Source organism: Mercenaria mercenaria, chromosome 3, assembly GCF_021730395.1.
Source record: "Mercenaria mercenaria strain notata chromosome 3, MADL_Memer_1, whole genome shotgun sequence".
Taxonomy (NCBI): Eukaryota; Metazoa; Mollusca; class Bivalvia; order Venerida; family Veneridae; genus Mercenaria; species Mercenaria mercenaria.
In genome coordinates this window covers 91781793-91925971 of record NC_069363.1, presented here as the reverse complement: position 1 = coordinate 91925971, position 144179 = coordinate 91781793, and the positions used below count along the sequence as shown (strand labels likewise).

The 144179-nt window shown below is 34.8% G+C and overlaps 3 protein-coding genes and 1 non-coding gene across 6 annotated transcripts; 2 read left to right on the top strand and 2 right to left on the bottom strand.

Annotated features, from left to right (window-relative positions):
- Nucleotides 1–20932: 20932 nt before the first annotated feature.
- Trnac-gca (transfer RNA cysteine (anticodon GCA)) lies at nucleotides 20933–21004 on the bottom strand. Its single transcript has one exon. It is a non-coding gene; the product is annotated as a tRNA-Cys (tRNA).
- Nucleotides 21005–35462: 14458 nt separating this feature from the next.
- On the top strand, nucleotides 35463–70713 carry LOC123524048 (exosome RNA helicase MTR4-like). The gene is made up of 25 exons (XM_045301923.2): nucleotides 35463–35630; nucleotides 41758–41862; nucleotides 42364–42433; nucleotides 42845–43020; nucleotides 44358–44532; nucleotides 44945–45035; nucleotides 47011–47135; nucleotides 48160–48258; nucleotides 51392–51494; nucleotides 51845–51979; nucleotides 53986–54065; nucleotides 54426–54536; nucleotides 54841–54942; nucleotides 55618–55743; nucleotides 56151–56301; nucleotides 56784–57028; nucleotides 57518–57640; nucleotides 60030–60140; nucleotides 60931–61023; nucleotides 61203–61298; nucleotides 61772–61935; nucleotides 66396–66558; nucleotides 68317–68479; nucleotides 68977–69081; nucleotides 69767–70713. The coding sequence occupies exons 1-25, from the start codon at nucleotides 35494–35496 to the stop codon at nucleotides 69817–69819; spliced, it is 3102 nt and encodes a 1033-aa protein (XP_045157858.2). The 5' UTR covers nucleotides 35463–35493; the 3' UTR covers nucleotides 69820–70713.
- An 8313-nt stretch (nucleotides 70714–79026) lies between these two features.
- Nucleotides 79027–89840, bottom strand: LOC123524051 (V-set and immunoglobulin domain-containing protein 1-like). Its single transcript, XM_045301929.2, has 5 exons — nucleotides 88704–89840; nucleotides 80770–80891; nucleotides 80241–80424; nucleotides 79457–79640; nucleotides 79027–79066 (listed from the first exon to the last, which is right to left on the bottom strand). The coding sequence occupies exons 1-5, from the start codon at nucleotides 88795–88797 to the stop codon at nucleotides 79027–79029; spliced, it is 624 nt and encodes a 207-aa protein (XP_045157864.2). The 5' UTR covers nucleotides 88798–89840.
- Nucleotides 89841–94366: 4526 nt separating this feature from the next.
- On the top strand, nucleotides 94367–106433 carry LOC123524050 (multiple epidermal growth factor-like domains protein 6). 3 transcript variants are annotated; one of them, XM_045301927.2, is made up of 10 exons: nucleotides 94385–94629; nucleotides 95690–95909; nucleotides 97810–97884; nucleotides 98455–100896; nucleotides 101105–101219; nucleotides 102198–102379; nucleotides 102567–102674; nucleotides 103504–103671; nucleotides 104368–104466; nucleotides 104657–106433. In XM_045301927.2, exons 3-10 carry the CDS (start codon nucleotides 97842–97844, stop codon nucleotides 104818–104820), a joined length of 3321 nt encoding a protein of 1106 aa, XP_045157862.2. In that variant the 5' UTR covers nucleotides 94385–94629; nucleotides 95690–95909; nucleotides 97810–97841; the 3' UTR covers nucleotides 104821–106433. The 3 variants fall into 3 exon arrangements, with proteins under 3 accessions (XP_045157863.2, XP_045157862.2, XP_045157861.2); XM_045301926.2 differs by lacking the exon at nucleotides 95690–95909 and having other exon boundaries at nucleotides 94386–94629; XM_045301928.2 differs by lacking the exons at nucleotides 95690–95909; nucleotides 102567–102674 and having other exon boundaries at nucleotides 94367–94629.
- Nucleotides 106434–144179: the final 37746 nt, after the last annotated feature.

Sequence of the window (144179 nt, the reverse complement as noted above, 5' to 3'; positions counted from 1 at the left end):
ACTGATACTCATATTGTTATGTCCGTTGCAAAACGTTCAAAGAAGTTAACACAGATTGTTTCAATCTTTTCTTCGTTTATTTAACTACATTAAATTGTAGATGGCCAATCCAATTAAATAAATTCTCATCTATCAAAAGCTCGTCATCGGTCCTTATCGGCAAAATGTGGCAGACGTTCAACCAGCGGACTAGGGTAGGTATTCGATATGTGAGAATGCATTTAAGTACTTGATTAATTGAACTTAAAACTGTAATTACCTCCCTTGAATGTAGGGGATTTAAAAAACATATTATTGTTCTGTTGAATTCAGCAGAAGTTTCTATTCCATGTTACTTAGGATGTGTCAACTATCTGAATCAATACACCGATTTTTATACTAATTAAGCTTTAGAATTCAATGAAGTCAGGATAGGTAAAAGGGAGGTAATCTGGACTTTTCTTACATCTAGATTGATGCTCTAGATAGGTAACATTTTCAATGCAAATATTTTAATGTTTTAATGCATTCTGTATGTAAAGTATGTTATTTAAGGCTGCAAACAACGATTTATGAAATTTTGTTCGCTAAAACCTTTGAATGTTTGTATTTTTAATAACAAGTAAAATGTACACAACCCTACATCAGTCTGTTTGTAGGCAAAAGCTCTGCAATCAGTTTTATGATGTCTATCCTGAGATTAAAGAAACCTTTCAAACAATCTATTCGTGTATATAGTTTCTAAATATAATAAAAAGATATAAACAATTGAAGACTTCAACGAATAAAATTTCTTAAATCTTTTAATGTTACAAGGTATAGAGATCTATCTCAAGTGCCCGAAGTATAATTGAGTGCTCAGGTGAACATTGGGTAGTAGTCGACAGTAAGTAAAAGTGTTGAAGAAACCCATTACATGATCTAAATCCAATTGGCCACCCTTCACACGCAACGTAACGGTTGATACGAGAAAACCCAATGAAATTGTTAAAAATATTCATCTGCTTGTTTACTTATCATTCTTATAACAGAAACATGTTCTTTGTTAAACTAATAACTTGTCACTCTTAATCAATAAACATGAACAAAAAATGAGGTAACACTGAGGTAAAATAATACTTAAGGTATTTAAAATATCGATTTTCACTAATTACGCAAAATCGAGATAATGCTTAATTAAATTTTACAGATTATTTGCATGCCGTCTAATGCAATGAAATTTAATATTATGACGCTTTTTATGTCAAAGTCAATCATTCTTCACTAAACGGTGGTTTTATGATATCTGAAACACCAAAAATAATGATCCCTTCAGCGGATTTTATACATTTTAAATTAAATCTTTCTTCTTATGTGTGAATAGGTTAAACGCATTTTCCATAAATTGATAGATGTGGGGATTTGCCATAACAAAATTTCATAGAGGGAAGATTGATTTTGTTATTGTGAAAGATCTTGGCAAGTATCGATTAGCAAACTCATTTCAATCATATATCAAAATAAAGCCCCGTTTACGCGAGAATTCAACTAAATTTAATTGTAACGTATCTAATCTTTTTTTAAAAAAAATTTCAGTGAGGAACTAGAGTAACCCTTTTTGTAAACGTGGTCTTAAAGTCATAACCACCAGCCTCGGTCAAGGTAGCTGGATTTTAACCTTTACCCTGCTTAATTTCTTAAATGGACGGGTCTGTCATTCAATTTGGGCAGTACCATTCATTATTCGAATGAGTATTCATTAAAAATTTACTGACAGAAAAGCGAACAGTACAGGCATGGATGTGGTCGCAAAGGCAGAATCACTTGCCGCAACCAGGCTAAAGGTTAACACGCAAACACAATCCGAGGGAGTTTGAAGCAACGATGACGAGGGACTAGTGAATCGAAGACAGTAACCGTAACCATCCATTAAATGTTTTGTATTGTGGGCATACTTTGCGATGCATGGCTCTATGGCTGTGCTTCCGGGAAATCTACCCTTACCTTTTATCTTTTGTAAAACGTATCGAATAAAGAATGAAGGGCAACGTTATAGTCGTCGTGCCATCAATGTCGAATCAGGTTTATGCGATGCCACGACAGTACGATAATGATGACTTAACAATGGTGGCGGAGTGGAGGAACGATGGAGAAGACACTATACTACGATGAAATGGTGGTTATGCAATAATACTATAACATCACGATGTTATTACAAGATATTTCTTTCTTCGCGTCTTCGCCATCATCTTGCATTCGCTCCATTACCATCGTGCTGTACCAGCAACAGCAATATCATAATGACGCAAAGTAACTTTATCAGTTGCGTCTTTGTCATACTGACGTCATAGCATCGCTCCATCACTATCATGCCTTCGTATTGTCGTAACATCGCGTTTATCTGATGCGACAGCGATAGTATAATGATCATAACGTTTTTGTAAGTAGTATGAACATCACAACAAAGTCATATGCGCGTATGTAGGACACAAAATAATCCATACTTGAATCCTTCATGTCTTTCATTATCAACGTATGTATGTACGTGTGTCAGGTAGGATGGCGATAGTTAACGTCCGTATTGAGGCCACCGCTGTCGTGATCACACATCACAGTGGTGATGGTATGGTATCACGATGGTGATAGAGAGGAGGAATAATGACGAAGGCACGAGGTTATATCGCGTCTCCGTCATCATGATATCTTAGTACAGCTCCTTCACCATCGAGTTATCCTTGCCTTTGTCACGGAGCCTTTGATCCGTCACCGCCACTGTCGCACTATCATTACAACCGTGCCGTCGTAGTATCGTGGCACCTGATGCGGCAGCGATTGCACTGTATGTCCCTTACCTGGGGCCGTAGTTTTTAGACATTTTACGCCATATATAAAGATACTAAATGGACATGAATTAATAACAATATCGTGATTACATAAAAAACAACTCATGTCCTTTTACTATAAAATTAATATAAAAAGAGTTTAGCTATCAACTTCTCGTTTATTGCAGTTATTGGTAGCAATCTGGTTATCATTGAAAAGTTTATAGATTATGAAATGATCGCGTGAACGTGGCCATTGACTAAATTATTGGGTTGCATTTGACTGAAAAACGACAGTTTTGTTCACGGTTATAAGAGTGGAACATCACATTAAAAATAAAGAAATCATGGTTTAACGTTAGACCTTGGTGACTGAAATCTTAGCAACAGTGTTTCCATGATCTGAAGTTGTGGATACATTACTTTAGAAAACAAAGGTAAAAGTTTTGAATTTATATAAAAGTGAAAAATGATATACAAGTATAAACATAGAAATTTAAAGTTTTGTCCAAACATTGAATTTGAGATTACTTATTTTTATTCAGGTGAAAATGGAAATGTTGATTAGGAAATTGTAATGCATAGACAGGAATGAATTGAAACAAAGTAAAAATGATTGAAAGACAGAATTAATGAATATTTTTTTTTAATTAGGGTCAAATGACTAAAGGACAAACGAATATTGGAATGATTATTTAAAGTTTATATATTAATTAAGCTCGTGACTTGACAAACGAAAGAAGAAAATTTGATGAATAGGACTGATGACTGTAAGGTATGGGTACTACTAATGATGCCCATTTGATAATAGGCTATGGAACGCCGCAACTGTCTTAGTAGGGGCATTTCATTTTACCATGTCTAAGTGTGGTGTTGACTTGTCGAATCGGTGTCTCATTAAGTTAAAAACCTGTGTTACCATGTCAACATTTGGTGTTAACTTGTCAAAATAGTGTCTTATAAATTATGCTAAAAAGCTATAATTATGGTGTCATGTCAAAATGTGATGTTAACTTGTCAAGATAGTGTCTTATTTATTATGTTAACAGTTAACTAGCCATGATATCATGTCGAAGTGTGATGTTAACTTTTCTAAATAGTGTCTTATGATGTTAACTATATATAGCCATTTTATCGTGTCAAAATGTGATCTTTTTTGCAGAGCGTGTTATTATGTTAAAAAGCTATGCTATTTTTGTTAAAGTTATGAGTGATCTTGTCTACTGAGCGTAATATTACGTTAAATGCCAAAGGGTGATGTTAACTTGTAAAAACAGTGTCTTATTATGTTTACTAGCCATGATATGCTGTCAATGTGTGGTTTGACTATTTAGCACCACACTTTAAGACAGCTGTGGCGTTCCATACTCGGCTATTTGCTTGTTTGCTTATTGTCACCCTTTTCCAATTCTTCCGTGTTTCTCGAACCTGTGAACATGCATTTTATTACTTACTGTTGAGTAGATGTATTCATGATATAAAAGTGGCAAGATATAAATCCTCTGATAAATGCCTAGTAATTTACGAGTGATCAAACGGTTAATCAAGTTCGATTAATATAACAGACAAATATAGGCTTTCTACAGACGTGATATACAAAATGTCAAATTAACCACGCTAAGAGTATACGTTGAAAAATATTTATTCTATTACGATATATTATAACACCTACTTTTATGCAAATAACAAAACTGGATTAAACTGCCAATAAGTTCAGCAAACATTTGCCTTTAATATCAATTTATTATTAAAGTTTACCGATGTACTTTCAGGCTATTGGCGATTAAGGTGTCTATAATCCACACGTGACCTTTTGATCAGATTATTGAAACAAAAGAGTTGAGTAATAATCTCACATGCATTGACCGTTCAAGAAAATGGCGGTCTAAGTTTCGGTGCCAAAAAACGTAACAAACAAACAAATTCTCAGTTCCCTCGATGAGAAAGTAGCACATTTTGATTTAGATTGGTTTAATACTGTTTAAGATGAATAAAAGGTATATATTTTCATTTTTATTGTACATTTATTCTTTAATGATTTTTAAAATGATGCAAAACATCTTCTTTTTTATTTTTTTTTTACTTTCTACCGTCATAGTATATACTGGTACTGTGTACATCATTTTTAGCATTACTCTGGGTACATGTATAAAGTATCGAGAGGATTTGCCTTTTTAATTTCCGAAATATTTTTGTGTCATTAAAAGTGAATAGTTCTTGTTTTGAGAAGGCAGTAATAAACAAACAAAATGCGTTTATGGATGTTTAAAACGTTTTTTCTACCAATCTAAATTTTAACATGAATTATTTAAAACAATCTTTGAATGCTGTTGTCAAACCTCTCAAAATCTTTTCGAACAAATATGTTTTCGAATTTATTCCAGAAGCAGTATATCAAGTAGGTATATCAATCAAATCTAACCATCTTGTTTCATAAAAATCCCAAAAATACTTTACGATGTACCAGAGGTGAACTTAATTCTTTTTTAGACAACATCTAGAACTCACTTATTAGGGTGTAACGCATATATAGAGCCTTAAAACCTCTCTTTTTTCCAGGAACCGTTCGGGATCAATAAAAATGGCGAAGGTGCACACCCTGACGTCCGAAAACTTGGATCATCACTCCGACCATAGCTCAAAACGTCATTCTGTATACGCAAGAGAGGGAAGTGACGTCCCAACGGCACTGACCACGAACCCCAACATGCGCCGGATGTCCAAATTTGAGCCTCGTCAAAGTGTACAGTACAGTCGACGTATGTCGACGGTCTCTCGGACTAGCGTAACCGGAAGTTCCATAGGTCATAAACACATAGGACTGTTTCCGGTCAAGTTGCAAAATACGTATAAACTACAGCCGGACTCTAATGAAATATTTAAGCCAGGACCAGTCCGGGAAGTAATACAAGAGGTTCTAAACGAATGCCTGGATGGAGAAAAGTATAACCCGACACAATGTCGCAATTTGTCTCAAATGTTAACCGATCTCATAAAAACTAGGGTCAAGGACATGGGGTGTAACAGATATAAATACATAGTTACAGTGACCCTGGGTCAAAATTGTAACCAAGGAATACAGGTGGTCAGTCGGTGCCTCTGGAACAAAGACACGGACAATTATGCGGAAGCCCATTACAATAAGGACGGTCTGTACGCAGTTGCCGCCGTGTACGCCTGCTATTTTGAATAATAAGTCTGGAATATTTGATCTTTTACTGAGAAAATAATGCGCTTATGAAGGAATGATTGATTGGTTTATTGATCTTGGAGTTATAAATGATTACTTGAATAGAAATGAACTAAGAAAACGTTTCCTCTTGTGCCATGGTGTGTTGATACGGAGAATTTTGTTATAGAAATTATAAATTAGATAACAAACTGTATTCAGAATCAATAGCGTACGTAGTGGTATTGGTTGAAAATATGAATAATTTGGATGTGCGTACTTAAGTCTTTTTAGAGGCTGGGTCGCCTTTTCTTCGTCGATTTAGCTACATGTCTTTTAATGGTGTTCAGTCTCCTTTAACAGTAAGCAGAAAATAAAATAATGTGTTTTTTTAATTATTATTTTGCGCTTAACATTACCGTATTCCTTCTGTGATATAGGCATCATGCCAAGCGGACATGGAACACTTGAAGTCCACTTTGGACGGACTTTTAATACCATTTAATAAATGTAGCGTTTAACTTTAGTGCATAAAGATCGTATGTTCTTACAGCGAAGCAAAAGAATTCAAATCCTTGACCTTCCCTCCATCCGTTACCTTAAAGCTGGTATTGGTCTTCTGGAGTGTAGAGTGCTACAAGAGACTATATTTATTTACCTTCGTTTACCGTGAGAGACCGTTTTCGCGTGTAAGGTCTTTGAAATGTTTATAGAACGTCATGAATCTCTTTCAGACAAAATTATAATAACTCCTGAATACTGAAGTTTATAGTCGTTAGTTCGTTCTCTTTTGTATATTATACGTATTTACCTAACAGGCGTTCTTGAAGAAAAAAAGTTATCAATCGATCATCAATAGCACTGACTTTTACCCGATAGAAAATATATTGATTTTACCTAATCAGCATGCATCCATTCACGGTTGTCAATAACACCTATTCCCTAATCCTAATTGGAAATAACATTGAATGCACTGTATGAATAACTACGAAAATGTTATGTTTTTCGAACAGTTTATGCAAAATAAAATTTCATATAGAGCTATGCCATTCCTGTTTGAGCGTGCTCAACTTATTTAAAACTTTATTTTAACTCGTGTATTATTTTCAATTTCAAATGGTTAAATGCTTTTCAGTGAATTACCGAAATATTAGAGTGAAATATATCTGGTATTTTCAAACTGAAAATATCAAATATAGTTCTCCCTGGTAAGACTATAAAATGGGTAAGTTTAATCAAAAGATGAAATAAAAAGAAAATTTGTTTGTTTTACATGTAAGATCAAGATATCTTTTCACTCATGAACATCATGTCTTACATTTTCAGTCGTGGCTATACCACTCGTGAAAAAAAATTGTATCTGGTGTACACTCGTGAAATACGTTTCAATCTTACACTGAAATAAACAAATATCCTCTATATATTCTAGAGTATTAGAGCCGGGTATGTCTCATTTATTAACTTGATAATGAGAAACATTAAGTTGGTGTCTCTAATTTTCGAAAAACGTAACTCGAAATTTCGAGATACTAATTTACTTTAAATAAAAATTGCGAGTAACTAAGTCGAAATTTCGAAATACTAACCCGAAATTTTAAGGTACTAAGTTGAAATTTTGAGAAACTAAGTAGAAATTTCGAGTTAATAAATAACATACACGTGGCACTAATGCTCTTCTGTAATATTCAGTATGTTAGAAATTAGCACTAAAATTTTTAAGCCGTCATGGTTAGATGAACCATATGCATTTTCAACATATTTGCCATTTTTCCATATTCCTGTCTTGCCAGTCTACGGTGTCTTTATTTTAATTTATATGAGAAATATAGTCACCTTAAACCCTATTTATATCAGTAAATTGGTTAAAGTTTATCTGATGTTTAGTCAGGGCTTCATGCTTAAACGATTAACATTAATACTTTAGTTCTTTTAGTTCAGCTCATCAAATTATCGGCTACACATAATTACTAAATTTGAAACAAAACAATAACTAAATAAAGGCTGTATACCATTACGCCGCACTACAACGTCTGAGGCTCTGCATTGCAATTATTAAAAGAATTACAAGTTACAAGTTAGGTCATATTGCTAAGACCCAAAGTGCTCCCCACCCCCCGGACATAAGTCCAGGCATGAACTGTACCTGAATCACGTCAAATTATACAACACTTCGACTAGGATTCGGACCCACAATGTTGAGCGTCAAGTGATATTAAGGCAGCCATCTGAACATGATGGTAATGGACATAATGATATCCTTAGGATTTCAAATTGACAAATCGCAAAGCTTTATTTTGATATGGATCTCCTAACTCAGTTTTGTGTCTTTGGATTAAGAAGTCATTTTCATGGACTACACCCATCACATCACTGCCCACGGGACAACATCACCGCCCATGTGACAAAAATCGGCCATACGCGTAACATCTTTCTTTCAGACCAAAGTTATGCGCTTAATTGCGCGTTGAAAAAAAAACACGTTTGTAACTTTTATTTATCAAATTATCAAGCCTTTAAAGCCTCCGAGTGATTTGTCGCCCGATTTATCACGATTCAGAGTTCAGCTGCGCAGAAACTAAACCACAAGTGAGTCAGTCCGAAAGGTTCAATAACCAAGCATATGAATGAACCGTGGTAATTAGACGATGATTCAAAAAATGGCCTTAACTTTTGACATTCTTACACTGTTCATTGAAATATTTTGAGAAAAATTATGCTGGACTTCATTTATCAGTGTAGTAATGAACTGGACGTCATGTGGCAACTTGACGTCATAATTAACGTCAAAATGTCCGTGCGTCAACCGTTGTTTATCGCAGGATATACAGTGCTTGACCTACCTCTTTGTTTAACTGGTAATCAAACCGAGCCATGTTAGAATAAAATATTTATGAACGTGCAGCAGTAGGTCCTTCATGCTCCAACAAGATTGCGGCTATCTATCTAATAAAATATTAATATTGTGCAGACAGGTCACGATGTTTCGATAGATAACTACTTCACATCAATTATTTAATGAAATTCCACAAACCGTATAAACAAAGGAGATATTGGAGAGATAACAGGACGAGTGATTTTTGATGTCTTATGGATTTTCCATCTTTTCTTTGCTTTGGAACACCTCGGAATACGTCATTGCATGACTTATTCAATAAATTTTGCTGGGTTTTCATGAAAAGCTCGTCCAGTGAACAAGAACATTTCTTTATAGCTCCAGCCTAAAATTTACTTCTTTCGAAAAATTAACAACGCCGCGCCTCAGCTCATCTTTTGTATAAGGCAAATAATTGATACGATAATCTTACAAATTTATCAAGTATTGTTTTGTACGACCGGATGTTTACTTTGTACCATCGTTGCTATAGAACTTACACACGAGCTTGAAGTTTTAAGATAAAATTGGAAGAACCCCTGTTAATATTTAGCATCATTTATTTCCACAATTTGAAGAAAAAGAACGTGCTTATATGGAATTATACCGGAGACAGGAATTGCAGTTGTAATAATTTATAACGCAGGTAAGTTATACTTTAACTGTACGCATTGATTTTAAAGTAAGAGGGAGTCGGACTTTTGTAGTCTTATTTTAGAATTAACCCCGTCGTTCTAGTGCCAATGGTAAGGGCGCTTGTTATACAAGGCAACACTGATGTCCCTTCACTTCCCATTCTTTGGTGGCAATTTCAAACTCAAATGGGATATGCACTGAATCCAAACATGGACTCGGGCACTAGTTTGGCTACTCAAGTAGCGTTTTATACCCATGAAAACTTACTCTATTTTTAATCTGATGTTAAAGAGGACAGAAACAGGGAGAGTAAAAAAGGGGGCGAAAACGGTCCAGCTATGCTGGGCCATATTTTTCACAAATCATAGACTTCATACTTCTGTGAAGAAAATGACCATATTCTTCACGTTTACACGTTTCGAAACATTTATTCCATATGCTGGTTTCGTAGAAATTTACATAGAAGCCTAACTCCTGCAGGAGCAAGTACAAATGTATTCCACTTGCATCGTATCCTTACCTATACACACAACCATGAAACGTATTCTGCCGTCCATCAGGTATACTGGTATGGCTGCAAACGGACAGAAAGAAAGCAGAAAGGTTGGATGGCTAAACTCGGCATTTCCCACCTACAGCAATGGATATAGTACGGTTTTTATATTTTTTGTTGGGTTTAACGTCGCACCGATCATATGGCGACATTCTAGCTTTTGTGGTGGTGGAAGACCCTAGGTGCCCCTCCATGTATTATTTCATCACGAGCGAGCACCTTGATAGAATCACCGACCTTCCGTAACCCAGCTGGATGGCTTCCTCACATATAGAATTCAACGCCCCGAGTGAGGCTCGAACCCACCTCTGTGAGGGGCAAGTGACTTTAACCATTCGGTTATGAAGGCCCCTCGGCTATTATAACAGTACTTTGATCTTCAATGTTGTATTCGGCCCGAGTGAATACTGCATGGCCTGGATCCAACGAGGAGCTTGCGCAGAGTAAAATCCGGACTGGCAAAATGCATCATACTATTTTCATGACCTTTTTAGCTCACCTGTCACAAAGTGACAAGGTGAGCTTTTGTGATCGCGTGGCGTCCGTCCGTCCGTGCGTCCGGAAACTTTTGCTTGTGACCACTCTAGAGGTCACATTTTTCATGGGATCTTTATGAAAGTTGGTCAGAATGTTTATCTTGATGATATCTAGATCAAGTTCGAAACTGGGTCACGTGCGGTCGAAAACTAGGTCAGTAGGTCTAAAAATAGAAAAACCTTGTGACCTCTCTAGAGGCCATACTTTTCGATTGATCTTCATGGAAATTGGTCAGAATGTTTACTTTGATGATATCTAGGTCAAGTTCGAAACTGGGTCACGTGCCGTCAAAAACTAGGTCATTAGGTCAAATAATAGAAAAACCTTGTGACCTCTCTAGAGGCCATATTTTTCATGGGAACTGTATGAAAGTTGGTTTGAATGTTCATCTTAATGATATCTAGGTCAAGTTTGAAACTGGGTCAGCTGCGGTCAAAAACTAAGTCAGCAGGTCTAAAAATAGAAAAACCTTGTGACCTCTCTAGAGGCCATACTTTTCAATGGATCTTCATGAAAATTGGTCAGAATGTTCATCTTGATGATATCTAGGTCAAATTTGAAACTGGGTCATGTGCTGTCAAAAACTAGGTCAGTAGGTCAAATAATAAAAAAAACCTTGTGACCTCTCTAGAGGCCATATTTTTCATGGGATCTGTATGAAAGTTGGTCTGAATATTCATCTTGATGATATCTAGGTCAAGTTTGAAACTGGGTCAACTGCGGTCAAAAACTAGGTCAGTAGGTCTAAAAATACAAAAACCTTTTGACCACTCTAGATGCCATATTTTTCAATGGATCTTCATGAAAATTTGTCTGAATGTTCACCTTGATGATATCTAGATAAAGTTTGAAACTGGGCACGTGTGGTCAAAACTAGGTCAGTAGGTATAAAAATAGAAAATCCTTGTGACCTCTCTAGAGGCCATACTCTTCATGAGATCTTCATGGAAATTGGTGAGAATGTTCGCCTTGATAATATCTAGATCAAGTTCAAAACTGGGGCATGTGCCTTCGAAAACTAGGTCATTAGGTCAAATAATAGAAAAACCTTGTGACCTCTCTAGAAGCCATATTTCTCAATGGATCTTCATGAAAATTGGGTCATGTGGAGATAGGTGAGCGATTCAGGACCATCATGGTCCTCTTGTTATTATATACATATTCCTTTTTCAAGTCAAATTAACTATAATTTTAGATCGTTTGAATATGCATGGAACGTCTCCGATTGAATATTTTTTCCGTACCAAGTGGGAGTTAAATATGAACAGGGTTTTCTATTCGTTAGTGAATTACATTCTGTACTCGAGACAGAAAATTCGTAGGTATATAATAAATCTTTGAACTATTGACAAATATTTGTTCAATCCTTCTCGAAAGCTCTTAACTGGGTAACACAGGAGAAAATGACCTTGAAACACAATAAAACTGTCTAATTTCTTGGAAAAGTGTAATTTTATTTCACCCGAAAACACTAATTTCACATAAAATGGGAAGAATGTGTTCGGCCTTTGTGAAAACTTCGATCCTATTCTTCGCATCTGCGAGAAACAAGGAAAGGGATCGCATTCTTTACAAGTGTTATTTGCGAAAATATGTTCTAACTTAGCTAGAGTACTCTATCTAACATTTCGTACGTCTGTTTGTTTGGCGAGTTGTTTGCTAAGTAGAGCATTCGTCTTCACATTATTTCTTTTGTAGCAGTGTCCAAGTTCTTTCCTTCAGATTTTAGATAGCAGTGGTCTTTTTGTAACATCATAATCAAATTTATTTGTCATCCCACTTTTTTTTAGATTCATATCTTGTGTGCGCAAATATAGGTCTATATCACAAGTCATTTACCCTCTTCAGAAAGAAATAAGGTATTTTTCAAGTTTAATAGATAACGGATAAAAAGCGTGGTAAACCAAATCTTTAGCTGCGGTGGTTTATTGAGGTTAGGATAATCTAAATTTGTTTAGATACGGCTTAAAATGACAACAAAATCTTGTCTCTCTATGATAAAAAGCTTTCATTATTCACTGCCATGAAAACCGGTATTGTTCTTTTTTCAATAAAGATCAAACTGTGCCGATCTTTACATTTATTCGTACCTACCAATCATATAAATATATCGCTTCTCTTTTTTTCCAGAGTGACGTCTTGCCGTAAAAACAGAAACTACTAACAAATCAAAATGCCGCCTAAACAAACGCAACCCAGACGACTCACGAGGGAAAATATTGAGAATCACAGTGACCATATGTCACGTAAATCATTAAGCGAAGATGGTCACGGGCACGTACCGCTTCCGCAAACCACACAGCCTCAGATGCGACGCCAGTCAAAATTTGACCCACGTTTGATGCAAATGTCCCAAGACAGACGCTTTTCAACCGTTTCACGGACAAGCATTTCCGGTGCGTCGCACACGACAAAAACAGGACCTCCGGTCAAATATGAAAACACATACAGAACTGATCCAGATGTTAAATTCGAATCTTATAAGGTTAAAAATGTAATGTCACAGACACTGAAAGAATGGCTTACCGGTGTTGAATATTCTCCAAATGTAAGAAAGCTTACCACGGGACTTACAGACGAGATTAAAAAGCGCGTGAAAGCGCTAGGTTTCCCGCGTTATAAATATGTTGTGACAGTAACGATCTGTCAGGACGCAAAACAAAGTATGCAAATGGTCAGCCGATGTATGTGGAATAAAGACACTGACAATTTTGCCGAGGCCGTCTTTAAAACGGCTGACCTTCATGCTATAGCCACCCTATACGCGTGCTACTTTGAATAACCTCAAATAGGACATTAGTGCACGTCACGTGATATATGTGATAATACTAACCCGGTATTAAACTGTTCAGTGTCTGTTTTACAGTCATTTACCATATAAAATAAAAAATTGTATCACAGAACCTGCAAGATGCAGCCTACATCTAAAACATGTCTTTGCCGCGACTACCGCACATAAAATAATAATACTGAATTAGCCAATAAAATGTGTACTGTCTCATTTTTTTCGTAGTCACACAAACAATGACATAAAATATGGATATTTGTAACCCTACTAACAATGATAAAGATATTTGATAAAAGCGTATTTGCAGGCTTAAAAGACTACTGTAACTGAAATTTTATTAAGCCCTCAAATATAAATTTGTTAGTTCTAGCTATGACCTTCTGTAGCGATGACAGCCGTCCTTTTACTACTTCCCTAAACCTGGATTTACAAGCTGATAACATGTAGGAAATTAAACATTAAAGCAGTCCGTTTCCATTACGGCAATACAACAATGCGATTGTCTATAAAGTAAATTAAAATATATGGAGAATATACATATCTTATTTGATAAAGCATAGCTTAAGAACTGTTTTCTGCTATATACTACTTACAATCAGTAAAAATGAAGAATAAACTTGAATACTCTCAACCTTTGTTACCCTTTATTGCCTATGTCATGTCTATAGTAGGTACATGCATGTTTTCATGTCTGTAAAAGTTACATGTAAATGATCATGTTTATAGCAGGTACATGTACATTATCATAAACATAGTAGGTGCATATAAATCATCATGTTTTAATAGGTGCATGTAAATTATCATGACTATAAAAGGTGCATGTAAATCACAATGTCTATAAAAAGGTACATGTAAAGTTATCATATTGGTTCACAGAAAGATGTTATGACAAATCCACTGAGTCCAAATGATAGACAATACCCTGAAAAATTCACTGTTTTCAATGAGGCTATTTTGCCAATGAACATCTAAACAATATTTTAACAAGAGCACGCCTATGGGTGCCATCGTCTGCAAGTGCTGGACAATATGTAAGAAAACAGTTATAGTTCAGATTTTCTAAGTGCAAAAAGGGCAATAATTCTGACAAAATGCAGGTCAGAGTTATGGTTCTTGGCCTACATAGTCCCCTAATGATGATAAACAAGTCTGCAAAGTGTCAAAGCTGTAGCTCTTATAGTTTTTGAGAAAAGGTGATGTAAACAAAAAATTTAACCAAGAAACTCTGATTTTTCGAGTACAAAAAATGCCATAATTCTTACAGAATGTGTGTATCAGAGTTATGGTTCTTGGCCTACATAATCCTCTCATAATAATAAACAAGTGTGCAAAGTTTCAAAACTGTCGCACACATGATTTGTAATAAACTGTACAAAAACTTCATTGAATCACTTTTTTTCTACTTTTTAAGAATAAAAGGTAAATAGCTGACATAATATCTGGAAGCATGCACCTTCAAAGTGTCTGCCTAATCCCTTAATCTTAACAATAAATACTAAATAGAGATAGGCATATTGCTGTAACAAACTGATCAATTCCTTTATAAAATGAACAAAATCAATTTTAATGGAAAAATCAAAACACTCAAAAGTTGACAGCACTTAACTGTATCAGAATGGCATATCAACTGACACAAGGTGCCCCAGTCAGGCAACATTATTTAAAGCACTCCAATTAATATGCTTTTCTGATAATCCACTTGAAATTTAATTCAAGAAAATCATTTATAACAATATTTGCATCAATGTACACATTTCTATACCCTATATGGCTTGATAATTGAATACACACAATAGAGGCATTAATTAAAATAACAGTTCTCCTATGTCATAGAATACACTTCCCAAATAAAGAAAATCAATTTTTATAAGTTTATGAAAATACAAACATGGCCTGGTTAATAGATTTCTCAGTTTAATTAAAAAGGACCCTAAAAGCAACTAGGCCATATTTTCTTTTGTTAAACTACCGGTACTCAAACTGTTGTATGGAAAGAACTTATGCTCATATTTAGTGTTTAATTTTTTTTCTGGTAAGAATTTCAGAAACTCAATTACAAGATACTTAACCTTTAGCTTACTGCTGGCAAGTGATTATGCCTTTGTGACCAGTGCAGACCAAGATCAGCCTGCATGGACATGCAGGCTGTTCATGGTCTGCACTGGTTGCTATTCAGTCAATAAATTTTCAGTGAACACCTCTTCCAATGATAAATGGTATTGTCTAAACTGAATGATGGACCAGTCCATTCTAGAAACATAGCAGACCAGTCCATTCTAGAAACTTAGCAGGGTAAAGCTTAAGATCAAATTGAGGCCTGTCGAATTTCCACTGTGAATATTGGCCCTGCACTAGGATCAAACTCAAGGTTTCATACAGAACATCTAAGACAAAATTCAAGTACATTTCGAGCACTCTTTTTAATTTTTCAAGGACTATTTTTCTCAAATCAAGGTCTTGAAATGTTAGTCTGAATAATTCTTATCATCTTGTTGTTATAGAAGTGATTGCACTTTGTGTAAATTGTGATAAAAAATGCTACGAATGACTGGTACTGATGTGTGCCAGGATCAATTTTTAAAGCGACAAAATAACATACATTTGCATTTTCTTTCAAATCCCTTTTTTCTTATTTTATCTTTTAAAAACTTATTTTCAGCTGAGGTTTTGAGTGAAATTCATTTTTTTTAAAAATTCAAGTACTTGTTCAGGGTTTTAGGTATTTTCAAGGTCTAGCATCTATTCTAGGACTTTTCAAGGTCTGCATGAATTGTGTTCACAACTGAAAGTACCGAGCTTTCCCAAATGAATTACCAAGGCTGTCAATACATACAGCGACAAGCAGACAACATTTTGCTACCAGTTATTCAAATCAAATTTTCAAATAACTTTGACCAATCATCTCCTTTCATATTTGTGAATCTGGTGTAATAACTAAGTTTTAGTCCAGTCTGTATTTTTTTTCACGGGGAAAAAAATCAACTGTTAAATCAACTGTTAATTTTTTTCCCTTGGAAAAAATATCAGCTGGTTGTTTTTTCCTCAAAGGAAAACAATGACTAACACAAAGACTGACTGTTACACAGGTATTTTTGAATAAATTTTCACCATCTCTAAAGTTTTCTAATATTAAAAATAAACTTACACCAGTGCAATATACAACCACTTTACAAAATGACATTATGCAGAGCTCTAGCAAAAAAGGATTTCAATTATTTCTTTAATGAGCAAGTAACATTTTACAGTATTTATGCCAGAGCTCTATAGATTTTTTTCCATAATCTATCAACCAATCAATCATCCAAATAAAGATACCAGCACTCCAGAAAATAATCACATTAAAATAATAATATTATCAACATACATTCACCACAACAATAAATATTGAAAAAGTAATATTTACAATGTAAAAAAAAAAGGACAAAGGACATAAATGCATTCTGGTTTATTCAATAAAACTGAATGGAAAACTTCTGAAAAGGAATCAGTTAAAGCTATTCATTCACAGATAGGCTGAAAATGTGGGTTCACGAGCCAGCTGGTATCAAAACAGTAAAATGTTCATACTGAAAATATCAAGAGTTCCTTTTATTTCAGATTTAAAAAAAACAAGAACAAAAAAACTTTGATAAATTGGGCAGCAAACCTTAGTGTACACATAAAGACGATCTTCATTTTTTTGTTCTGATATTATATTCTCTATATCAGGGGATGTATTTACCATGACTCTGAATTTTTCCTTACAAAAACCAATTCCAAAATGTTTGGGGGATTCTGCCAACTAGTATCTGACCTTTCAAGTAGTGTACAAGTTATCAATCATGTTTCAAAATGCTTTCTGCATGAGTACATGTAGTTACCTCTTTTTCAGACCTATTTTCTCTCTTTTTTTTTATCTGATTTTAATCTTTGCCTACTTAATCTTTTGAGAGGACACTAAAAAAGTTCACTTTATCTGTGAAAGACTATCTTTAAACAAAAATAATGCCAAATGCTTAATTCGCATATATTTCATCTCAAAAAAAGGAAAGTTTCAAATATAAATTTACCATAAAATACTAATAATAATTTACATCTATACCAAGTCACAAAACCAGCCAACAAAAAAAGTTCTACAAAAAAAAAAATAACAATAAAATAAACAAACTACTTAATACATAATTTACATGCCTGTCTATATACATATACCATATTCTTTAAAGTCTTTAATTTATTTACATGGTGTCACAATTGCTTCTATATGACATATTTATGGTTTTGTCTAAAAAAGGTAAAGACATCAAACATCCTAAAAGTTGTTTTAACTTTTGTAAGTGCCTCTGATAAATGTAAAAACGTAAGCTATCATCTTAAACATGTTGACTTTAAGCAGTTAGTTTTGTAAATAAATTATATATGGGTACCATAAATGACTGATAAAAACACTTTGTGGATATAATACAAGGAAATACAGTAAGTAGAAATGAAAGGTTTACAGTCATATTATTACTTGTATGTTTTTTGAGAAAAAAAATTATGACAAAATTCAATATGACTATATACAGTCAAACCTGTTTATATAAATACAATGAGCCAAAAACAAGAGCTGTCACTAATGGTGACAAATGCCCCTGCAGCACCTTGACCTTTGACCTGGTGACCCCAAAGTCAGTAGGGGTGGTGTACTCAATAAGTACTATCAACATGTGAAGTTTGAAGGTCCTGGGTGAAGTGGTTTGCATGTAAAGTGCCTTCAGGCAAAAAGTTAACGTTGGCCCCTGTGACCTTGACCTTTGACCTGGTGACCCCAAAGTAAGTAGGGTTGGTGTACTCATAAAGTACTATCAGCACGTAAAGTTTGAAGGTCCTGGGTGAAGTGGTTCGCAAGTAAAGTGCCTTCATGCAAAAAGTTAACGCTGGCCCCTGTGACCTTGACCTTTGACCTGGTGATCCTAAAGTCAGTAGGAGTGGTGTACTCAGTAAGTACTATCAGCATGTGAAGTTTGAAGGTCCTGGGTGCAGTGGTTTGCAAGTAAAGTGCCTTCATGCAAAAAGTTAACATTGGCCCCTGTGACCTTGACCTGGTGACCCCAAAGTCAGTAGGGGTGGTGTACTCAATAAATAAGTACTATCAGCATGTGAAGTTTGAAGGTCCTGGGTGCAGTGGTTCGCGAGTAAAGTGCCTTCATGCAAAAAGTTAACATTGGTCCCTGTGACCTTAACCTTTGATCTGGTGACCCCAAAGTCAGTAGGGGTGGTATACTCAATGAGTACTATCAGCATGTGAAGTTTGAAGGTCCTGGGTGCAGTGGTTCACGAGTAAAGTGCCTTCATGCAAAAAGTTAACGTTGTGACGAACGAACGAACGAACTAACTAACGAACTAACGGACAGTTGAAAACTAATATGCCTCCCTTCGGAGGCATAATAAAAAGAAGTAGCCAAACACAATGAAAATAATTTAATTAGAATATAAATGTGGTATTACCTCTCTGTAACAACACCTCAAAAAGGAGTGGCAAAAATACACTAAAAATAATTTAATTAGAACATAAATACAGTATAACCTTTCTATAATGACACCTCTGTACAGTAAATACCCCTCTACAATGGAAGATATTTTCATTCCCATTACATGATTCTTAGTAAATTCACTTCCCTAGATGAAAAACCAGTACAATTCAGTTTTTCCATTGGTGTTCACATTAGAAGTTGATCTGTGTAACAAACGATTCAGATTTTTCATAGGTATTCACATTAGAGGTTGCTCTGTACAACAAACAATTCAGTTTTCCCACTGGTGTTCAAACTAGACAGGTTGCACTGTAGTTATTTTTAGATGGTTTCTTTTCACTGGTGCTCAGTACATAGATTTTACTGTATATTGTATTTACTTGTGTAAATGTACATAGTTCTAACAAATGAAACTAAATGGCTAATAAAATAAATCACTTGTTAATAAAATAAACTTTAATATCCAAAAGGATTTCTATCAGTATTCTTAGTGGATACATTTTCAGCAAACTTATTACTTGGTCCCAAACATAATCACTCAGCAAACATTTTCTTTAATATACCGTTAGCATGCCTGTAAGTTGGAAGCAAATTTTAGTGACCAAATCTAGATTTATTGGGGACTTTTCAACATTATATCACAGAAAAAGAGTATAAAAAACTGAGACAAAGTTTACAAAAACACAGACTGGAAACTTTTCTTGCTTTCCTGATATGTATATAAGGCAACCTGTGAAGTAGACTATAGTGTAAATTTTTGATATAGACTATAGTTTTGTTAAAGTTCATCTGTATGTGAAGGCAGTTTCAGGTCTAAAGTCTTGATGGCCCTTTCCATGGTTTTTATTACTGAAATGCAGAAAAAAGATTTTTATTAAAAAATAATAAAAAGGATAAAAAAAAGGCATATATATCTTTTACACAGTAAATGCGGATATTACATGAGCATCTTTTCATATTGAATTTATTAAACAAGTTGAATAAAATAATAAAATTTTATCAATTTTATTCAATGAGTTTAATAATTTCAATGTGGAAAGACACAAATGTAATATTCTTTTTATCACATGTAAGCTTTTCCTGCTGAAACATCAAAATTTCCTCTTTCTTTACCTATCATAGACCAAGTATATTCGACTCACATCTCCTAATACTAAAAGCCACATCAAAGTCAAAGCTTTATTACACTAGTGTAATATCAAATTTATGTAATGGCTTTATTTCATTCCCGTGTCATCAAGCATTTGATAAAAGTGGATTTTAGTAACATGTAGGTTTTGTAAAACAACTTACAGGTATAAACAAGTCTTTTCACCTGTCCAGTGATTGCAGTCAATGGTAACATTTTTAATTCATTATTATGCATTACTACCTACCACCACATCGAAATATTGTAAGTGCTTAACTGTTTATGCACTTTAACTAAATTGCCATCACACAGTGACAAATACACTCTGTCCTTAAGTAGTAAAGTTAGGAATTTGTGGTAGCAAATATCCTAGGCTGAAGTTTGCACAATAAAAGGAAACGCCAATAACTGTAGTTTGAGTAACAGATTTTTGAACTTCCGCTTAATCAATCATGTAGAACTACCTTAAGTCATACAAACACAAATTATGTCATATGATGACTTGTCATCTTTCTTAATGAAGCCAGAAGACCTCAGGTGTCCCTCTTGGCATTATTTCAGGGGTAGTCACACCTGGATTGAACCTTGGACCTGCTGGATGGCTTTCTCACACTATAGAATTCTACAGGATTAATGGACAATAAAGATATTTTTGTGCTGATCCGTTTAAAACTGATTCCCAACATCACCGGGTAGTACAAGGAAATTATAAGCACTTAAACTCTGAACTCTTTACACAATGGCACAATCTACGTTTTTTCAGCATGGGAAATTTAAGAATGTTCCTACAGCAGAGTTCAATGGCATTCTTCTTTGTACACAGTTTACTTCCAATGACACAAGAGTGATAAGACAGTGTTTTTATTATATCTAAAACTTATCTATCACTTAATTGTTATAAAATATATCACATAAATGAGAAAAAGCTACAAACCACACCAAAAAAAAAAAAAGAAGAGAAAAAAAAAGAAGTCGAAGGGGGCACCCGGGTTCGAACCGGGGACCTCTCGATCTGCAGTCGAATGCTCTACCACTGAGCTATACCCCCAACTGACATAATTCAGTACAATGAAACATAGTTATATTGTATTCTTAATTTGTCTTTTGTATTACTTTTATCTTTTTCTACAAATTTTAATTCAACCAATCAATTTATGGAAATAAACATAACTATCACCCTTATTGCATAATGTTGATTGAAATTTTAATCAATATTGCCCTGGAGCTTTCAAATATTGCCACGTCAGCTAACAGTAAACAGATATGACCCAAAATAATATCTTATTCTATTTAAAACTTTTTGCTTTGGGGGAATAAAAACATATTTTTTTAAAAAAATTAAATTAAGATACGAAATTGTCCCCCTTTTTCCCTTACTGAAAAACATTAAATTTTTTGTAAATTTCATCACTTCCTTCGGGAGCTGAAAAAATACTTGTATTTAGCTTTTCCCCCCTTCAGGGTACAGATCATCTCTCATTTTCCCCCTTCATCTAGACCAAAAAAAGGAAAAAAGTTTGTTACTTAAATTATAAAAAAATAATATTAAAAACCGGAAAATTTTGTCCCCGGCTGTATTTTTATGAAACGAAATTTTACCACCTACTTATATTTTTCTTTTTTCTTTCAAAAAATTTGCTTTATCAAAAAATTTGAAATCAACTCATATAAAAATTTTCCCCATCCCAAATCACAATTAAATTTTCCTTTGTTTAACCGCTCCCATACTTTAGGGAAATCTTTTAACATCAACTGTTTTTTTTTTTTTGTATCATCCTACAGGGTCAATTTTTTTCCTTTATCAATAAACAATCTACATGTATTCTTTAAAATTTTTTTCTTATGTAAAAATTTGAAAAAAACTATAAAGCATTTAAAATTTTAAAAAGATTTTTCATATAAGATGTAAAAGGGCATTTTTTCAAAGGGCCCCCCCAAAAACACGGAATTTTTTTTTTAAAACCCTTTTCAACCCAAATTTAAACATGTCAAGGAAAGAAATTTCACTGAATAAATTGCTAAAGGGATTTTACCCTTTCCCCTTTAAGATCAAAGAAAAAAATTTAAAAATTTGGGTAAGTACAATAAATCGAGTTCTAGTCCTAAATTTTTGGGTTTTTTTTTTGGTAAAATTTAATGAATTTCTACCAAACCGTAGCTTTTAAAAAAGTAATTGATATATTATACTGGGGATATACTGCCTTAAATTTTTGGTTTTTAAAAAATTTACCATAATAATGCCAAACAAATTTTAAACACAAAGCATAACCCGTATAAACTGGCATCTAATACAGCCCCTTCCCCACAATTAATTTGAAAAAAAAATTAAAAGAAAAAGTCTAAAACAACCCATGTTAAATTTCCCAAACAAAAAGATGCCATTATTTAAAAATTTTTACTGAATAAAACTAAAAATTTTACCAAATGAAGAACTTTCGTTTTAAACAAAATCCTAGGTATATATTCCCCCATTTAGGGAATATTTTTTAAACTTTGGGTCATCATGGGCTTAAATTTAAAGAAATAAATAACGTATCTTGATTTAAATTTAAACCCCTTCATTTTTTTTTTGCTAATCCAGAAGCCCAACTTATCTTATTCCATTTTTTTAAAAATTTTTCTGAATATTAACCTTTTCCTGCTGGCGGTTTTAATTGGGTTTTTCCTTTTGAGCGTGCGGGTTTAACAGGGTGATCTTTGTCTCACTTTTTTCTTTCATCATAAATATGCCCAAAAAACCCCTTTTAATACACCGGTAATAAAAAAGTACTGCCCCCCAAATTTAATGTGGGCCTGGTCCACTTTGAAATTTCACAAGCTAAAGGTTTTAAAATGAGATCGTTTTCCCATAAAACCCTAAACAAATTATACAAATTTTTTTGGGTTTTAAATCTTTTTGTTTGGTTTTTTAAAACCAAAAACCTATTTTAACATGTAACAACTACCCCTTCCCATGGGGAAAAGCCACAGGGGTCCTTCGGGGATTTTTTTCAAGCAGGGGTTGGGGTAGTATTGGTTTTTTAATAACATACATAAAAGTAATATACATATTCAAAAAATTTAAAGATAATTTTTTTAAAACCCCATGCATCAACTTCAGTCTGTAACTACCCGTAAAACCATTTAAATTTTGGCATGAAATTTTTGTTTGGGGTTTGCTCTAAAAGGGAATTTCTGGGGGTATAAATTGTTTAAATTTTAAATTTTTAAAAATAAAAAACTGGGAAATTTTCCCTTTTTTGGGGCTAAATTTTTCCTATTTACTAACCATGAAAATTACTCCATTAAATTAATTTATTTTTACAAAATTTTTACTTTATAAACATAACTGGTTGTTTTTTTTTATTTATGAATTTTTAACAAAGTAGTTTTAAAACAACAAATCAACGAAAAACCACTGACCAATCGTAAGCCAGCAAGATGGCTTCATCACGAGAAGAATTCTATATCCTTAAGACTTATTATTTCTAAACAGACTTGGACTTTCATAAGTAATCTTTTATCTTTTTCTTTTTTTTATATGGGAAAATAAACTTCTGTTGTAAAAAACCCCTTTTTTGTAATGGGGATGATAAACTTTTCCTTTTTTAAATTAAAATTTTAACCCCTTTGGAAAAATTAGTGATTTTTCCCCTACCGGGAGGGGGCCTTCAAACTTTTGGTTTTTAGTGCTGAAATGACAAAAAACATTTCATTTTTTGTTGCTTTTCCCAATCACAAAAAGTAAATGGCTGGGAAAAAAACCCTTTGGGGCCCCTTTGTTTTAAACTATTTTAAATTTTAAAAAAATAAAATTTTTTATTTTGTAAAAGAAAATTGAAAAATCTAGGGCCCCCAAAAAACAAAAATTTAAAAAAGGGCCCACCTACAAAAAAATCTTAAAGACAAAATAATCTTTTCCCAAAGGAAAAAAAAAAAGAAAAAAAATGGAATCCTAAAAACAAAAATTTAAAATTTTCAACCCCAAAAACGCCCTTGGTTTTTTTCCCTTTCCCCCCTTCCCTAAGGGTTGGGGAAAAAACTTTCAAAACAGGGAAGTCTGTAAAATTTTTAAAAATCCTTCCCCAAATATTTTTCCCTTTTTAAAAATGGGCAAAACATACCTTTCAACTTCCCCACAATTTTAAAAAAAAACCCCCCTCAAAACCCCTTCCGAAAAAAAACCAAAAAATTCCCCCCCCAATTAAAAAACATCAAAACCCTTCCCCCCCCCTTTTAAGTTTCCTTTTTTTTCTTTTTCCCCCGGGAGCCCAAAATTTACTGGTCAAATGCCAGTTTTTTTTTTAATGAAGAGGGAAAAAACCCCTTTCCCCAAACCCCGGGTTCCCCCAACCCAAAATAACCCAAAACCCCCTTTCCCCCCAACCCCATTCCCCACAATACCCCTATTCCCCCCCCCCCCCAACCCCCCAAAAGTTTCAAAACCCAAACTTACCCCCATTTTTAAAACTTTGGTAACCCCAAAACCTTTAAATACCCTTGCCAGCAACCCCCCCAAATACAAAAACCCACCCCAAAAAATATAAAAAAAAAAATTTTTAAATTTTTTTTTTTTTTAAAATTTTAATTTAAATTCAAATTTTTCCCAGAATTTTTTTTAAAACCTTTTAAAAACCCAAACCCCAATCCCCCCCTTTTTTGAAGGCAACTTCCCGGCAATTTAAAGGGAAACCCCAAGAAAACCCAACCCCCTTCCCCTTTTTTCCCAACCAAAACCCCCCCCCCCCCCCCCTCCCCAAAACCCCCCCCTGCCCCCCCCCCCCCCTCAAGGGGCCCCCCCCCCCCTTTTTCCCCCCCCCCCAGCCCCCCCCCCTTTTAAGGGTCCCCAAAAATTTTTTTTTAAAAAATTTTTCCAAAAAATCAAATTCATGGTGTTTGGGGGTTTTACTGCTAAATTTTAAAATTAAATGAACCGTAAAACTATGAAAAATTTTTTTTGAAAGGCTCTGTTTAAAAAAAAGGGGAAAAAAAAGCAAAAAGGGGAAAACGATGCCCAAAAGTCACAAAAATGCCTTTTACCGCAAATTTTTTTTTCTCAACAGCTGTATTTTCAAATGGGATTTTAATTTTTTTGGTGTTTTTTAATCAAATTTAAAACTTTTTTTTTCTTTAAAGTCCACAAAAAAAAAACCCTTTCCCAGGGAGAAAACTTTAAAAACCGTTAAAATTGGGAAAATAAAATCCAGGTTTTACCCAAGAAAAGGGGCTTTTTTTTTTTTCCCTTTTTTTTAAATTTAAATTATAAAATTTTTTTTTTTTAATAAAAAATTTTTTTTTTTAATTGTTACAAACAAAAAGTTAATCCCCTTTAAAAAAAAAAAAAAAAAAAAAAAAAAAAAAAAAAAAAAAAAAAAAACAAAAACCCAACCCCAAAAAAAACCAAAAAACCAGGGGAAAATTTGGCCCCAAAAACCCCCCCAATATGTTGCTCTTGGGAAAAAACAGAAAAGTTTTTGGCTCATTTTTTTCCCCTACGACAAAAATAAAAATTTTCAAAAAATCTAAAAAAATTTAAAACAAAGGGGGGTGGTTAAATTCAAGAAAGGGAATTCCAAAACACTTTTATCGAAGGTTTTAAAAAGTGCCCAAATAACATCAAAACCCCCCAAACATTAAGGGAAAAAATGCTTCAAACAAAATTTATTCTTGTATCTGACCCTTTGGGCCCCTAAGTGTGGGGGGCCCTTTACCTTAACCCCAGGGGCCTGGATTTTGCGCATGACATTCTGTCTCGTTGGGTTGGGGGCCCTTTGTGCCAATTTAAAAATCAAAAAACCCTCTAAAGCAAAGAAAAGAAAACTCCCCCCCACTTTTTTTAAAAAAAATATATAAAGGGGAATAACCAAAAAAAAAGCAAGTAGGGGTTTTTTTTTTCTTTTTCCCCCCAAAATGCACTTCCTCCCAATGTTTCTATCAGTGTATTTAAGTTTGGGAAAAAAATCCCTCCGTATTTTGGGGTTGCTCCGGGCAAAAATTTTTTAAAAAAAATAAATAAAGGGGGAAAAACTCAAAAAAAAGGCAAGGCAGGTTAAATTTTTCTTGCAAATTTACTTTTCCCCCCAAAGGTTCTATCAGTGATGAAGGGCTTAAAAAAATCCCTCCAATTTCTTTTGGGGGTTATGCTCCGGGCAAATTTTTTTAAAAAATAAGTTAAAAGGGGAAAAAACTCAAAAAAATAGGCAAGGTAATTAGGGTTTTTCACACGCACTTTCCCCCCAATTTTTTCTATCCTGTATAAGTTTGAAGAAAAAACCCTCCATTAAATTTTGGGGTTATGCTCCGGACTAAGATCATTGCGGGCGGATCATGGGACGCACCTAAGGACGGAAAGATTTCAAAAATCCCCTTGCCTTTGGCGGGGGGATAAAATTAACTATGGACACAGGATATAGGCTGGGTCCCGTTCACTTTAATCAAAACAAGGGGGCCAAAATGGCCCTATATTTGCCCCACCCTTTTATCTTGCACTTGGGGGAAAAGAATTCCCCAGAAAAAAAAATCAATTCCAAAGGGCAGGAACAACAAAAGGGGAAAAAATTTAACCAAAAAAAAAAAAAAATTTTACAATACAGAATGTCAAAATAAAGCCTAAAAATTTTGGGGGGTACCCTCCTTGTTTTACCAAGAAAAGTGGTCTCCCGGGTTTTCCCTTTCAGCCATTTAAAAAACAAGGGGGACCATGATGGTTTCCCGAAACGCTCACCTTTCCCCCATGACCCATTTTTAGAAATAACATCATTTTTTCTACAAATTTTAACAGTGGCCTAGTTTTTTAGGGTCATGTACCCCTTTCGAAAATTAACCCCAGTTTCTTAAACAAGATAAAAATTCGACCAATTTTCAGAAAAAACCACTGAAAAAAAATTTTGGGCTAAGAGAAGGGCACAAGGTTTTTTTATTTTTTGACCTAATTTACAAATTTTCGAAGGGACTGATCCCGTTTTTTAAATTTTCCTAGAATCATCAAGGGGAAAATTCTCCCCTAATTTTTTAGAAAAATCTCCTAAAAATATGGCCCTTGAGAGGTCACAAGGTTTTTCTATTTCTATACCTACTGGCCTAGTTTTTGACCGCATGTGACCCAGTTTTGAAACTGACCTAGATATCATCAAGGTGAACATTCAGATCAATTTTCATGAAGATCCATTGAAAAATATGGCCTCTAGAGAGGTCAAAAGATTTTAATAATTTTAGACCTACTGACATAGATTTTGACCGCAGTTGACCAAGTTTCAAACTTGACCTAGATCTCATCAAGATGAACATTCAGACCAACTTTCATACAGATCCCATGAAAAGTATGGCCTCTAGAGAGGTCACAAGGTTTTTTTATTATTTGCCCTACTGACCTAATTTTTTAAGGCACGTGGCCCAGTTTCAAACTTGACCTAGATATCATCAAGGTGAACATTCTGACCAACTATTATGGAGATCCATTCACAAGTATGGCCTCTAGAGAGGTCACAAAGTTTTCTATTTTTAGACCTACTGACCTAGTTTTTGACCGCACATGACCCTGTTCCGAACTTGATCTAGATATCATCAAAATGAACATTCAGACCAATTTTCATACAGATCCCATGAAAAATATGGCCTTTAGAGAGGTCACAAGGTTTTTCTATTATTTGACCTACTAACCTAGTTTTTTGAAGAAACGTGACCCACTTTCAAATTTGACCTAGATATCATCAAGATGAACATTCAGACCAACTTTCATACAGATCCCATGAAAAATATGGCCTCTAGAGAGGTCACAAGGTTTTTCTATTATTTGACCTACTGACCTAGTTTTTGACGGCATGTGACCCACTTTCGAACTTGACCTTGATATCATCAAGGTGAACATTCTGAATAATTTTCATGAAGATCTCATGAAATATTTGGCCTCTAGAGAGGTCAAAAGGTTTTTCTATTTTTAGACCTACTGACCTAGTTTTTGACCGCATGTGACCCAGTTTCAAACTTGACCTAGATATCATCAAGATGAACTTTCAGACCAATTTTCATACAGATCCCATGAAAAATATGGCCTTTAGAGAGGTCACAAGGTTTTTCTATTATTTGACCTACTGACCTAGATTTTGATGGCATGTGACCCAGTTTCGAATCTGATCTTGATATCATCAAGGTGAACGTTCTGACCAATTTTCATGAAAATCTTTGAAATATATGGACTCTAGAGAGGTCACAAGGTTTTTCTATTTTTAGACCTACTGACCTAGTTTTTGATGGCATGTGACCCAGTTTCGAACTTGACCTAGATATCATCAAGGTGAACATTCTGACCAATTTTCATGAAGATCTTTGAAATATATGGCCTCTAGAGAGGTCACAAGGTTTTTCTATTTTTATACCTACTGACCTAGTTTTTGACCGCACGTGACCCAGTTTTGAACTTGACCTAGAAATCATCAAGATGAACATTCAGACCAACTTTCATACAGATCCCATGAAAAATATGGCCTTTAGAGAGGTCACAAGGTTTTTCTATTATTTGACCTACTGACCTAGATTTTGACGGCACGTGACCCAGTTTCGAACTTGTCCTAGATATCATCAAGGTGAGCGTTCTGACCAATTTTCATGAAGATCTTGTGTAATATGTGGCCTCTAGAGAGGTCACAAGGTTTTTCTATTTTTAGACCTACTGACCTAGTTTTTGAAGGCACGTGACCCAGTTTCAAACTTGACCTAGATATCATCAAGGTGAACGTTCTGACCAATTTTCATGAAGATCTTGTGAAATATATGGCCTCTAAAGAGGTCACAAGGTTTTTCTATTTTTAGACCTACTGACCTAGTTTTTGACGGCACGTGACCCAGTTTCGAACTTGACCTAGATATCATCAGGGTGAACGTTCTGACCAATTTTCATGAAGATCTTGTGACATATATGGCCTCTAGAGAGGTCACAAGGTTTTTCTATTTTTAGACCTACTGACCTACTTTTTGATGGCACGTGACCCAGTTTCGAACTTGACCTAGATATCATCAAGATGAACATTCTGACCAACTTTCATAAAGATCCCATGAAAAATGTGACCTCTAGAGTGGTCACAAGCAAAAGTTTACGTACGCACGGACGACGGACACCGCGCGATCACAAAAGCTCACCTTGTCACTTTGTGACAGGTGAGCTAAAAATGTACTTAAGGTATATATTTCATAGTCTAGGAACTAGTTTATGGAGCTACCAGTACCACTTTTCAGGTTTTTGAAATGAAGTTGCTTATATAAGGGACCAAAGAGAGTGATCTCCATTCTCAAAGCACACACTACAATTTAGCTCGTGCCCTCTAAGCATAAGTATTCACAGGCTGGCGCTTGTGAAGAATTACAGACCTTCTATATACTAGCTGGATGGCTTCTTCACACCAAGACTCTTTTATACATCCTACTTTTTTCTAATATTACTATAAATCAACAAACTTTTCAGAACTGAATTTTTTTTTTATTTTATTATTTTGTAAAAATGTACAGCATTGTTTATTGAGAGCGGGTGTTCATAAAGACAGGAGTTTAATATGGTCAGGTCTGTCTAAATTCTTGTGTCCCATAAACTATGCTGTTCAAAGTTCAAGGCTTCCCTACATAATTGATGCTGACAAAGCTCATTTGTCAATTTTCTGGTGAAACAGTATTTGAAAGTACTCACGTTTCTTCTGACTCTTGTAAGGCATCGTCAAGTTTCTGCCATTTGATCTTGTCATTCCAGCCTGAAAAATTAATGAGGTTGAGAAATTAACTTTACTGTATGCATGCAAATTCAAAATTGAGCCGCACCATGAGAAAACCAACATTGTGCATTTGCGACCAGCGTGGATCCAGACCAGCCTGCGCAGTCTGGTCAGGATACATGCTGTTCGCTAACGGTTTCTCTAATTGTAATAGGCTTTGAAAGCGAACAGCATGGATCCTGACCAGACTGCGTGGATGGTCTGGATCCATGCTGGTCGCAAATAAACTATGTTGGTTTTCTTATGGTGCGGCTCAAATGTTGTTTCATGGTTTTACCTCATTTGGCTAGAATTTAGTTTATCAGGGGTGGGTTTTTAAAACCAATTAACATCAGATTGTAGAACAATACAAAATGAGGTATGCCAAGGCTTTTTTGAGTTTGCCCCTTCTGCTTCTAAGCCAGTGCACTACATAACCTTTAGCCTGCTGGTAACCTCAGTTTTTTTACTGCAGGGCAGACCGATTTCACAGATTGACATTTACCGTATATTTGCCTCTACTGCGCGGAGGGCGTTGTAGCCTCCATATATCAGAGCCCTTTGCGTACAATTAGTTGGGCTAGCCTGCTTCTGTTTCAGCAAGGGATTCTGTAAATTTTCAGTGAACACCCCTTCGAAAAATAAGTAGTACATTTTGTACTGCCAAAATTGAATGATGGACAAGTCAATTTTAAAAATTTAGCAGGGTAAAGGTTAATATAAAATCAATGCAAGTGATTTTTTTACGTTGAATCTTTCCTTAAACATTACCAGCTGTCTTTCACTGAGCCATTTGTACTTCATGTATGCCGTATGTGTTTTATAGTATATCATATTTGCCATATGTGACAGTAACATTAAAATCATTATTTATTTAATAAAGCCTGGTATTCAACAATATTTGACCATATCATTAAAATCATTTGATCTCAATCAATAAAATCATATTAACAATAACATACAGGGTGTGTAAGTTAGTACCAGATCTTGTACACAGCTGTGCTAAATCCATTATGAGTAAATATACAGTTGAAATAAAAATCTCTTACTGCTGAATAATATTCTAATTCTGTTTTTTATCAGAGTTTAGATGAAATAACATTTTCTTACTACTGAATTGCATTCAAGGTCATCAGGGTTTCCATGACAGTCACCAACACAAGCATTGCTCTGTGTGTGTGTTGGTGGTCGGGGGAGGGGGTGCAATATAGACTTCTGGTTAGATCCCAACCTCCCATCGCGAATTCATAAATCCGTGAAATAATTCAGGGTATGGTCAGTAATTCACGTAATAAAGATCATGCGGATATAAAGTGATTTACAGTATAATGTTTTACTGTGTTTAAAAAAATGTACAAATTTAATAATAGTCTCTCATATTTCTATTTTAAGAAAGGTTTCCTTGATAAGTCCTATGTTAAAAATGTGTTGTATATGTATCATGAAGAGGTTCCAAAGTTACTGACTGGAGATGGTTTTCCATGTTCAGGCCCCTGTGACCTTGACCTTTAATAGAGTGACCCAAAAATCAGTAGGGGTTATCTACTCTGCATGACCAATCATCCTATGAAGTTTCAACATTCTGGGTCAAGTGGTTCTCAAATTACTGATCGGAAATGGTTTTCCATGTTCAGGCCTCCGTGACCTTGACCTCTATCAGAGTGACCCAAAAATCTGAAGGGTTATCTACTCTGCATGACCAATCATCCTATGAAGTTTTAACATACTGGATCAAGCGGTTCTCAAGTTATTGTTCGGAAATGGTTTTCCATATTCAGGCCCCTGTGACCTTGACCTTTGATGGAGTGACCCCCCCCCCCCCCCCAAATAGGGGTCGTCTACTCCATAAGCCCTGCCATCATTTAATGTACTCTGATGCTCTTTGTTTTGCCCTTTTGTTTTTTAACTGTTTGTTTTGTTTTGTTTTAAGAATGAATCACGGTATCTCAACTATGGATCAAGTATTTTTTAGAAGGTATAAAAACTCACGCTAGCAGTTCACAAGTGTCATTTGTCAAATAAAACAAAACAAAAAACTTTAACTGTAAAACTTTGATAAAACATGTCTGCATTGATCACGCTCGCAAGCGTAAAAATTTACAGTTAATTATTTAGGGCCAATTATTCAGGATAAGATACAATGTCATGTCTGTTTCTTTCTGTCAGTGTGTCCGTCCGTATGTCAACACATAACAAGAAACGTCTGCAAGAGTAAAATCATTTAATTAGGACCCTTTTTTTTAAAGATACAATGTCATGTCTGGCTGTTTTGATAACGAAAATCTGATCATTTGTTGATAACATAACAAAATGTCTGCCGATATGAGTGCATAAATATGGTGAAATAAACAGGTAAATCACAAATTTATAGTAAATAATAAACCACAAGAAATGTAATTTATTTACCTAATATAATGATCCTTTATCAGGTCGGAGACTTCCCCTGGATTGAGAGACAGTCTCTCGATCTAAACACTGTCTCTCGTTTGGAAGACAAAATGTCTTTCGATCGAAAGACTGTATTTAGCTTAAGTATTGAAAAAACATGAAATCATTAAGTATTGAAAAAACATGAAATCATTATTAAAACAATCATTTCATTACAGTCACATTATTTATTCACTAAAACAACTTGTTATTTCAAGTAAACTTTACAAGAAACACATTGTCATAGAAGTTTGCTTAAGCATTATAATGCTTAAACAAAATTCCCAAATAATTTTGATAATTTGATAAAAGAAAAAGAGCTGTCACTAATGGTGACAAATGCCCCCGCAGCACCTTGACCTTTGACCTGGTGACCCCAAAGTCAGTAGGGGTGGTGTACTCAATAAGTACTATCAGCATGTGAAGTTTGAAGGTCCTGAATGAAGTGGTTTGCATGTAAAGAGCCTTCATGCAAAAAGTTAACGTTGGCCCCTGTGACCTTGACCTTTGACCTGGTGACCCAAAAGTCAGTAGGGTTGGTGTACTTATAAAGTACTATCAGCACGTAAAGTTTGAAGGCCCTGGGTGAAGTGGTTCGCAAGAAAAGTGCCTTCATGCAAAAAATTAACGTTGGCCCCTGTGACCTTGACCTTTGACCTGGTGACCCCAAAGTCAGTAGGAGTGGTGTACTCAATAAGTACTATCAGCATGTGAAGTTTGAAGGTCCTGGGTGCAGTGGTTCGCGAGTAAAGTGCCTTCATGCAAAAAGTTAACGTAGGCCCCTGTGAACTTGACTTTTGACCTGGTGATCCAAAGTCAGTAGGGGTGGTGTACTCAATTAGTACTATCAGCATGTAAAGCTTGAAGGTCCTGGGTGCAGTGGTTCGCGAGTAAAGTGCCTTCATGCAAAAAGTTAACATTGGCCCCTGTGACCTTGACCTTTGACCTGGTGACCCAAAGTCAGTAGGGGTAGTGTACTCAATAAGTACTATCAGCATGTGAAGTTTGAAGGTCCTGAGTGCAGTGGTTCGCGAGTAAAGTGCTTTCATGCAAAAAGTTAACGTTGGTCCCTGTGACCTTGACCTTTGACCTGGTGACCCCAAAGTCAGTAGGGGTAGTGTACTCAATAAGTACTATCAGCATGTGAAGTTTGAAGGTCCTGGGTGCAGTGGTTCGCGAGTAAAGTGCCTTCATGCAAAAAGTTAACGTTGGCCCCTGTGACCTTGACCTTTGACCTGGTGACACCAAAGTCCGTACGGGTGGTGTACTCAAAAAGTACTATCAGCATGTGAAGTTTGAAGGTCCTGGGTGCAGTGGTTCGCGAGTAAAGTGCCTTCATGCAAAAAGTTAACGTTGTGACTAACGAACGAACAAACTAACTAACGAACAAACGGACGGACAGTTGAAAACTAATATGCCTCCCTTCGGGGGCATAAAAATAATTTTCAATATTTGAAATAAAGTTGCACATTCTAAAAAGAGAGGTTTAGTTACTCTTTCACTGATTTTCATTGCTTAAGCTAACCTTGAGGGGTTCAAACGATGTCTTGACCCCTCGGTCCTCTATTACCGCCCCTGAACTCACAAAGCGGATGTTTTTAACCCCTTTTAACTTGTGAATATTTCATCTTACTTAACACTTTCACACTTTTATCTTCTTTCTCACTATCTTCATTTTTGAAGCCTTCCTTTCACTGCTTTTAAATCAACTTTTATCTGATTGTGACGTGCAACCCGGCTATTATACCCGTGAGGGGAGTCCAGCCGTATATAAAGATAGATAGATAAGTCTATCGATGGAAAGACATTTTGTCTTTCGAACGAGAGACAATGTTTAAATCGAGAGATTGTCTCTCAATCCAGGGGAAGTCTCCGACCTGTTTATAATTCAGTTTATTAAAGCCGGCTACCTTGACTTACATAATTATGTACATGTTCATATATGGAATATAGAGCCGGCTACATAGACCTTTAGTCTAGATATGGCCAGGAATGTGCACTTCTGCGCAAAGGCATTCATTTGTAACTCCTTCTATCTCTTTGGTTACTCAGGTTACATCATATATGTCTTTGGTTACTCCAGTTTACTCTAATATGATGACTCAAATCTTTATCTTTTTTTTTTCAAATAAATCACCCATGTGAACTGTGAAATCAGTTAGATAAACATCACTTTAACTGCAGGAGATTGTCTTTGATGTGTCCCCTGTACAAAAGAATTAATGAAACTTGAAAGAACAATGAACAAAATGATATAAGCAAAGTATATTTTTATTGGGCATAATCAACATAGTGAAAAACATATTTCTAGTTTAGAACAATGAACTAAGTGATAGAGCCAAAGAATATTTTTAATTGGGTATATAAAGTAGATGAAATTACATGATATAACTCTCATTCTTTTTTTACATTTTTATTTTGTAATAAGATGAAATTACATTATATATAGTTAAAAGGGAATTAACAACAATTTTTTTATATTTTTCCCTAAATTTTATTCAAAGTTATTATTTTAAAAAATTAATGAATAAATGTTCCTACATCAATGTTACTATGTTAAGAATGTAACCAAAGACATATAGAATGTAACCAAAGTAACCAAAGGGATATAGGTGGGTACAAATGTAGATGCCTGCAATTGATGTGCGTTTTCCGATGTTCAGTCACAATATGTAACCAAAGACATATAGAATGTAACCAAAGTAACCAAAGGGTTATAGGTGGTTACAAATGTATACCTATGCGCAGAGGTGCACTTTTTGGGCCATATATGCTTTAGTCTAGGTAGCCGAAACCGGCTATGTAGATCTTGGATCTATATAGCCTATAGGTAGCCGGAACCTAGCCACTGCCTAAATTTACATATCACTGTATGTCTACCAGTAAAACTTGAAAATGAAATTTTATACTGTAAATAAATTAAATGTTAAAATTTAACAATTTACTAAAACGGGCCTGAATTTTTTTATCCGAAATTAGAGTTATCCGACATCTAGAATTATTATCAGAATTTGGTTGTAGCGAAAGAGGGCAGGCGGACAGGAATCAGATAAAATGTGACAAAAAAAAGCAATTTAATGTTTTATACCATTGGAAAGATCAGCTGAATAGCTAGAAGTCGCAAAAACGATCACCAGCATGCAAACCACATTGACGTGCTCCATTTTTTCGAATGTTTACAGCATCAGTAATGCACAAACTTTATAGTTCAGAAACGTTCTTAAAAATAAAATTAGTCAGTGAACAATTCATTTCTTTATTTTTATTATTTGATACTTCATTTGACTCAGTGTCAGCTGTTAAGAAACTATATAAAGTATTTATCCAACTTGAATTTCTTTTTTTTTGTGCATTGCGTTTCACATGTGAGTTTCACTTCCGGCCAAAATCGAAAATGGCAGACGCATTTGGCGATGATCTTTTTAATGTTTTTGATGAAGATTCAACTTCTGTTCGACCTGTTCCGACAGTAGAAGTTGAAGAAAAGGATGAACAGTCGATTGACAAGAGTAAAAATGATGATGGTAAAAGGTAAATGTGTTGTTCCCAGCTCCAACCGAGGTTGTGCAGGTCCCTTTTCATATAGTTCAATAACATTAAACTTGCACAGGGCGCCTTTTGATATTTTGACGTTCAACATGTCCCTGTGTCAAGTTTAATCGAATGTCAGACATTTTCATAGCACAGATTACGACTTTATTTTGTTGAAGTGTAATGTAGGAAAACTCAAACACGTTAAACATTGGTTTACCGTAACTAAAACTGCACCACCAATCACTTCCCCGACGCATTTTGCAGAAACTTTTAGTGTAATTTATTGAAATATCATGAACAATACAACACCAAATAAATATAGAATCAATTATACATGCTTAGACGAAAACAAATACGTTTAGCCTACGACACTTGTAAAAAATCTGAGGCAATTATTTAACGCATGGGTAACGCCGAACGCATACATGTGGACTAGCCTTTTAAACTGCTTTGATAGGACTTTACAACTAATTTAAGTAACTTTTGATAAAATTACAACCAATAAATGCTAATTACACCCATCGATTATAAACATATGTCTACTACCAAAGAAGTATAAAATACACAGAATGGCAACTGGCTGTAATCTCGTGTCAGAGCGTGATTCGGCGTTATCTTACTAAAAACAAACATCGGCGAGCATGGAGTTACAATTTGTACCTTTAAAACTACATTTAAAATACATGTTAGCTTCTAAAACAAAATTAGTTTAATGAGAAATGGTCTTAAGACACGAAGTACAGGGTTTTTTTTGCCATCGAAAGAAGCGTGGTCATACGGTGATAATTATTTTACCGATGAATAATTGCTTTCGCATACAAAATGGCGCGTGGAGAAAGTGCCACTTCCGGTAACGAGATCTCGTTTTTTTGTCACGGGAGGTTGGCGAGATTTGCTCTATATGCCTTTCAAGTTGCCAATCTATTTATTTTTATAGCTCTTTGCTACTACTTAGACAATATGTTAGTAACGGGACGCATTTTTTTTTCAAATCTGACCGTGAGAATATTTTTTCGTCTAAAATTAATCTTTATAATAAAGAAGTTTTGACAGTTCGTGTTGTGTTGTGAAAGTGAATGGATGTAAATTTCATTTTCAAAGTGCAGACTGATCTTCAATATCTTCAGTAAGGCATTATGTTCAATGGATGTGTAAATTAGGTTTCTTTGTCCGTTGTTGGTATTTAGCTATCGCTTTCAAGTCACTTCTGCCGTGAACTTGTGAAACCTTCCGCAAGAACTTTTGCGGAAAGCTCTACCGGGAAATTCATACTTTTGATAAAACGTCGGACTATATGAAATGTCAAAATCGTAAAATATTGAAGTCCGACGTTTATTTATAGAACTACCTTTTCATACTGTTGTATTTTGGTGAGAAAATCATCTACCCAGTGTAGGACTCGAACCTACAACCCCCTGCTTGCAAGTCAGGTGCTTTACCAACTGAGCTTACCGGGCTCCTGGTTTACCAGAAGCCTCGAATCACAACACTCCTCCTCACTTTAATTTTGAAGGCTTAAACCTGATCGTGGAACCATAGAGCGAGGCATCAACTGTTCAGCTTCCAACAGAGTATAGCCTCTGCAAATACCGCATGCTCTATATAACTGGCCACGTAGCCTTCCTTTACAGTGGAATTGCAGAGCGGGACATCAACTGTTCAGCTTCCAACAGAGTATAGCCCCTGCAAACTGCATGCTGTACATAAACTGGCCACTGTAGCCCGCACTTTCCAATTTATCTTGTCGCCAATGTTGTATTTTGGTGAGAAAATCATCTACCCAGTGTAGGACTCGAACCTACGACCCCTTGCTTGCAAGTCAGGTGCTCTACCAACTGAGCTAACCAGGCTCCTGGTTTACCAGAAGCCTCGAATCACTACACTACAATCTTAATGTGGAAAATGCTGTTTTATCTCTTTTAACTATATACTCTTCTTTTTAACAACATTACTGTATCGTCTTTGATTTTCAACACTTCACGAATATGTAAGTACTACCTCCTGTACATTTCTTCTTTTAAATATCTAGTGTAGATGCGCACCTGCACGTAATGCTCTATAAAGAGGACATGGCAGTATACATAGATAGATAGTCGTATCGTTTCATAGGCTAAATTATCTATGAAATTGGGTGCTACCTATGACGCGGAAAAGTATGATATTTAGGAAGTGTCTAGCCTATGTTCTAGTCGTCCGGACGAAGATCAGGATTTTCTAGCTGTCCAGTAATTGATTTCTTAATGAATAATTAATGATTTAATATAGGGATTTTTCTAGAGCGGAATAGCAGAGCGCAGCACCCTGCCCATTTTTAGCGCCGCCCTTCTGCCCGAAATCGCCGCCCTTTTGCCTTTCTTCAGCGCCCCTTTGCCCTTTTAGCACCGCCTCTTTGAGCATTAATTAAGTATTTCTAAATGAACTGCCCATCAATCATCTGTCAAAATACCATCCCAGATAATTGTCAATCGATACGAATTCATGACGCGCACCGACTATACACAGGTGCTGTGTATTTGCCCGAGGCATGTATGCAGTATCAGTATGCAGACGACGACCGACCGACCGAATCGTAACAAACAACAATTAGATAGGTCAGCAATTAAAGCAAACTGCAAAACAGATTAAAAAAGGAGAAAAAACATCTTAAAACAAAGTCTGCTGCTTATTAAATGCCGATAAATGGCCAGTAATTATCGGCAATTAGCGTGGCACCTCGTGTCAATTTTGTTGTTCACAGTTTGATCTCGGTTGAAGATAACAGTCGATCTTTAATTAGTATCACTCCCTATCAGAATGTATATGATTTTGTTATATTTATTTCATCAAAATACTATTAAATTTCTATGATATTAATTTTGTTTAAAAGAAAATAAACCACTCGATCTTTTACAGAACGTAACGGCAATCTCAGAATTTAGCGTAGACAGTCAGCGCATAGAGTAGTTTCCCTTTACCAAAATGGCGAAAATCGTAAACAAAGTTATTTTGTTAAATTTTAAATTTGTAGTTGGAAAATTGTCTACACTTTTGTATAATATGCACCCACGATTCGGGTGGGGGGGGGGGGGTGTCCGCGGTAAAAAAAACTGCATTTATACATGAGTATGAATGTATAAAGACAGATTTGCACCAGAATTATTCAATAGTATCTTTATGGTATATTTCTAATCAAGACAAAAATAATGTATGCAAACATAAAACAAACTGCTGTAAATGATAAGCATGTTATATAGACAAACAGGTATTAATGTTTTTCCAGACATTCAGATTCATTGCAAATCTTTCTGTAGTACCTTACAATGTAGACATTACAACAAAAACCAAGGAAATCTACCTTATGATTTTCGTAGACAAAGGTACGCAACGCGCAAAATGCACCCTGTCCCTTTTTAGCAGCACCCTGCCCTTTTTAGAGGTCTAGAAAAATCCCTATTAATATAATTTTACCTGTTAAATTACTTAAGATATCAATACATATATGCAAACAAAATTTTCTGTACATACTAAATTATATCTCAAATAGATTAATTACTGCATTTTCAGCCGATAAAAGTTATTAAAACGAAAGTTTGCCAAAATCATTAATGCCGAAACGAATAGAAGAGGATGATTTTGTTATTGTCATCTTGCTGTTAGAGTGCGTTTAGTTACATACATGTGCCACCAACTGGGGAGATACCATGCAGTACAGTTCATAGGCATCCAAGCCACACCATGAGGAGGCGCTCTCATCATGGCCCAACATTTTATTCCCTCCCCCCCCCCCCCCCAGAAGAAGAAGGAGCGGTATATTGTTTTGCAGATGTCGGTCGGTTGTTCTGTAGACCAATCTGTTTTCGGATGATAACTCACAGTGACCCTGAACAGTAAAATGGTTTCCGGATGATAACTCAAGAACTCTTTGGCCTAGGGTCATGAAAGTTGATAAGGAGGTTGGTAATGACCAGCAGATGACCCCTACTTGATCCTGAACAGTGACTTGAGAACCACTAGGCCAAGAGTGTTGAAACTTAGCAGGATGGCTGGACATGCCAAGTAGATGATCCCTATTGCAGCCAACCATCAGTGTCTCTTTGACTTTCGCTCCTGACCCCTATTGACTTCTTGCCTATAGGACTTTGCATTGGGGGAGACGTGCGCTTTTTTACAAAAGCAATTTCTAGTTATTTATTCATTTATGTCTCAGACATGCATAAATTACTATAAAAAACCATAATAACATTGGAAAACAAGTTTTTAATCCCCCGCCGTGGCGGAGGGATTATAGGAATGGTCTCCGTCCTTCCGTCCGTCCATCTGTCCGTCCGTCTTTCCGTCCGTAACACTTATGTGTCCTCTCCATATCTCCTAAACCCCTTGAAGGATTTTCATCAAACTTGGGTCAAATGATCACCTCATCAAGACGATGTGCAGAACCCATGAGTCAGCCTCGTCAGTGCAAGGTCAAGGTCACAACTCAAGGTCAAAGGTTTGAGCCTGCCATTTTGTGTCCGCTCTATATCTCCTAAACCCCTTGAAGGAATTTTATAAAACTTGGGTCAAATGATCACCTCATCAAGACGATGTGCAGAACCCATGAGTCAGCCATGCCAGCTCAAGGTCAAGGTCACAACTCAGGGTCAAAGGTTTGAGCCTTCCATTTTGTGTCCGCTCTATATCTCTTAAACCCCTTAAAGGAATTTTATAAAACTTGGGTCAGATGATCACCTCATCAAGACGATGTGCAGAGCCCATGAGTCAGCCATGCCAGCTCAAGTTCAAGGTCACAACTCTGGGTCAAAGGTTTGAGCCTTCCATTTTGTGTCCGCTCTATATCTCTTAAACCCCTTGAAGGAATTTTATAAAACTTGGGTCAAACGATCACCTCATCAAGGCGATGTGCAGAACTTATGAGTCAGCCATGTCGGCTCAAGGTCAAGGTCACAACTGAAGGTCAAAGGTTTGAGCCTTCCATTTCGTGTTCGCTCTATATCTCCTAAACCCCTTGAAGGAATTTTATAAAACTTGGGTCAAATGATTACCTCATCAAAACGATGTGCAGAAATTATGAGTCAACCATGCCAGCTCAAGGTCACAGCTAAGGGTCGAAGGTTTGAGCCTTCCATTTGGTGTCCACTCTGTATCTCCTAAACCCCTTGAAGGATTTTCATCAAACTTGGGTCAAATGATCACCTCATCAAGAACTCATGAGTCAGCCATGTCAACTCAAGGTCACGGTCACAGCTGAAGGTCAAAGGTTTCAGCTCTGTATCTCCTAAACCCCTTGAAGGATTTTCATGAAACTTGGGTCAAGTGATCACCTCATCAAGACATTGTGCAGACTTCATGAGTCAGCAATGTCAGTTCAAGGTCAAGGTCACAGCTAAAATCAAAGGTTTACCCTTTTACTATCCATAGCAGTGGCGGGGGATTTAGCTGTCTTTCAGACTGCCTTGTTGAATTATTATTTTGAATGGATATGGGCTGCTTGATAAACAAACAAGTTTGTAGCAGTGCTGCACATAATGTAACAAACACTCTCTAACTAACAACTAGATGACAGCGACATAATCATCTCCTTCTATTCATTTCGCCATTATTGATTTCGGCAAACTTTTGTTTTATTGGCTGAAAAAGCAATAATCTATTTGAGAAAATTAAAAATATACTTTGGTATGTATTCACACAAAATTTTGTTTGCAGATAAGTATTGATATTTTAAGTAAATCACAGGTAAAACTATATTAAATCATTACTTATTCATTAAGAAATCAATTACCGGACGGCTAGAAAATCCCCTGAGAAATGCAGGCTAGGCGTTCGGTTATCGAACGGCTAGACACTTCCTAACATTTAAGCATAAAAAAGCTTTGATTCATGAAAAACCTATTACGGATCTGGTGGATCAAACAGTAATTGAACATGTCTGGATTATATGCAACCAAAATGATAGCAGACTCGGTTCGATTTAGTCGTTCATGATGGAAGGTAATGAAATGTGCAACACCTCTCTAGTCCGACTCGTGACATATAATTATCACTTTCATTTCATTTTAATCAACTTTTTATATTTGGTTTACTTGCCAATCTGTGTGTTTGTTGTGGTCAACATAGATAATTTTTAATGACAGCAATTTGTTTACAGGGCAGAAGAGCTCTTACGTAGTATCGCAAATAAGAGACCAGCCACAGAAGAAGCTGACGATGGGGAGGATCAGCAAACAAAGAAATCAAAAACAGAGGGGACAGGGTACGTATATTTCAGCTTTGTAGGAAGCAATTACTATAAAAGTTGCATAGTATTCATAAACGTATACTGCCCATAACTACCGAATACCGGCCATAAAATCGGCCGAAAAAAAAGTATGTCTTATCAAGCGGAGAATGAATTTGAAATGTATGCTTTTGTTCATTCTACTCAATTTACCAACATAAGACTACATTTTAAAATACGCTACAAGCTTAAAAGGTACACAAACTTTCATTTAAATATATCCTAGCTATAGGTAGAATATCACCATTTTCTAATGTAAATTACAAAATCTATTAAACCAGGAGGGGACAACCCTCCCGCACCCACTTGCAACTGCCCATGTAAAAGTGGCTCAAACTTTCTTCAGCCCAGTGTGGGCCCTGATACTGATACAAATGGTGCTGAACCAAAGTCATACAACTGAACCTATAATTCAGTATTGCTGTATGTATGACATTTAGTGTATTTTCATCTAAAAATAATAATGCTCTTTTGTAGAAGTCACTTAGAAGTAATGCAGAGAATCCAGGTTCACACCGTGGAAACTGTAGAAGCCTGCTTGCATGAGGTAATATATCAGCACTATCTGACACATCTAGGAAACAATAGATTATACTGAAGAGCAGTTTTTGCATTTACACAATAAGCATTGTTCAGCCAGCTTTGTTGTATAGTCATTAAAAACAAAATGTTTGTTATTGTTTATCCTACTTTTTCAACCAGTTACATGCCAGACTACATACACTTAATCATGTTTAGAGCTTCATAGAAAAAGTAAGATATACCCTATATTAGACAAAGGCAGTGAAATCTTTAGCACTAGGAAATGGCGATGGGTCACTATGTACCTTCTCTATAGGTTTCTTTAATGCAGAAGATTTCACTTCATAGCCTTATCCTATATACAGTAATAGAGTGGAGAAAAACATTTTTAATTATTAATTACCCTAGATTTAGATGACTTTGTTTCATTCCACAGGTTGCCATTCCTCCCGAGGAAGAGTTTGTCCCCTTGAAACCTGTGAGCACAGAACCAGCCAAGACATACCCCTTCATACTGGATCCCTTCCAGAAAGAAGCTCTTCTTTGTTTGGAAAATAACCAGTCAGTACTGGTCTCTGCCCACACATCAGCTGGCAAAACTGTTGTGGCTGTGTAAGCTTGTATTTTTTACAATCTTTAATGTATGAGTCAGTTGAAAGGTAAAAATATATCTAACTTTAAATAATAAGTACCTATAGAAATTACTGTGAAATAACTTGTTGATTTCATGGTAATGCCATGTTTATGAAATTAAATCCTAACAAGAAAAATTTCAGTTTATATCCATGAATTACTGTCTCAGCGAAGTAGGCATTCATTTACAGAAAAAAAAATTTATTGCTCCTGAGTTTAAATGATTTATCTTTATGTAGATTTTTATTGTGAGGTATTTAAGATATTGAGCAATATATTGTTTTTATGCCCCCGAAGGGTGGCATATAGTTTTTGAACCGTCTATCGGTCTGTCAGTCTGTCGGTCTGTCCGCAATTTTCGTGTCCGGTCCATATCTTTGTCATCGATGGATGGATTTTCAAATAACTTGGCATGAATGTGTACCACAGTAAAACGACGTGCAGTGCGCAAGACTCAGGTCCGTAGCTCAAAGGTAAAGGTCACACTTAGACGTTAAAGGATAGTGCATTGATGGGCGTGTCCGGTCCCTATTGTTGTCATCGATGGATGGATTTTCAAATAACTTGGCATGAATGTGTACCACAGTAAGACGACGTGCAGTGCGCAAGACCCAGGTCCGTAGCTCAAAGATCAAGGTCACACTTAGACATTAAAGGAAAGTTCATTGATGGGCGTGTCCAGTCCATATCTTTGTCATCGATGGATGGATTTTCAAATAACTTGGCATTAATGTGTACCACAATAAGACGACGTGTCCTGCGCAAGACCTAGGTTCGTAGCTCAAAGGTCAAGGTCACACTTAGATGTTAAAGGATAGTGCATTGATGGGCGTGTCCGGTCCATATCTTTGTCCTCGATGGATGGATTTTCAAATAACTTGGCATGAATGTGTACCACAATAAGACGACGTGTCACACGCAAGACCCAGGTCCGTAGCTCAAAGGTCAAGGTCATAATTAGACGTTAAAGATCATTTTTCATGATAGTGCATTGATGGGCATGTCTGGTCCATATCTTTGTCATTCATGCATGGATTTTAAAATAACTATGCATGAATGTGTGACACAGTGAGACGATGTGTTGCGCGCAAGACCCAGCTCCGTAGGTCAAAGGTCCTAAACTCTAACATCGGCCATAACTATTCATTCAAAGTGCCATCGGGGGCATGTGTCATCCTACGGAGACAGCTCTTGTTTGTTCTGTTTACCTCAGACACAAAGGTTTCAATGTTTTGTGATAGCCTTTAAGACTTTGAAGCTTCTATTTTGTTTTTTCTTGCCAGGAGAGCATAGATTATAAATTTGTTAATTTTCAGTTATGCCATAGCCATGTCTTTACGTGACAAGCAACGTGTGATCTATACAACACCTATCAAGGCATTGAGTAATCAGAAATATAGAGAATTGTTTGAGGAGTTTCAGGATGTAGGTCTTATGACTGGAGATGTTACAATCAACCCAACAGCTAGTTGCCTCGTCATGACAACAGAGGTATGTTAGGAGATTATCATGAAATCATTAATGTTATTGGAGAAATGATTAGCCGAGATTTTGAGGCTGCGTCAGTCTACAAAATTATATTACAGCAAACAAAATAAAAATTCCAGAATAAGGCTTGAATATCTGTAAATTGTGTAGAAAATTTTGTGTCCAGTAAGCTTGTGTAAGGTTAGTGTTTTTTTTAGAAATGAGGTCTTGAGAAAGTTTTAGTAAGTCTAAGAGAACGGTATTGACTGAGAAACAGTCAAGCTAAGTTTGTAGTTTTTGCTTGATGTAGAAAGATACACCTCAAAATAGGTTTGATTGACAGATTTTACAGAGAATTTTATATATTAAATTTGAAGTTTTAATGCATGATGTAGAGTGGTACACTTCTCAAAATAGGTTTGATTGACACTTACAGATTTTACGTAGTATGTTGTACAGAGGTTCTGAGATCATGAGAGAAGTTGGCTGGGTTATCTTTGATGAGATCCACTACATGAGGGATAAAGGTATATTATTGTCATTTTGTAAAGGAAGATATTAATTAAGATTTAGTTTTTGAGATTAAATTATTATAAAGTTAAAATGGGGGAAAAGACTAATCAGAAAGACCTATATCTGAAATTTTACATGAAAAATTTACTTACACTTGGATCAGTAAACCAGTACTCCAGCTCAAACTGACAAATAAGTAACTAAGTTGATACTGACAACTATAAATTTTAGCTGAATTTTCAATTCATACTTGGTATTGCAATACAGAGTTTATAGTGAGAAATGCATCCATTAGTCTCAGTAAAAACAGCAAAAAACATGCTGTTTGAAAAGAAGTTGTGTTTGTTTTAGAAAATCTCGAGTTCTCTAAGCTCCTTGTTTTGAATTTACTGCAGTGATTCTTGTAAATGTGTATATGTCTGGTAGTGTTGTTCACTTTCCTGTTGAAGTCAGAATCAGTAGATGTGCCATTTATAGAGTAAAATTTGTAATTGTCCTTATTTCTTTTTAAAAAGCATGTTATGAGAAAAAAACAACAGAAAGTTTTATTTGCACACTGTTCCATATTAAATGTATACATGTCATTGAGACATCCTTGTAAAAGCCCATGTAGAAATGTAAAAAGCATCTCAAACACTTCATTTGTTCAAAAATTGATAAGGAAACAAATTTTACAAAATTCAGTAGATAAATAATTTTGATGGGACTTCATTTCAGTCTCCATTACCCCCACCTGTGCCCTTAAAAATGAGTCACATAAATTGAAAGATTCAATGATTTTTAGCTCGACTATTCGAAGAATAGTCTAGCTATTCTACTCACCCTGGCGTCGGCGTCGGCGTCACACCTTGGTTAAGTTTTTGCATGCAAGTACATACAGCCATCAATTAAGGCATATAGCTTTGAAACTTATTTTTTCTTTTTCTAGGTCAATTACCAACTCTCCTGGGTCAAGTCCCATAACTCTGACATGTATTTTGAGCAAATTATGCCCCCTTTTGGACTTAGAAAATTTTGGTTAAAGTTTTACATGCAAGTTACTATCTCCAAAACTAATGCAGATATTGATTTGAAACTTCACATGTGTCTTCGGGGTTATAAATCTAGTTGATAGCAGCAAGTCCCATAACTCTGACCTTCATTTTGGCCAAATTATGCCCCCTTTTGGACTTAGAAAATTCTGGTTAAAGTTTTGCATGCAAGTACATACAGCTATTTCTAAAAGGCATATAGATTTGAAACTTATTTTTTCTTTTTCTAGATCAATTACCAACCTCACTGGGTCAAGTCCCATTACTCTGACATGTTTTTTGAGCAAATTATGCCCCCTTTTAGACTTAGAAAATTTTGGTTAAAGTTTTACATACAAGTTATTATCTCCAAAACCAGTGCAGATATTGATTTGAAACTTCACATGTGTCTTCGGGGTTATAAATCTAGTTGATAGCAGCAAGTCCCATAACTCTGACCTTCATTTTGGCCAAATTATGTCCCCTTTTGGACTTAGCAAATTCTGGTTAAAGTTTTGCGTGCAAGTACATACAGCTATTACTAAAAGGCATATAGATTTGAAACTTATTTTTTTCTTTTTCTAGATCAATTACTAACCTCACTGGATCAAGTCCCATAACTCTGGCATGTATTTTGGGCAAATTATGCCCCCTTTTGGACTTTGAAAATTCTGGTTAAAGTTTTACATGCAAGTTTCTATCTCCAAAACTAATGCAGATATTGAATTGAAACTTCACATGTGCCTTCGGGGTTATAAAACTAGTTGATAGCAGCAAGTCCCATAACTGATATACATTTTGGTCAAATTATTCCCCCTTTTGAACTTAAAACTCTTTTGATATTTAACCTTTTTGGGTAATATTTTCCTGCTTCTGGGACAATATTTCGAATAGTCGAGCTTGGCTGTCTTAGGGACAGCTCTTGTTTTTATCAAAATAATTTTAGTTTAAAACATGAATGTTTTATCTCCATATGCAGAGAGAGGGGTTGTGTGGGAAGAGACAATCATTTTACTACCAGACAATGTACACTATGTCTTCCTGTCAGCTACTATACCAAATGCCAGACAGTTTGCTGAATGGATATGTCATCTTCATAAACAGGTGATTCTTGTAAAATAGTTCTAAGGTAGTAAACTGGTACTTGATACTTACAGATTTACATATAGTATAAGGTAAATATGTCCCCTCCATTCTTGGGAGATATTGTGTTTGACCTAGTCATTTGTCTGTAACAAAATCTTATCCAGTGTGTGGGATAAACATTTTGAGGTTTTCTGTGTTTCTTGTACAGAATAACTAAAATTCAACGTAGGTTTAAGTCCTATGGCTGAGTAGTTAAGGACCTCACCTAGGGTTATCCTTTCCCATAGAATGTTGTGTGAACTGAATAGATATGACTGTACATGTAACTTAAAGAAATACAACAGGAAGATGTTTAACCTAAACATAGGTTTTTCTTGTTTCCAACAAATCAGTGTTTAATCATAATACAATGAGAAAGCTGTTTTGCAGAATTTGATAACGCATTGAAATTTCATCTGGGAGTATATTGTTAATTGCTTCATTACATATACATTGTTTTTAGATTAAATTTCCCAAATTGTTCATATATGTTTTACAGTGTATAGTTATAGGGTGGACGGATAGCTCAGTGGTTTGCACACTGGCCTTCCAATCCTGAGGTCGGGGTTCGATCCCTGGCAGCTACTCGGGAATTTTCAGAAATGCTTTTCAGTGTTTCCTACCCAACTAGAGGTGTACTGGTCAGGAACCCAGGCAATCTCTGCGTGTATCAGTGCTATACACTGGGCACGTTAAAGAACCAGGCTGTCTATTCGAAACGAGCTAGGCTAAGTTAGCCGGATAAGCCTGTATCTGATTTCTGATCTCTCTGTCGTGGGGGCTTTGTCTCACTCTGTCCCTCTGGTCAGATCGCTCTGTGTCTGTACTAGTAGAGGATGATTTATGCGCCCTGTGTGGCTGCATTTGAACTATGTAAAGCGCCTTTGGCGCTATATAAATCTGGTATAATTCAATGTACAACGCCGGTGAATATACTATGTGTAAAATTAGGCGTTTAATCAAATAAAGCAGTTTCAGTAGTTTTGTATCTTGTTTGCTTCAGCCGTGCCATGTTGTATATACAGACTACAGACCAACTCCACTACAACATTACATATACCCTGCTGGGGGAGATGGTATACACTTAGTTGTTGATGAAAATGTAAGTTGTTCTAGTTAAAGACCTATTATTTTATTAGCACAGATGATAGAACCAAACGTATTTACTTAATTCTGTAATTTTGTAACTGTTACAGACAGGATTTGACACAACCATCTGCCTCTGAGAACTCTGGGTTTGTCTCAGTTTACACTTCAAGCTACCCTTTATACTTGTCAGCAAAGTGAAAAGTTGTAAGACTATATAGAGGATATTTGTTCGTTTTGAGTGAATATGGAATATATCTCACTGAGAAGTGAGAAAATTTCAAATATTTTCACGAGCGCATAGCGCGAGTGAAAATGTAAAAAATTTCTTACTTCCAGGTGAGATATATTCCATATTTACTCAGAACAAACAGATTTTCTTCTTGTTTTATGCTTAATTACGTTGAGATGTGCATTTTGCAACAAATTTTAATCTCAGCACGGGAAACAGATGCGTGTAAACAGACATGTCGTCAGACGTGTTTTGACGTTAGAAAGACGGACACAACATAAAGTTCCATTTTATTTTATTTTTTGCTGCATAACGTTTTGAAATTCTCATTAAGTAAAATAAATTGAATCGAGAAATGTACTATAAAGAACAAAGTGCGACTACAATTTTCATCCTGTTTTAAGCAAATGATTTAAAATTTATACACAATGTACAAGTAGATCAGCACTTACAGTGAGTGATATGCAGTGAGTGATATGGATTATATCTCACTGATAAAACACAGTATTTCGTCAGTTAGCATAAAATAAATTTGTCTATTATATAAAATTTAGGACTTTCATCAAGATCCAATCACAGACTCAGCATGAAACTATTGTAACTATATATAGATAAAGAACAAGGTAAATAGTTTTGCCCTGAGCTCATGAGATTATGGCCACTGGTTCAGGCCCCATCTGTCGAGACGGGAGTACTTAGTTTTTTCCTTGGGGCTGCCTTGAGGCTGGTTCTATTAAGCTCTAGCTCTCTTTGAAATGTATATCCTAAGGAGTCAGCTGTGTTATTATGGAGAAAATACATTTAATACTATTGAATTGAACCCTGGAATATTTTATCTATTTTTAGCTCACCTGTCACAAAGTGACAAGGTGAGCTTTTGTGATCGCGCAGCGTCCGTCGTCCGTCCGTCCGTGCGTGCGTGCGTGCGTGCGTGCGTCAGTCCGTAAACTTTTGCTTTTGACCACTCTAGAGGTCACATTTTTCATGGGATCTTTATGAAAGTTGGTCAGAATGTTCTTCTTGATGATATCTAGGTCAAGTTCGAAACTGGGTCACGTGTGGTCAAAAACTACGTCAGTAGGTCTTAAAATAGAAAAACCTTGTGACCTCTCTAGAGGCCATATATTTCACAAGATCTTCATGAAAATTGGTCAGAACGTTCACCTTGATGATATCTAGGTCAAGTTCGAAACTGGGTCACGTGCCGTCAAAAACTAGGTCAGTAGGTCTAAAAATAGAAAAACCTTGTGACCTCTCTAGAGGTCATATATTTCAAAAGATCTTCATGAAAATTGGTTAGAACGTTCACCTTGATGATATCTGGGTCAAGTTCGAAACTGGGTCACGTGCCATCAAAAACTAGGTCAGTAGGTCAAATAATAGAAAAACCTTGTGACCTCTCTAAAGGCCATATTTTTCATGGGATCTGTATGAAAATTTGTTTGAATGTTCATCTTGATGGTTTCTAGTTTAAGTTCGAAACTGGGTCACGTGCCATCAAAAACTAGGTCAGTAGGTCAAATAATAGAAAAACCTTGTGACCTCTCTAAAGGCCATATTTTTCATGGGATCTGTATGAAAGTTGGTCTGAATGTTCATCTTGATGATATCTAGGTCAAGTTCGAAACTGGGTCACATGCGGTCAAAAACTAGGTCAGTAGATCTAAAAATAGAAAAACCTTGTGACCTCTCTAGAGGCCATATACTTCATGAGATCTTCATGAAAATTGGTCAGAATGTTCACCTTGATGATATCTAGGTCAAGTTCGAAAGTGGGTCACATGCCTTTAAAAACTAGGTCAGTAGGTCAAATAATAGAAAAACCTTGCGACCTCTCTAGAGGCCATATTTTTCATGGGATCTGTATGAAAGTTGGTCTGAATGTTCATCTTGATGATATCTAGGTCAAGTTCAAAAGTGGGTCACATGCCCTCAAAAACTAGGTCAGTAGATCAAATAATTGAAAAACCTTGTGACCTCTCTAAAGGTCATATTTTTCATGGGATCTGTATGAAAGTTGGTCTGAATGCTTATCTTGATGATATCTAGGTCAAGTTCGAAACAGTGTCATGTGCGATCAAAAACTAGGTCAGTAGGTCTAAAAATAGAAAAACCTTGTGACCTCTCTAGAGGCCATACTTGTGAATGGATCTTCATGAAAATTGGTCAGAATGTTCACCTTGATGATATCTAGGTCAAGTTTGAAACTGGGTCACGTGCCTTAAAAAACTAGGTCAGTAGGTCAAATAATAAAAAAACCTTGTGACCTCTCTAGAGGCCATACTTTTCATGGGATCTGTATGAAAGTTGGTCTGAATGTTCATCTTGATGATATCTAGGTCAAGTTCGAAACTGGGTCACATGCGGTCAAAAACTAGGTCAGTAAGTCTAAAATTAGAAAAATCTTTTGACCTCTCTAGAGGCCATATTTTTCAGTGGATCTTCATGAAAATTGATCTGAATGTTCACCTTGATGATATCTAGGTCAGTTTCGAAACTGGGTCATGTGCGGTCAAAAACTAGGCCAGTAGGTATAAAAATAGAAAAACCTTGTGACCTCTCAAGAGGCCATATTTTTCATGAGATCTTCATGAAAATTAGTGAGAATGTTCACCTTGATTATATCTAGTTAAATTTCAAAACAGGGTCACGTACCTTCGAAAACTAGGTCAATAGGTCAAATAATAGAAAAACCTTGTGACCTCTCTAGAGACCATATTTTTCAATGGAGCTTCATGAAAATTGGTCAGAATTTTATCTTGATAATATCTAGGTCAAGTTCAAAACTGGGTCACATGAGCTCAAAAGCTAGGTCACTATGTCAAATAATAGAAAAAACGACGTCATACTCAAAACTGGGTCATGTGGGAAGAGGTGAGCGATTCAGGACCATCATGGTCCTCTTGCATTTTTGTAGGGAGAGTTTAGAGAGGAGAATTTCAACACGGCCATGTCTGTCCTCAAAGATGCTGGAGATGCTGCCAAAGGGGATAGTAAAGGAAGAAAAGGAGGATTTAAAAGTAAAATTATTGCAGTATTTTTGTGGTGAATGGTTAAATTGGTTTCAAGAAAACAGACAAAACTAGAAATCATCATTATTTTTTATTTTTTTGGTCTTTTAGTTATCTCTTGGATGAAGAAAACACAGATTGTATTTTATGCTTAAAAGATTTAAAAAATGTGACTGAACTAAGGCCCAGTGATGTAGTGGTTTTAATGTTGACATGAGCAGACATTAAATCGTTTCAAGGGTTAAAAGAGAGAATTTAAGTTGGTTGTGCTCTTGTTTAGAATGCAGAACTATCAGTATGTGAATGAAAAGTAATGAAGAATTTTTTTTTTAAACTTATTAAAGTACTTTTAATTACAGACCAAGAGACGAACTGTTTTAAGATAGTGAAGATGATATTAGAGAGACAGTTTGCTCCAGTGATTGTGTTCAGCTTCAGTAAGAAAGATTGTGAGGCCTATGCATTACAGATGACCAAGCTAGATTTCAATACAGGTAATGTGGAATTACAGAATTCTTTGATGTTTTAGCTTGCTTTTGAAGATGCAGGGGGAGTGGATTTACATTCAAGTCTGTCTCCAGGGTAACCAAGTTAAGGGCTCGTAAGTCTGAAACTTGCACTTAAGAACAACAAATTTTAATGGCCATACATTTTTAGCTCGACTATTCGAAGAATAAGTAGAGCTATCCTACTCACCACGGCGTCGGCGTCGGCGTCACACCCTGGTTAAGTTTTTCGTACCAGTCCACATTTTGACAATGTCTTTTGAGATAAAACTTTGAAACTTTCAACACTTGTTTACCATCACCATGTCCAGTTGTAGGCAAGAGTACATAACTCTGTCAAGCATTTTGACTGAATTATGACCCGTTTTGACTTAGAAATCATGGTTAAGTTTTTCGTACCAGTTCATATTTTGACCATGTCTTTTGAGATAAAGCCTTGAAACTTTCAACACTTGTTTACCATCACCATGTCCAGTTGTAGGCAAGAGTACATAACTCCATCAAGCATTTTGGTTGAATTATGGCCCCTTTTTGACTTAGAAATCTTGGTTAAGTTTTTCGTACCAGTCCACATTTTGACAAAGTCTTTTGAGATAAAGCTTTGAAACTTTCAACACTTGTTTACCATCACAATGTCCAGTTGTAGGCAAGAGTACATAACTCTGTCAAGCATTTTGACTGAATTATGGCCCCTTTTGACTTAGAAATCTTGGTTAAGTTTTTCGTACCAGTTTATATTTTGTGTAAAGTGTTTGACATATGGCTTTGAAACTTTTATATCTTGTTCAGTATAATAGTCTCTATCAATAGGCAAGAGTACGTAACTCTCTCATCTTTTTTGGCTGAATTATGGCCCTTTCTGAACTTGGAAATTGGTTCTGTTTTGTATATGTCCATGTTTTGTCAAGACTATTTGACATATGGCTTTTAAACTTTAAACTCTTGTTTATCATTATGATTTCCATCTTTAGGCAAGAGTACATAACTCTGACAACTATTTTGACTGAATTATGGCCCTTTTTGGACTTTAAAATTTGTTCAGTTTTTCTTACAAGTCAGCGTTTTGTCAAAACTATTTGAACTGTGGCTTTGAAACTTTTAACACTAGTTTATCAACATGATTTCCATCTGTAGGCAAGAGTACATAACTCTGTCAACTATTTTGACTGAATTATGGCCCTTTTTGGACTTGGTAAAAAATTTTCATATAAGTCCATGTTTTGCCTATCATATAACTTAACATATTTGCCATCATGGTCACACATTGCCATTTAGTGCAAGACTAATCGAAATCCACAAATACAGGAACATTTTTTGTTTAATTCATTTTTTTGTTTAGTCTAAAATTCTATGGAAATATTTTGACCCCATTCTTCAATCAATTCTTTGAATAGTCGAGCGCGCTGTCATCCGACAGCTCTTGTTTTATAGCATACTTATGTTGATGAAAATTTGCAGAGTTGTCTATAGCTGCAGACACATTCATCTTGACTTTCATTATGGTACAAGAAGTTTATCATTTTAACGTCTATGTCTATGTTTCAGGTTTAAAATGTTGATGAATACAGACTTGATTTAATCTAAGTTGCAATCTTAAATGCAGTGGATATTGAACCAAACACTTTGCTAAAAGAAGTCTCTTTAATCACTGCTAAAATTGTATAGTACATTTCATTTACATAGGAAATCACACAAGATCAAAGTTAAATGTATGTAAAGCATTAAAAATGGAATGTGGTTTGTTCAGACTCCTAGTTGAATTTCTGACAAAGAATATAGTAAAGAGACCAGGAAAAATCAAACAAACAAAGTGACAGAAATTAGGATATTGAGCTGCTAATCATAAATAATTGAACTTTCTTTTGGTTTATCATAATGGGCGAGACAAGAGATAAAAACAAAAATTTAAAATTCCCTGTCTCATTGTCTTCAATTTTTGATGAGAATTTTACTGTGTGAAAGATTAGCATGTTAAGAGCAACTGTATTTTACAGATGAGGAAAAGGACCTTGTACAGGAAGTGTTTAACAATGCCATTGATGCTCTCTCAGATGAAGATAAAAAACTGCCACAGGTGAGAAACTTTGTTTTGTAGTGATAACTTAGTGTTAAACTAATGTTAAGATTATTCAGCTTTACCTGTGTTATCTTCAATATTCATAGACATATATTTTCAGCTGTTCTAAATAATATGCTTTCACTTGCATAAATTTCCATATTCAGATTGTAATAACTAGGAAGTTTATTAATAATGTATATATTTGTTCAGATTTAAGCCTGTCTTAATTGACAGATATTGACAGGAAAAATACAATTACATGGGCTATTTCATATTCAAGTTACAATGTTTAAAAGGAATGGTGGAAAGAAATATGCATCATTAAATCCTGTTTTGTATTGTAGTAGATAATAACATTATCCCATTGTATTGTAGGTGGAGCATGTGTTACCTCTGTTAAAGAAAGGTATAGGCATACATCATGGTGGCTTGCTGCCTCTGCTCAAAGAAACCATAGAAATTCTCTTCTCAGAGGGTCTTATCAAGGTATACTAATGCTTAGTTGACTAGAATGTACCATTTCTTAATCCTATGACTTATAACTTTATCTTTTTTCTTTGTTTTTGGACACTTATTATTGATAAAAGGATGTCATATACTTGAGTGTAAATAGTGAGGTTAATAGACTACCTTATATAATTACTTCACATGATATTGATGCAAAAACTCCATGTAATGAAGTAGAAAATTTGACTTGTTGCATATTTAGTTGATTACATATGTAAATAAGAGAAATGTGCTGTACTGTTCTTGATCACATTTAGTACATGGTATGAAATGTTTGTTTCAGGCATTATTTGCTACAGAAACATTTGCTATGGGGTTGAACATGCCTGCAAGGACAGTTTTATTTACAAGTGCAAGGAAATTTGATGGGAAAGATTTCAGATGGGTAAGCTTTGATCTATCACTGTCTGTACATAGTAATACTCATCGGAGGTTAGTTAATTTGTAAATTTTGTTTTTGATACAGAAACAATGATAATTTGTAGGTCTGTACAGAAATGTTAAGCATTACGATAACCTCATCAAATTAAGTAGAAATACATACTTATATGTACATTCAGTGATTGCACAAAATAAAGAAATTTGTGTTTAGTATTACTCACACAAATTTCATCTACAACATGATGCATTAAATGCCCTAAGCTTAAAGAGCCATAAATCTTAAGTTTGAAAACGTTTGGAGTTTTGTAAAGGTTAAAATGAATCATCCTGAAATGTACAGTAACATTTTAAATCAAGACTCGAGACAGAAGATTGTTTCTTGCTGATATGAAAACTTTAAATACTGTGAAATCTGTAATATTCTTGGGGGAATAATTTCAGTGGTTTTCATGATTGCATCAGTCTACAAAATTAATCCTATGTATTACCTTTAAAAATTGAGATCAACATATTCATATCCAATGCAACAGCCATTTTGGGCAAAACCATAAAACTTTATGCCAACAGAAAGTTAGATATCAGTAAAATAAAACAGGTGATTAAAATTGAAAAAAAAACAAACATGTTTCAACTGTATAGAAATAATATAGCTTTGACAATAATGATTTGAAATACTTAGGTAACATCAGGGGAGTACATACAGATGAGTGGGCGTGCTGGTAGGCGTGGCTTAGATGACAGAGGTATTGTGATCCTGATGATTGATGAGAAAATGCCGCCAGCTGCTGGGAAACTGGTTTTAAAGGTAAGCTTTTCTGATCTTCAGTTTTTCAAAATTTGGTATATGAGTAAATGATGACTTTACAAATATTTCATGGATAGGTATTTTAATTGGACAGATTGAAGATGAATATGTTTTTAAACAACTTGTACTTACGAGTAAAAAAAGTACAAATAGTGAGTAAAAAATCAAAAGTCAGAGTGAGTTTACAATATCAAATGAAAATATTTTCAGTGAGCAAATACTGCCAGATATAGGAGATACTCATGAGTGGGAGAACAAGAAATACAATCTTAACTTTTAAGGCTCTCTGTTGTTATTGCAAGCTGTTGCAAATACTGTAATGGCCATGAAAGTGAAATATTGAACAATAACCATAATTCTTAAGATATTTATATTTGAAAATTGTGTTCTATTTTAACGTCCTTTAGGGTGCAGCAGACCCATTGAACAGTGCCTTCCATCTAACATACAACATGGTATTGAATTTACTGAGAGTAGAAGAGATCAACCCAGAGTACATGCTGGAGAGGTCATTCTATCAGTTTCAGAACTACGCAGCTATACCTGATCTCATTGAAAGTAAGTTCCATTTACAATGTGTTAAATGCTTTTCAAGAGCTCAGTTAATAACACAATGCTGAAGAGATATGAAAAATTCAGCTTGACTGATCCAAAAGGGTCAGTGTAGGCAGTTGGTGTTGTATTCCTTTGACAGTGTTCTCTGAAGCTGCATGTCAGTTTTCATTAAAATTTATTCCAACAAATCTACTACACAGCAGGTAGGGTATGTATGCATTTTATAGGAAGCTTCCTCTAGGTATCAGCTTCAAAAATATGCATCAAGGAAAACCCTGCATAAGTTTGTTCAAATATTTTCACTTTGCTGCATTGAGTTGCTGCTAGAAATACATTTGAAGGCAATGTATATGGCAATCTCAACCCATTCTAATTTTTACAGTTTTCTCATTTTACTTTTAGTAAGGTTTGCTGTATAAACAAATAATTGTCTCATGAAATAACAAACACAATATAAGCTTTTTGTTTATAAATAATTCTTTCAGAATTAAAGCGAACTGAAGAGCAGTACAATAACTGTGAAGTGGCGAATGAAGATCAGGTCTCATCCTACTTTAAGATCCGGCAACAACTAGATCATCTTAGTAAGGAGCTACTGACCTATATACAGAAACCCCAGTACATTCTACCCTTTCTACAACCTGGTAGACTTGTGCATGTGAAAAATGGGCCAGATGATTTTAGTTGGGGGATGGTTGTAAATTTTCAAAAGAAAGCGAATCAGAGTAAGGTATGTATCTTAATATTTCTTGGAAATTTTTTCTACAGTTCCATTGTTCCATTTAATTAAGTCAGATCGAAGGAGTTAAATGTATAATGTTATGTAAGTTCAAGTGGGACCTTTGTTTCCAATATTTAATTGACCAGAGTTAAATGTATGTGTGTTCATTTATATTCAACAGTTATATTTGATTGCGAGGAAGTATTTAAAGGTAAACTGTACAACAGTTGTGTAAACTTGTTCATATTAGTATATGGTGCTGGAAAATAAAATAAAACCGATTGAAGGATTTTGTATCAGTTCATATTCTGGTGAAGTTGGAAATTGCCCCTTGATATAAACAATGTGACTTGCAATCCTTGCTTTACGGATACTTGATGAAATTGCTTTCATTGGAAGACAAAAGAATTTCTTTAAATGAAGAATCAGTTTGTTATAAAATTATGTTCGGGAAAAAAATATTCTTACCTTGTATGATAAACATTTTGCTATTGTCAGACCTCAGATGATGGACCTGTGTATATAGCTGAAGTGTTAGTGAACATGACAAAAGAATCAGCAAAGTCTCGTAACTCTGCATTGGTTAAACCAAGTCCTGTAGGTGTGCTAGGGGAGATGCAGGTAGGGATATGTTATCTGAAAAGCTGGCAATACTAAGTTGAGAATGAAGATTAATTTTGCAGTGTTGATGCAGTCTTACGCTTTATATTTGAAGATTTCCATCAGAGTATTCTTATGGATACTGATGCTTTATGATTTTGAAAATATCTGCTCGAGGCTGAATAAATGCAAGTCCTCTATGCTTCAGGTTATTACTAGCCCCTAATATAATTGCTATGTTTTACAATTAGTTTTGCTTGTTATATGAATGGAAGTAACTGGCTGTGTGTATTGCAAATGATTTGTGGAAAACAAATTCAGTAATGTTAAGTATGTAAAAATTGAGTGGATGAAAGCAAAACTGTTCTTAGTCTTTTTAGCTCACCTGTCACAAAGTGACAAGGTGAGCTTTTGTGATCGCGCGGTGTCTGTCGTCCGTTCGTGCGTCCGTGCGTGCGTGCATCCGTAAACTTTTGCTTGTGACCACTCTAGAGGTCACATTTTTCATGGGATCTTTATGAAAGTTGGTCAGAATGTTCATCTTGATGATATCTAGGTCAAGTTCGAAACTGGGTCACGTGCCGTCAAAAACTAGGTCAGTAGGTCTAAAAATAGAAAAACCTTTTGACCTCTCTAGAGGCCATATATTTCACAAGATCTTCATGAAAATTAGTCAGAATGTTTACCTTGATGATATCTAGGTCAAGTTCGAAACTGGATCACGTGCCTTCAAAAACTAGGTCAGTAGGTCTAAAAATAGAAAAACCTTGTGACCTCTCTAGAGGCCATATATTTCACAAGATCTTCATGAAAATTGGTCAGAACGTTCACCTTGATGATATCTAGGTCAAGTTCGAAACTTGATCACGTGCCATCAAAAACTAGGTCAGTAGGTCAAATAATAGAAAAACCTTGTGACCTCTCTAAAGGCCATATTTTTCATGGGATCTGTATGAAAGTTGATCTGAATGTTCATCTTGATGATATCTAGGTCAAGTTTAAAACTGGGTCACATGCGGTCAAAAACTAGGTCAGTAGGTCTAAAAATAGAAAAACCTTGTGACCTCCCTAGAGGCCATATATTTCATGAGATCTTCATGAAAATTAGTAAGAATGTTCATCTTGATGATATCTAGGTCAGGTTCGAAAGTGGGTCACCTGCCGTCAAAAACTAGGTCAGTAGGTCAAATAATAGGAAAACCTTGTGACCTCTCTAGAGGCCATATTTTTCATGGGATCTGTATGAAAGTTGGTCTGAATGTTCATCTTGATGATATCTAGGTCAAATTCGAAACTGGGTCACATGCCATCAAAAACTAGGTCAGTAGGTCAAATAATAGAAAAACCTTGTGACCTCTCTAAAGGCCATATTTTTCATGGGATCTGTATGAAAATTGGTCTGAATGTTCATCTTGATGATATCTAGGTCAAGTTTGAAACAGGGTCATGTGCAGTCAAAAACTAGGTCAGTAGGTCTAAAAATAGAAAAACCTTGTGACCTCTTTAGAGGCCATCCTTGTGAATGGATCTCCATAAAAATTGGTCAGAATGTACACCTTGATGATATCTAGGTCAAGTTTGAAACTGGGTCACGTGCCATAAAAAACTAGGTCAGTAGGTCAAATAATAAAAAAACCTTGTGACCTCTCTAGAGGCCATACTTTTCATGGGATCTGTATGAAAGTTGGTCTGAATGTTCATCTTGATGATATCTAGGTCAAGTTTGAAACTGGGTCAACTGCGGTCAAAAACTAGATCAGTAGGTCTAAAATTATTAAAATCTTTTGACCTCTCTAGAGGGCATATTTTTCAATGGATCTTCATGGAAATTGACCTGAATGTTCACCTCGATAATATCTAGGTCAGTTTCAAAACTGGGTCACATGCGGTCAAAAACTAGGCAAGTAGGTATAAAAATAGAAAAACCTTGTGACCTCTCTAGAGGCCATATTTTTCATGAGATCTTCATGAAAATTAGTGAGAATGTTCACCTTGATGATATCTAGGTAAAATTCAAAACAGGGTCACATACCTTCGAAAACTAGGTCAATAGGTCAAATAATAGAAAAACCTTGTGACCTATCTAGAGACCATATTTTTCAATGGATCTTCATGAAAATTGGTCAGAATTTTTATCTTGATAATATCTAGGTCAAGTTCAAAACTGGGTCACATGAGCTCAAAAACTAGGTCACTATGTCAAATAATAGAAAAAACGACGTCATACTCAAAACTTGGTCATGTGGGAAGAGGTGAGCGATTCAGGACCATCATGGTCCTCTTGTTTATGTATATTCACTGAGACAAATTATGCTCTGATCCCTCGAAATGTAACTTTACTGCAGTTTCGTATTGATGATAATCTGGGGTTAGTAGAAGATCATTCTGTAGCCATTTGTATCAATTTCAGGTTATTCCAGTAATGTTACATCTAATACAAGAAATAAGTGCAGTGAGACTCTACCTTCCGAAAGATCTCCGTCCATTCGATAATCGGCAGAGTGTCGGCAAATCTATACAGGTATTGAAACATATCAACAAAATTGCTAAAACTTAAGTATTTCTGCAAACAAAAAGATACTGATATAAAAATTTAGATGCTATAGATTAAAAACATGTGGAATTCATACAGAAAGATGCAGTTGAACGCTATGTATTTCACAAAATTGAAAAGAGGTATAAAAAGTATGGACGTATTTAGATATTATATATTATATATGTAGCCCGCCCGCTTAGCTCAGTAGGTAAGAGCGTTGGTCTACGGATCGCGGGGTCGCGAGTTCGATCCTCGGGCGGGGCGTATGTTCTCCGTGACTATTTGATAAACGACATTGTGTCTGAAATCATTAGTCCTCCACCTCTGATAATTCATGTGGGGAAGTTGGCAGTTACTTGCGGAGAACAGGTTTGTACTGGTACAGAACCCAGGAACACTGGTTAGGTTAACTGCCCGCCGTTACATGACTGAAATACTGTTGAAAAACGGCGTTAAACCCAAAACAAACAAAAACAAAATATTATATATGTAGGTTCACAGAAGAACTTCTATTGCAAACTGCAAAGTTTCTTACTGACATTATTTAACATGATTTCAACAAAAAATCCAGACACTGGCATGTTTTTATGTTTTTTGGACAGTGAAATCACTGATACTTGCATTGGACAAATGGATTTATTGGTTGCTTTAAATGTTTTCAAAGTATTATTGATAATTTTTTTACCAGTAATATTACAGATCAGTAGGACTTTAATAGATAAAATTTGAGACAATAATTATACAGAGTTTAAAAGATAATATTACAATTTTATAGGAAGTACAGAAGCGATTTCCGGACGGTTTGCCATTGTTAGATCCTGTAGAAGATATGGGCATAAAGGAGAAGTCGATGAAAGATGTTGTCAAGGTAAGAATGTAATAACTTACGAGTTCAAGTATTCATGTGTGTCAGTAAAGTTTTTGTTCCAGTCATATTTTTCAGTGTATTTAAATAAATATGTTTATGAAAAAAGATGACTTTATTGACTTCATCCCATTAGGTGAACGATTTTAACATATTTACTTTATTTCTTATTTATTTTTCAGAAAATTGAAGCATTTGAACACAGACTGTACTCACATCCTTTGAATAAAGATCCGAAGTTGGAGGAGTGGTATCATCAGTATGAACAGAAAGTTAAGGTAATTTTAGATATCTTGGTGTTCTCCAAATACTATATTGTTGACTGATTGACATTGTAGATTCGGTGATATTCGCATAGACTTATTACTCAAATATTAAAAAAAAATTAGAGCTTTGCAATATTTCCTAGTCTACAGTAACTGGTGCATCTTTTCATGTCATCAGTTTGTTTTCAGGTTTAAGTCATCAGAAGAAGAAAAAATCATAATAAAAGGTGATCACATTTGATTTTTGTCATTAATCAAATCACTTACACTGAATTTGTTTGATTTTGAACCAAAAAAATTATGTTAAATGGTTCACCGTGATGAAATAATGACCAGACAGAGGAGTATATTGGCTCTTGCTGCATCATCAAAAGCAGAATAGTGGCCACATATATATAATTGTCTGTGTGACGTTAAACCCAACAAAAACAAAAAATTTAAGTCTTAAATTATCTAGTTTCAATAACCAATCAATTGATTTGTAGGTAGCCAATGAGATTAAAGCTATAAAAGCAGAGTTGAAGAAAAAGAAATCCTTATTACAAATGGATGAACTAAAGTGTAGAAAAAGAGTGCTTAGACGTCTTGGGTACTGTACAGCATCTGATGTGATAGAATTAAAGGGCAGAGTAGCTTGTGAAATTAGCAGGTAAATTTCTACAACTTTGTATTTGCTGACTTGAGTTTGAGAATTATTGGAAATAGTTTTTTGACTCTTATCCAAAGAAGACTTTCCAGCAGCAAATCTTCAGATATTTTCACATTACTATCTACTATTGCAAACACCTAAGCAGACTTCTTTGGTTGCCAGAATATACAGGAATACAAAAGGCTTCTAGCTCAATGCTTTAAAGTTTTGTTTAAAGTTGGGCTTGAGGTTTAATGAAGCTTTTCCGACAGCAGTAGTAACATTATCAGATTGACTACATTTAGGAATGAAAGTTTCTTATTTATCCCCCCGCCAAAGGCGAAGGGGATATTAGAAATGCTCTCTGTCCGTCCGTGCGTCCGTCCGTCCGCAACAATCTTTGTCCGGAGCATAACTCCAAAAGTACTGGAGGAATTTTCTTCAAACTTCATACACTGATAGAACTTATTGGGAGGAAGTGCAGTGTGCAAGAACAATAACTCTACCTTGCCTATTTTTAGCTCGACTATTCGAAGAATAAGTAGAGCTATCCTACTCACCACGGCGTCGGCGTCGGCGTCGCACCCTGGTTAAGGTTTTCGTACCAGTCCACATTTTGACAAAGTCTTTTGAGATAAAGCTTTGAAACTTTCAACACTTGTTAACCATCACCATGCCCAGTTATAGGCAAGAGTACATAACTCTGTCAAGCATTTTGACTGAATTATGGCCCCTTTTGACTTAGAAATCTTGGTTAAGTTTTTCGTACCAGTTCATATTTTGACAAAGTCTTTTGAGATAAAGCTTTGAAACTTTCAACACTTGTTTACCATCACCATGTTCAGTTGTAGGCAAGAGTACATAACTCCATCAAGCATTTTGGTTGAATTATGGCCCCTTTTTGACTTAGAAATCTTGATTAAGTTTTTCGTACCAGTCCACATTTTGACAAAGTCTTTTGAGATAAAGTTTTGAAACTTTCAACACTTGTTTACCATCACAATGTCCAGTTGTAGGCAAGAGTACATAACTCCATCAAGCATTTTGACTGAATTATGGCCCCTTTTGACTTAGAAATCTTGGTTAAGTTTTTCGTAACAGTTTATATTTTGTGTAAAGTGTTGGACATACGGCTTTGAAACTTTTATATCTTGTTCAGTATAATAGTCTCTATCAATAGGCAAGAGTACGTAACTCTCTCATCTTTTTTGGCTGAATTATGGCCCTTTTTGAACTTGGAAATTGGTTCTGTTTTGTAAATGTCCATGTTTTGTCAAGACAATTTGTCATATGGCTTTTAAACTTTAAACACTTGTTTATCATTATGATTTCCATCTGTAGGCAAGAGTACATAACTCTGACAATTATTTTGACTGAATTATGGCCCTTTTTGGACTTTGAAATTTGTTCAGTTTTTCTTACAAGTCAGCGTTTTGTCAAAACTGTTTGAACTGTGGCTTTGAAACTTTTAACACTAGTTTATCAACATGGTTTCCATCTGTAGGCAAGAGTACATAACTCTGTCAACTATTTTGACTGAATTATGGCCCATTTTGGACTTAGAAATTAGTTAAATTTTTCATATAAGTCCATGTTTTGCCTAACATATAACTTAACATATTTGCCATCATGGTCACACATTGCCATTTAGTGCAAGACTAATCGAAATCCACAAATACAGGAACATTTTTTGTTTAATCCATTTTTTTGTTTAGTCTGAAAATCTATGGAAATATTTTGACCCCATTCTTCAATCAATTCTTCGAATAGTCGAGCGCGCTGTCATCCGACAGCTCTTGTTTGAGTTATTCCCCTTTATCTTATTTTCTTAAAAAATTTTGTTCGGAGCATAACTCCAAAAGTACTGGAGGGATTTTCTTCAAACTTCATACACTGATAGAACACATTGGACGGAAGTGCAGTGTGCGAGAACAATAACTCTACCTTGCCTATTTTTGAGTTATTTCCCTTTATCTTATTTTCTTGAAAAATTTTGTCCGGAGCATAACTCCAAAAGTACTGGAGGGATTTGCTTCAGACTTCATACACTGATAGAACACATTGGGAAGAAATGCAGTGTGCAAGAACAATAACTCTACCTTGCCTATTTTTTGAGTTATTCCCCTTTATCATATTTTCTTAAAAAAATTTGTCCGGAGCATATCTTCTTCATGCATGGAGGGATTTTGATATATCTTGGCACAAATGTTCACCACCACGAGGCGGAGTGTCGTGCGCAAGAATCAGGTCCCTAGGTCTAAGGTCAAGGTCACACTTAGAGGTTAAAGGATACAAGAATGAAAACCTTGTCCGGAGCATTTCTTCTTCATGCATAGAGGGATTTTGATACAACTTGGCACAAATGTTCACCACCATGAGACGGACTGTCATGTGCAAGATCCAGGTCCCTAGGTCTAAGGTCAAGGTCACACTTAGAGGCCAAAGGTCAGATACAAGAAAGACTTTGTCAGAAGTATTTCTTCTTAATGCATGGAGGGATTTTGATGTAACTTGGCACAATTATACACCAACATGAGATGGAAGTGTCATGCACAGTTCCCTTCTTTAGAATTACTTCCCTTTGTTGTTACTTTAAATAGCTTTTATTGTAACTTTTTCATTACTAGTCGTAGGGAAAAATCGAGACCACTTTTCTGTAGTACAGCATGCATGCTACATCCAATTTTGAGTATTTTGACCAATTTCTACCTGGTAAAGATTTTTGTGTGGACTTACAGTATTTTTTTTTTTTTTTGTTAAGATTAACTTCCCTTATTTGTTACTATAAATAACTTATATTGTAACATTTTTAGCTCATCTGATTTTTTGAAAAAAAAATGATGAATTATTGTCATCACTTGAGCGGGCGTCGGCGTTGCCTGGTTAAGTTTTATGTTTAGGTCAGCTTTTCTCCTAAACTATCAAAGCTATTGCTTTGAAACTTGGAATACTTGTTCACCATCATAAGCTGACCCTGTATAGCAAGAAACATAACTCCATCTTGCTTTTTGCAAGATTTATGGCCCCTTTTGTACTTAGAAAATATCAGATTTCTTGGTTAAGTTTTATGTTTAGGTCAACTTTTCTCCTAAACTATCAAAGCTATTGCTTTGAAACTTGGAATACTTGTTCACCATCATAAGCAGACCCTGTACATCAAGAAACATAACTCCATCTTGCTTTTTGCAAGATTTATTGCCCCTTTTGGACTTAGAAAATCAGTTTTCTTGGTTAAGTTTTATGTTTAGGTCAGCTTTTATCCTAAACTATCAAAGCTATTGCTTTAAAACTTGCAACAGTTTTTCACCATCATAAGTTGACCCTGTACAGCAAGAAACATAACTCCGTCCTGCTTTTTGCAAGATTTATGGCCCCTTTTGGACTTAGAAAATATCAGATTTCTTGGTTAAGTTTTATGTTTAGGTCCACTTTTTCTCTTAAACTATCAAAGCTATTGCTTTGAAACTTGCAACACTTGTTCACCATCATAAGCTGACCCTGTAAAGCAAGCAACATAACTCCATCCTGCTTTTTGCAATAATTATTGCCCCTTTTGGACTTAGAAAATCATTTTCTTGGTTGAGTATTATGTTAAAGTCAACTTTTCTCATAAACTATCAAAGCTATTGCTTTAAAACTTGCAACAGTTTTTCACCATCATAAGTGGACACTGTACATCAAGAAACATAACTCTATCCTGCTTTTTGCAAGAATGATGGCCCTTTTTAGACTTAGAAAATCATGGGTAGGACAATATTTCTATTACACAAAAAAAATCAGATGAGCTTCAGCACCCGCAAGGCGGTGCTCTTGTTATAATTGACCGTAGGGAAAAAACAAGACCACTTTTCTGTGGTACAACATAGATGTTACTTTACAATTTTAGGTGTATTTTAAGGTATCTCTACCTGGTAAGGAGTTTTTTTGTGGACTTAGAAAAACAAAAGACTTACAATGATTACTAAACAACTACAAAATTAAAATTCCATTTGCAAATACAGCTGCTAGAGTAAAGAAATTTGCTGTGACGGGCGTATATTGTGACATTCTGGCACTCTTGTTCCCTGTTAGCTTTCCATTCCTTCTTTTTACAGTAGCCATATAGAAAAACATCATAGCTGTACTGTTCATGAAAATTAATAAAATTTAGCAGTAAACCACCTCACCACTGACTTATTCTTTCTTCCACATCTTTAAAACCCCTGATGCGGACCACAGCTAAATGGTTCTTCAAAGCTTTCCCCAAAATTAATACTTCAGACACTAACTTGCCAGGAACTTTAGCCTTCAATTATAATATGTCCAGCGGGGGGATTAGCCATGTCTAACATGGCTCTTGTTTTTTAGGTCAAAAACCTGATCTATTAAAATATTTTGACATTACTAAATTATTTAACCTTTGTCTGTCAGATAATTTTCTAAGAGTGCCTCATTATTCTTCATTTTCATGTGTAAGAAATGGTATTTTGTTTTGTTTCCAGTGGAGATGAATTAATGATAACAGAGTTGTTATTCAATGGTGTATTCAATGATCTGACAGCACAGCAGGCCTGTGCATTACTCAGCTGTTTTGTGTTCCAAGAAGGCTCAAATGATGTTCCTAAACTTACAGAATCTTTGTCAGGTCCACTCAGATTGTTACAGGTATGTGCTGCATTTAACTGTCATTTTCTATTCATGTTTGGACATATTTGTTGAAAACAAACCTAACCTGAAACAAATCTAGAAATCAAAGGCCTGAATGGCCTGAGTCGGCTAATGATTGATGTAATGACAGTATAGTCTACGAGTTTCAGTTTGTTTTTAGTTTTTTTTTCTTAAAATTTCATAACACAGCTCGATATTTACCCAAAATATTATATCCGGATACGATTACACTTTTCTCCAATTTGAACAATATATTTTACAAATTGTGATGATACGAAGACATTTAGCAGCAATTGGCAGTATCTGACATTGAAGTTTACGGTTAAATTACCTCTTATTTAAATCTTTTCATAAAAAAGTTGTTTCGTTTCGCCAAACATAGACGATCTACTTTCGATTTCAAAAACTACAAGAAAATACAATTTAATGTTTCGCCGATTTGTTTATTTCTCGAAAAATAAGAATTAAAATAATTTTTAATATCAGTAGTAACTAAACAAACCAGTAAGAGCTTCTTCTTCCGATAATTTATCCGTTTACTGACTGCAAAATTCAACCCACGCAAAGTTTATAGAAATCATACGATGCGTGTTTACGTTCAATGTGGGAGAATTAAGGCTGATCGGCTATGTTACCTAACGCATCCAGACGATTCAGATTTTGTTTTTAAAAAAGCATTGTGTGCGTTTCTGTAATTTTATATACGTTTTTATACGCTTAGAAATTATTAGACATTCGTATTTGCATTATTTCTATACGTAATTTACGCTAATACGCATCTTATCTGGAGCCCTGCAGTGGAACTATTTTTTGTCTTTCGCTGGATGTTACCCAAGCTTTGTAAGCCTGCGCAATTCTTAAAATGCACATTTATGCTTAATGAGTTACATTCGAGAATTGCACAATTACAAGTCATAAATATGACAGATTACATCGTATATTGGTCATAGCAAAGGGAATTGACACAACTTAACTTCATTCATGCAGTGAACTGTTTGAAATTTGAGAAATCTAATGGAACTACATCCCTTCACATGTTATTCGGTCCATTTAGAGAATCGTTGGATAGCAAGGACTCGTCAAAAGGCTTTCAGCCTTTAGCCGACTCAAAAATGCTTTTCATTCGTTCATGGTTCGAACAATACAGCCAGAAATTAGTTAACTATTTTCAAAATTTCTGCTCAGAGAGATCATGCTAGTTCAAAGAAGATGCTTTAGCTGCATATTTGTACCTAATGGCAGAAGGTGATTATCTTTGGTGCACACAAGCATTAAAATTATAATAGTGTAACTGTTTCTAAATCAGAAAAATGCCGTGGAAGGGAATTAAAAAGGAAGTTTCATGTAACTTTAGTTTAGTGATTGGGATAAAAGTTATCAAGAAAACAAACATGCCAATGCATTTCTTAAGGAAGTAAAAATATTAGTTGAGATTGTTATGTCTGTCCTTAGTCTTTTTGATTATCTTTCGTATCAAATCTTTAAAACAATATTGTTATCAAATCTGTTGAAAGGATCTTGATAAAACTTCCGTTTCATTTTACAAGGAAGAAAAAACTTACTTCTGATTTGTAACGCAATCTTAGGAGTCAGGTAATTATCTTTCGTTTCAAATCTTTAAAACAATATTGTTATCAAATCTGTTGAAAGGATCTTGATAAAACTTCCGTTTCATTTTACAAGGAAGGAAAAACTTACTTCTGATTTGTAACGCAATCTTAGGAGTCAGGTAAAAAAATATTTATTTACTGACAGGATACAGCGAGAAGAATAGCTCGAGTGAGTAAAGAGGCGAAACTAGAGATAGATGAGGAAGAATATGTAACTTCATTTAAACCAAATATGATGGATGTAGTCCATGCCTGGTGTAGTGGTGCTAGCTTCTTCGAGATCTGTAAAATGACGGACATATTTGAAGGTATGGACATTATGTGAGCCGAATGTTTGCTCTCCTGATGTGTTCGTCGCTGCTTTTACAAAAATTGAAGCAAAATCAGGAAAACAGTCACATTTCATGATAGTCAGGTTTGAGAAAAAAGGAGAACATCTTGAAATATTCAGAATTGCTTGCATTTAAATTGTACAGCTTCTTGTTATGTGTAATATTTCGAAGGAGTGCCAGTACCCAGTGATATTCCTAGTTTGTTAAGGTTTAAATCAGCATTCTTGATATAAGTTTGTGATTGCATCACTCCTTGTATAGAATGAATGTGTGCACGTGGTCCATGACCACCACCCCTAATGTTTTCAGATTAATAATATTTAAATGGGATGATAAATTTACACATTAACTTTGTTCCTATATGTATATTTATGCTGTAACAATAGGTGACGATGTTAGGAATATGCCTTCTCTTAAACTTCTTTCTGTAGATAATTAATGTTTTAGTTGCCTCCCCTTTTCCATGATTGTAGGCAGTATTATTAGATGTATGAGAAGATTGGAAGAAACTTTGAGACAGATGGTACAGTCAGCAAAAGCCATAGGAAATACAGAGTTGGAAAATAAATTCAATGAAGGTTTGAACATTCTTGCTGTTTACTAGTCTCCAGTTTTGCGTCCATACTTCATGCACTAGTGTACTGTAGTCAGAAGAATTTCAGAAAGGACATCTGTCTCTGATAACAAAAAAAAAATGTTTAAAAAAAAAAAAAAAAAAAAAAAAAAAAAAAAAAAAGAAAAAAAAAAAAAGGCTGGAGTGGAACAAAGATGCTGGCTTTAGATAAGTTGTAAAATCTTTTTGTGATGTCATTACCTGGTTTCAATCATAATCATTCAGCTGACCCAGTTATCTCAGTAAATAGAGCATTAGAATATAAATCAAAAGTTCTCCATGACAATTTGAAAGAAGACTCTTAGTTTGGAGAAATTTGGAGATTTCTTATTCATGTGAGGAAGTTGTAAGTTACTTGCCAAGTACTGATCTGGAATCCAGGAACATTGGTTAGGTCAAGTTTCAGGAACAGGATTAGAGAAATGTTCAGTCATTTGTTATTAATGTTTGATGTACATCATACATAGGTTTATGCATATAGTATAGATCTCTGGTAGTTGCTACATGCCAGAAGTTTCTGATTGTCATTTAAAATGCATTGCAGAATAATAAAAACTCCTGTTTATTTTAAGAATAGTTTGTTCTATAGCACATAGCAGAGTTCCACATTAGATTATTAGTTTAGATTAATATTTTGTGATGTGTTTCAGGTATAAGAAGTATGAAGCGAGACATTGTATTTGCAGCCAGTTTGTACTTGTAGTGCAGAAATGGAAAATGGAACAATACATTGAACTGCTGTGTGGTACATAGTGCCAAGGAAAGTAAAGTTGGTGAAATGCTGAGTTAGCTTGGGTTGTCTCCCTTCGTTAACCGACCACAACCTCTTGCTTTAATATGAGTCGTTGGTGATCAGTGAACAAAGAAATAGCTGCTAGATATCAGTCACCAGACTGCCAGAACTCACCACCATCTTCTCAGGAAAGATTATTGCCAGGTGTAAGGTTATTCTTACAAGGGAGAGGGTTGAAATAGAGCGTGAAAATTTATGTGTTTCATAACTTCGGTAAGAAGTGATTCATTTTAACTTGGAAAGAAACACTTGAGCAGATACATTTAGATTTTCTGACAGATCTGGTTCAGCAATAGAATGTATGTTTACATCCTATAGACAACTACTTGGACGGACAGAGAATAGAAAATGATAATGCATTATTTTGTTACAGAGTGCTTAGTTTTAATTGAACAAATGCCTTTAATTTGTTCATTGTGCCCATGCACTACAAGAAGGGTGGTACGCTTCAAATTATTTTTTGGTTTTCTCTGTTTTTATGCAGAAAGCAGTCATAAATAAATATGTTTTAACTGATAATGTTCCATTTGTGAAAGGTCTGTGATAATGATATTCTGAAAGTAATTCATTTTCCAGGATCCAAATGTTTGGAATCAAAAACAGTAATACCTTGAAATTAATTGAAAAATGAAGGGCATAATAAAGCATATTTCAGAGTCACAGCTAGATTGTACTGTCTTTATGCAGTTAAGTATATAGTATGTGCTATATATCGTTGTAAATACCATATCATTATAATAACATGTGTTTTAAATATGTCGTTACTTGTACAAAAACTTATTAAAGAATCAGTTGTGAAAGGTTTCTGGCTTTTGTGTCATATATTTCATGGTTCGCACAGGTCCTTGAAAGTCCTTGAATTTGATCCTAAGTCCTTGAAAAGTCCTTGATTTTTTTCTTCCAAAAATCCCCTGAAAAAGTACTTGAATTTTGAAAAAAAGGTAGAAAAGTCCTTAAATTTTGCTAAAAACGGGGGTGCAATCGTATTGTAGGGGAAAAATACAAAAAATAAATAATAAATAAGTCAAAACGAGCGAAAAAACGGTGTAAAATAAAAATACATGAACACCCACGGAGGGAACGCTAGTTGAACACCGTTTCGGTACAGAAGTTAGATACGGAATAGCGATTTTCACAACGTTAAAATATTATGCGCAAGGTCATTGTAGCGTGACTTATCAACAACTACAATGAGTGGCCCAAAAAATAAATGTAGTTTCGCCAATAAATGGCTTACACAGGATGATTATTCATCGTGGTTAAAGGAGTTTAAGTCAGACAAGCATAAGTGTATGTGATAAACTCATTGATGTCGGAACTATGGGAGAAAGTGCGTTGAAATCACACGCATAAACAAGAAGTGTTGTCCCTTGAGGACAAATTGAAAACTAGTCCTGAGAGCTTGAAAGACTTATAAGAAACATGTACTAAGTATGTATACATGCAAATATAGCTCATAAAAGGTAATCATAAAGATCTCATAAAGGTTAAGATATGCTATTGTAGCTTATGGAAAATAAAACTGTTCTGTAACTTTTCTTCTATCATAATGCCTTATGAAGAGCCTAAATGGTTTTGTAATTTAAGATTTAAAGCGATTAAAATAGTCCTTGAAAATCAATAAAAAGTCCTTGAAAAGTCCTTGAATTTTTTTTGCCAAGTCCTGTATGAACCATGTATTTGGTATGTATTGGAAATTCTTGGAGATTCTGATTCTTGCCCGTCTGGCCCTTAATACTCTGTAGTGTTTAAAGGGTACTTGCAAACACTTTGTAAACTTAAGTTGGGGATGAGTCGTGTCATTGTCAAGATGCTGTTGAAAATTAGAAAAATTAAAAACTACATTTAGGAAAGGTATTGTGATCAAACTTCGTATACAAGAATCTTGCAAGGAAACCAAAAATTAAAAGCTATTACTAGACTCCCTCAACAATCACAGGCAGATACATGCACCGCAAAGTAGGTCAGTCACAAATAAAGGCTGTTGTGTCTAGGTATAGCAGACAGGCTGCTGCTTCAAGTACATTAATTATGCCGGATGATTACTCAAGAATGCTTTGGTCTAGGATCATGAAAGTTGATAGGGAGGTTGTTCATGTCCAGCAGATGACCCCAATTCATTTTGCGGTCAGTAGGTTAAAGGTCAAGGTCACAGTGACCCGGAACAGTTAAACGCTTCCCGGTTAATGAAACTTAATAGGGAGGTTGATCTTGACCGGCTGATGAGCCCTACTGATTTTAAGGTCAGTAGGTCAAAGGTCAAGGTCACAGTGACCCGGAACAGTTACACTGTTTCCGGACGATAACTTTTGGGCCTAGGATCACAGCACTTGATAGGGAGGTTGATCACGACCAGCAGATGACCTTTATTAGCTCACCTGTCACATAGTGACAAGGTGAGCTTTTGTGATCACCCTTCGTCCCTCGTGCGTGCGTCCGTCCGTCCGTCAACAATTTCTTGTCTGCACGATGGTGGTTTCATTTATGATTTTATTTTAACCAAACTTGCACACAACTTGTATCACCATAAGATCACGATTCCTTTCTTGAACTGGCCAGATCCCATTATGGGTTCCAGAGTTATGGCCCCTGAAAGGGCCAAAATTAGCTATTTTGACCTTGTCTGCACAGTAGCAGCTTTATTTATGATTTGATTTTTACCAAACTTGCACACAACTTGTATCACGATAAGATCTTAGTTCCTTTCTTGAACTGGCCAGATTCCTTTATGGGTTCCAGAGTTATGGACCCTGAAAGGGCCAAAATTAGCTATTTTGACCTTGTCTGCACAATAGCAGCTTCATTTATGATTTGATTTTAACCAAACTTGCACACAACTTGTATCACCATAAGATCTCGGTTCCTTTCTCAATATAGGAATAAGGTCAGTAATTCGGTCGAAAACGTGCTTCCGTGGTGTAGTCGAAAGAAATCCATAATAAGTAGATCCTAATTTTCCCATTTTTTGCGCAAATTCATGTAGAACGAGTGCTTTAATCACCATTTTTCACTACTAGAATACATTCTGCATGAAATGAGACGGTTTTCATGTTCATACACCCCACATGGCAAGTTTTGCAGATCGAAACTGGAAGTAGGTGTTTATTGCGTGGACGAGAGCAAATATGCGCCATTTTTAGGGTAACAGACCACAACTGACTGGCATTTCACTAGGAACAACATAACCCCCTATTTTCTTTTCATTTTTACGTTAATTTGTGATAGAACTTTCATGAAAAATAGGTGTAGGAAAAAGTGATGTTCTCTAAAGATACGTAAAGACGATCTGAAGTTGTCGTTTTTTATATGAAACAAAGAAGGATTTGAATTACTGACCTTTAACCTATAAGAGCTGAAATAAGACTTTTTCGAAACACATCGCAATTAGTCTTAATAGTCATAGATCGGTTGTATATGATATAAAAGGGTGTTTCCAATGCAAAATAATAGTGAAATTTGAAATTTTTGAATTTTGACCATATTTTGAGTAAATGCGCCTATTCAGCAGCAATTTCTGGGATTAAAACACCAATATTTTGTCTCCAGAATGTCAGAAAATGCACGAAATGCATCCTTCTTGGTCGTATTCATGACGGAATGAATGATATTTCAGAATCCAAGTGAAAAATAATACAAACGAGTGGAACTTTTACCAAAATATACAATAAAAGGACCATAGGGCCAAAATTTAGCCCAGTAAATTGGTAGGGGGTGGCTTCTATTAAATGTCTATATTTCTCTAAAATCTTGAAATTTCACAATGAAACTTAGCAATATGTTTGGTATTACATCTTTCTTGAAAATAGAGATGAAAACTGTGTGAAATTTGATAAGAAACATTTCTTATAGGAATAAGGTCAGTAATTCGGTCGAAAATGTGCTTCCGTGGTGTAGTCGAAAGAAGTCCATAATAAATAGATCCTAATTTTCCCATTTTTTGCGCAAATTCGTGTAGAACGAGTGCTTTAATCACCATTTTTCACTACTAGAATACATTCTGCATGAAATGAGACGGTTTTCATGTTCATACACCCCACATGGCAAGTTTTGCAGATCGAAACCGGAAGTAGGTGTTTATTGCGCGGACGAGAGCAAATATGCGCCATTTTTAGGGTAACAGACCACAACTGACTGGCATTTCACTAGGAACTACATAACCCCCTATTTTCTTTTCATTTTTACGTTAATTTGTGATAGAACTTTCATGAAAAATAGGTGTAGGAAAAAGTGATGTTCTCTAAAGATACGTAAAGAGGATCAGAAGTTGTCGTTTTTTATATGAAACAAAGAAGGATTTGAATTATTGACCTTTAACCTTGAACTGGCGAGATTCCATTATGGGTTCCAGAGTGATGGCCCCTGAAAGGGCCAGAATTAGCTATTTTGACCTTGTCTGCACAATAGCAGCTTCATTTATGATTTGAATTTAATCAAACTTGCACAAAACTTGTGTCACCATAAGATCTCGGTTCCTTTCTTGAACCGGCCAGATCCCTAAATGGGTTCCAGAGTTATGGCCCCTGAAAGGGCCAAAATTAGCTTTTTTGACCTTGTCTGCACAATAGCAACTTCATTTATGATTTGATTTTAACCAAACTTGCACACAACTTGTATCACCACAAGATCTTGCTTCCTTTCTTCAACTGGCCAGATTCCATCATGGGTTCCAGAGTTATGGCCCCTTGAAGGTCCAAAATTGGCTATTTTGGCTTTTGCAGCCATATAGAGACTTCATTTATGGTTTTATTTGATACAAACTTCCAAAATACCTTCAACAACAAGAAATCTTGGATTCCATGACAAATCAGATCCAATCATAGGTTCCAGAGTTATTTTATATCTGATTACCTCCCCTAATTGTAATCAAAATGGATTTATATTAGTAAGTACTTACAGGACTTATTTGAAATTTCATTATTGTTATAAGTTGGACTGAGACAATCAGGGTAGATAAATATGGACTGATTTTATGTCAAATTATTTCCCTTTATTTCAAATTAAAATTGTTATATCTCCATAACTAATGAAGATACTGATCTGAAATTTCATTTATGTCAACAGATTTATTTGGCAGATCCTTCTTTTGTCCACTTACAATATTTTTTTTTAATTACTTCCCTTTTACGTTACTATAAATAGCTTATTTTTAGTAACTTTTTTTATTAATGGCCGTAGGGAAAACACGAGACCAGTTTTCTGTGGTACAACATGGATGGTACCTCCAATTTTTAGGTGAATTTTAACATATCTGTACCTTGTAAGATTTTTTTTTCTTTTTGGTTAAATTTCTTCCCTTTGTTGTTCCTGTCCTTTGGACTTAGATATTTTTTCTGAGGACCTTCTTGTCCTCAAGTGCAATGATAACATGTGAGCGATATAGGGCCATCATGGCCCTCTTGTTGATTTTGAGGTCAGTAGGTCAATGGTCAAGGTCACAGTGATCCGGAACAGACCGTTTCCTGATGATAATTTGAGAATGCTTGGGCCTAGGATCACGAAACTTAATAGGGAGGTTGATCATGACCAGCAGATGACCCCTATTGATTTTGAGGTCAGTAGGTCAAAGGTCAAAGTCACATTGATGCTGAACAGTAGAACTTTTAACTTTTATAATTATTGAGGTCAGTACGTCAGATGTCCAGTGCACAGTGATTTAAATAATTTCTGTTCCTTGTGTAGTTACTAAATGCATCAAGGGGTGCATTTCGTGTTTTTCTAAGAGCTCTTTAAAGATGTAAATAAGGGGAGATGGGGTCAAAGTGTGTTGGGAGGTGGGGTGGGGAAGTAAAAAATGGGGAGCATAAAAGGGATGAGGAGGGTAGGGTAGTAACATCACCAACATACAAGAAAAATCAATGTGGCTTTTAATAACTTCAATAGCACATCACGTAAAGAACATTTCTGTGAAGTTATTTCAAAATCTGCCCAATAGATTAAGGAGAGATGACGTTTTGTAGTTGCTTCTGTTATACTTAACTTGTTAGCTCTGTTGGCCATGTTTTTGACAATTTAAAAAGTTCAGTAGACGGGACCCAAAGAATATCTCTTTGAAACCATTTTAAAACGGACCAATGGTTTAGGAGATGGTGTTTGGAGACTTTTTTTTATATTCAGCTCTTGAAGAGCTTTTTTGACGAAATAGAAAAAAAGAACTATTTTAGTAAAAGGCCACCAAAGGAACGTTTGTATGAACAGGAAGTTGTTCCAGGCATGAAGATTTTGTTTATCAGCATCTGGGTGACTCCTCCAGAAAACTAGGATGGTGCAACACAGAAGAGGCTCCAAGTCCGGAAGCTTCCCTGGACGGATGACATACGACGGATAGTGAATGATCCGTGCTCTGGTGAGCTAATTTAGCAGAAAAGATGTTTCCCGCCAATAACTTTAATTCAGTATAAGACAGTGAACCAATTGTTTTTCTCACAAGAACCGTTTTTAATAGCGACCTATTTTCTTCAGTGTCAATAAATAGTATAGTTTCCAAGTGATATGTCGGTTATTGGTGCTAGAAAAGACCAATTTGTCGGAGGGAATCAGTTCCACACTGGTAATTTTAGACAACGCCGCTGTGAATTAGAACAGGACACATATAGGATGCTAATGTACCAGATAACGAGTGTTACAATATTAATAATTCTCCTTAAAGTTTTGATTATGTCCGCGTTGAACTCTTCATGTGATGCGATTATGATTTTATGATAATGCACCGATAATCAGAATGATAATGTACCGATAATCATAATGATAATGTACCGATAATTACGATTATCTTTACGAAGTTTGTGTGTATGCACGGCTGCAGAGTATAAAGGCTCGTCTACGCTATTCAAGAAAACTTGCACAAGATATAAACCACGGCAACTTGTATAGTATTAGCGTCTTTTTGAGTGGCAGTTTCCAGATAATTTTCAGCTACAAGATCTTGTAGCGTTTAAGGTTAGAATTCGTCCTATTTTTCTTGAATGGTAGTGCTGTCAAATGCTCTGATGAAGGGTTTTTGATGAGGAGCACCTGCCTAGTATGGTATTTTGTTTACATTTTTACATTTAAATGTGTATTGGGATCTAATAAAACCATCACTGAATGTTTGGCGTTGATAATTTAACAATAAACATGGCAGTGTGGACAGCAGAAAAAAATGATGTTTTAATTGAATGACATGCTCAAAAGCCAAGTTTATATAATTCAATAATAAAATTATATCTAATACTCCAGTAGAAGAGTAACATCAGCAAGTTCGGTGTTCTCAAAAAGTATTTTTACATTATCAACCATGTTTCTCACAAGGTTACATATTAACAAAATATGACTGTTTTATCATATTTCCTGAAATAATATCTTTTAAGTAGCTTTGTTCTTCAACTGGATATTTATCAATTCAACTAGAGTTTTTCTCAATCAGTGTTTTCACCAATGATTCATTTTTTAAATGTCCAAATAATTGATCTTTATAAACACTTTGTACCTGTATCATTTTGGCCATCTTTTTTTCCTGTCATGATATTCCTCCATTTAAAATTAATGTGTCTTCCAAGTACAAGAAATATTGCAAAGCACTAATTGCTTGTACAAGATATAAATCATGTAGTGATTTATGGGCCCTACACGATTTTCTTGTAGTGTGTAGACGGGACTTTAAGTTAGATTTCTTAGGCTCTGTGGTCAGGTACATAAATCTGATACCGTATAATGAAAATGTAAACCCTCAATTCAAGCATATTTTGTTTGATATTCGTATTTACAAAATCATTTATATTTGATACTACAAACATAGGTTCGACTATATTAACAGATTAGGAAATGAACAATTACAAATAGTTAGGCGGGTGATTTTACAAATATCAAATGTATCCTACTAATTAAAGCATATACAGAACATGACTCTTCCAGCTCAAACACTGCTCCAAAAAGTCTACATTCGTCACCGTTTTAAACTTTTGACTTAAAAATGTATTTTTTCCCGCAGTTTATGCGGGCATTGTCGAATTAGGACGTATTTTGTATGAAACTTCCAATGAATTTACCGTCTACAGCTACAGACATCTGATAGGGTAGATAGAATATTTCTAAGTCTACATGATTCACAATTTTAGACTTTCGTAGACATTGTAGTTCATAATTCAGCGAACTGATATACAGAAATCAAACAAATTTGATACACGTGGACAAAATCATCAAAAATCAAAATTTGTCCGCGTATGATATCCACAACTTGATTTAAGGAGAGTACTGTTGTAGCTCCCAGTTGATGTTTTCATTTCCATTCTGCTTGATAAACCGTATCAGGAACATTCCTTTACTTGGCATTCCTCCTGAACCACCGTTTTCTGCGAAAATACAAGAAGTAATTATATAATAAGTAAAGATAACTTTCGCTAAAAATGAAAGTTATCGAGCAGAATATGCACGGGAATCTTACATACTTTCGTTAAAATGTATTCATATTATTTTCGCCCGATTAACGTTTTTAAGAAGCTTGAAGCTTTTAGATCGTTTTTTTTTTGTCACAATGTCCGTATTTTAAATAAAATGCAAATAACTGCATCCTAGGCAAAGCTGTTCTAGGCAACATATATATCAAAAGTTGTTAATAGTAGATACCAGCTTTATTTTTGACTATTTTTCTTTCAGTCTACAGACGTTCTCACATCTTTTAAAATGCCATTTTTACGTTCATCCGGCTGTCAGGCCCTTTCATGTATATAATTGAGACAAACGCAGGGATTGTGATTGAATAAGAGAAAATTACCAAATGAAGACGATGAATAATTTGTGTTGGAGTCACCACTAGGAAACACGAGCGTGTCGGGATTAAAGAATCCGGTCCCAGAATTAGATAACCCGCCTGGGTAGACTGAAATGAATAACATAGACTTTAATTTTGTGATTACTAAACTATTGTAAAAGGTTCTGAAAGAAGGTTACCGCTAATTAACTATGCGTTGCCTATCGTTAAAAAGTATTGTACATGTATTTTTTAATCTAGGACCGGATTTTAACCCAAGCGAAAGGGAAAGACAAATCTTACGTGTTTGAATCGTGTATGTGGCCTTCACGGCATTTTTCCAGCCTCCATACGAGAGAATACACTCGGCTCCTCGCCCGTTCATTGATTCGTCAAGTTGCAATGACAGGTAGCTCGTCACATCGCCGTAGCCTGGAAATTATGAAAAAAATCTGAAAGCGAACAAAGCGTATTGTGAAATATTGAAGTTTTAATTCGGGTTAGGAGTTATGATTTAGGATTAAAGTTGAAGAATGTCTCGCTGAATTATATTTTGGTCCCGTTTTGGTAGAGTTTAAAACTCGGACATGGTTCGAATCTGCGACTCAGTAAAAAGCAAACACCAATAAACTTATTGAAGGAGACATTATAATCTTATTCGCTTTTCGCGAATCTTTCAACGTGATCTTGTCGTTTAAAGTTAAAAGATACATTTTTTTGATGTACAATGGTTAACTAATGGTTATGGTTTAAAATAACATCCCCTATTGCAAAACAGAACAAATTTGAATTAGGGCTTCTAATACTTTAAATACAATTTACCTGTTCCGGACAGGTGTATCGAATATCTTCTTATGTAATCTGCATTGTTGTTGCATGTCTACACCGTTAATAAGCCAGCGGATCGTAGGCGGCGGTAACCCATTGGTAGCTTTACAAGTGAGGTTGTGTGTCTCGCCGTTGTTCGGCTGTCCAACCATCTCTATCGTTACATTTTGAGGAAGATCTACATGTATTATGAATAAGTAAACTTAAACAGTTTGTTTTATTAATTTCAAATCAGATCGCGACACATTTTAGTTCATAGGGTAATTTCACGTCTTTAAGTTTTGGAGGGAGACACAGGGTGCCCAAATGACCATTTTTTTCCAGGCGGGTAATTAGGCTGAACCACCGACCTTCTGTTAACCAGCTGGATGGCCTCAAACACATCAGTTACTTAAACACAACTGCACATTTGATTTTGCACGTACTTGTCAGTTCTTATGCCTGTTTAATAGTGATAGTAGGTATTTTATATCTTTCATTCAGCCTAACAAACCCTACATTTCAAACCATTTCTAACAGTTTTACTTGTATTCAATGATGATAAAAAGACCAATGAAAGTCACCGACTCAACACGACAAATATTCAAAAGATATGAGACGTAATGTCCTCAGTAATATCGTCATATTTTTTTCTCGCCCTGGAATCTCACCGAGGGCATCTCATTTTGCAGTACACACCCGATATTAAGCCTGCATAATGTAAGAATCCCGTGATCTCTTTAATATCAAAAACACGTTTGTATGCTTACAATACTAGCTTTTTTAAATACAATCTTACCAACTACGACTAAGGTAGCGTCATAGTCTACACCACCTGCCGTGCACCGATACAGTCCCGCGTCTTCCGGTTGCAGATTGTAAACTGTGAGATTGTACGTCCATTGGATACTGTATTTACTGGGACTTGACAGAACGTTCTCGTTAAAGGTCAATGCATTGAAAGCATCACTACCCGCTGGTTTCTGAAAAATGAAAAAAAAAACAAAAAAAAACAGGAAATTATTTCCTGTAAAATCTGCATTTATAAATACTTAAGTCCTCATTTTTACTTTAACCATTTTCCTCAAATAAAAAAAGAATTTGTCTGTATTAGACGTCTGACAATGATAACATTGAAAACCCGGTGTTAATATTTGAATATATATGATAAAATGTACGCAACAACATGCACAAAGGGGATTCATTTTCAACAAATTACCATGCTTTTGTAAGAAGATACTTTACAATGAACGTAAACATCTTGTCGCACAGATCATTTTTCAAAAATTGAAACTGAATAAAACTGAACGAATAAAATGTCTACTTACATATTTCCATTGTACACTTTCCGACGACGCCTTGTCGGTAACGATGCATGCAAGAGTTACATTTTTGCCCAGTTCCCTTGCCGTATCCACCGGCCGCAATATAACGTTCACTGCGCTACAACCTAAAACAAACCCAACAAATATTGCATGAAAATAGGTGTTTCTTTCCTTTTTAGCAGGACATTGAATTGTTTAGCACATTTGATATGCTTAATTTAACTTTAAAATGTATAGTTCTATTGGTCATACAATTTGAAAACATAACGAAACATGACAACAATGTCTCCAGTTTACATAGAACCGGTCAGTGCATAGAACAATTTTTCATATTCATTTTTCGCGTCTAGGGATGACCACGCATTCATTAACATACTTGCAAATAAGCCATCACACTTTTAGAAAAAAAATCGGAAAATTTTATGCTAAAAATGACCTGAATACATAAGTATCTATAAAAAGTAAATCGAAACTTTTTTGAAACTGTATTTGTTTGATTTTCCTCTATGAATGAACATGACATGAAGCGAGAGAAATCAGCTACCCTCGTGCCGGATATTCCCATCTTTACCCGCGACCAGTGAAAGATTCTTATAATCTACAATAATCTGGGTTTCCTTAATACGGGCTCATATAAAACTCAAATAAAACACATGAAATCGACGCTTTTTCAGTTTTCTATATAAATAAAGAGATTCAAGATCCTCAAGTACGTGGTTCTCTTTTAAAACCTGAATATACTCCACGCTTTAAATTGTATATAAATTTTCTCTCTTTGAAATGAATTTTTGACCAAGCAGAAATTCCATGGAACATGAACATGAAACGGTTACACTTTTTCATGTTTGTAAAAAAAATGACATTTTTTTCCTTTCTTGATAAGTATGTTTAAAAACATTTTAAACAGGTACCTTGTATAAGAATTAACGTCACTGCCAACACCACCAGGTTCATCTCGATGTCTTTAAAAGTTCTGTGCAAATCCGATCTTTATATTGCTTTTAGTTTAAAAGGTCAGTCGACATGCGCAAAATTGGTGTTCCAATTTTTCAGCGTTTTTATCGATATTTTTTTTTCAAGAAAAACTACAAACTATCATGTGCTTTATGCTCAAAAATGTGTGTACATTACAATGATGTATACTCTTATGCAAAAAAGCTGTGTTTTGATAAAGTTTAGACATAATAACAAGTTCAAATTTATTTTCAAGTCAATTTCAACGAGACGCAGTAAAATAAAATAGTGTATTCTAAGCAAATTAGGCATATTGTGTTCTAATCGTAGTAACATATTGAGGATTATAAACATCACTAAACGTTAAAACAAATAACTTTATTTCTGATGATAAAGTTGCCTATATTATCCAACACAATTAATACATCATGTAAATGTTCCCAGTCAGTTTCAGCCAATTAAGAAATCTAAACAGCCTTATTAGAACTTCACCATTGCCGCGTTATTTGCAATAGAGCCTTAATACGCCAGAAGAGGCCGCTGTCAGACAAATAAACAATAACAGATTTTGGTAACACCCTGTACCATTAGAAGTTATCACTATGGCAGCCTTGGGTTTCTAACAACAGTCAGATTCTTGGGTATAAATGTTGGCTACATTTAGTGTGTGGAGTTAGATCAGGAATTTATCTTGTTGACTGTACGTGGTAGGAAATACAGAGACACTATGCTGTCCATTTTTGCTTTCGTGACTTTGGCCTTTCAGGGTATGTACATTTTGTTCTTTAATTTTTTTTGTTGATGTTCAATGCAAGAGCTAAGTTCAAATGAATTTCATATACACATTTCTAAGAAGATTATTATGAAAGGTCTGATTTACATGGCAACTGTATTTTTTACATCCGTTATTCCGTATTACTATCTTGACGTTAGTCTCACAAAAATACATCTATTTTTGAGACTTTATAAGATTAGGCTCAGGCAGTAGAATAATTAAAAAGATACCTTAGAATCACTCGATTATATTTAAATTTAAATATGTCATTCACAACCTTCTTTTTCTTAATGTGTGAGGCTTTTTCAAAACTGTACTATATTAGGAATCTTAAACAAAAACTTCCATAAATCATACATTGAGTTTAATAAATTTGGTAGGCAATAAGATGTTGATATTTTATCATATTTTATAAATAAAGATATGTATTTTAATTTTCACTATTGTGAGATATTTTGCTCTGTTTCGTTGAGACAAGTTTACTTTATTACAATTTCGTCACATTCAAGCAGATTTCATGTACGGATGTTAACCTAGTTACAAGAAAAGTTTTAAAAATGCAATGGTTTCCAGTAAAAGAACTGAAAATTTCACTTCATCTGTTACCTTGTTTCAGCTTGTCAGGGTTTGACAGTAACTCAACAACCATCTAACTCAGCCGTAGAGATAGGCCAGAACGTGACGATAGCCTGTATGGTCAGTAATAAAGCCGACAGTGAAAGTGTCCAGTGGAAAATGGTATGTTTTCCCTTTCTAGACCTTCTTGTTACGATACATTTTGTTATTGTTAATAACTGTTATAAATCTTTATCACTGTTTAAAAAGTCGATGAAGGCGACATTGAATGGCATACGATTTTTGGAAAATAATTGATTCAGTTATATACCCATATATACTCGTATATGATATTTTCAGGTATTTTCAGGTATGTGAACATCTAAACGTTAACCATCTAACACAAATGAATACAGACTTTAAATTAACTTTATCAAACATATACGTATAAGTAATTTAGCCTGCATACATTTCAAAGTGCTCACGAGTATGAGAACCAGTGATTACATCACGATTTTGAATTTCAGAGAGCTAACGGCAGCTCAACATTTAACGCTATCACCTTTAATGAAAATGTGCTCGGATCCGCGACCAAGTATGCCGTCGTCAGCACCTACAACTTGACCGTGATCAGCGCCGCTACAGCCGACGAAGGGACGTACAGATGCACCGCCGGCACCAGCGATTACGACGCTCAGCTTACCGTAGTCGGTATGTCATTCTGTGTTACATCTCACTGAATATACTCTGTACTGATTTTTATTCACATTCATTTGTAAAATATGCATTTCACTATGTTAGTAACAATGACAGTAGCCATCTAGTACTTAATCCACAAATCATATTCGAGCACACCCATCTCTTGTTTTTAATATGTTATGCGGAATTTGAATTTAGTTGTTGTTGTTGTTTTCGTCTACTACAGGTGACCATTCTATAACATGGTCAACTCTTATATCCATTGCCTTTTTATTAGTATTACATGAATGATATTTTATTCGTTGTAGATCTGCCAAATGCTGTAGCCATCGGATGGGGAGGCACTCCCAACGCCGGTAACACCGTCAACTTAACCTGCACTGCTACCAACGGGCGTCCAACCCCTAACATCCGCTGGATTATCAATGGTGTTGACCTCTCTAACTCGGCCATTCTTGAAACTAACTCTGTCACTGCCAGCGGTAAGATAATTTGTATCATACGCATTTATGACATGTTAAAATAGAATGGGTTCTAAATGCTATTTTGAGAGAAAATTAATTTATCCTAGATTTTCCTTATCTTTAAACCCTTTTGAAAGGGGTGGAGAAGACGTCGGGCTATCAATACTTCTATAGTTATTGAAAAAGATCAATCTTAATTAACTTGCTATACATGTATGTAATGTATACAAAGACTACACTTTCTGTATGATATCTGAAATCCGATAAAAAATCAAACTAGAAAGAAAATATTTGAAACTTGGTCATCATGTAACAACATTTTTCCATGTTTTTGTTAGGTTACGGTAACAGCGTGAGTAACCTGCCCTTGGCCCTGAATTCAAACATGAACGGTAACTTGGCAGTATGTTACGTGGCATACGACGGCTGGAACGATGCAATGAATGCAACATACATTCTGAATATCAGTAAGTGTAGAAATTAGTTTTATTTGCTTTTGTTTAAATGAACACTCAAATGATATCATTTCTGTGTCGTTGTTGTGTTTCTATTTCCGGTCTTTTTGGATCATGGAGTGCATTTAAAGCTGTGAACCCATACTGAAAATCAGCAAATTATGCATTCTGTGTACGTTTTCGGAATTCTTCGGACTTTATGGAAAGTCAGCTAGACGGTTTCAGCCGAAGAGTGCCGAATTGTAACGAATATACGTAATAGAGTATCATTATGGGTGTACTGTAACAGAGTTCCGTTTAAGCCGCTGCTATGAGGGCTTGATTTGTGCAGCACATTTTTTCCCTCAACAAAAGCCTAGTGTTCTACTATTTGTTTGCTTGCTTTCTTTGGTTCCAAAGGACCTTCTTATAGATTTGATTTAACTTCTACAAAAACATGTCGTCATGTACTGTGTGTTGGGTGTAAAATGTTGCCATGCACTTGGAATATTAAATGTTGTTATTATTGCTGTTCCCTTGAGATCGTAAAGTCCGTGCAATATCACTGTGTAATGCAGGTCCGCTTAAATCAAGAAGGTGTGGTGTATGTTGCACTTTTTCTTCTTACCTCTAATGAACAGAATCAATCATTGTTTGCTTCTTTGAGTATTATTCTTACAAAATTTGATAAGTAATTATGGGAACAAAGTACACAGGGTCAGAAAAAGAAAACGCGGTTGGTATACATTTAATATTTTTACGTTTGTTATGTCAGCTACTATATTTCCTTTTGTAAAACATACACACTTTGATTGCTGGCAGTCTAAATTTTGACAATAATACCCCTTTTAAAGTCGCTCGTGGCTTTCATCATTAATACAAGATTTCTACCATTAATATATAAAAGAAGAATTATCAGCTAAAGTTTGTGATAACTCTTTTCAGATGGAGGCGCTAGTCTGAAGATGTCTGGCCTCGTGATGACAGCTATCGTTGCTATTCTCGCCTTGATGTGAACATAACGAGATTCTAAAAAATAACTTTATAGTGTCAGCCATGATTGTTTGAACAAAAGGAGCACATGATACGGAACATGTTTTTGGTACATACATACATATCGGGTTTTAAAACAAATACCATACAGTTTTGTTTGAACGAATGATTGGTTGGTTGGCTGAATATTTGCACAGGAATGATAAAGTTTATTTTTTGATGAGTTACTGAATTTCATTTTAATACTGTAGTTTATCTAAGTAGAAATTAGCATCATGTTTAATCATAGAAAAGTAGTTTTGTAAATAATCGTTAGTTAAGCGGCGAAGTAAACAACAAAGATATATCTTGTACAAGGAAAGATGACAATACCTTCTCTATAATTAATAGCTATAGAATCTCTAGTCCGACTCGCATTCGTCGGCGTCCATAGTTATAAATTTAGCATTTTCTTTATGCCGGTCTTGTTATTTTTTTTTTTTATTTTTTGAGAAAATCACTGCAGGTCATTTTACTTTTATTTCTTTTAGTTACAGACTGGTGTATTAATAAACATTGCATTTTATTTATGCATGTATGACTTTATTTTGTTCTTATGTTTTTATTCATAATTTGATATGACAGTAGAGAAAGTGATATATCTTTGTTACTGGTTAGGTTCATTAACGTATAACTATAGCGTAAAGTCAACTGTGATAATGATTTATATATACATATGTAGTTAATAAAAGATATTTAGTTAAATTTGTGTTCCTTGTAAATTGATATCGGGTTTTATTATATCTGGTCTTTGAAGCAAAACCGCACAGAGAGCGAGCGCGGTCACCTACCGAAGGGTTATATAATTTTAAAGCCACCTGGTCACATTTTTGGAGGTAATAGAAATGAGCTGCACCATGAGAAAACCAGCATAGTGCGTTTGCGACCAGCATGGATCCAGACCAGCCTGTGCATCCGCGCAGTCTGGTCAGGATCCATGCTGATCGCTTTCAAAGCCTATTGCAATTAGAGAAACCGTTAGCAAACAGCATGGATCCTGACCAGACTGCTCGGATGCGGAGGCTGGTCTGGATCCATGCTGGTCGCAAATGCACTATGTTGGTTTTCTCATGGTGCGGCTCATTTTGAACAGACATTTGATATAAACTTAATGACATGAAGTTTTGCAAGCTATTGTTACAAAGTGTAAAAACAATATTTCAAAAGGTGTAAAGTGCTTGAGAAGCATTTCAAATAATGAGAAAAATATTAATATTATTCATGGTTTATGACAAATTATTTAAGGATATTTACTACATCCGTTATTCGCTAAAATATTTTATAATTTAACATTAATTAAAGTGTAGAAAATCTTCATCGAATATTTCTAATATTTATTAAATTCAAATTTATTCATAAACAAGATCCAGTTAATAATTCAAATACAATAAAAAAGCTAATATTATATATACAGAATAAACACAAAAATAAACACTGTGTTAGTGTTATCCGAATTCAATTCATTTCAAATTCAAATAGTTTATTTTCGTCTCATCATTTGTTCAAAACAGTTAACAACATAATAAAGACTTATAAGATGCATGTGCCTATAAGAAACGGGTAAGCATAACTTATATTAATGAATAAATATATCTCTTATTTACATTCATACAAGTCATTTTTCGAAAAAAAGTAAAAAGATATTGTGAATCGATCCAAATCATGGTATTAATACACTGAAATCCAGTAACATCCTCTTGTTTAAAGTATTCCTGTTTCCAACTGCTTCGCATAAAGACATTATAAGTTCATTATATCTTGTTTAAAGAAGTCTGTTATGAAATGGGATGGGAGTGGGAAGCAGTCATAGTGGTCATAGACAACATTAATAAGGCTGTGTTTTCGTCGATGACATAAAACTGATATTGTGCCATGTAAGTCAACCTTTTTTTGCTCGATTTAATTAAAGCGCTAAGTAATGACGTCACAGTGTATGTGTCTGTCATTGCAACAGTAGAATGTTCCCCATGGATTGTTATACGTCCTGGAAAAATTGTTTTTGACTACTTGTGAAACTTTTCGAAAAAAGCCCCTTCGTCGTGTTCACACTGTTGTTATATATCGTTCCTTAATTCTGACATGATTGTGTGTTATTACATCGTTTGTCCAGTGTATGACTGTACGCCCCTCTGATAACTATGAATTATGCACGACATCAGCATGAACTCATATTCATAATCGATTTGAAGTAAAATGTAATCAGCATCTTTTGCTAGACAAATCTTGATCAAGTTAATATTAGTTTTATAATTCATGCTATTTTATAGCTTTTATTTACCTATAATATTCTCAGCATTAAGAAGAAAATTGATATTTATTGAATCACTTTGAAGACTCAGTTGCATTTCCTGGGAGAAGTTAAACAGGCCCCATGTTCACAAAACATTTTTCGGTCTCAGCTGAGTTTGAGTTTGAAATTTTAATATCAGTTGTACTAAAACTTCATGGTTAAATTCCAAATGAGACTGACCATCAGTACTAATTAGTATCTTGAAAATAGTTATTAACTTAAAATCTAATTTTAAACATGCTACTTAGATATAAATGACAAATAAAGTTTCGTTATCAAACTCAGCTGAGACTGAAAATGTTTTGTGAACACGGGGCCAGGTTTTTAGTACAATACAAGCTTAAGGGTACCATTTTTTCCTATGTATATGCTAAACAGACCATATTACTGCAATACAAAACAATGAAAAGTTTGTTAAAACAGATAAAGGATTATATTGCCATAAAGTGTCGGTAGTGTGGTGACCTGATATACGCTTATCAACGCATATTGATCTTTGATTTTACGGCAGCCGATAAAATGTTTGATGGGTCCTCCTGTCCTGCTAGAAACTGCTACAACAGTGACTTCGGCTGAACCCAACAAGCCAGAGCATATCATTTCGAGCAAAATAAAAAAATCAAGAAAATCTATGTTTTTTTCTCACATTCTGACTCGATAGTATTAACGTTAACACTCTGTTTAAATGTGCAATTTAACGTTCAATCAAAGCAGTGAAAAGTGATTTAACATACCAATCCAGTTTCTGTCATGAATAAACTTTGATATGAAATAAATATCGGGCATTGCTGCATTAACTATCAATATATTGTATATCTTCAAACCCATTTTCCGTTCCCAGTTCTTTTGCTGTTGTGTCCGAGTTTGTTACGGGAAATGCGTGATAGGTTTTTGATTTTGGAAGCATGTCTGTTTTTAACACTGCACACTCTTCGCCAATTTTTGTACTTTCAATGAACCCTTCTCCCTCTTCAGTTATTGTCTCTTCGTTTGGTTCCTTTGATTCCATGAAAAGGAAGGAGAACCCCATTTTTCCGAAAGCGTCTGGCGTACTTAGTCGTCTTTTACCGGAAGTTGAATGTCTTCTTCCGAAAGTTGATTGTCTTCTTCCGGTAAACTTGTGCATCTTTCTTCCGATTTTGAAGCTTCGACTGTCTCTTCTTTTTGTGTCACCGTGCAATTTAAAGTCTTTCGCTTTTATACCCTTTTCAATTTCTAACAGTTTTAATTTTTCTTCATAATTTCTGATATTCTCAGCATGTTTTTGAATTTCTGTAATCATTTTCATTTTACTGGCTTCCAGTTTCAATGACCTTTCGCTCTTTAGGTAATTGTTGATCGCATCTGCTTCAGACCTTGCACTCTGATGGGCTGTTGTACCTTGACGGAAACGTATTACAAGCAAGAAAAATACTCCAAGAAATGAATACACTGCAACTGTACAAATAATAAACTGCATTGCACCAACTTGATCGTACGTGTCTGTTGCAACCGTACTTGTTTCCATGGTATTAGTTTCGTTCAAAATTCGCACGACATATATATCCCCCGTTGTATTTGGGTCGAGGCCCCCAAGATTTGTATTTAAGCATGGGGGCATCAGTTATTTTATCGATTTATTGCAACTTTTATAAGAATTATTCCAGTCAGCGCATAATATTAACAAATTTAATGAAACGAATGTGGAAAGAAATATGATATCAGCTAGTATTTTGATATAACCTTGTAAGTTCACGGTCAAAAGACCTCAATATATTGTATACTGCCGACCAAATGTATGTAGGAATATTTATAATAACATGTGTAATTTAACACTTATAAAACGCTTTTTTAACATACATTGTTAAAAAAAGTCAGACATATCAGGGTTTTACAGTTTTTTACTTTCTCTTTAGTGTTGGTACACGTACACTCAGTTCCAAAAGAAAGTGTGCACTTAGTTTTCAGTTATTTTTTCTCGGTCATTTTCATGAAAACTTATAATGTTTGGTACCAAAATTTAAATCAGTTCGTAAACAAATTGGTGTGCATTTTAGATTTTGAGTTATACCTGAGAGTTAGTGTATGAAGAAAATGAAACAAAAACGTCGGGGAATTTTTTGAAATATTTAAACTTAAAAAGTGCACACTTTCTTTTGGAACTGAGTATATATAGAACGCCTTAATCTTCAAATTTCTGAACATTTATTCAAAACTATACCAATATTTAAATTAATTTCAGTTCCTAAATGTCTTCCTTATTTAGCTTGTCATATCATTTAAACTAACTACCCAGGACCAATTCCAATTTTCGTGCAGTATATCAAATCTTTCAATTGCTGTCTATCCGCGGGTCACTGAACTCGTTTTACATTCTATATAAAATACAGTCGTGGCAGGTCAAACTTTTCTTCATACAGTTTGTTTGATATTTTATTACTTTAATAAATTTATTATATTTCACCCAATGGATCTTAATCTAAATATTTAAATGTACTAGTATTTTGTGCTAAAGCAACGCGACAGATTTTATTTGTCAATTTAAAAAGAAATGAACACATTAAAAAAACCGAAGCACTTTAATGTCCATTTTCCATCAGCCTACGACACAGCAATATATAACGCAAAAAAAAAAAAAAACAAACAAACAAACACACAAAAAAAGTGGAAAAACAATTTCAAGATGAAACACAAATGAACGGTATGACTTGCGAAAGAAACTTTTTTTATACTTTAATAAAATCAACAAATTGATAAATTTTAACATATCAAAAATACGTTTTAATAAGTAACAATATTCTCATATTTTAAGTACCTTTAAAAAATAAAGTAAAATTTAAACATAATGCATGTATCGATATTTCTCACACAAACTTTACTGTAAGTATTCAATTATAACAAAAGACTACAGACAAATATACAAAACCCATGTCAAGACCTTTAAAGGTGTATTTCTTTAAAAGGCAATAGGTGTCACAAATTGAACTGAAATATTTCGCCTTTCAGATAAATTTGAATACAAGTATACAATCTGTAAACCTTTCTTTTGTTCAAGATTATGAAAAGAAATAGTTTTATTTTTTTGCAGTGTATATACATATGTGTATTGTCAAAATTGTAACAGATAGAAGGAATTGAATATCTATCTATTCATGCATGTGAAACTATAAAAAATTATGTACTTTTCTTGGTTGTTTGTATATAAGCCAATTTATATTCGCCGCCGGTAGCCCTCATGGGCAGCTCCCCCAGAAAACTGTCAGTAATATTTAGTGGGAGGATAGTGTAAGATAAGAAGATGTTCCAATTAATGAAGCTTCCCTGGTTCTGTAGTGCGTCAGATGTAAAGCATTAATACATGGGACTCTTATCCCAAAGTTAGTAATTTTAGCAGGAGGAGCTTGTACTCGAACTCATCTTACTTAATCAAGATCTCCTTTATATAGCCATGTCTATGAATACCAACACTAGTACGCAGTGATCACATCTTCTATTCAAAATTAGTAAATAAAGTCTGAAATGGGAGTTCAACGGTATCCGAGGGTATGTATAGAAAAGTAACGCCAACTTAACCTTTAGGCAAATGAGTTTCATTCTGTAGCAGAATGCATATTTTTTTCATATTGCCATGTTGTAGACGGGGCTTTAAAATAGTATAAGCCTTGTTATTCGAGGGTTGAAGTTTCATGCTTCGTCAATGTTTATTTGATAAAATGGATGCTACAAGTGTCTGTGTACCAAATTCTGCTATGACAGTGGTTCCCATGTTGGCGATTTCAGACTATTTCCCCACGATTTTCTGAACATTGAATGTCTCAGAATTAATGGTAAACCGCTGTTAGAACACAGTTGCTGGTAATGCAGACATGCCGCTTTAATATTTTCAAGAAATACTAAACACTAAGAGGTACGCTCAACTAATTATAAAGTGTCAGTCGTACTTTTATGTAATAATAAAAGCTCAGACGTACACTAGAAATGATAATACTCTGACCGGCAGTTGTGGGAATATCTGGTTCGAGGGTAATTGTTTTTGCGGTAACGAGGCTCTGTCGAGTTTTGTTGGCATGGGTAAAATCACAGGAAACACCAGTCCGGTGTGCAAGAAAATTGTTGCAGCAGTGACCACTTACATGTTAGATAGTTGCAACAACTAACTAATGTGTGACAGGTTGGACCAGGGATATTTGGTGAAATTAGAACAGAACTAATATGAGATAATCAGGGATGTACATGTTTGCATTAAATACCAACGATATTAATGTTAGGAAAGCATATATCTGGAGAGTGTTCTGTAGAGTTTTTTTCTGTAAATGTCACTTAGTGTGGCAGTCATATACTATATATTAACATTTTTATACATGTGTTATAAACACGTGCATATCTTTAAACAAAAATGTGACAGTTACCATTTTTTCTCGGTCAGCCTAATAAATAAAAACTACATGATTTGTCAAATGTTTTAACTAAAACTTTATTTCAAACGTCATAAGACGGTAATGAATAAGATAACATTCATAAGGACTGTTTAATTTCTTCATTATAACATTGACTTTTGTATAATAAGATCACAAGTGTACATAAACCGGTTTATTGCAAAGTGTCCAAATTTAATACCGCTAGAAATGAAGATTTACATTAATTTAATTTGTGAAATAGTGGGATATACGGATCCTGTTGGGCCATTGCACTGTTCAACGCCGAACATGCCATTACGAATCATACGACAAGACACGATGCACTACAATAAGATAAGTGCAACGACGAAACAAAATTCATACGCGACGCGAAATTCTGCGTATTGTTCTGCGTCGCGTCGCAATGTTTTTATACATACCTGTCATATCTCGTTATTGTAATGTCACGTGGCATTGTCCTGTTGTAATATCGTAAAGTCGCGTCTTATTGTCACAGTCGGCATCTACATGAATGTGGGCAACATCACGAAGGCTCTGATAGGCTTTCCGTAGGTAAATGACGTAACTCTTTCAAACAAATTAACAATGTACAGAATAAACATCTGTTGTAAATGGACAGGTATGCATTCACGCATTATCTCACCTGCTGATTACTTTCTCTCAAAAATGCATCGATACAGAAAAAGTTAAATGACCCTTAAGAATGTAAAGTCACCTTTTAAGTGTCTAGTTAAATTTATATGATTTAAATCAATCAATGAAAGGGTTTACGTTTCTGTGCCGATGTGCAATCATCTCACTGTACAACCAAAAAACAGGAGACAAACCCCAAGAAATGTAAGTTTCTAATTAAAGAATTGTAATCAGGTGCACATACACACAATTGAAAGTTATGCATAATCTTGATCCGTAACGTCTAAATCGAACTTGACATAATGAACTTAAAATTTCAATTCGCAATAACTTTAGTTATTCTAGTAGTTGCTATATATGCCGCTATAATTTCCCTGACTTGGAGAAAGCACACTTCTGCAAAGTTTCATTACATTCTGATGTAAGAGACACAAAAAAAGAAGAATTAAACGTTTTTGAGTCTTAATCTAATGTTCAGACTAGAATTGTTGATGAATAAAGTTCTCAGTTGGAAGTAGACAATATCAGAAAATGGCTGTCACACGTGTGCCGCGTACGTGTTTTTTTCCCGTGAGATGCTGAGCTTACTTTGCAGGCAAAACACAAATTATACTGATTTCAGTGTGCACATATAACTGTACAGATATTTCAGATATAGAAATATACATCGCTTAGCAAAGACATGATGTCCATATGTTCTAAATCCAAATTTCATCGCACCGTCTAGGCATTCCCATTGACAATGTAACAATGTCGTTACTTACATCTGTTTTAAGATGCCGAAGGTCGCATATAAAGATCACACACAAATAACCCGTCTGCACCACTTGATGTCGCTTGTTATTTTTGTTCTTTTTTGGAGCTGAAGTTCTTTTAATATTTACTATTGCTTTTATATTTTTTAATTATATGTATTGACTACACAAATCGTCGAATGTAGTAAATGTATCATTTGCACATTCATCATAGAGGAAAGCGGTCAAAGGGTGCGCACAACCTTTATATAGGAACGGGGGATTCTGGACGTGACTGTAAATTCCACAGGCCCAATCATTTGACGCCAACAAAAAATAACAAATTCTTGTTCTCAGTATTAATCAGAGGTGTTGAATTAACGGGGTCTTAATATTGTGAAATTATTTCGTCCAAAGCCCACACAAACAAAGCGTTTTTATCTGGGCGCATCAGTATGCGCTACTTTGTAAACCAAATGACTTTTTTCACCCACGAACTCTAAGGATAATGTTTCAAGTTTGTATACAATTTTGTCCTGTCATGCGATGGCAATTTGCATCACTAATATCTTTTAACATAAGTCGTATTGTTAAACTAACGTTTTATACAAATATATATGAAAAATGAAATGCTCACCATTTAAGTATCAGTTTCAGTTTTTCGCATGTTTATTACAGTCTGACGTTAAGCCGGTGCGGTAGTGCAATAACATTGTCATGACAATAGCTCTTGCGGTTATCTAATGGGGACTTTGCGGTTCGATGTTCTTGTTGTGACCTGAAAAGTCGGCGCCTGGAGTCTGAGAAAGAAACTCAAAGAAATTATTGTCAAAATAGGGGTAGTTTTGTTCAAAATTGGATCGGATCAAGTAGATAGCAGTTTGGACTAAATAAAGGTATTTATAATCATTTTAAGTAATATACGAAATAAATTAAATAACGCGTAATACGATTGTTTACACATTTTTACATATATATTTTAATTATAAATAAAACAGCTATTTTTCGAGCATTATAGGGAAAAAAACTTTATATTAAAATTGTACGGAACAGCACAGTAGAATACGGGGATTTTTGTTGTTGTTTCAAATCGAAAAAACATTTCCTTATATTTTGTTTTATTCGCTTTCATTTTCGCATAATGCAATAAAATTAATATACAGTTTTTTTTTATAATGAAAAATCATTATGTTATACAATAATTTTACATGCTTATTTACATATCTGTTTGTCTATTTGAATGTTTGCCTCCAACAATTTTACCAAATTTTTTCCTGTAATAAAATTTTCATACCCTATTACATCCAGTTTCCATAACAAGTCGTGGGCTGAGCGCGAAACTATTGTATCTTGTTCTTTATTCATATACAGTTACAATAGTTTCGCGCTCAGCCCTCGAAGTACACTTTCTTGTAAAGTCTGAAATTACAAAGTTTATCATAAGCATATGCATTTTCCAAAGTCTTTCTCACTGTTATCTATTTTCAATCTGTGGACAGGAGAAAATCGGTATGTACATGTATGCAAATGTCAGTTGACCTCAAAGCATTTTTATTAAGTAGAGATCAATGAATATTAAATGATTTTCACAAAAAAGAATCATATCTTTCAAAATAGCACACGAGATATACTAAGATTAAGGAAATTGTATTGAAATTTATGCTATGAAGACAATGATAGACTTGTAACGTAATTTGTATCCAGTTTGAAATAATGTCTTGTTACATATTTCGGCAGTACATTTCAAAATTCAAATAAGAAGGTAATTTTGAAAATTTAAAAATGAAAAACCCTGATAGTCATACCTTTCACATACAGAAACTATAATTTATTAATCCCTGTTTTGTTTGTAGGTGAAACAAGCCTTTTTAAAAAAAATGTCTAATTAAGTTCCTAGAAGCGTAAATGAATATATTTAATTTTCATTTTTTTTGCACTTACGCATATATATTTCAGCCTCGTATATGTAAGATAACCAAATATTTACGACCAAACACTTATCCAAATTTCTTGACGGAAAGGCAATGTCAACATCTTCTAACTGAAAGTTGTATTGTATCGTTCTGGGTAATAGCTCAGAAAAAACAGTGCCCGCCATCCGCCTGCACAAGACAAGGAAATCCACCGAGAGACTAGATTCTTTCATCCCTTTTATGCCTCGTGATAACTATTTCATGTAAGATTCATCGTTATGAGAAAGTTTTTCATAAAAAATTGTGTTGATTTTCATTATGAGAGACCGCGTGCTAAGAACTAATTTTTCACAACGTAGTTGTTCTAACACGTGTATTCATACACAGTTGAATACACAGTTAGGTAAACTTAATAACAAAGTACTAATATATTTTCGCTAATTTGAAATGCTACATACTAATGGAAATTCAGAGATATCTGAAACTGTGCAAATGGATAGAAATTTAGTCGTATGAAAGTACACTAAAATTAAGCAAAATACTTTGTTTCTTAAAGTCCGAATGAAACATGCTTCAAATTCTATTCATCATATTTACCGAATTCTAAGCCTTTCGAGTTGTCCTAGAATTTGAATGTAAGGTTGTAATATGGTTAAAAAAGAAGACAACTCATATAATCTTGTATCATGCATTAAATGAAAACGAAGTTTAAATTCTAGTCACATTACTTCGACCTGTTTGATGTTCGCATTCATATATGGTAACTTCATACAATGTTTTGGATATAACGTTACACCCCACAGGTGCGAATTGACGTTTTATCTCTTAAGGTTGATCGACACCATATAGAGTCTTATGCTGCGATGAAATAAAAGTCTGCAGACTCAGAGATATGATTTTTAAGGTCACTTTCATCGGAAACTTCATCATTCGTTGATGTTGGTTCGAGCCGCTTTTGGTGTCAATACTTGCTCTTAAGCAGGGAGGCCATCCAAAGTGAGTTTAAAGTGCCGTACATACGGAGAAAATCACTTGATACATGTAACATTTCTATTCGTAATGTCCGTGTTATTGGATAGATTTTAATAAAATGAAAAGCGTCGAAGACAGAAAAACTAGTGCTTTCCTCGGCAAGAAACGTCTCTTCAAACGTCTAAATTCCAATGCATACGCTACCTACACATTTGGTTTGTGAAAAACTATTTGGTTGAAGTGTAAGAGAAAAGTATCAAGTGTGTCTGGCAGACGCTTTGTGGGTAGGACAACACCAATTTTCCTGTCTTTGACACATTTGTTTTATTTTATCAATATCTACAACTAATGGTATCCCACTAATGGGGATACCATAAGCAAAATGTTATCTGAATCGAGCGATATTCCCCGTGTGTACGATGACAAAAGTTCAAGTGGACTGGCCACCACGCATATAGGCACATGGAATCTTCCTAATCATAAAAGATGGAAAGACGTCACATGACCTAAATTGTGACGGGGTGGTTTAAAGAAAAACATTTTTTAGAGATATTTTTTGCCTTCGACACTCACAGGTGACGAATGTCTTTGAGGGAAGGTGTAAAACGATTGCTAGCAAAGAGCCCATCAAGAGAGACCAAAGTGAGCTAATAGTACAATTAAGGTATCCGATCCACAGATAGATAAAATTTCGATGCCGGGTGACCCCATGTTTTTCATTTTGGTATCATTTGAAAAAGTTACATCTGTTGAACAAGAATTAGTAAATTAGTTGACCATAAATTATATGCAAGTATCATTACAGTCATGTCTTTTTACAATCGTACTCTGTAATAACTGGATTTCTGTTGAAGTATCGTAAAAAACTAAAAGTAAAGTAAAAAAAATAAACATTTTATAACATATTTTTGTCATGTAACTTATATTTTCTTTTTCAGCAGACAATACACTTTCAAATGTTACCAAAATTATATGACCTTACCAGGCATCAATATTTGATATATTTTAATAGCACTGTTATATAGAACTTGCTTATTTGTGTGTCGGATACCTTTAAACGCATATTCAATCAATGAGTTATGTTTCTTATTATTGCTACTTTTTCTAATATGTGTCCTTTTACGTAAAAGATAAATGTCCTCATTAAATTGTAAAAGATCTGCCTATTAAACGATATAGTTGTGTTTTCAGGTAACTGATACTGCAAAATACATTGTCAAAACATGCAGCCAGCCAGACACCTCCTTCTACTAGCGTCAGCTTTTGGTAAGATGAGAATGATAATTTAAGTGCGTCGTGTAAAAAATGATCCATACAAATAGTTAAAAGATTCGGTTACAGGGTTATTATTAATGATTTATAACACCAAGGAAGTGACCGAATTTGCATCAAGCTCAACTGATACTTTTCTTCCCTGAAACATGATTCCTTCTTTTAGTTCTAAAAAATGGTCATCAAGTGTTTATGGTATTGCACAGGGTCAAGGAGCGAGACAATACTTCTATCATCAACTCGGTTACATTACATACAATGTATTTTCACTGTAATAGCCTTTAATAAATATGACAATTCTTTAAACGTCAGTAATTACCTTTCAGTTTAAAAGTTTTTCCTTTTAATTTGCATAGATTGCCTCTTGATGAGAACGTTCTAACATATTCCTGATGTAATAAACTCTGCCATTTCACGTACGTGCTAACCATACTTTTGCAAACAGATAAAACACCCTTAAAGTTCAGATGATTCATTTTGATAATTTTGCAGTACGCTCTAAATTCTACCACGGTTTACAAATTTACCTCATGACCAAAAGAATTTTTTTTTATCGTTTTGTAGTAATCTATGGAGTAACCCATGGTTGTAATGTTAACTGCGATTACCTAGGATGCGACGACCTTACTGGTGAATGTATTTCTTGTACAGACGGCTACTGGAACACGACATGTGATCAAGCCTGCCCCTTTGGATGTTTGACATGCAACAGAACAACCGGTGATTGTAATGAATGCAACTTTGGTATGTGGGGACCAAATTGTACTAATTGTACAGATGAAAACTGCTTTGAATGCGAACATACAACAGGCAGCTGTAGAGTTTGCCAAGACGGTCACCATGGTGTTAACTGCACAGAGACTTGTATAGAACACTGTTTTACATGTGATAAGGATGACGGTAATTGCACGCTCTGTGAGTCTGGATTTTGGGGAGACAATTGCTCAGAAAATTGTGAAGAAAACTGTGAATCAGACCAATGTAATATGTTCGACGGGTCTTGCTACGAATGTATCGACGGATTCTGGGGAAGCAATTGCACGATCCCGTGTAATATGTCAAACTGCAGTAATTACACGTGTACACAGTACGAAGGAAGAGAATGTTTTTCATGTCATTTAGGATACTGGGGTGAAGGTTGCAACGAAACTTGTGACACGGCTTGTCAGGACGGATGCACACAATTTGAGGGCTTTTGCAACTTCTGCAAAGAAGGATCATGGGGTGACATGTGTGAAAATGTGTGCCCTAAAGAGTGTGTATTTGCTAATTGTTCAAGAGAAACAGGTGAATGTGGCGTATGTCTTCCTGGTTTCTGGGGAATGCACTGTAATGAGACATGCAAAAGCACATGTAAAGGAGAATGTGAGCAAATGAGCGGCCACTGTATTGCTTGTTCACAAGGAAGTTGGGGAACATTATGCAATAACACATGTGCTGGTCATTGCATGTGCAATCGAGAATTTGGGGTTTGTGAAGAGTGTTTTGAGGGCTTTTGGGATTCTAATTGTAGTTCTGCTTGTGATTATGAATGTGGAAGAAGTGGTTGCCTCCGGCACTCTGGCCACTGTATAGATTGTAAGACTGGCCTGTATGGAATCCATTGTCAAAACAGTTGCGATGCTAAGTGTCTTGCTGGGTGCAATCGGATCACAGGTGTTTGCGATATGTGTCCAGCTGGACACTGGGGAAGTTTATGTGACAAAAGTTGCTCTCTTAACTGCAGTCAATCTTGTGATCAAGAAACTGGTAACTGTGATGTTTGTAGAAGTGGTACTTGGGGAACAGACTGTGATCGTGTTTGTCAGGGATGTGAATGCGATAAAAATACTGGTACTTGTATGAAATGTGAAACTGGATACTGGGGTATCGGATGTTGGGAAAAATGCGGACAATATTGTGATGAATGTGATATAAACAATGGGAAATGCAGAAAGTGCAGTACTGGATTGTGGGGAGAAACTTGTGAAAGCGTTTGTCCAGATAATTGTCAAAATGGATGTGATATGTTTGGAAAGTGTTCAAGTTGCACTGAAGGGTTCTGGTGGGATGACTGTTCTGAAGTTTGTTTGGAAGGATGCAGAGCCTGTGATTTATATAATGGTAACTGCATCAAATGCATGGAAGGTATGTGGGGTGAAGACTGTTCAGGAAAATGTTTATTCTCAGGTGATGCTCTTTCAAATTGTGTTCAGACCGAGTGTGATATGGACAAAGGTATTATATGTACAAAATGCATAACGGGTTACTGGGGTATCAGCTGTAGTGAAACGTGTGATGTAAGTGGTTGCAAAGGGAGCCAGTGCGATCAAAGTAATGGACTGTGTTTGGAATGCAAGGCAGGATTATGGGGAAGTAGCTGTGATCAAGAATGCCTAAATGGGAACTGTTCAGTGTGCTCCAGATCGACTGGTCTCTGTATGGAATGCAAACCTGGCCATTTCGATAAAGCTTGCAACAATACCTGCGATACTGAATTTTGTCAAGGTACCACATGTAACAAATGGACTGGTGAGTGCAATGAATGCATCACAGGCCACTGGGGATTAAACTGCGAAAAGTTGTGCAACTCTTCCTGTATTGAATGCTCGAAATTTAGTGGAAACTGTATCACTTGTAAGACAAACTATTGGGGAGACGGATGCGATCTCGAATGTCCTCCTGATTGCTGGGGAGGTTGCGATAAGTGGACAGGTCAATGTAATAGTTGCTGGGAGAGGAATTGGGGGTATCACTGCAATCAAACATGCACTGAAGAAAACTGTAAGATCTGCGACCAATTTAATGGTCACTGTCAAGCCTGTAAACAGGGTTTTTGGGGCATCACGTGTGAGGATAGATGTACAGACAAGTCTTGCCTGGCATGCACACGTACAAATGGTGTATGCGAAATCTGCCGTTCTGGTTTCTGGGGAGAGAGTTGCCAGAAAGAATGTCACTCGTCATGTGAGTGCTGCAATAAAGACGATGGCGCATGTCTGCCATGTTCATTCAAGAAAGAAGTTGGTAAGTAGTTATTTATAACAAGATCAATTGATAACACGCTGATAACTTATTCTTAATGTTTTTAAAATGAACCGTAATATCTATTATTTCAAACAATAAGATATGCATTAAATATTAAAGTAATATTGTAACATATTGCTATTTAACAACAGTACATTTATATATGCTTTGATTTTAATATTTGTTAAAACAGAAACATATTTTTCAGATGAAGAGGAGTTGCTTGATTATGTAACTTTAGCTTCTGTTGTTGGTGTTTCTGTCGGACTTGTCCTTGGAGTTGCATTTCTGATCATATTGTGTCGATGTTTGTATGCAAGAATGTAAGTTACCTTCCTTGAATCTGAATTACGATTAAAACAAACCTTGCGCAATTACAAAAGAAAAGAATTCAGTAAAAACAAATCAGTATATAAACAATTCTATTTCATTATGCATGGTATTATTATTATATCTAACGTATTTTTGGTTTGTAACTTTTGATTTTGATATTTTCTTGAGACATCTAAATGACCTGGTTTAGTTTAGAATTGGATGATTCGCGGTCTTCATGTTGCAAAACCAAAATGTTATATTAAAACATGTAATCTGAGTATAAAGCTAAATAAAAATAACCTCTAAATATTAGATAAAGTAAGGAATGTGATCACTTCGCGTAAGGTGGTGTCGATATTCAAGGATGCCCAAAAAATACAGTTGAGAACGTGATCACTGCGTGGTATATCGTGTAGACATTAATGATGCAAAAATAAAGTAAAGTTGACCACTCTGCGTTAGTTCGTGTAGAAATTCAAAGGTGCAAAAATAAGGAACATGACCCCTGCAAGTTAGTTTGTGTAGACAATCAAGGATGCAAAAATAAAGAACGTGATCACCGCGTGTTAAATCGTCTTACCACACCATGTAAGTTCGTTTCGAAATTCTGTAAGATGTAAAAATAAAGTAAAGAACATAACCATGACGCGTTAGTTTGTGTAGAAATTCAAGGATGCAAAAATAAAGTAAAGAACATGATGAAAAATAAAGAACGTAATCAATGCAACCTGGTCGTGTAGAAATACAAGGATAGGAAACTAGAGTAAAGACTACCAAAGAAAGTAAAAACGTGAAAAAACAACAGCATAGTAGTATACGAATAGTTCTGATTTGTAAACAGACAGAATCGTTACTAGTAAGAAACATCGTGGAATTTATTAAATCTAGAAAAGGGTGTGTCTGTTTCATATGACTTCCGTCAGCTAAACATTTAGCACTTAATTATTACTCAAAGTTTTAACAAATAACTTTCGATTCCTCCGTAGAAAATCACCCAGACCAGTTGGCAGACGGGGATTGCCATCCGTCCAGTCTTTAAATAAGGGGATGATACTCGAACCGGAAAAGCGTTATAGTGAGGTTATCCCTGCAGGCGAAAATGGATATGCTCGAGTTACAAAACAGGAGTATGTGGACGAAAATACGTACTATAATATGGAGTTTGAAGGTATAAATGTAGTTTTTACGTCAGAAGTAGACTGTGTTTTTTTTCTTTTCTCTTTAAAAAAAAACAAAACAAAAAACAGGGAACAGAAACGTGACAGATGCATGTAAAATTGGTGCATATCTAATACGCATACCATTGTTCAGAATATAACGTTGTATAGCTAATAATTATATATGGTAACTTACAGTGGTAGTTGACAATAAGGAAGAAAACAATGTGAAATCTGGTGAGGATACCGATACAGACGATGATTATATTAAACCGCCACCAAAACAAACGATGCAGAAATTGAATGGTACGTGTAATTTGTAAATGACTGACTGTGTGTCTTTAGAATATATTAGTTTTTCGTGTTAGCCGATTCAATAGGGTTATATGCCTTGTTGCCTATATTTGATATGACTGACGTGTGTTTGTTGTCGCTTGTTTTTGTTTAATAGTGTCTTGCTTTAATAATGTAGAATAATGTGTTTTCTTTCATATATTCAATGTTGATGCATTTTAAAGAGCTCTGACTACTGTTCCTTTCCGAAAGTGAGTTTGAGAAAAAACTTGGATGTTTTCTTTTGCGCTGACTTCTTGGGTTATACCTTACATTTTTATTATGTAACTTGTCGGTATCTATATTGATTGTACTTTGAATTCTATCACCAAATCGTGTGATATATTGGTAAAACTTGGTTGCCATATAAATTTTACGAAGGATAGATGGTACCGGGTGTGTTAAGGCTTGCATACCGGAATGGGAATTTAAACCCGGAGTGAAGGATGTCTCGCGCGCGGCGAAGGCGTCATAATGACCTGCGTGACTTAAACGAAACAGTTATTTAAAGAAAGTCTTACGTTTATTATAATTCTCCTAATGTTAATTTTGTAGAAAAGAGAATTTGTCGCAGGTCGTAGATGCGGATGGGAATATCTGGATCTCTTGAGAAAACTATTCACGATCCACACATGCAAAGGATGTTAACAATACCTACACTATATCATGCCAACCTGTTTAATGAGTCATATAATAGTTATATCCTATGTTAAAATAGTTGATTACAGCTTTGCATTTGGTTTCAAACATTTTTCTTTCCATCAGAATAAACAAGAACCTATAATTTCAAATACAATTTCAGGTGATGCAATACCTATGCCAAACTCAAATACAAACAATAACGATGTGGTAATATCCGGATATTTCGAACCTATAGAAGTGTTTCAACAGTTAAAGAAAAGTGAAAACAAAATTGATGGAAACAACGAGGCAGGAAAAGAAGTTAGCAATGCCAAAGAAGGTGAAATAGGTAATTTCTGCAAAACAGTAAAATTTGTTAGTCTAAAATGTTTATAATACACTTTTAATGCCAGTTTAACATTTATTCAACCAAGGTAAAACAGAGACATTAAAACGGGGAGTTTGTTTAATTCATTCTTTTTCTATTTCCATGTAATACATGTACCATCATAGTTTAATAAACTCAGGAAATGTTAGTACCCATTCTTAATGAAATAGTGCTCGAGTCCGACATATTGCTGTCTACAGAATACTGTGCACTGACTGAATGGCATAGGCGGACGTCATGTAAAGAGTTGTTAAAAGTGAGAAAGATCTCACTAAGGTTAAAAAGAGTAAAACGACTACAGTGTTATGGTTAAAAGCAAAATAATTATTCTAAAATGTTATTTTCAGTAAATCGTTTGTTATTTTAAAGAAACTTGCGAAGTCGTAAGCTTAAGCCTAAGATTTTGAATGTTGATAAATGTGGGACCTGAAATTTTAATGGATTGTTTAATGCTGTTTAATGGTCCCTGCATTTAGGGGTAAAAATCATGTTTCAACGGGGAACAACGGGTAATGCGTTTATTTTGTATGCAAACAAGTGGTGTGTTTCAAGTATGCGGAAGCATAATCTTTATTTCTTTTAATGGTTGTAGCTATGGTTCATTTAATAAACGTTTGCATGACTGTAAATAGTTTACAGTATGAACATTATTTACAGGTCGTGTAAATCTTCAAGATGATAGACCGACACAAAATAAGTTGGAGACAAATGGTCCGGGAATGTACACAAATGTTGAAATAAACAGATCAGAATCAGGTAAACATTAATTATCGTATCATTTTAGTTCCTTTAGTAGGCTTCGATCTGTAAAACAAATAAGTGAATATTATATTGTTCATTACAGAACATACATTTTTACTTAATGTTTATTTTCACAATTCTGACGTTTTAATGAAACGTATCTTGTTCTAGCCGCATCTATATAACCTTTTTTAAAATCTTTTAGCTCCATCGGTCATAATACCGGCCCGTAAAGATCAAGAGACTGAAACATACTCAAACATTTCTCCGGTGAAGACAGACAAACGTTTCCAGTTTGCACCAGCGGCCTATGAAGAGCTTCAGTTTGGCACAAGCTCGGGATACACCGAGATAGTAGAACTTCCTTAAAGAATAGCACTATTCCTGAAAAAAATAATATTGTCTCTGGTACAAGTTTTCAGTGCTGTCAAATTTACCGACTTCGATATTCTTAGAAATAAATGAAATCCTGAGTTACAGTTACAAGAATTCGACAAAAACCTTTAGTATATTTCCAGCATCTGATTCGTTAGTTTAAAGTGAATCTCTGGCATTTTGTTGTGTTCTCAGATTGGTTTGAATATAACGAACAACATGATAGCCGCAATAATTTCAGTCGGTGAGTTGCCAACCGTACAGTTTGGGGAAGTTCAAGATACACGTTTATTTCTATATACTTAATATATTAATTTATTTTAATATGTATAGTAATGTGTAGTATACTTTATTCGCGAGTGTAATTGTGTATTTTTTGTTTATTGCCATAATCTGGTCACCACATGAGTGATTTCTAATGCAAATGTGTTTTTATTTGGAACAAGGACATCGAATGACGAAATGGGTGTGTGTGTGTGTGTGTGTGTGTATATATATATAATTGTAAATATGACTACAAAACGCTGAAGACTTGTACAGATCATATATTCGGTATTAGTTTTGTTTTGTAGTTACGTAATTTGATTTGTTTTTCAGTGAAATATATTTTTATAGGACTTTTTGTATGATGATTTTATACATTTAACTTAAACATACGATTGAATTTTGCACACGAGAAATAACAAATGATGCATCTGCAAAAAATGACGTTACTGCTTACCTCCCTTTATCTTTGGACTTTCATGGGATATAACTCCTACGAGAATATTTGATGTTTTGTAAATCATTGCTATATGAATATATATTTATTTAATATAAGGTTTTCTTGCTTTCATTTGCTAAAATTTGGTTATAATGTTTGAATTTCTTTATTCACCCAGATATTCATATCAAGTGTATATCTGAATCTGAGAAACAATGGGTTCGTAATGGCAATTTCCAATTTCAGTGCGATTACAATTTCTTGTATGGCGTTCTTCAATAATGTGGCTCAAACCAGCACTTGGCTTTACGTTCATGCTTGAAGAATGGCTGAAAGCATGTACAGAAAATACGTAATCCAGTCCACTACCGTAAACCAGTATCAAATATTTACAGAACTCCGTGCTGACTTTTATTTCTTTCATCATTTTTAAAAGGTCTCGGGCGTTTATACTTCGCCCGAATCACAATTTCTTTGATTTACAGAAACACTTTGCAAGCATGAACTTTTGAAGAGATATATTCAAAACTGGCACTATATTTTATATTTATATCATACCACTTTAAAGAAATTTTGAGACGATTTCATTGTGTGTTTTGGGTGTAGAGCCGTTTTTCAACACTATTTCAGATATATAACTTCAGAAACTACGTATTTTATGAAATCGTCACGGAGAACATACACCTCACCCGGGGATCGAACATACGACCCCTTGATCCGTACATCTGTGCTCTCCCTAAGCAGGAGGGTATGACAAGACGATTTTATCTTCATGAAAAAAGGTGAACGAGTCACTGTCAGAGTTTTTGTCGTTATGGATAGTGTATGAAAAACAAAACATAATGTGTTGTAAAATAAAACAAAATGTGTTGTAAAATAAAACATAATGTGTTGTAAAACATGATTTTACTTTATATCATTTATAGATCCTACACTATTTGTGAAATGTCTTTTGGGATGTCTGTTTTGGTGAAAGCTGTACCATTAGATAACAGTAACTTTGTCAGTCAAAATCTAGCTCAACAGTTGTTTAAAAACGTTTCCTGATCTAATCATGCTTATAAAATGATTTGCATTCAAAATTTACGCAAAGTTCTGAATTCTTCTTCGAAGAAATTGCAATTAGATCGTACTTTAACGATTACCGCAAATTGAAAACCTATAAAATTGACACTTCCGATCACGATTTGACAATGTTCGTGACAAATCTTAATCAATTTTTGTATTTAACTATAATGATGCTTTCATTTTTAACTGTGGTAGATATTATCAATAAAGTCGTTAATCTTTATAATCAATTTACGTCATATTAGTGTGAAAAATTGACAGATATTGGTGATAGCCTTTAATGTGTAAAACAGTACCATAAAGTATTTGAGCCGTTATCTATACCTATTTAATTTAGTTTCAGTCTCAAATTGAGATGACGTCATTTACAGTACCACGGGTGCAGTAACATGCACTGAAATATTTTTAAATTCATATAAATTAATATTGGTATGCTATTACTCGAATAAAATTCATATATTTAAATGTGTTCTGAAAATGACCACATTTAACAATAACAATATTTCACACATTATTCTAAACAACTGGATTCATTGACATCTTTTAAACGACCAGTTTACTCTTAAAGGGCATTGCCCGATGAAATGTTCACCAACTACAGGGAAAATACAATCAAAGATTAATTAGACATCAATACCAGGGTAGTAAAATTGGAGTAACATACCTAAGGTGAAGTTTCCCACTGCGCAGAATGGCGTCTTTGCCCCGGACATTGTCACAATGACGGAGTTGTCGATTACGGTGAAGTTACGAAGACACATGTAAATTTCATGCAATTAGGCTGCGACGTATCAAGAAGTGGACGGAGCAATTAAAAAAAAACTGTGTACATATTATTTAGGGAAATATGAAACACTTTAATTATAATTACCTAGACAGTAAGAAAATGTTATAAAAAAGTTTTCAAATGTAGTCAAAACGGAACTGAAAGTAATATGCTGAACTATACCCTTATATTTATATGAATTTGAAAGAAAGGTTCCCATCAACGAAAAGAAAAGAAAATATGTATTAATACATGCAGTTTGATTAGTTCTGCTCAACCCGGGGCTAGGGAGTGTGGGCGGGTAGCATGCATTTCCACCATCCTTCATGAACAGGTTCAATTAAACAGAGCCAGACACATTTTCTTTTTTTGTCATTTTGGCTATCTTTGGAGTTTCCTCTTTTTCTATTCACGTAAAAGTGATAATATATTACGCTGATGATAGAACTGTAATTTAACCCATACCAAGAAGCAAATAAGTTGTATTTAGCAACGGGTCTTTATAACTACCAGTATCAAAGAATGCAAACACTCGTATCTTAGTAATTACCAAACGATAGTTTGAAGATTAACGAGTCATTAGGGGTTTTGACAATCATGAGAATTTCGTCTTTGCGTCAGTGTTTACTACTCTTGGTATCAAAAAACCAACGTGTGGGGGAAATTATCAATTTCAATCACAATGTATTTTCATTTTAATCGTATAAATTAAGATAAAGAATGTTTGTAAAATCGGCCTATATAAAGGCGGAAGGAGGGAATGAGCGTTCGATTTTCTCTGAATACACTTTTATTTTATCTTTGATCATCACGGAAGCCGACAATGTAAGTTTAAAGACGTTTTATTGAAGGCAGATACGTTAATCCCTCATGACGCAGATCCATGTTATTTTCATACTGTACCATTTCATTCAGTTCATTAAAGAAATAAAATCAATTCACCTTATTGTTCATGTACTTGGTATGCGAGGCGATATGGAACAAAATATGTGTAAAACGATGAAACATGCGACTGATTCTAACAATCTTACTGATGCAGCGTGAAGAATAGTGAAAATTCAAAACAAAAGCTGTTTTTTTTCTGCAGTAATTTTTAGTAATATTTCAACTTGCTATACCCAACGCAGAATAGCAAAATAAACAAAATTCAATGAAACATGAAATGCAGTTTTGCTAGAATTACATTTTGAAGGCCCACTACAAAAAATAGTCCTTACCTGTCTTATTTTCCTTTCCTCGTGCCCTTTCTTAATAGCATCGTGTTTTCTTTTACTCTACTACGTTTAAGTATGTTTTTGTAGCACGAAACATGCATGCTCATATTGCATCCGAAATAAAAATGGCGGCTATGAACTTTAAGTCTTGGAAAATGACACAGAAAGAAGTGAAAAGGAGTTAATTTTGTGGCTTTCAGTTAATAAATGGTTACTTTCTTACATACAAGCTTTTTTTCACTTTATCTTTGAATATAGAAATATAGCTCTTGATGGGAATATAAGTCTCTAAGTATCTGATATTCCAGAAAATGTCGAAATAGCGTTATAAAGTAAATGGTTTGTATATGACAAAAAGACTAGCCTGTTGGTGTTCATTGAATCTTGTCAGATATTCAGCATTGTAGTTCTTCTGTAGATCTACTTTTCAGTTCTGTAGTTGTTTAAGGAAATCATAAATTCTGTGAAAAATCTTTTGGAAGCATAGAACACAACCCAAAAACATAATAGCAGGCTCCATTTGAGTCTGCGAAACACCTCTCACGCCCCAAACACCGACCCAAGTAGAATTCTACTATAGTAAAAATGAATGTACTCCACGATCCCGAAGTCAATGTAATCAGGACGAAAGAAATGAAGGGAAAGAATTACACAACTAAATCTCCTTAAGGAGAATTATAAAGTTAATATTGATCTTGTTTTGAAAGACTTTATTTTGAAACCGGAAGATATCATAAAAATGCACTAGAATTAAGACATATTAAGTATTAGTTGTGTGTGTATATATAGACATTTAATAAAGATTACTGATTCTTTTCTGTAATGGTTTTTAAAAATGGTATAAATAGTTAATTTTTTCGCGTTCCTTGGTTGAAAGGTCAAAAAGAAGGTATTAGAACTTCAACTAACAAAGACGTTTATGTAAAGCAAATGATAGAAGTCGTAAGCAATGTAAGATAGTTTGAAGCCGTCCTCAGTGATGAAAGCTACGAAAAGATCCCTCGGAAGCATTGAACGCAACCAAGCAACATAATAGCAGACTCGGTTTGAATGAGTCTGTTCATGAGAGGTAATGAAATGTACAACACCCGTCACTTTCCTCTAGCACCGGCTTAAGCGAAAATCCATTATAGTACAAATGAACGTACACAATTATCCTAAAGGAACACTGAATCCAAATAAGGGGAGACATTTTATAGCCGCCACACGGCACTTAAAGGGCTACTGTTGTGATAATTAATGAAATCTATAAAAAAATATCCTATGAAAGTATAGAACGCAACCAAGCAACATAATAGCAGACTTGGTTCGACTGAGTGTAAGTCAAACTAGGTGGACTTGAAACAATGTACCGGTATAAAATTATGAAGAAAATGGTCGTTTTTTTAGATAATGCATCGACGGTTCGTACGAAAAAAAAAACAAAGACAAATATCAAAAGGGAATGCCACGTACCAAAATCGCAGCCTCCCCAAAACGAACCTACAGCACGCAGACGTGCACACCACACACACACACACACACACACACACACACACACATACACGTGCACACACACAAAGCCAACACACGAGGACAAAACGAACAAACAAAGGAACACACACACATACACAAATCCTACACAAGAGGACAAAACGAACAAACAAAGGAACACAGTGGGGCACCGCCTTGGAACGGTCAATGGCAAAAACACCACTGGGGAGCTTAAACCGGTTTATGGTGCACACCCAACCTCACTCTTACCCCCACCATGTTCCAAAGACACGGGACAGTGTAAATAAAAGTAATCCCCTCGAAGCCTTATTTAATCATCGGAACAAAATTACTAAAAGATAATGGGTAAGTTTATTGAAGAGAAGCCCGCAAAGCTATAATAAATGAAAAAAAATCTGTTGTACTTGACCTTTACATCCGTAATATCTTGACCTTGATACTGGAGCGTGCCATTGTCTTTGAGAAATCATTGACGACTTCATTATTTTCAAGAAATACTACTTGTCAGTAATTTAGCACCGACTGTAACTCAAAGGTATCGTGGAATCTTAATATTTGCTGATTTGACGCGATATTTTACGAACAACACTTTTCTGAAAGGCTATAGGTATACTTTTGCCCAACCAACTATTGGTGCCCAACTACTAGGTGGAAAGGCCTTTGAGACTAGGTTTATGAAAAACTGAGCACAGCCTTGCATTTACTATTTCATTCAACCCGTTTAATAAATTCAATAGGGAAAGATACTCCAGTATATACAAAATTATTCGGGAAAAAGAAAGAAGTAAGAAGAATAAGAAGAAGAAGAAAGAGAAGAAATAAGACTAAGAAAAAGAAACAAAAACAAAATAGTAAAGTAAAGGGGCATAAAGAAAAAAAAGATGAAAAACAATTTGTTTTTATCCTAGTCATATTAGTCGAAACATACATTTATCCACATCAGGTCAGGAATGTAGGACAATTTCGAAGATGGCATACTTTTTTCAACCTTACAAAAATGAGATCATGAGGCTTCGATTAGCTATTGATTGTAATAAAAGTAATAAAACTATGATAAATAAATTAACTGAATGAGTCTGTGTACTTTGCCAAGTTCTACCCAACTAGTACTTCAGATATAACTAAGAGTACTTGACAATGTTAGTGTATTTTTTGTAATCAATTCGTTGTATCTTGTGTACTTTTATATCGTGTGACAATTTTCAGATGATCCTATATTTCAGTTTAGTTCACAACTCTTGTGACTTTCTCTTGTTCTAATAACCTCGGAAAGCATATGTCGGACAAAAACAATACTTAGGAATGATTAAATGATTTGAGCCGTGCCATGAGAAAACCAACATAGTGGGTTTGCGACCAGCATGGATCTAGACAGCCTGTGCATCCGCGCAGTCTGGTCAGGATCCATGCTGTTCGCTTTCAAAGCCTATAGCAATTAGAGAAACTGCTAGCGAACAGCATGGATCCTGACCAGACTGCGCGGATGCGCAGGCTGGTCTGGATCTATGCTGGTCGCAAACCCACTATGTTGGTTTTCTCATGGCACGGCTCATTTTTGTCCATCGGCAACAAAGCCATTAATGTATTTGCCTTAAACATCACAATTAGACCAGGACATTCTTCAGCCAAGTGAAGGTATGCGGCTAGTGTATTGTTTCTTTAGTGGTTCACTTTATATACATGTACATTAGTAGAATATACATGTCCTAAAGTTATAAAACACAAATGCTTTATATACCAATTAAGCAATATTGGAAACTTTACAAATACGGAATTCTAAACTGTTTTAGCCTTTAGTTGTGAGGTGCGTTTGTAGTTTGGCCCATCATTTTCTGTATAAACATGACATGGTAGAAAAAGGCAATTCTACATTACTGTTTATTATCATTTTTAATTCTTTAAATTCTGGGGAATGAAAGGAACGGTTATTAATGATTCTACAACGCGATTGTTTTAAAATCTAGCTCCGTACTTCGGTTTTAGACATAAAACATTAAACATCAACAAAAAGCGGCCAGACGCTCGCTTGTCAATCATCCACATTTTTTTCAAGTGAAATTAGAGAAATACAGTGGTGGTTGGGAGACACATCACACCACTGGTAGCATCTATGTTCGCACTGAATACATATTCTAACGAAATTGGACTTTAACATTCCAATAATGGATGAATGCCAGAGTCAAAGTGAGACCGGAGTTAGTAATTTGGCATAAAATTTGGTGATTTGGCAAATTCCACTATAATTAGCCATGGAAAGCGACAGGTGCATAGGACCGAGAGTCACTGTATTTATGAGTCCTATATGTATCTAGCCAATAGTCCATAGTGTTTCAAGAAAATAAGCAAAACACAATTATATGGATATTTCAACACTGGACCCACAGTCAAATGATGACATCGCGAATCGCAACTCCCCTGCCACTTAAGAAGATGGCACATTTTCAACCACTCAAATATGACTTTTGCATGTATTTAAACCATTACGGAATGAACTGTAACCTAAGTGGTTTTTATTCATTTCTGAGTACTAAATTCGGCCTAGCGAGTCCCAAAATGGCAGTAGGTGGCCATATAATAATGAAGCTAAGGACCCCCAGCCAGTACGATTCGTATCATAAAACGGCCAAAAGAAGAAATTAGTGCCTAGATAATGACTATTCATGCCATTTTGTTTAAAAGCAACACCTGTGTCTATATCTAGCAATGCCATTAAGCTATATAATGGCTGGGGTGGCCCCAATGATGGATGGGTGGCCTTTAAGGGGTGTCCGATAGGATAAGTACGGTAATCTGCATTTGTATACCAAAATTATGTTAAAAGTACATGGTTTTTAACATTTGAAAGGCTTTAAAATGTAAATATCGTGTGAAATTAACTTTAAAGGCAGTAAATAGTTTTTCGGGGTTACTTTGATTCAGAATGCAAATTTTGGCTGATTTTTGCGTGGAGGGGTGGGCACTTTAGTTGGCTTATTCACCGGCTATCTTGCAAGGTACGGCAATACTTTTTGTTCAGTTGGTATCACTATAAGTGTCTTAGGATTCAGGACAGGCTACATTTTATTTTATTTAAACATCTGAAAAACTTAAGGTGGCAGGGGAGCGGTTTCGTAGTTTGGCCCCGGTCGATTTTCTGTATAAACAGGACAGGGTAGATATAAAGGCATATCTATCTTACTGGTTATTTATCATTATTAATTCTTTAATATATCTGGGGAATGAGGAACGGTTAATGATTCTACACGGCGGGTGTTTTAAAATTCCTAGCTCCGTACTTCCGGTTGAGGCTAAAACATAAACATCAGAACAAAAAGTCGGCCAGACGCTCGGCTGTCATCCATCCACATTTTTTTCAAGTGAAAATTAGGGAAATAAAGTGGTGGTTGGGAGACACATTCCACACCACCTGGGTATGCATCTATGTTCGCACTATACATATATGCTACGAAATTGGATTTAAAAATACAAAATGGATGAATGGCAGAGTTCAAAGTGAGGCCCGGTTAGGCTAATTTTGGTCTATAAAATTTGGGTGATTTGGCCAATTTTCACTACATCTGGCATGGAAAGCGACAGGTGCATAGGACCGGAGAGTCGTCTTTATGTAGTCTATAGTATCTGCAATAGTCCATAGTAGTTTCAAAGAAAAATAAGCAAAAACGAGATTTCTATGGATATTTCAACACTGGTACCCACACGTCAATGTGGAATTCGCAAATCTGCACTCCCCTGCCACCTTTAAGTTGATGTAATGTGCTTAGTGTAAATTTTCATTCTCATTTTTTAATTATGTATTTCATATATAATTGCAATAGATATATCGAATTGTTAGCGAGAAAAAGGCAAAACTTTCTACAGAGGTTTCTGTATTTAGAAATATATATTTTTTCCCCAGTATAGTACAACTTTCTATTGTCCATGAGCAATTTTATACAGAGAGCCAATCTTCTATTTCAAAAATACTTATCATTATGTTCATAATTATTGTTTATGTAAAATAGATACTTTCTCGGTGTATTGACGAACATCAAAAGCATGTACATACAAAATGAAAACAATTTTAGATAGAACGGCAAAACATAGAAATGCTGCTATTGTTCAAATCAAATATGCCCTGCTTTTTTTTCGTTCCCGAATTGCTTAGAAATGTATTCCAGACACGCAGTTCTAACACACCCCATGCACATTATTTTGCAAAAGAAGTACGATTTTCTAAACGAAATGGACTATTGACATTCGCAATATATGTAATTAAGACCATTGACAGTCAAAATATAGGTAATAAAGACCATGGGCAACAGTCACAACATATGTAATTAAGACCATGGACAGTCAAAATATAGGTAATTAAGACCATGGACAACAGTCACAACATATGTAATTAAGACCATGGAAAGTCAAAATATAGGTAATTAAGACCAGAGACAACAGTCACAACATATGTAATTAAGATCATGGACAGTCGCAATATATGTGATTAAGACCACTGACAGTCACAATATGTGTAATTAAGACCATTGGCAAACACTATATATATAAATAAGAGCATGGGCAACAGTCAAAAATGTATTTAAGACCATGGACAGTCACAATATGTGTAATTAAGACCATTGGCAGTCACTATATATATAAATAAGAGCATGGGCAACAGTCAAAAATGTATTTAAGACCATGGACAGTCAAAGTATAGGCAATTAAGACCATGGAAAATCAAAGTATATGTAATTAAGACCAATGACAGTCACAATATATGTACTTAAGTCCACTGACAATCAAAATATATGCGATTAAGACCATGGACAGTCAAATAGATGTGTAAGACCATGGACAATAGTCACAACATACGATTAAGACCATTGATAGTCGCAATATACGTGATTAAGATCATTGACAGTTACAATATATGTGATTAAGACCATAGACAGTCATAATATATGTAATTAAGACTATTGACAGTCACAATATATGTGATTAAAACCATTTTAACAGTCACAATATATGTGATTAAAACAGTCACAATATATGTGATTAAAACCATTTTAACAGTCACAATATATGTGATTAAGACCATTGAAAGTCACAATGTATATAAAGAAGAACCTGGACAACAGTCACAACATTAGTAATTTAGACTAAGGACAGTCCAAATATATGTAATTACGACCATTGGCAACACTCACCATATGATATTATATAAAACAGTCGAAATATATGTTATTAAAGCCAATATATACTTTACCAAACACATCAACCGCTCTACAAAGCTTCTCCTACATATTCTCAATAATTTGATGAACATATATAGTTACAAAAAATCAATACGAACCAAAAAAAAAACAAACCCATCACAATACATAAGACCATTACGGCAAAGCGCTAAGCAGTACAAACGAGGGTGCGTAATCTACAACATATCTATTAACCCCATCTGTGCTGATATATGTACACGTCAGTTGTACTGATTCAACACTTGAATATGAACACAAATCTCTGTTATCATTTCAGGAGTGACATCGCAGTTTTTTAACTGATGGATCACGAGGTTAACGTGAATTTTTATGACAAGAGTGCATCAACGGATATGATAAAAATCAGCCCAACGTAAGGTCCTCAGGGATACAAAAAAAAAACACACTGGAAAACCACAGGTGACCCAACACGACATAAATGAAAATGTTGCAGGCTCGGTTTGATTGAGCCTGTTCATAGACGGTAGTGGAAGTACAAGCTACCGTCCACGCCCTCTAGGCCCGGGTTGAGCAGAACTCGACATTTACACATGTTATAAGTACCAGAATACAATATAGAGACATTTAAGATGTCTTCATACGGCGGTGCACGTGGAACCTTCAATGATGCACAGAGTGCAATTCCATGAAAAGCGGCGTAAGGTCCCAAGATAAAAAATGGCTGTGTCCTAAACGAGAAAACAATGTACAGGGCTAAACAAACTGCAACTTAGAGAGAGGCCCTGTGGTTATAGAGCCTGCATATCACAGAAACTGCCAAAAGACAATATTAAAAAGCAGGCACCATATCCGAGGGATGATTAAACAATACTCAAAACTTTAAAAGCGGGAATATTAGAACCAAACAGGCCGAAATGATCAAGCTGAAAAATTAAACAGAACACTAACACAACATAAATGCCGTGCTGAACGGTCTGAAGAGATCGAAATATAACAGCTCTGATTGAAGGTACGGGGAGACATTTTAAGGCCGCCACACGGCACAAACAACGCTGCTGTGATGATAAAATAAAAAAGTGGAAAACCACAGGTCGCCCAACAAGACATAAACGAAAATGTTGCAGGCTCGGTTTGATTGAGCCTGTTCATGGACGGAAGTGGAAGTGCAACTAGCTCTGGGTTAAGCAGAACACAACATTTACACATGTTATAAGTACCAGAAAGAAATTTAGAGACATCCGCAGAATATATGTTGAAAAAAGCAATGGTCTATGTAGCGTTAATTCTAAAACGAAAATTCACAGGTTGGAGATGTACCACTTGTATGACCATTAAGTTCTGGTTGGTACAGGGCTTTGATCTTTGTAATAGAAGTACTGCTCTTAACTGATTTAAGAATTCTAAAGTGTTATATTTGTAAATGAATTTATAATTCGATTTCTATTTGATCAAGGGTGTATGCCGATGGTAGAATATGATTAAAGAGGTACTGCTCCTAAAATAAAAACCTATTAAGAATGGTACTTCCGATTATGATTTGCCACTGCTTGTGACATATAATTAAACAACCGCTGTCAGTGTCATTTTCAGAGTTAATTTATGCTTTCATTCTTCACTGCGGTAGATAGTATCTGTAATATTGAAATCCTTTGTAAATGAAATACGTCATATTAGAACAGGAGTGAATCAATTTGCTGATATCTGAGATATTTAAGTATCTACTGAATTACGATCAACTTATTTTGAAATACTATCTATAATTGAACGTGATTTTTTTTAATTTAGATGAGCCACCAACGCACTCATTTATTGTTCTTGTCACTCTCGCTGGAAGGTGGTGTGATTTTTTCCGCTTACAATATTTGCGGAACATGTTCTCAACTTTTAATTCTGGCGCCGTTTCCACTCGAACATATTCTTTCGTAAAGAACAGATGGCCAGAGGATGGCCATTTCGTCGATTTTAAGTCCGGCTAAAGGTTTCTGAAATCGGCGGCGTGTGTGCGTCTGTAGGATAAAATCAGTCGTTTCTGTCAGTACTGCCAGTTTGACGCTTTTGACGATTTTAATATATGAAATAGTCCTAAGTAACGTCTGAATCTTGCCGTAATTTTAATTAATATTTTTATCTAGATTTTGACGACTAAGACATGTCCAAAGCGCTTTTATATTTCTTAAAAAATCAATGATTATTTATCTGCTGCTTCATCGCAGCGCTATATGCAAATTGGAGGAGATGGAGAGAGGGGGAAGGGAGGGGTGCGAAGAAAGTTCTGAAAGGTTAAGGAAATAAGACTCCCATCATTATCGAGTCGCTAGTTGTATACAGATTACCAGAATATACCATACATAGATTTATCACTCGCAGTCATGAAATATGTATGATACAGAAGAAGGCGGAATGTTGAAAGGGACCTCATTTCTCCCACTCAATATATTTTTTTATAAAACTTTCTGAACTCTTAGTAAATGAATCCAATGCCTTCGTCGATACAGTCAGTGTATTTTTTAAAGGGCACTGTCCGACAAAATGTTTACCTTCTTTATTGAAAACACAATAACAGCCTAATTTGATAGCACACAATGGAAGTTAATTCGGAGCAAACTCCTCAATTAGCAGATTAATGATACCGTAGAAAATTGATTTTCATTTGTTCGGGTATAATTTATATATATGCTATTAGTATAATGAAAATCGACTGGCTAAACTATGTTAGGAAACGCGAAAGGTGCATGACTTCTTCAAAGATATCAAATGCCCTTCTTACATCAATATATTTTATCTTCTGATATTTACTTTTTTAAATGTAGTAAATCCCCACCAAGTGTACATAACTTTACTAGATAGTGCAGGAATTGACACTAATCTGTTTAAATCACACATCTCAAGCTTCACGAAAAAATGTCCCCATACAGGTACTAAAATGAGAACAGCAGGGTGGTCAAAAGAATCAACATTTAGGAAGTATTATAAGGAGCCTATCACAAATGATACTTCTTTTGCAGACGATGTACTAAATAAATGAGCCGTGCCATGAGAAAAACAACATAGTGGCTTTGCGACCAGCATGGATCCAGACAGTCTGGTTAGGATCCATGCTGTTCGCTTTCAAAGCCTATTGCAATTAGAGAAACCGTTAGCGAACAGCATGGATCCTGACCAGACTGCGCGGAGAACACAGTGGTTGACCAGCTGGTCGCAACCCTAGTTCCTGGCACCGCATCCAAGCATTTTGGTCAGACCGTATGTGAAGTGAATGGCCATCTAATTGCTATTAAAATCGCTTTAAAGCTGAACAGAATGATGATTGACCCGACTTGCGCGTGCAGGCTGGTCAGGATCCATGCTGGTCGCTAAGCCGCTATGCTTGGTTTTCGACAAGGATTCCGACTGCGCGTCATACGTCTACATTGCTAGTTTCATGGTCAATAACATATAGTAATATAAGTCACAACACTCTGTATTTAGATACGAAAGTAGTTTGCACAGCATCATTGTATTATTTTTTAGCAGGATGTCCTCTTAAGGCTCGCATGTGGCACTATGTGCTTAAGTGGGGGGAAATAAAACTGATAGATTATACGAGGCCTACTGAAGTATGTTCACACTTCAGCAAATAGGTGTCACATGCCCACTCATCCCAAACCAAGCATTAAGGTTGGTATATATATTTATGTGGAATATCATGCTTGCAGATTGTCTCAACTACAAACAGTTTTGTAACTTCCTGCAAAATACGGTAGGAGCCTAGCCTTTTAATTTCTACCGTGACACATACTGAGTATGCGCTTAAGACTGAAATCATACTTCAGCAAGCATCGTATTGTCATGCAGTAACAGCTGGTTGTTAAAAAACCTTCACATTTCTGGTGGTAGTACACATATATACTGTGTATAGCTATATACATGCATAACCTTGCGATATGTGACTGGTTATATTTGCTCTGCTCGATGCTTCTATGAAATCTACCTTTACCTTTTATTATATTTTATTAAGTATGTACTATTCATTCGCCTGACGCATAGTACTTTTAATACACACACACTTGTTGATTTTATGCTTACATAAACAATATACAGCAATAGTTCATAGTTTCAAATATGAATCTAGTATACAATGGACCAGCACTTAAACTTCTAAATGATTAAAGTGTTTAATAGTAAGTGTTCATAATAAGGGTTCAGACACTTTGTATTTACTTTTGTAATTGGAGAAAGGCTTAAATGTATTATAAATGAATGTCATAATCACTTCAAAAAGTCAAGTCACTCTCAATAAAAGTGATTCCGTATGTATCAATACATTAGAGCAGTAATTTGACCCCTAACCATTGAGCAAATAGTTTGTATTCAGCTACGTGTCCCTGCAATCAGTAAGTATCAAAGAATGCAAACACTTATATTTTAGCAATTACAAGATGATAAATAGAAGATTAAGTGGACTTTCGTGGCCTAAAAGCATGAGAATTTCGTCTTTACGTCAAACCAAGCAGTTCTTAATGAGGGTTCGCAACGTGTGGGGGGAAATAATTATCAATTAGCGAATATTGGTCCAGCAAAATTCTTTCAATTGAGATATATTAACTTCACTTTTACTCGTATAAAAGTAAATAGCAAATCTATTCGTAAATACCGCTTTGATACAAGCAGAGCTAGGAGAGGGAGCGGATTAATTTTACTCTTTACATCTGTCAATAGCTTAAAAGCTTATTGATTAGAGGTCAAGTTGTTTTCAAAAAAATGGAAATATAAAGACGTTACAAAACGCAAGATTATCATTATGAAAGTACTTCTCCTTATATTAAGTCAAGGTCAAAGGAACTTTAATAAAGAAACAGAGGTAGTGACTTATTCAATTAAATCCTTTTGTAGAGATTAATACAACAAAACTTGTTCTAAAAATGTTCGTTTTTAACCCGGAAGGTTATATAAAACAAAGTAATAAAATAAACTGAAGCTGTCAAGTTCAGAAAAATGCAATCACACAAAACAGAAACCCTTAGCAGTGTATGTATGGAAGATATGTTGATGGTAAACAATTAATTGCAGATGTTTGTCTAGTGCCCAGGTTCCAGAATTATGATATGTACAGCAAGTTCCATTGCGCTGTTTACATGTTTCCCGCTGATTACTCGTTTCGCGCAGAATGAGTACCGGCAACTACTGGACGCGTACCGATGCATTTTTAAAGTCCTGAGCACTCAATGACCCAGCAAAGCTTGACATGTACTGAGATCGCAGATGTTAAATATTTGTTCGATAATATTATTGGTCTTTTGCTGGATGTATTTTGTAAGAAATCAAATGTAAGAAAAATTATTAGAGGCGAGTTTCAGCCAGCCTTTTAATTTTCTCGTCACGGGACTACTTACCTAAGTGATGCGCTTATAAATAATTTTCGACATTGATTTACGCAATCAACGGTCAAACGACGTGCTGGAAATTTACTTTTGAAAACAATTACTCAGGTCCAATAACAATAGAATCGTTCGAAGATGTGTATGTTTGGACAGGCACATACACCATAGACAGCAACCGAGGACAAAACGAACAATTAAATGAAAACAACCGGGCACCGCCTTTTATCACCACAAAATCCCTCGTAAAAGTAACTGTAACAAAATGCATGATATGTACTAATGTAAATATACTTAAAACTAGGAAAGTCTAAAGAGCCATACATGCATGAATTCAATGACTGCAGAAAGCAGATAACAAGAGAAACACAATCACGGGTCAAAGTGAATGTCATCAAGTTTTCAACTTCTCCTAAGAGAAAAAGTAAAAGGGCTGATCAACAAATATTATGCGACTCAAAATACTAGAATAGTGCACTAAAACGTTTTGAAAACGCACACATAACATACTAGCTGAATTTTGCCATTTTAAAGCTAAGGCTATCATTAAATTTTGTTTGAGGATCTAGCAATATGAGCCACTCTTACTTACAGAAGAATCACATAATCACGCGTATGTAATCACCAGAAGACACACATGCCGAAAGTTGAACTTATAAAATTCGTTAATATATTAGCTTTCTCCTGATACGTGGAGCAAAGCAGAACCCGATAGTCAAAATAACTTTTTTGTAATTGTTTTAATGATCGTTGCAGCCTAAATTCAAGCATGTTTTAAACATTGAATTTTAGCTGTTAATCAAAGAGATTTCGTTAAACCTTTTGAGAATCTTAGGCAGGAATAACTGTGATTTTAGAAAAGTTTATTAGAAAAACGTATTTTATAGTTTTAAACATATAACACCCGCCATTCAAAATATCTATATCTGTTAACTGAGTTTTTTTTTCCGTCCGGCAGTTTGAAGAGAAATGATTTTCATCAGTTTTACCTCACATATTGTACAGATTTCAGCGCAGAACGAAAAAGACGATTTCTTCGCTGAGTCTTCCTATTCATTTGCATGCATGAATTATTTCAAAATTTAACATTAGGAATTGCATAATTTTATTTTTTTTTAAAAATTTATCTAAAACATTCACAATCAATTTTTGTACACCTTAAAAACTGTGCATTTTCAAAGAATTTCAGTAAAGATGGGTCTTAACCTCTTTTAATGAAACACTTATAGCATTTTATGATAGTTGTTATGACTCACAATCTTACGAAATTCGTAACTAATAAGCTTATAAAAATCAGGTTGTGGCAATGGAATTCCGGTTTAGATATATAATTGTAGCGAAACTTTATTAATTTCTCGTCTATTAACTTTTGCTTGAATCGAGAAATTACACAAAAAGGAGCAAAGCGCAATATAGATTTGATTTCTATCCAGTTTCAAGTAACCTTTGAAAACATTTCTGCGCAAAACTACTTAAATGATAACTTTTCCGGTCGATAGATCGGTTCTTTATTAGGCTGACAGTCTCAAAAGCGATAGAAATAAATAATGAAATATAAAGAATAAGGAGAAAAAGAAGAAAAACAAGGCACTTTGTATTAGAGATGTAGCCTCATAAGTCTAAGGAAATATTTCTTCCATATGTTAAAGTCACGAATGCTCAAAATCCTACTTTATTTCACCCCGACAAAATGACATCACGAGCTACTACTTATAACGGTAATAAAACTAACGAAGCCGTAATAAATGTATAAACTGAACTGTACTTCTGTCGGATTTAAGTTCTACTTAATTTATGCTTCAAATTTCTCTAAGTATACTTACTCGATATATTCTTAATTTATTAATGGAGCATTTCGTTACACATTATAACTTTTTTGTGTACTTTTTAGCATGTGTGCATGAGTCTCCCACATGCATTTTCAAATGATGTGGTATTGGTAGAACATAGTAAAACCATATCACAACTCTTAAACTTTACATCTTCTACACTCCTCATAATAACCATTGGCATGTGTTGAATAAAAACAATTACATTTATCAAAATATGAAAACTAATTATCATCTGTTTTTACTACTGATATAACTGCTTTTTCAACAGAGATATTGGCTTTGTCAGTTGACTGGTATATTTTGTCAGTAGACTAGTATATTTTGTCAGTTGACTGGTATATTTTGTCAGTAGACTAGTATATTTTGTCAGTACTGTATATTTTGTCAGTAGACTAGTATATTCAGAGTAGAGACTCATTGACTATACATTATCTTAACATTGATGCGTTCCGACAGTAACAACTACGATTTGATTTCATGAAACTCTAAATGCTTTTAATACCTTTTATTTTGTTACTTAATGCCTTTTAGATTATAACTTGATGCCTTTAAAATTGTAACTTAATGCTTTTTTAAATTGTAACTTAATACAAATTGGCAAGGTTTGGTAGATTTTTCTTAAAATGAGCTTTACATGTTTTTTTTCCATATAATAACTTGCATCTTTTTGATGGGTATGCCAATCATTCGGTCTGTTCTAAATTTCCATATTTCAATCGACCCTTCATTTACCTTAAACAAATAGTTCATATCTATCTGTACAGTTTCGGACAAACAATCACTTTCAACTCTCGCTATGGACATATTTAAAGTTCCATAAGGCTGTAATTTTTACGTTAAGAACAGATGAAACAGCTGTTTAAATAGATGGTGTGCATACTTACATGCTTAGAAATGCGCTACATTTAATACTGCACATGAACTTTTACAGTTAGAGCCATCAAGGGAGGTAATCAAAAACTATAGCTTCAATAAAACTTTCTACTATGCTCATAAATATTCAAATCTTTGACAAGTACTGGAGAAAACAATTACTGGAAAAAAGGATTTAAAACGAAATTAATATATTTTATGTTCGTAACGAAAAATGAGCCACAACCATAGTTTATACAAAGGCATTATGAGCCTTTAATTCCCAATTATTGATGCAGCGTCAAACCCACGAAGAATTAGGCCTACCTTCTTTCTTCTGATCTGAATGTAAATGACGTATTAAAACCGACCTGTTTGTTGTTTTTAGAGATAATCCCTTTTTATTGGTGCATTTATGGTCAATTTAATACTACGGCTCCTTTATGTTTAGATATTTTATTTTCATTTCACTGTTTAATTGCATTGGTCAGTACTGGTCAGTGTGGAACAATATTAACCACCCACTCATCCCACCCTACGTCATAGCCACTAGGTCTATGTCAATATTTTCATGTCATTGCTACCTTTTTATTGCTTTTGCAAACGTTTCTCAATTGAATGATATATTATCAATGAGATTAAATATTATTCGTTCATCACAAAGCAAATATCATGAAATGGCTGCCACTTTATGAAAACAAAATGTAAGAACCTTTACTATGACTCAGAAGTAGACAAAGTAAAAATAATAAACATATTTGTAATGATACATAAACGTCATTCATAATGGCGTTTGCCAGCTTTTTGCAACTTTCTGTATTTTCTTTAACAAAAAAATCTATGCAAAGAAGAACATTTCAACGTGTCTTTTATAAAAGGCCTGTCCTGAATATAAAAGCAAGTTTAAAATACTCTTGAAATGATTACAATTGCAAAGAGACGCGAAATTACTGCTTGTTTTGCTTTTACGAGGCATGAAATTTCAAATATGATTGAACTGGATTACCATTGCCCGAATTGAGAAAGATACAACTCTAATATTATAAAAATGTGAAATATAAACTATCATTAACATATAACCCATATCAAGCTGGACAGGATTGATTCTGCTTTTGCGACCAGTGTAGACCATGATCAGTCTGCACATCCGTACAGTCTGATCAATATCTGTACTGTTCGCTATTCAGTCAGTATCTGTTTGGTAAGCACCCCTTTTAACAGTTAATGATACTATCCATATTGAAAGATGGACAAGTTCATTATAAAAATTTATCAGGGTAAGGGTTCATGCGTAGCAAAACATAAAGTCTGGGACATAAAAAGCACCAAAATTGACGATGTGTGGAATTTTTGCTGACGGTCTCATGTCTAACCAGATCATACGCTTACACTATATACGGAATAAGTGTTACTCATCTTAATATATGTCACGTGCTTGTTTATTTGAAATGCTTTTAGACTTGCATTAAATGGGTCATTGTTATGTAGTAAAAAAGACATAAATCTGAAACCAAAGACAAGGAAATAAGAAATGTTATTACAAATTTTTGCGTTGATGTATCACTTACCTGTCAAATAGTGAATAAGGTGCATGATGCCCTCAATGGATATTGTTGCAATTAACTTTTATTGCACCCCAAATTTATTTCCCAGATGTCATGTCCCGATGGCCCATTTTTCAGTGTTATTTGAATGACAGTTTAAATCTTATCAGAAGACGTCATTAAATTTAAGATTTACAATGCAGCAACTTCAAATTGTTATTTATGAACGTTATAGTGCATAAATGGACCTTGGTTTAGTTATAAGCAAAGTTGAAACTTATTAAGTTGCCAAGTCAAATTTCTGAAAAAAAAATTACTGGTACCATAGACTTACAAAGTTTGTTCTGGTCAAGAAATCTTTAATTAAATTCATTTTTATCTGTGAAATGTAGTTTTCTATCGGCGCTCTTGTCAAAAGTACTAGTCAGAGAAAAAAGTAATTGACAAGGAAAGTGCTACTAAAGAGGATTTTTAAGGCAAAGAAATTAATTCTAAATGGTACCTTAAGTTAACAGATCGTAATCGCCTTACAACAATGCCCTCCATATCCCCTCTCTTGACCCTGAAAAAACAACAATAATTTCAAAAATGTACCCAATTACTGATACACAGACGATTAAAGAATTAAAAATAAGCGCCGAGAAAGAACTATTTTATGCACATACGTGCAACGAGAGCATTAACATATGTATTCAATCTAAACCTCGATCAAACTGAAATTATGCAACAATTAATAGAGACTTTTATTTGGACGGATCGATGTAAAATAGATAACAAGAACTTGTAACACGGTAAGTTAGATATGTTTTGCAGTACAGTACGGTCATGACCTTCTAACACCGTAGCGGCAGACAGATACTATCAATTAGATCAAATAGTCAGTGTCCTTCTTGAAATCTCTTCGTTTGAATTATTACTTGCCACTTCAAAATCGCTTGACCAACTTACTCACATGTGATATGGCCACGTGAAGAAAATTCTGGCTGATATTTTATTCATTCTTTCAATGATTACTGTTGAGGTCAAATTTCCCTACCCGAAAAGCAAATGGATATAATTAAAGGACATTTAAACAACCCGCAGAGTAACTTGGAGTGCTTCAGAACACGTTATTTGTAAAGACTATGACGAAGTATAAGTATAGAAAGATTACGGACTTGTACCGAGATACGAATATTGTGCAGTGTAGCCATGTTATAGACATGCTGCAATATAACAAATATGATATTTGGAACACCACTTTATCTTCCCCGACAACCATTCTTATTGCGAGGTAATCAGGTTATTCTAACTGAGTTTAGTGGTATCACTGGTAACGGACCGCCTGGTACCACAGGTCTATTCCTGCACACCCAGTTGACCTGCTGTTCCATTTCCCTTTTACAGGCTAAACACTGGTCCTGAAATCCTTCACACTGTTTCACACGGATCCTTAATCGATACGCCATTTATATCCCTCGAATTACGCTTTTATATCAACATTATTTCTGCTGCGTTTAAGCATGTTGCGATGCATCCACGAGATGTCAGCAAAGCTGCCTTCAATACAATGCCTCACTCCTTTGTTACAGTTTCTGTTGGCTACTGCGAGTCGTCTGAGTGAAATGATGAAATAGGCCATAACCCCTCTTATGTCTCCCGCGGTTACTCTTGTGATTAGGTACCGATCCCTGGGGTTCGCTGTATTCCATCAGCACAGGCTCTGAAACCTCCGATCAACGCATGCATTTTAGATGTGACGTCATCCAAACATGTGTTCTGTCTGTGAAACCGCATGGTCATACATCGCCTGGTGCTTTTCAGGCATGCACTAGATGGGTCAGTATTGTATAGTCTTACACTCTTCTAAGATATTTTACGAAATATTATAACAATGTAGCAAATGTAAATAAAATGTATTAAGAAGCTACGATCGTTTTTTTCTAAACATTCATCAACGATGAAATGACTTTAGTAGAACAAATGGGTCAGTACAGAATATTCATGAATGGATTGTACGATGCAATGTGTAGAAATTAAACATGTAATAATTGAATTGCGACTGTGTTAGAGCAAGCTATTTTTCCAGTCTTCTTTCGTGTAAATAAAATGTGGCTGCCAAGTGTTTTTGTTATCTAAATACTGCGCATATATAGATTAAGTGGCCCTGTATATCAAATACGTATTTAAACGATAAACCTCTTAAGTTAATATTGCGCAGTATGTACGATTCTTATTTGTAAATAAAACTACAAATTTTGAAATGTTTACAAATACAATTCAATACAACAATAGTTCAAAAGAAGACTGACACGTTTATAAAAAGATAATATCACCGATTTTGGAGAACAGTAGGCCGAAGCAACACTGCGAACATTAAACGGCCTTTTTTTTAGGAATTTTCAAGATTTCATAACCCATCAACCAAATTTATGACGTTATACAAATGTATATATAAAGGTGTTTTTCAAATGTAATTGAATTAAATTTCTTTAGTTATCTTTGAAGTGTTAACTTGCATTATGAATTGAACTGTTAAGAAAATTGATAAAAGCTGTCGGTTCACAGTGACATACGATACTTCATTTAGCACACATGGTGTTCAATAAACCTAATGAGCTCGTCATCATATTCAATATGATTTTTCATTCTTTGTAACTGTGTATAGATTAAGTGTTAATATTGCCATAAAGTCAAATGTCAAGCCATTAAATTTGTCTTTCACACACTGGGCGATAAATGAATAATACCAGTGTAGCAGGTATACTTGGTAAAAATTGAAATATGTTGTATTGAACTACATTTTCAGAAAAAAAAATACAGGTAAAATTCGATTTATCAACTGAAGGCTTATATCGGGATTACAACCAGTCAGAGTTTGGAAGAGCACACTTAATATTGGCTTCCTCTCTGGGTAAGTCACCATCCCAAGATTTAAACGAATAGGCAGCTTCAAACGTACACGGCAGTTTAATTACATTTTTTTTCATTTTCATTCCCTAATGATCTTTTTATCTTTGAATAAGCAGTATCTATATATCATTAGGACTGCAGATGTCTTAGAATTCAGTGACGCTTATTCCGAATGTACATACGAACGGGCATACTACCCACTAAAGCAGATAGAAGAATCTACCATAGATCGCAGTTGGATATAAACACATGTATTAGACAACAGTGTTGCTGATGTGCTTTTCATTCTATCATAACAAAGTTTATAACATTTATTTGTGATTAAATAAATTGACTTAGATTTCAATAGTTCTTCAGCAATGGATAATTGGTAGGAAAGGCATAGTCTGTTACACTGATCTTTCTAGCTATACAGAGTTAATATGTAGTCTAATAGCGTGGAAAAGTCTAACATTTGGTATAGTTAAGACCTAGAATAAAAACTGTTGCCATAACTGATGTTAAAATATTCATAATCATTCTAGACATTTATAATAAAATCTGTAAAAGAAAGCATAGAATGCATCCAAGCAGACTCGGTTTGATTGACTCTGTTTATGAGAGGTAATGAAATGTACAACAGCGCTTACACCTTGCTAGCTCAGCCATAAACAGAACTTTATTACAGCAAAACTGAATTGACTCAATGATAAAGCATAAAGTATTCACAAAGCTGTAACAATTAAGTACATGCATGGTATTCAGTGGGTGCTTTGAAAAACAAAAGAACAGACAAAATAATTTGATAAGATAAGATTAATCTACCGACAAAACCCTAAACCATGTACTTCGATATGAATAATTGCCTATCTAATATACCAAAGTACTTGATCGGACAGAAAGCACACGCCAATGAAAAATGTAAATACATGTAAACATTAAAAACAGTCACAAAAGGTCTGACTTATTCTAATGAGAAATATGTATTTTACATGTGATATCATAATCTACAATACATTGATCAATTTTTCAGATGGTCATTGTCTATAACAACCAGATTTATAATGTGATTATACATATTGTGCCATTTGACACTGGCCGCATTCCAAAACCATTGATAAATCCGTCTTGCTACCGAATGTAAATAGTGATTTGGGGAAGATAAAACTTACTGTGATTGTTATAATACACCTTCAAAATAATCCCAAGGACAAATTGTTTATGATCATAAACCGCATTTGGAAAAACATATATTTGTGAATCAAAATCAGTTACATAAACTTGAAACAGTCGGACATTAGTGTTGCAGTAATTAAACACCTAGCGAAGTTTAATGATCTCAATTATCTCAAAGAAAACGCTTATTATGTGGATAAGACTTTAGAAACTGTCTATGATTTAGAAGAATAAAAGTGCTTAATTTAAGCAGTCAAACGCTAACGTTGTTGTTATCGAAAAGTATATGGACAGACATTATCTGGACAGAACAGAAGCGACAAAAAAATCTGTTGAAGCAAAGAGTAAAAAGATAAAATGATCCATTTTAGAACGAGGGCTACAAAGTGAACTTTTACGCACAAATATTGTCACTTGAGAAGCAAGAAAACAAAATGTGAAGTAGAAGTTTCATAGATAATCAATCCATTAGTGAGGCATTTGACGCACTAGGTGAAATTTGAGAGTGAAGGTTCAATGATCTGGCAGACAAAGAATAGACAACAGTCATAGAACTTAATAACTCGAATGTGGTATAGAAAATCAGGGAAGTAAGACCAATAATCGTATTAATCAGATAAAGGAAATATAGACAAACTAACTGTGAACATATAGGACTATACTGCGAAAAGATATGTGGCTGTTTTGAAGAAAAAAAAAAGACTGTGGATGTGATATTTTTCACTCCTGTTATAACTAATTTTAATTTCTCTTCGTGAAACAGAAAATGTAAGAAACTAATACCGGGCTTGTTATATTGAAACGAAGATTGATTTATAAACTTAATATCTACAGTATGAAGATGAATGGCTCTGTAGCCAAGTAATAAGACTTATTGATAGACTAAACATCTTGGCAAAGTTATCGATCTGATTGATAAAAAAAAATCAGTCAGAAAAGTGGTAGATTGAAAGTACTTTTATGAAATGTTGGGACACTGTCTCATATGAGTACAGGTTATATTTTACATGCAAGAAAACAGGAATATAGAGGTCACCACAACTGATATTCTTAATCAGCATAAAACAACTTTTAGAAGTTTAAGTACGTGACGTGATTGCACCAAAGGCGATAAAGGTGATTAAAAAAGGTTATAAATTAAGGAAGTCTGCGATTGAAAAGAAGATATATTACGTGCAGTTCTCAATGTTGAGAATAAGTATGCTCGAAGAAGAGGATTTAAGTGGTAGTGGAAGTGAAAGCGTTTTGAGTACCTCTCCTGGTAGCAAAAGCAATGCCGCTGGTGGTGGTTCAGCTTTATTCAAAACGGTGCTCGAGGATATCGTGCTAGACACAAAAACTAGGATAAGCAAATCTGAGTTTGAAAGATATAAATCGAGACAGCAGAGTAAAAATAAGAATTGTGAAGAGCATACTGTTTCAAGAAGGTGCGAGAGTTGCCAGGCTGTAACCGCATTTTGCAAATGTGACCTATATAACGGGCACGAGCGTAAATTCGGACACAGGGTGCACTGGGCTGATGAAGTATGGAATAGACCACTGAAGACAGTATTTAGTGATAGTGATATAGATAGTGATAATGACACTCATGAAACCAGTCACGCAGAACCTAAACCTATTCTAAAACATAGAGCTACATGTATTGTTATAGTGTCAGAATAAATATTTGCAGAGGATAAATTTAAAACCTCTTATGTGCCAATTTAGCGTGCTGTTTGTACTTAAAGCCATGCTCATTCCACGCAATGTGAAAATGATAATGCATGCCAAAGAAATAAACATGCCAGTTTTTAAATTAGTTGGCAGCGCATTTTAGGCCATATCATTACCATGTTAACGGTACTTACCTCGATACATCGTTTTCATTACGGCATGTTTGCTTTTCTTCATACTGCAGATGTCAGTCTTCTTCTGCAAAACTCCAAAACGAAAACAAAAGTAGATAGTTATCTAAACATGGCATATTTTCAAAAGGTATTGGAGCGACACTATGCTGTCAAGATTTCAATTGTTTGGTTCAAGCATGGCATGGTGTGCACGTTCTTAGCAAACTCTTGGTGACAATGTCATTCTTCTACAGCTACTAAAGCTGTTTAATTTTTTTTTTATTGTATTAAGCTTATTTGAATTATCGTAAAAATCAGATTGAGTGAGGGTTTGAATGCTGTTGCCAGAAATGCAACACAATTTTGGAAGTGTACATTTTTTAAAATTCTATTTCAGGATCTGAAGTTTTGAATATATTTGTGAGAATAGAATGTTAATCCCACTGCTGCAATGTCACAAGGATAACTAATATTGTCAATACATTTGAGACAAATCAAACACATTCTGTAAAGTTCTTACTGTCACGTGAGACATTTTAAAGATAGTAAAATGCACGTGTATGAAAGAAAAACGCTATTTTTGTTTTATCTGTTAATCGAAACTTGTGCTACGTTGTTTTAAATAACTCATTTTTTTCATCAATGAAGAACATGGCCCTTTGACTACAACAGAGAGGCTGAGATTAAACGAACATATAAAGGATTACAATTTTATTTGAATAAACGTCTTTGATGTTAAAATATAGAACTTACTATTTTCATATAATTAAGCCGGACATAGTCAAATGATAATGTAGATTTACTCGATTTACATGTTACAAAAACTCGATTAATTTTTTCACACAAATTTCAGGAGTTCTACACGTTTGTCGGTGTACACTCCTTAAAACCATTGCATGTATTTAGTATATCAATACAACTCATAGGCCATATTGTGATATTTTATTTATTGATTGTGACCTTCTTACTTTTCTCATTCTTTTCATTTGGTGTCTATGACTACATTGATGCATTAAAGTGTTCACATTTTCAAGTTCATATTAGGAAGAAATGATATTTTATATGCACGCTTGTATTTTTATTCCATATTAATAAATTTTAAAATTTTTCATGTTTGTTCTCTACTTTATATGTACGTTTAAAAGAAATCCGAAGGTGGTACTAGGAACTTATCTATTCAATGATTAATTTTGAATTTATCATCACAAAACAATTCTGGTAGGATATTTTCCAATTGTAAATTTCGACCATTTTGACCACCAAAATTTAATAAAATTTTGATTTTGGCTATATTTGTTGAAATATTCTTATAAAACTTTTAGAACATATTCTTGTTGGCATAAATAGCAACATTTACATGCAAAACATTTGTAATTGTAATTTATAACATTTTTCGAAATGATGATTTTGGCAGAATTTTACAACGAGAAAATCATACTTGCCCACTAGAATGATGCATAGATAAATCTGGATCTTGCAGTACAACGTAATTCTCGAAAACCCCTATTATGGTTTAGGCTGATCAAACAGTAGAGGAAATTTTATTATTAATCTTCACAAAGATACTTATGAAAAAAAACCCGCTGCAATTAGACATATTGCATACAGTCAAATTTGTGCTAAAGATCTCCGAATAAAAACAGCTACCATAAACCCTGTCTATGGTGGCCAGTATTTTGTCTCAAGTTTAACCTTAAATAATGCACATTCACCTCTGTTGAATGACTACCTGTCAACAAAGACCTTTTTTTTTTCATTTCAAAGTATGGTCTTTCACAGACACGTTTTGGTAAGTATGAACAAGTCACTAAAAGGTTGTTGTATAAGTACAGTACAATAATAGTAATTATAATAATGGCAAGGGTAAGCTATTTAGTGTAATTTTAACCGTACACATTTCAAAGTGAGCAGGCAATATAACAAACAAATTTAATACATGCTGTGTTGACTTTAAATTCAAATATTCAATTATTTTAACTGCCTACAAAATAAACCGAAATAAACGATTTGTAAATTCAATAAAAACATATCATATTACTTACTTAACATACATCGGTTTTTGGGGAATGCAAATAAGTTTTACTAATTTTCTTAGTTCATGGTACACTGGCGTTTAATAAGTAAACACGGCTAACACTATCCGTTCAAACCCACGACCGCCGGGTTGAGCAGCATACACCTTACTGACAACACCACAGCTTCGCAATACCGCAACAACAATTTTTACCTTTCGTGTTTGAATTGTCTATACCTGTATACATGTTCACCCGCTATATGCGCGAAGAAAGACAAAAAGATGAAATTTCAGCAAAATTCACTAAGATAAAAGGGTATGATGAGTTAGTAATGGTGGACAAGTAAGAGACAACATGATATATAACATACAAGCTTGACTATAATGGTTAGGGGTCCCATAAAACTGCCTTTATTTACATGGTGAAATACACTGTAAAATGAAACATGTTGTTTTAAAATTATGTGGTTTCTGTGCACCGTTCGTCTTTAAGTCAGGGTTAACTGTATTCCGATATTGGAAGAAGTTCTTCTGACACTACTGTTTCGTTTGTACGATAGTACGCCATTATGCTTTGTGAACAACACACTTGGGGAACATTTTAACTTAATTCGGATACACTGTGTTACTTTAAATCTTCTAAATATGTAAACCAGTCTTTGTTCTGTGAGAAGTTAACTACAAAGGTGTTCTCTTGGCTAAAACAATAACATACCTAAATACTATCGTCGCAAATCTTCGATTTGAGCCAAAATTAGACATTCTGTCAGATTGAATGGGATATGACAAAGTTTAATGGCCATTAAAGTATAAACGAGACATACACTCTGCCACATATACTATTTTTGGGCATTTTGTTTCATACATTTTAATCTTTATTCATTTTAGCTCGATAGTAACCATGGCTTTATGCTATGCTTATAGCTGTACTGAGTCCCTCTTGGAAAGATCGGTTGTGTTTGGGTTGAAAACGGAACAGTTACTAAATGCATCCTCTTTGACTGGACGTAATTGTGTCTAATGTTGCGGGTTGAATACTCCAGGATAAGCAGTTTTAAAATGTGTCTAATGGGTAACTCTTTAATTGTGTATAATGGGTCATTCTTTGATTGTGTCTAATGAGTTACTCTTTGGGTCGTGGTTATTTCTGTTATTTCGTTTCTTTAGAAAGACGTTTGTACTCGAACAATATTGAGAAGGTCCATTCGTGTTAGAGAAAGCCCATGTGTGTATGAGATATACTCATAAAGAAAATATATTGTTCAACATGGAAGTTTTATGGGTAAAAGGAACCTGCAATTTTTTTCTCCATTATCCGGTTCCTTACCATGAAGACATTTATTGATTACACTTCACTAATTATGACACGCAACTAGAAAAACATAGTAATTCATCTAAATGCACAGTAAGACAGTTTCTAACTGTAAATGAAACAGGTGGCACATCAGTTTTTAAAGCTCGCATGGAAATATAAATATTTGTAAATTAGAAACAAATGCATTACCATCAATTTGAGCGGGAAGGAACTCCTAACAATAACATGACTTTATATGACAGCTAAGAAAAATGGAGGCAGCCATTTTATTGTGTTTATGACGTCATCAACACGCTGCTAAATTATTCATTTAGCCAGTGCCCTTTACAATATTTTAATTTCTATAGCTTAAGATGTAAACCATGATAATTTCTTTTTCATTCCAGCTGGAAACGTTGAGAAAATATTTAAAAGAATTAAGGAAATATTGTTCAAATCAATATCTAAAAATAAATTAAATCCGCAGTTTTGTTTTATGTTGCCATAGAAACTGAATGGCTGCCATTTTTTTCAAAATTTTCACATTTCTTAGATGATTTTGAAAATTATTTCACTAATTTGAATGGTTTTAGAAAACCTATCAGACAGAAGTAATAGATAATAACATTTCGTTTCCTTTTAAGATAAATACTCAACCAAAGTGATATGATTATATAAAGTTTTAATAACAAGAATTAAAAATCAAATGCATTATTGTGACCATTACCGTTTTTATGCTAAATAATGCATAAACAATGAATTATGACACCATGCTTTAACACAGAGCCTCAAAATTGTGTACTGATTTTATTCAAAGTCAATCAGTAAATTAACTAGCATCGTGACAAAAGCATGTATAAATAGTAGCGGTATACTTCGAATAGTCTGGATTTATATCTTTAAGGGAAGAGGGATGCGAAATAGTGCATGAAAAAAAAAGTACTTTACGTCTTAAAAGTATTTACTTTTTAATCTTGTAAATTTAACCATGAAGGTGTCATCTATTGCGTTAATACGTAATCTATTTAAGGGAATGAAAAAAAAAAAGATTGATCAAAGTTATACAGAGATGTATTCACAGGGAATATGAATAGCATAAAGTAGAACATCGAGATACGTTATTATTTGAAAGGCTCCCTGGTCTGTAAACCGATTTTCAATCAAGCTTCCTTAGTTAGCATGTAATGAGAAATCGATCTTGCCTGATCGACTTAAAATTTTCCTTTTATCCCTTGTCACGACATTTAGAATACCCTTTTGATATATTAAATGACATTTTAATGGTGAATTTTGAAATAAGGATCCATAGGTTTTTTTTCAAAATTAAACTTTTTATGCTTGTAAAATACTTAATCTATTTTTATTCCACGAATTGATTCCATAAATTGTATATAATCACATTTGTATTCAATGCATTCAGCTCAATGCACTTTACAAGCCTAAAAATAATAGAAATTCTAAGAAACTGACCTTTATGGCTGGTAGTTGAGGTAGCAGAAGATAAATCAATCAACTCCCCCAGCACTCGCTGTAGGTTTTCATTACCGCTAGGGATGTAAGATTCGTTCATGTGAGGAAGAAATCCGGCTTGCTTGCAGAAGGTCTGTAGCGCTATTAAGTCCCCGCCCATGTCTGTCTAAAATAATTGCCTGAAAGGTACTTCGGTCTACATTCACCATTATATGCTGAAAATTTGCCACATGACATAATGCGTTATTTCTTAAGAATGTGTTGAAACTTAATTACTGACAGACTACATGTTATGGAAAGAAAATCGAAAAGCGTTTGCGACTCTTTACTTGAGGTAAACTGCCTTAATTATAGATATCTTTATTTAAAGCGCAATAACCACAAAATCCTTCGTAGCGGTAAGTTCTCTATTGCCGCGGCGGTCCGGTTTCGATTCCCGACGCGGGCATCTTTTGTTCTTCTTGATTTGAATTTTTTTGAGATTGTTTAGAAACAAAAAATCATATTCTAATGTTCATAATATGACCAAACTTCAATTTTAAAGAAAGATCATTTTTAGGCAAAATCTGGAGGCCAGGGCCTTTAACAGATCTTACCACATGACTCCTTATTTAATCAGCTTTAAACACAAAAGATTCTTGCATTTTCATTGGTTGAAAAGTGGTCACACTTTGAACCCTATATTTCTTTGAAGGGACATTAGATTTTCATAATGGGACAGGTTCAAATAAGCGGTCAGTAAAACATATCAATTATTGGGTTTCTTAGGTAACGCCCCGTCCCTCCCGCCTCTCTCTCTCTCTCTCTCTCCTCCCTCCCCCACCCCGCTCTCCCCACACAATTGTTCAGCCATAATTTATATGTTAACTGGGCCAAAAACTAAAACTGTGGAAATTAATTTCTAATGTAATGTAAAACAGTTATTAAGCGAATATGGTTTCTTTTATGTGTGGGAATAGCCTAATTTGGTTAATAAAGAGTTTATTTCATGTTCAAGCAAAGAATTATCGATTGATTTGTTGTAGAGACATAGAAGAGTCTTAGAGTTATATGATAATATTAAAACTTCTTTTGGGTATGAGAAATATTTAGATGTTCTACTCAGCTGAAAACATATCTTTGTAAAATAAGATTAACTGCTCTTAACTTAAATACAACCATTCTCATTAACCTGTCTGTTGTATATATAACAATATGTATATTTACCTACTTAATCACGAGACTACATTGTATATGTATATATTTTGTATTTGCATGAATGTATGACGATGTATAAGGTAAAAGTCAATAAAGTATATGTTCTGTTCTGTAATACAACAATTATATTATGGCTCGCTGGACATAAGACACAGTTATTGACCCTCGGTCTTTCGGATAAGCAAGGCAGCCATTGTATAATACAGCAAAAGAAAATAACGTTACGTTTTTAACTCAAGCCTTTGTAGTCATAAGCGGCCCTGCTGGCGGGGCTACGTTTATAACCTAAGCCTTTGTAGTCATAAGCGGCCATGCTGGCGGGGTTACGTTTATAACATAAGCCTTTGTAGTCATAAGCGGCCATGCTGGCGGGGTTACGTTTAGGTTATAACACACTTAATAGTTGTTGTTCTTTATTCTATATAAAATTGACATATTTCCAATGACCGCAGCACACATCAGGACCCATTTTACATGTCTGTGACTTACATTTTCTTGAAGAATATTGTCATATTATCAGTGCTAACTAAAAATCAAAAGAAAAATGGGGGTCATGTTTGATGCAAGAAAAATAATTTCAGTCAAACACACAAACTGCAAAATCAGCTAAAAAAGGAGACCCCAAATTATACTGGTGGTGTATGATCTAAGTTTCCATGAAAAAATTTGTCATGTTGTTATTTCGTTGTGAAAATGCTACCTACATGTCAAGCATAGATCTGTCATGTGATTTTAGCAAAAAAATTGCAAAGAAAATAAGGAAAATAGCTCCACAGAGCAAAAAAGCTGAGGACTATTTGTATCCGCCATTATGCGACTACCATTTTTTTTCGCGCCATTTTTCTATTTAGTGTCTGTATGCCTTTATAACCTAAGCCTTTGTAGTCATAAGCGGCCATGCTGGCGGGGCCTACCTGTGAAAATTAATGTTAGTATTAGTATGGGGTCTTATGAGTTTTAATTCTCTTTCAAAACGACATTTCTTAACGTTTATATGAAGTTATAAGCATAGAATGAAGATAAAAAGAAACATAAGATTAACTAGATTTGAAATGGTCCAGTTAGTAATTTGCACATGAAAAGAAAGGAATACTATAGTAAACGGTTTTGTAGGTTCTGTTTGATTATTGCAGAAGTCGTGTAGCTGATGCCAAGTACAAATAAAAAAAATATTGCATCAATTAGCAATAGCTTAATTTACAACTTGTTCTTCAACACACTTACTTTAAATGGTATTGATTCTTTTCATTTGTTTAACATAAATATAGAAAATGGAAATTTACATTTATATAAACAGAAGACATCATATCCCTCAACAAACATTTGAGCTTTATAAGTCTACAGTAACTAAATAGCTTAATTGCTTATTGGTGGATTAAGATAGTTCTCAAATATGTATGCTCTGTGTCTTTCTCTGTATTTCTTTTTTGGTAGAATTCACCATGAAAACTAACGTACACACCGCTATAACTCTTATTTTTCAACTGATTTGACCGAGTATTTGTTTTTTACTGGAAATACAATTTCTTGCGTTAAACTTGATTCCGACGTTTTATTATTTTTATTTGTTACTGACAAAGTAGGTTTAAACATTTAAAAAGGGATCCAATGTGTACTGCATCTCTTGAAAGTTTTATATACAGTATTATATAGAAAAATGAATATCAGCTCTGCAACTTAGTTGTCTGTATGCTTTATACTTTGTATTTATCATTAATTTGTATACACATTTCAACTTGGGCAATAATGTTAAATACTACGGTGCCCCTAAAGTGACATGTTACACACTTTTTTTCCAGTTAGGGAATGTGAGACTTTTTTTTATTTCGTTTAAACGAAATAAGAAAAAGTCTCACATTTACCTAACTGGAAAAAAGTGTGTAACATGTCACTTTAGGGGCACCGTAAAATACACATTAAGTAACTGTACGACCAGAAAGGGTTTTATTTTGCAGAAGATAACTTTCATATGTCAGCAAAATAAATTCACGTGTCTATAATAACCAAATAATCCGGCCGCCTAATAAATACAGATTTTAACTGAAGGTATATTAAGGTCGAAAACTCTATAATGTTATAAAATATAATTAGATAATTTTATATAATAGCCACTTAATTTCAAACAAATATTAGATTAACGTTTCATTCAAAATCTGTTGCACATTTTTAATCCTTACCAGTTACACTGATGTCTGCAACGCGGCTTAATATATGCCAAATATTGTCGTACTATTTGACATGTCTTGAACCTTTGATTTAGAACCTTTGTTATTTGTAAGTTATACTATAAATAAACATAAACATGTATATACAATAGTTCTTTACATACGTTACAATGCACACCTGTTCTTTGATAGTCACAGAAACGATTCATTGAAGATATTTATAGTATCAAAATAATACCCGTGGTCTAAAACGGGAAAATCAATTTTATAAAGCAAAGAAGAAGCTATTCTATTCTATCAATGACACAAAAACGCAAATGAAAATCTATTTTAAGAAAGCATAGGCGCGATGTCGTCTGCATAGAATATGTCAATACGAATTAAAACCAAATAAATTGCAAATAAAACTTAGTTTGCGCAAGAGCAAAAGCAATTAAAACAGATTTAGCCAAACGTCCGGTCGTTTCAGATCAGATTCTTTGCACACATTGTATACAATACAAAGGTCAATGTTGGTTTCTACATTTCTTTTTCATAAAATCGTGATCAAGGCAGAAAATATTTTCAAGAATCATTGTTGTTTAGCTTTTCATTTAGAGGTGATGTCATTATATTAAACACTTTTCAAAGGTCGTTCCCAATATAATGTTTCAGTAACCAGTTTAAAGATATTTTCATCTAAACCTGACAATCTTGCTGATTTTAATGATGTCTATCTTGTTATTTTAAGCACTAAATGGTAAACACAATCAGTAAAGGTTATTTAAACAATACTTCATGTGACTATCTGAAACTATTCGTAGACGAAGTGTTCCTTGTAAGGTAATATTAATGAATTTGATAATAAAAAAACTTGTGGAAGTTAATGTAATGATTCTTCTATTAATGTTTGGTCTCATTTTGACCAAAGGTGCCATTTATAAATTTTACAGGTTTACTTACAATTTTGTCCAGATGGCTAAAGGGTATTGCAAGGTTTCATTACCTCTAAAGACTCGATCAAACCGAGTCTTATATTATCATACTTGATTGTGTTCTATGCTTCCAAAGGATCTTCTTACTTCCCGTACTTGAACAATGTAGTTGAATGCTCTAGTCCGACAATGTATCTCTATAATCTGATTCAACTGAAATCGGTGCTAAATTATGGTAATAAATAATAAATAAAATGGGTGTTGTACATTTTATTTTTCCCGCGACCAGACTCAGACCGATCTACTATTATCTCGCTTGATTAAGTTCCATGCACAGGTATTTCTAATAGATTAATTAAGGTATATTCTACCAAAACATTAAAAGACAGCTAGCATAAAGAAGCACCAGGACAATAAGCCCATGTCTCAGTTTAAACAGCTATTTTGAGCAGCTACCATCCCTCTAACAGCATCATGGAAACAATTCTATATTTATTTCATGAATATGTTTGGAGCAATCTCTACTCCCTACACCTTCTTTGCCACTGACTGTTCCATGGTGGTACCTTACAGTGCTCCTTCTTCAGTATGTTTTGTGTTTGTTTGTTACTTATCGGTTATCACTGCATTTGTTTGTGTGTTCAGACACTTGTACGTGTATAAAATTTCACGTGCCCATATTTCCATGCGGAGTGATGTATTGGCGGCTGCCTTTTTTGAGTGTGGCTTTTCCTGTTGGACTTTTGTCCTTGTTTCTTTTTTGTCATAGCAGCTATTTACCTATTCAAACAGGCTACGTATTTATTAGAATGACAAGTCAACAAAATGATGCACAAGTATAGTTTACAGCTAAGCATACAGTGTATTGAGATACCGGTAATTAAAAAAAAACGAATCTAGATTTGTCTCAGTTTTCAGCTAAGTATGTTAATCAACTTGGACACATGTCTGAGCATTGACTTTTTAAACCATTTTGATATTGCCTTTTCAGTTTTTGTATTTACTTGACCGAAATAACAGTGACATAGTTTTATCATACGGTCGGTTATCTCAAGATGTTCAAGACAAACCTTGAAACGATGTGAAGTACTATGTGATTTATCATGCTTTTATTGGGCGTGAATTATTTATCTCGGTCATAAATTTCTTGAAGTTTTAATCTTAAGAGTTAGTTTGTCAATAAAAATGACGTTTGTCATATCTATAAAAGTAAATATTCTGGGGAAAAAACAACAGAGGAACAGTTGATATTATTGGCAAAAGTGCTTATTTTTTGCTGCGTTTAGCTTCATTCTAGCATAAAACTGCTGTTTTTGTCACTTCTCGGGGGTGTTTTAACAGGAGAGAAAACTTGTGTTAACAGAGAGATTCTCGCGCTCACGTGCTGTTATAACACCTTTTTATATATGCACGTTCCATGGCAGAGTGTAAACGCATTACGGCCCAAAACGGATAATTCAAAATGAAATGACGTCAACGTGACAAAACAACGTAGACTTTACCGCGCATTTCATGGAAATTCAATGACGTTGAAGGACAGTATATTCATTTTCCTGTTTTTAACACGTTTTATGCTAGAATAGCGTTAGCGCATGTTATTTTCGTGTTATAACATCTTCAGAATCCCTCGGAATCGTTGGTACCCTCGCCCTTACGGGCTCGGGTGCCAACCAATCCCTCGGGATTCTGCAGATGTTATAACACGAAAAAACATGCGTTATCCCTACACAAGCACATAATTATAGATCATGTGAAGACTTTCCAGCTGGAAGACCCCATATGAACATCCGGGCATTACTTAAGGCATGGGCGGACACCTAGGTAGAACCATTGACCTTCCATATGTCAGCTAGATTACTTCCTCACATAAAATAATTCTAAAAGCTAAGCGATGTTTCGGCCTCACAGCGGTGAGGGAAAAGTCATTTGAAGCCAACGACATTAACCACTCGGTCAAGCAGGTCCGAAAATAAAAGAAATGAAACTGAAGTCGGTAAATATGGTAGAGCTGTCTTTCTTATTCATATTTCTACCTTTATACTTATCTTAATCTAGATTTGTAATATTTTTTTTAATCAAACTTAATTACTATGAAATTTTATTTAACGTAATTAAGACTATGGTACGCTTAAATCAGCTTCCGAAATTACCACGAGCTCCATACCACCTATATACATGTATATAATTAAAGTGCGTGTATTTCCGCGAATATACAGCACCTAATTGAAAAATAGATATACCCGTAAAAATCAAAACAAACAGATAAAATAATTATGTCAAACAAACAGTTCACTCCGTCATTTTGAAGAGGGACAAAGTTTAAAAAACCGAGCCTTTTAGGACTGTTCAAAGGTGTGTGTATCGTGCCAATTTACGTCTAGTCTCCTTTTAACAAGTGTTTGCTCATTTAGTAGTTTCGAGTATTTGTTCTGTGGCTATATTTCAACAAAACCACTTGATATAATACAGTATACCTTTCACACCTCATTGATATCAGTCACGAAGTCTAGCTTGTGTTTGAGGTTAGTGTTAAAATCATGTTCAACAAGATTTCATGAATAGAGATACCTACGACACCGGTTTTGATTAAATAATGGATAATATACCTTTGCACATAATAAAACCACTAAGTGGCCAATAAAGATAATTAAACTGTTGTCGCTGGCCACTCTTAGCCACAAGAAATACCACTGACGCCAATTACTGTATATGTCTAGAATTCAGTTTCTCCTTGCTAACATCAGCTAACATCAGTATGACAAAAACAAATACAACAGCTTCCGGTTCCGGTAAAGTTGATGTCGTTCCCGAACCAATTATATCAGCATAGGACTATTATCATTGCAAATGATACGTTTTAATTTACTGCCACAGCAAAACAGCAACACCAGTTCAATAGGATTCTCAAAACAACACAATATTACTAAATTTCTTCACTGACATGTCAATAAAGTGCATTCTGGTCAAAGACATTTTGTGGTGGTTAATATAACATAGGTTAAGTAATATTGCTTATATGAATATGTGAAAGTAGATTTTTAAGCAGATATCAAAGGAAAAGTTCGTAGGCGGTCTTTAACATTTCCTGTCCATACGAGACTGAACAAAACAAAATATTTTGTAACACGTACATGGCCCCGTAACTATTTGAAAACGTGGTATTTGCATAACATTATTACGTGAAAGTGCCGCTGAAAGCAATAAATTAAGACATTAATCGCAAAAAACACTTGAATGGACTTTTACAGCTTTATCAAATGCATGTTTAAAACATTACGACATATTGAAACCTGCCTTATCAGCAGAGGTAGAAACGGAGAAGTTTATCTAAATGCAAACAAAAAAATCAAAAAAATCAATGCACGTAACATAGATTTTAACGAAATCGGTTAAATGATTAGTATAAAAGTACAAAATGTTACTGATAATTAACTTAACAGAAATAAGATTATATATCCTACCACATTATGTATTATCTAACACAGTAGAAAGAATGCGTGCACATTGCGTTTTCCCAGTCACATGCATGACTGTTATTTTCTCTTCGTACGCAACTAATTTTCATCTGTAAACAATGATGTTTTGACAGCATCCTGGCAGAAAAAAATGTATACTGCTTCAAGCCATATGCAAGTGAAAGTCTATTACACCTTATTACATGGTTAACTTTATAAATAGCCGTCCATAGTTTGCAATATTGACAGGTTTATAGTTCAACATGGCTGTTTTTGGCTAAAGTCAAAAATAAAAATAAAACATACGAAAAGTTATTTCTGATAACATGTAATAAAACACTTATAACTGAGCCGCACCATGAGAAAACCAACATAGTGTATTTGCGACCAGCATGGATCCAGACCAGCCTGTGCATCCGCGCAGTCTGGTCAGGATCCATGCTGTTTGCTAACGGTTTCTCTAATTGCAATAGGCTTTGAAAGCGAACAGCATGGATCCTGACCAGACTGCGCGGATGCGCAGGCTGGTCTGGATCCATGCTGGTCGCAAATGCACTAAGTTGGTTTTCTCATGGCGTGGCTCATATCATGGATCAGTTGGATCAATAGTCAAAACGAGCAGTGATTTCAAGTATTTACCGGCAAGTAGGTCTATAATATACAAGTAAATAAACTGTCATCAATTTCATTATATGCATACACAAACAAAATTGTTATTGGTTAAATTGGGATTGAAAAATGAATGCAGGATGCTGTTTAGAACATTTAGTGACAATCGAAGTAGTAGAGAAAGTTACAACAGTAAAGTAAAACTAGCACAATTTCTAAGGCTGAAAGAGGAGCTTATTTCTCAACTTTGGGTATTTCAAATAAAAAAATGAAATAAAACCCAAACACCTGAAGTATCAAGAATTGCAATTCTTTAAGAATACTAGATATATTTTCATCTTCT

Bases quoted from the DNA above. Each gene is read 5' to 3' on its own strand.
- LOC123524048 (XM_045301923.2), top strand. From the start codon at position 35,494: ATGGCAGACGCATTTGGCGATGATCTTTTTAATGTTTTTGATGAAGAT. The intron at 61,024-61,202 runs GTAAGAATGTAA...TTTATTTTTCAG, and splicing joins CGATGAAAGATGTTGTCAAG to AAAATTGAAGCATTTGAACA. The intron at 61,299-61,771 runs GTAATTTTAGAT...ATTGATTTGTAG, and splicing joins AGTATGAACAGAAAGTTAAG to GTAGCCAATGAGATTAAAGC.
- LOC123524051 (XM_045301929.2), bottom strand. From the start codon at position 88,797: ATGGGTTTGAAGATATACAATATATTGATAGTTAATGCAGCAATGCCC. The intron at 80,892-88,703 runs GTATGTTAAATC...GGTTTGTTTTAG, and splicing joins TCATGACAGAAACTGGATTG to GTTGTAGCGCAGTGAACGTT. The intron at 79,067-79,456 runs GTAAATTGTATT...CATAATTTCCAG, and splicing joins GATACACCTGTCCGGAACAG to GCTACGGCGATGTGACGAGC.
- LOC123524050 (XM_045301927.2), top strand. From the start codon at position 97,842: ATGCAGCCAGCCAGACACCTCCTTCTACTAGCGTCAGCTTTTG. The intron at 103,672-104,367 runs GTAATTTCTGCA...CATTATTTACAG, and splicing joins TGCCAAAGAAGGTGAAATAG to GTCGTGTAAATCTTCAAGAT. The intron at 104,467-104,656 runs GTAAACATTAAT...AAAATCTTTTAG, and splicing joins AATAAACAGATCAGAATCAG to CTCCATCGGTCATAATACCG.